General features: G+C 45.3%; 4 protein-coding genes across 4 annotated transcripts in view; 2 read left to right on the top strand and 2 right to left on the bottom strand.

Moving 5' to 3' along the window:
* Positions 1–13,433: 13,433 nt before the first annotated feature.
* On the bottom strand, positions 13,434–14,510 carry LOC128972643 (G-protein coupled receptor 12-like). The gene has a single exon (XM_054388720.1). The coding sequence runs from the start codon at positions 14,508–14,510 to the stop codon at positions 13,434–13,436; it is 1,077 nt and encodes a 358-aa protein (XP_054244695.1).
* A 21,871-nt stretch (positions 14,511–36,381) lies between these two features.
* Positions 36,382–56,345, bottom strand: LOC128972474 (ubiquitin carboxyl-terminal hydrolase 12-like). Its single transcript, XM_054388479.1, has 8 exons — positions 56,305–56,345; positions 48,882–48,955; positions 47,267–47,493; positions 45,931–46,007; positions 44,976–45,059; positions 44,113–44,310; positions 42,281–42,359; positions 36,382–36,803 (listed from the first exon to the last, which is right to left on the bottom strand). Exons 1-8 carry the CDS (start codon positions 56,328–56,330, stop codon positions 36,702–36,704), a joined length of 867 nt encoding a protein of 288 aa, XP_054244454.1. The 5' UTR covers positions 56,331–56,345; the 3' UTR covers positions 36,382–36,701.
* Positions 56,346–75,709: 19,364 nt separating this feature from the next.
* Positions 75,710–84,646, top strand: LOC128972636 (ras-like protein family member 11A-like). The gene is made up of 4 exons (XM_054388713.1): positions 75,710–75,854; positions 77,299–77,355; positions 79,844–79,926; positions 84,179–84,646. The coding sequence occupies exons 1-4, from the start codon at positions 75,710–75,712 to the stop codon at positions 84,644–84,646; spliced, it is 753 nt and encodes a 250-aa protein (XP_054244688.1).
* Positions 84,647–140,431: 55,785 nt separating this feature from the next.
* Positions 140,432–143,665, top strand: part of LOC128972622 (ligand of Numb protein X 2-like) — a 19,231-nt gene continuing 15,997 nt past the window's right edge. Inside the window, exon 1 of the mRNA XM_054388697.1 lies at positions 140,432–140,820. Coding sequence (XP_054244672.1) covers positions 140,432–140,820 — 389 coding nt within the window. The remainder of the gene's footprint in view (positions 140,821–143,665) is intronic.

Consider the following 143,665-nt stretch of genomic DNA (forward strand, 5'->3'; position numbering starts at 1 on the left):
GATATAAAAGTGAATATTTAAATATTTTATCTAGTTTGGCAGCCATTTAAAATACCATCCAGGTCACAGATGACTGAATTTCTCCTCTCCCAAGTGGGAGAAGAGAAGTGGGCTGAGGAGGTTCTCCTCTACATTTAAGGGATCACGTTCCATGTTGCAAATCCTGTGGTGGCATTTCATTGCCAATGGATAATCATGGAGTGCCAAACTGTTAATGAGCCCAACTGATCTCCTGAGAGCTCCTCTTCCCCTTTTATCTGCTTTCTCCCTCCCTGCCAGTTAATGGGGATAGATTAAGATAATAAATAAGACTGCCAACAGGACAGGAGTATTGTGTGCAAAGGAACACCGGAGATGGAGGAAGAGTCAATAAATCAGTTTGGTTCTGCATAGACAACTGAGGGGCCTGGAGGCCCTATCAGGAACACCTTGCACACCTCTGATTTACCATAAAACAGACATTATGGGGTCTGCCCTGCACAGTCACTGCCTTCAGTTGTGAAGTCTGGTCTTGTTCAAGTTTCATGAAGGTTGGTGGAAGTCTAGCAGTGTTCATGTTCTGGCTCAGGTTGCAGTTGCACTCTCAGTGTCTCCCTGATTTTGAGCGAGCATTTGAACTGGCTGTTGACATAGGTGGCTCTTAGAAGATCAGTGTCCTGACAGAGGAAAATATTGGTTAGCTTCTAACTTTTCACCCTGGACAGAGAGCTAGGGAGGAGCAAGCATCACAGCTGTAGAAGAAAATGTCCTACAGGAGTAGGATATTGTAATCTCAGGAGGGTTTTATTCTGTTGAAGAATGTAAGGTCAAACATGGCTTCTCCAGTGAGCTCCATTCACATGGTAGCCCTCAAATTTCCTCCCAGCAGTTTCCCCCTCTCTCTCTCCCAAGACACCCAACAACCTGAACTGGAGAGCTTTGCAGCTTCTCCTGAGAGCAAAGCCTGTGTTAACACCTCAGCTTTAATGCCAAAGTGCTTGGAGGGAGGCAGGTTGTACCACTGGAAGCAGTATTTTGGAAGGTGCTTTATTTGGACGTGCGTGGCCAGCAGGGCTACCATGCTGTTTCTTTGTGGGTAGACCACAGAGGGCCATGGGAAGCATTCCCCATCATGGCAGAATGATGGGGAATGATGGCAAGGACAGCATAGGCTGTTCCTTTCATCATGATTCCTGTTTTCCCATAGTAATCATTTAGGGGTAAGGTTTTCCCTGTTGGCATGCCACTTTACAGACGAAAAACATAAAAGTAAGGACAAGGACTCTGTCCTGAGGAGTTTACATTTTACAGCAAAGACCATATAACCTGCACTGCACTTTAGAAGCCTCAACTGTTCATTCATCCCTGAATTTACCCACAACTGGGAAGCAGCACCTTGAGAACTCTTGTCCCTTCCCTTCGGTGACCCCACTACCAGCACCACAACCATATCCCCCTGCTGATGGCAGCGGTGGGGGAAGTCTCCTGCCCCTCCACTAACCCCACGCAGAAGTGCCTGAGTCAAGTATGAGTTTTATCTCTGAAGGAATAGCCATGCCCTTGGGGCGGTCCCTTCCCTGTCCCTGCACAGCTCTGCTCCTCTGGGATGACCATGCATTGATCAGTGCCCAGGTGCACTGTTGCAGCTACCTGCCAGTGCTTAGAGATGCCCACACAGTTCCTGTGATGCTCTCCTAGCTTGTAGAAAGTGTCCTCCTTCTGGTACTTAGGCCCAGGCCTAGATTTTGAAGTATTTAAATCTTTTTGGAAAATCAAGGGGGAGTGGGGATTGACTGACCTTCCTTTAACAAGCCCCAGGTTTTCTAGGATCACTCACTTAAGCTCTGCTTTCCCTAGGTGAGAATGTCCTGCATTTTGCTGGGAGAGGAAAGGAAAGAGTCAAGAACCTCAGTGAGGGGTTTGCCCCAAAGCCTTCAGTACCATACCCACAGGCAGGGTGGGAGGAGAACACCATCCTGGTGTTGTCACTAGGCTGAGCCCACAGGTTCTCACTGCAGGAAATCCTCAGGCAAGACCTGGATGGAACATAGCTGGTCATGGTGTTCCCTGAAGGCAACATTGTTGTGCCATTATCAGTATTAATGTCTGTCTCACATTGGTACAGAGCCCTCAGGCAACTGATGTCTCCATAGCACTATGTGATGGTAGATCACTGATGCTTCACACTCCCAAGGGCATCTCTCCTAATAGCTGTCTTCCCACAGGTGCCTCCTTCAGAGCAGCACTCAGAGGTCTCTCTAGTCTTTTGCTCTCAGTAGGAACAGGCTTAAATCTGCTCTTGGTCATCATGTTTCAGGGCATGTGAGCCCAAGCATGAATGAACCTTTCCCTGCACACCTCTCCCACAGTGGCAATGCAATGGGACTCAGTTGGCCCTTCAAGACTTACAGCACTTAGCTGTATAGAAAGTGACAGGAGAAGAGGAAACAGCCTCAAGTTGTTCCAGGGAGGCTTAGGTTGGCCAAGAGGAAGAATTCCTTCTTAGAAAGGGCTGTCAAACCCTGGCAGTCCCCATCCCTTGAGGGGTTTCAAAGCTGTGCGATGTGGTGCTGCAGCACATGGTTTAGTGGTGACCTGACAGTGTTGGGCTAGTGGTTTGACTTTATGATCTTCAAAGCCCTTTCCAACCAAAATTTTTCTGTGATTAGGAAGACAGAAGAAACAAAATAGAAGCTAAAGGTGGCATTTCAGGTGGGTTATGCTCCCACCACTCTGTACAAGAATGTCCTCAGGTAGGTAAAACCTGCTGCAGAGCAGCAAAGGGCAGTGGGGAGAATAAACCTGTTCTCCATCCATGTGATGGACCAAAGTGCAAGGCATGAGATTGAGCTGGGGTAGAAAGGGGTTGAATTGGATCTCAGGGAAAGCTTTCTCAAGGTGAGGATGCAGAAACCCTGAAGCAGGTAACAGAGGCTCTACCATGGAAGGTCTTTAAGAAGCAGGTAGGTAAACACCAGAGAGGAGCACTGTCTGTGATCCCATGTTGAGCATGGGGATGGTGGAGGTGCCCATAATGTATATCTTCAAATCTGACATGGTTGTAGTTCTGTCTCATCCCCTCATTCAGACTTGCAGCACCTATTTGTGGATCTGTCCCAGCGGGTTACAAGCCCAGAGCACTGCCCACGAGCCAGGGCAACCTGCTTGTGTTCTCCCTCAGCTTTACTGCCCTTACTCTGGTTTTGGTGTTGACCCTTGCCTACAATGAAAATAAAAGGTACCTGAGAGGGAAGGATGGGAATAAACAGCAGAAACCTAGGATGAGCAGCTGTTACTGCTGTATTTTAATGGTTAAAGCAGCAACTCTAGCAACCTGATCAGCCAGACCATTTGTGGTCAACAGACTGCTCTGTATGAACTATGCTGGTGCTTTAAGCAGATTTAAAAGTTGTTCTTTGATTAGGGGGGAGCAGTTCAGTTGAGTAATCTAAAAAATGAACCACCACTCTCAAAAAAACCCCAGTAAAACACAAACTACTTACACATTATTTCCAGAAGGAAAGTCTGCTCCATCTTCTCCTGGACCTTGAGGAAAAGCCAGACCTCATGTTGCTTCCCACACACCAAAAAAACCCCAACAAACCCCAAACCAACCAACCAAACAAAAAAACCAAACAACCCAAACAGCATCACCATAACCATTTTCCAAAGAAACTGGCATTGAAGAGCAGAGCAGGAAAGGAGCTGGATTTCACCCTACAGAAGGAAGTGCTTTTGTCCCTGAAGGCCCCACCCCAGCTCAAGTATTTTAAATTCCATTGATTTTCACCTGTTACTGGTGCCTGCATAGGCCTGATGCTTCAGCTGGGAACACTTGCCCCATAGAAAGTCACTTAGTGCCATGAAAAGACCAGCCATTAAAATCTTGCATTAGTAACAAGGTGGACTCCAAGCCTGAAGACATTACTGAGATGCTCCTTGAGGAGCTGTGGATTTCCCACTGGCAACAGTCACATCTTTCACAGAATCAAAGAGTAGGTTGGGTTGTTGGAAGGGACCTTAAAGATCATCTAGTTCTAACCCATTGCCAAGGCTCAAAAAAATCACAGTTATGAGTATTGACACCCCCTCTTACCATTGACAGCCCCTCCTACCATAACCTCCACCAAAGCTATTTTTATACTGAGATGTTTCAGATCTACCTTTAGTTCTGGCCACTTTTCCACAAATGAAGCCTTTCATTGTGGTGCCTTTCATCTCAGAGCAGAGCAGATTAGGAAAAAGAGAGATAATCCCCACCAAAAAGATACCCTTTTTCTCCAAAATGCATTTTCCAGAGCATTTCAAGGCTGGTGGCTTCCCATCTGAAGAGACTTCCTTATTTTGGGGCCACTCGACTTGCCCAGGTGAATCTGAAACCAAACATGAGTTTGGGTTGATGGTGAAGCGCTGCTGGCACTTCCCTCCATTGCTGGCTGTGGCATGTCACATGTGGGGCTTGGGTCTGGTGTTCCTGTCAGCAGATCAGCAGGGCTCCAGCAGCACGGCAGCTCCTTCCTGACACAAGTGCCTTTACTGAAGGTCCCCAGCGCATGGCCAAGGAGTGCAGGGCTCCATGGGGCTGGTGGGCTCACTGAGCTGGGGATGAAGAGACCATTTCCAAGCATTTCTGATGCTCAGCCTGTCCTCATCTGGTTGGGAATCTGGACCTTGAGAGGGTCCTGGAGCCCAGATCCTGAGGTATCTGGTGGAATTCCTCCTTTGTACATGGGCTGTTAGCTTGGCAGCAAGGAAGCAGCTTTGGAAGCAGGTCTCAGAACAGCTTTTCCTCCAATCCCGACCACCCCAAGGAAGATCTGCTCTGACAACCCTGTGTCTTCAGGTGGACATGCAAACATTGCACCCTTGCCATGGGGACAGGCCCCAAGAGGATGTGGTGAGCGTGCAGGAAGAGGACAAACCTTCTCATTGCATTGCTGTGGAACGTGTACTTGCTGGTCAGTTTGCTCCAGGGTATTTGTCTTGCTGCTGCTGTGGGACAACCTTCCTCATCTCTCTGCTCCAGCCCAGGGCTGTTGGGGCAATTCCAACTGCTGTGGCAGGACAGGAGCCATCTTCCAGATTTTGATCACCTTCAGTATGAGTAGGATGTCAAGCACCTCTGGGTGAGGCCAAGCACCACAGGAGCATTATTATGGGGGACACCCCTGCACCCAGCAGCCTGGGGGCAAGACTAGCCCAGGCTGAGCTGGGAGCACCTAAGACACCTTATAACTCTTCTGTACTACCTAAACTCAGCAGCTACAAGCTAAGGAGACCTCCAGGAGCATTGGGACAACCTAAAACAGAGGATTTGTGAACAGGCAGTTTGGTCTAAGGATTTGGAAAGCAGTTTTCTCCTCTTTTGGCACTAGCTGATCATTGCTGGTACAGCACGGAGCCAGGGCTGTTTCCAGTCTTTATGAAGGTTGGCTCCAGCTCTGCAGGGGTGGCATGGCAGGGACAGGGAGGTGGCACCTTGCTGTTGGCTTCCTGGGAGGCTCAGCATTGGTGGGTCTGCCTCGATGCTCCTACAAAAGGCTCGTTTTTAATACCAGTAGAAGTATTACCTGTAATCTCCTTCAACTGGTGGAAGCAGCTGATGGGAGATGTGTGACACTGCTATGGGGGGGTCACCTCTAGCAGGCCATCACTTGGTTTCCATTGTTATATAGGTGACTTTACAAGAAGAAGGAGATTTTTTTCACTGTCTAATGGGGTCTTCTAACTATGTGCACTTAGTCCCCAGGTGAGTAGATGTTGCTGCCTGTATCCCCAGTTGCTATGTGTGAACAAGTGTATTTCTCCCCAGTGTTGTGGGTTCTGCCTGTCGTGACACGGTGACAGAAAGGTAGGGACTACGCTGGCTCAGCTCCTCCTGGACAGTGTAGAGAGGAGCCCTGGAACGACCTGAAGCACCGCTTGTAACTACATTTGTTCAAAAGATGTCATCTTAATCCCAAACTCCTGACACTTTATGCATGTTGCTAATTAAAAAAAAAAAAAAAAAAAAAAGAGAGAGAAAAAATAAAAAGGAGAAAATAATAAAGATTTTAAGAGATTAAAGTAGATTTGGGTTTTGGCTTTTTGTCAGCTTGACCTCGCTGGGTCCCTTTGCTGTGAGTTATCAGCCCTGTGATGCTCTCTTCCCTGATAAGAGGCCAGGGCACAGAGGCAGAAGCAGCAAGCTCTGATATCTCTACAAGCCTTCATTTGGAGAAGGCAGCTCTCCAAGATTAATTAATTCCCATGGATATTTAATCCCTGCCCGCTTAGGCAATCAGGATGGCTTGCTGATAGCTAGGTCTCCATCCTTGTGTGTGGAAGCCATTCCTTCTTCCCAACAGAATCACAGAATGGAAGGGACCCCTGAAAGTCATTTTGTCCAACCCCCCTGCAGTCAGCAGGGACACCTCTAACTAGATCAGGTTGCTCAGGGCCCCATCAAATTTCACCTTGAATGTGTCCAGAAATGGGGCTTCCACCTTCTCTCTGGACAACCTGTTCCAGTATTTCATCACTCTCATTGTGAAGAACTGCCTCCTAAAGTCCAACCTAAATCTACCGTGCTCTAGCTTCAAACCATTGCCTCTTGTTCTATCACTACAAGACATTCTAAACAGTCCCTCCCTAGCCTTCCTGTACATCCCTTTCAGGTGCTGAAATGCAGCTCCAAGATCTCCCCAAGGCCTTCTCTTCTCCAGGCTGAACATCCCCAACTCCCTCAACCTGTCCCATTAGAAGAGGTGCTCCAGCCCTCTGATCATCTTAATGCCTTCCTCTGGACCCCCTCTGTGAGGTTCATGTTCTTCTTGTGTTGAGAGCCCCATATCTGGACACAATACCAACAGTACAATCAACATCTCAAGTAGTTCTTATCCTCAACCAGCTCATCCCAGTCCAAATGGAAACAAAGAGCCTGGTTGAAGAAAAGCAAAGTCCTAGACTTGCTTTAGCTGAAATAAAAACACAAGACACACACAGCATGGCACATACCTGGGGCAGGAGCCCAGATCTTCAAACGTTTTAATTTTCACACACACACACCCCCCCACTTCCCCTTGTTTTTGGATATCCTCTTGACAAATCACTTTAACAGTTTTATTTACAGTAATAAAAATAAATTACTCTTACAGATGAATGTATAATATTATACACAATAGAGATACAGTGCAATACAGCATCGATTTGTTTCCACTCACTCGTAAAGTGCATTGAAGGGGTTGGATTGAGCCAGAACTGGATGATAACTACGCTTCTGTCTTTGAGATCAACGCTCCTGGTCAAGTTAAAAAGGTAAATGAAAACACATCAACAGAAGTTGCTGCTTGAATTGCTGTGAAATGGCCTCACTGGGAAGCAGACAGGGCAGGAGGCAGGCTTGGGAATGGGGATGATCAATTCCCACTCTATCCATCTGCACTGCTGAAGGTGACCCAAATAGACACTACCTGAAGCTTAGCCAGGCTGATCTGGGTTTCAGAGCCTCAGAAAGGTGACTCCAAGGCCATGCTGGTGACCGCAGAGCAGGATATGGCCCTTGGCCACCCAAGTTTGGCTGAGTTTCTTGCTGAGCTTTGCCACCAGAAACTCATCCCTCTGACACCAAGCTAGAGGATTTACTCTCTGTTTATCCTGCCTGGGACCTGATTCTGACCTTCTCACAATGGACATCAGAAAAGAGCCCAGTCCTCATCACTCTCCACATGGCATAGGATGAAAGGCAAGGCAGAGCCAAGAGACCAGGCTGCAGCAGGCTCAAAAGGACATCTGCTTTTCCAGCAGTGGTGAGCACCACCTCTCATCCTTAGCCAGATACTGCCCAGCTGGAAAAGAGCTGAGAAAAACCAGGTATTTTCCAACTCCCAGACCATAGAACGCATTGGGTTGGAAGGGACCTTAAAGATCACCTAGATCCAACCCCCTGCCAACTCTCATGCTAGATCAGATTGCTCAAAGCCCTGTCCAACCTGGCTTTGAACACTTCTAGGAATGGGGCATCCACAACTTCTCTGGGCAACCTGGTCCAGTGCCTTACCACTCTCATGGGTAAAAATCTCTTCTGAATATCTAATCTAAATCTCCACTCTTTCAGTTTAAAGCCATCACCCCTCTTTCTATCACTTCAGTCCCTGATAAAGCAATAAGGTCGTCAACCAGGCTTGCGATTTTGGTGGCTATCGATATGATGTGCTGTCAGATACCAGCCTCCTGCCTGCTGCAGCATTCTCCAGTCATGAAGGCATAGCCTTGATTCAGACCCAATTACACTTGACATCCAGCAGAATTTGTGAAGGTGACTATTATCCTTGGAGCTGGAGACAATTTATCTACATCCCACAAAGTCAGAGACAAAAGACCTATGGACCACCCATTCTGCTTTGGGGTTTCTCTACTGAAAATCCATTTTGTCTCTGTAACAGTTTGTATTGCAGGGTTTTTCAATGGGAAAGCTCCATTCCCAGGCTGCAAGGATAGTGGGAATGGTGGCTCTCAGGGGAGTTTGCAGTTGGCAACAGCATTGTTAACAGAAAAGGTACAAATCATAGAATCATTTTGGTTGGAAGAGACATCTGAGATCATGGAGTCCAACCATCAACCTAACACCACCATGGACATTAAACCATGTCCTGAAGTGCCATGTCCACGTTTCTTATGGTACAAGTGTATGGTAGAAGTGAAGCTGTCAACATGACCACTTCACCAAGAGGAAAGGTTGAGCACAGATGAGAGGAGTTCCAAGGAAATACCACGCATGTAAAACATTAATTCCTGACAATTAAAAGTTGACCCTTAATTAACAGTTAACAAGTAGGTGAGCTGTCAGTGCTGGCCAATGCACATCAACACAAGTGATTACCAAGATCAATGGCTCTTTAAAGACCTCCCCACCCCAATTTTGATGCTTCTACAAGAAAGAGGTACGTCATCACCTACTGAGAACAGTAATGGTTTCTTGAGGTTTTATTCAAAGTTCAATTAAAACCCTGTGTTGGAGATGAACCAATTGTGGCTGCCACATCAGGCCTGAGATATCCTTGAGATATTCCCTGCTGGTTACTACAATGAAGTTGGCTTAAAAGATACATTTTCACTGCTCAAAGTCCCAAAGTGAACAAAACAGAAAGGAAAAAAACCCTAAGCAGCTTTGTTGGTCAAGTCTATATATGTTATTAGCCTCTTGGATTTTAACTTCTCAGGTGAAACATGCTGGGACAGGGACAAGGGCATGTTGTAACTGTACGAGCTCACAGCCACCCCTGGCACATCTCCACAAAGCTCTAGACCAGCTTCTGTAGGGTTCAGAAGTGACATGGGTGTAAGCATGGCCATACTCTGGCCCTTTGCCTTTTATCAAAAGCTATTTGCAAAACTCTGTTTTTGAAGGTGCAATGGCAAGATCTGGGCTGTTGGCCAAGGTGAGGACACGGAGGTCTTCTCAACTAAACATCAACCAGCCCTTTCCAAGCAGGTTTAAGTTTCCACTTAGACCAAACTGTGGAAATCAAAGGACATCTGCACATTTCCACCCACTAAAGACCTTGTGCTTTGCAGAAATGCCACTGTCCCCTTGTATCTCACTGAAAAGCACAATAATTAAATTAATGGCTTTTATAGACCTCAACTTTCCTAATGACTTCTGACATAGGAATCCCAGCCAGAGGAGGCTTTCCAGTACACTCACCACCAGAAAACTTGAGAATGATGTGCCATACTATGGTTGTGTTTTGTCCTCCTCATAATGACCAACAGCTGGACAGGGGCTGCCTCACTCTTTTCATCGTGTTTGCAGACATTTTGAATCCACAGAGGATCCACTGTGCTGGAAAACCTTTTCTGTTTTCCAGTGCTCTTCTTATCACTGGTGGCCCAGCCGCTTGTGACACCATTACAGTCATGGGAGTGGCTTCATGCTTATGGCAACACAACCTCATCCAAAGTCAGGCCCTGTGTTCTGTACTAAACATGCCCCAACACTGGAGGACAGCAGGACGTTCCCACCCTGCACGCACCACTACTAACTTGGTAGACCTCTAGGATCATAAAACGGAGTGGGTGGGAAGGGACCTTCAAAAGGTATCTAAAACCTCCCTGCAGTCAGCAGGGACACTAGAGCAAGTTGCTCAGAACCACAACCAACCTGACCTGCAATGGTTCCATGGATGAGGCATCTGTCACCTCTCTGGACAACCAGGTTCAGGGTCTCAACACTCTCAGTGTGAAAAATTTCTTCCTTATCTTGAGACTAAAACTCCCTCTTCTAGTTCAAACCATCACCCCTTGTCCTGTCACACAGACCCTGCTCAAAAGTCTGTCCCCAGCTTTCTGATTTGCCACAAGAAGGTCTCCCTTAGGCAGCAGTCTTCTACAATAATGGTGTAAATGTGTTTGGGTGAGAAAGGACATTTCTGTGAGGAAATTCCCACCTCTGCTCTAACTCAGCTGTCTGGTAGGGGCTGTATCCTCAGCTTTAGCTCCTCACATCCTAAATCTCTCCCCTACTGCTGTGGAGAACCTCTGGGGCAAATTATTTTCCATTGACACTTGTATGCCCTTGTCAATGGGCTCCTTGAACTGAGACAAGTTTCAACTATACAATTAAACTCTACAAAGAACATTGTTAAATTCATACCCTTCAGCAACAGGGAATTGAGTGGAAAGTGAAGAAAATGCAGATCTTTCCAGGTCAGGATTTTGTTAGAGCTGATACTACATTTGGGTGCGTTAATAAGAGTGTGGCCATCAGGTTGAGGAGGAGGTTCTCCTTCCCCTCTAGTCTGTCCTAGGGAGGCCACAGTTGCAGTACTGGGTCCAGTTCTGGGCACCACAGTACAACACAGGTGGTGAACTAATGAAGAGAGTCAACTTGAGCATCTCTGTGAGGAGAAAATGCTGAGAGACTAGGGGCTGTTGAACCTGGAGAAGAGAAGCCTGAGAGGGGATCTGATCAATGCTCAGCAAGAGCTAAAGGGTGGGGGGCAATAGGATGGGGCCAGACACTTTTCAGCAGTACCTAGTGACAGGACAAGGAGCAATGGGCACAAACTGGAACCCAGGAGGTTCTGTCTGAACAAGAGGAGAACCTGCTTTGGTGTGAGGGTACTGGAGTCCAGAGAGGTTGCAGAGTCTTCTCTGAAGAGATTTCAAACCCACCTGGACATTGTGATCGTTTTTAGGATATTTTAGCCGGTGGGTTGGACTAGATGATCCCCAGAGGTCCCTTCCAACCCCCCCCCAGTCTGGGATTCTGGGATTTCATCTAAAGATACACAAGGAGCTGCCCAGAGAAAGAAATCCTGTCTTCTAGGTAGAGTTGTCCAAAAACATTTCAGAATGTTCACAATTTTCCAAAGTGCATTAAACTGCCTCTGTCTTGGGTTTTCACACTGAGGAACTGCAGGAACCTGGCTGTGCTTGCAGAAACCAGAAGAATTAAAATGAGTAGAGTGTTCATGTGATATCACTTTTATGTGTATATATCTATCGACTTTTAAACCTACACTGAGTCGGCATTGTCCCATTGGCACTCAGAAGAGAAAAGAAAGAACAAATGAGAGACTGGCCACCTTTCAAAGGCAGACACTAAGCCCAAGTTCCAGGCACACTATGGACATTCATAGCACAGTTACAGAGAGAAAATACAGTCATGTCTGTCTCCAGCCATCACGTGGCTTCAAATCCACCCCAGCCTCAGAAAGCAAGGACATTTCTGCCTTCCATAAAATACAGACTTCCAGAGAACACAGACTAGTGCAGTGGTGCCACAAGGTCTCCTCACAGCCTTCTTTTCTACAGGCTGAACAACCCCAGTTCTCTCAGATGCTCCTCACCAGACCTGTTCTCCAGACCTTTCATCAGCTTTGTTGCTATTCTCTAGACCCGGTCCAGCACCTCAATGCTCTTCTTGGAGTGAGAGCCCCAAAACTGACCCCAGGATTCAAAATGTGGCCTCACCAGTGCTGAGTACAAGGGCATGATCCCTACCCTGGTCCTGTTGGGCACACCTATAGCTGATCCAGGCCAAGATACTGTTGGCTTTCTTGGTCACCTGAGCACACATTCTCATCTTCAGCCACCTATCAACCAACACCCCCAGGACCTTTTCCTCCAGAAGAGTTTTCAGATGCTGAGGATCCCATATTTTTTCTTCAGAGGGAAGTAACACATTTGGTATGCCATACTCAGCTGGTGAGGGACCTCCTGCTGCAGCCCCTGAGCTGTTCCCATGCTGGGCTCCAGAGTAGCATCCACCACCTCTTCCTTGACCCACCCAAGATGTTTCACCCCAAGCCCTGCCATCTTGCTGAAAGTTGCTTGGTATCTTGCTTTCTTTGTAAGCAAATGCACTATCCCACTTCTCAGGCAAATTAAAGCACAAGATAAAGGACACTTCATCATGGCCTCACTAACACCACAAAGCACGTAAGTCAGGAATGTGAAGGTACCACAGCTTCTCTAACGAAGCAAATTAAACAGGTAGCATCCAGAATAACATGTGACTACAGAGGCTTCCTTCTAGGGGACCCCAGCAAGCCCAGTCCCATCTTTGGATGAAAACGTGGCAGTGAGCGCAACCAGAGGGGTTCATCACCCCATGGTCCCAAACTGGGCCGGAGAGCCCTTCCTCAGCCTCTCCAGAGCCTTGGGGTGCAGGACACCCCAGCTGGCCTCACCACCCACACACTGTGAGACCCCATATTTATTTTTTGGGGAGGGGGGGAGAGGGTCCCATCCCTGCCACAGCTCAAAACAACATCCATACCCTAAAGTGCCAGGTTCTCAAAAGTGCTTTGCAAACGATATAGAATCAGAGAGGCATCCTGTCCCCACCCTGCCCAGGTCCCCTCCAGTGTCCCCCCCCAAATCCCTGCACTCCCCCAGGACACCTCCATCCCTGCAGCACCCCACCCCCCCCTTGCTCTGATTATTGCATAGCATCACAAGGCCTGATGTCAGGGGAATGGGTACAGCAACCCCACATGTGGGGACCAGCCCCACTATAAAGGGGATTCAACACTCACCCTTGCCCTCACCCCACTCCTGCATCCTTCCCTGTGGCTGCCACTCATGGGATGTGGCCCCAGGGCAGGGGGTGGGGGTGAAAGCCCAATGCTCCCCTGACTCCTTACCCCAAGAGGAGACAAACGCTGCCGTATGAAGATCCTTTTTTTTTCCTTTTTTTTTTTTGGTGTTTTGTGTTTTTAAATAAAAAATAAAATGTGTAAGAAAATAACATTTCTAAAGGAAACCATTTTCATTCTACCCTCTCTCTTTCTTTCCCCCCTTTTTTTTTTTTTTCCCCTCTTTTTCACCATCTTTTCATGGAACAAGATGTGCTGGCTGGGGCGGGGGGGAGGGGTTCCTCCCGGTAGGAAACAATAACGACAGAAGGGAAAAGGAGGAGGAGAAGGAGGAGTACAGCAAGGGAGCACGTCTCGCTCCGTGCTTAGTCCTCACACATCGCTGGATGTCCTTGGTCTGGAGGAGAACGTGGAAGGGATGCAACCACAGCAGGCCAGCCAGAGAGACTTCTGGATGTCTGGGTTTCTGAAGGCGTAGATGATGGGGTTGATGAGGGAGTTGCAGGTGGCAGGCAGCGCCAAGGAGTAGGTGTAGACCACGGGGTAGCTGGAATCGGCCACCAAGGAGTAGATGGCAAAGGGGATCCAGCACAGGGCGAAAGTGCCCAGGATGAGCGAGAGGGTGGAGAGCCCTTTGCGGGTAGAGGTGGCCTGTGCCGTGGCGATGAACTGGTGCTGCACAGCAATCTGCTGGGCATGCCGGAAGGCGATCTTGCAGATCTGCAGGTAAAGCTGCATCATAAGGGCGAAGAGGAGAAGGAAGGTGACGGCCAGCACCGCCGCGTTGTCCTTGGTGACGGGCCGCAGGATGCTGCAGGAGCTCTGGTCCCTGAGGCAGTTCCAGCCCAGGAGGGGCAGGAGCCCCACTCCCAGGCACAGCAGCCACATCAGCAGCACCATGGCGCAGGTGAAGCCCAGCGTGCGCTCGCTGTGGTAGGTCAGCGCGTTGTACAAGGACAGGTAGCGGTCCACCGTGATGGCCAGCAAGCTGCAGACCGAGGCGGAGAAGGCGGCCAGCAGCAGCCCCGCAGCGCCCAGCTCCGCCGCCTCGCTGGGAGGTCGCAGCAGGTACCGCACGGCGAAGTTGGCCACTAACCCCAGTCCGGCCAGTAAATCGGCCAGGGCCAGGCTGCCGATCAGCAGGAACATGGGAGCCCGCAGGCTCGGCGTGTAGAAAAGTACGGCCAGCACCAAAGCGTTCTCCCCGGCCACCGCCGTCCCCGTAGCGCACAGAGCGATGTCCCAGGGGCTGACGGCTCCCCCGGCTCCTACTTCGCTCCCGGGTCCGGGCCCGACCCCGCCGTCGCTTCCCGGAGCCGCCGTTCCCTGCCCTCCCGCCGCCGAGGGCCAAGCGCTGGGTTCCGAGGCGTTGCCGAGCCCCGGGAGCCGCTGCTGCTGCTGCGGCTGCGGCTGCCACGGCTCCCCCATGGCGGCGGGGCCGTGCAGCATCGCTGGGGAGAGACGGAGAGCGATGCGGTCAGGCATCGCGCCTCAGCGATGCGGAGAGGCAAGCCCAGCGCCAAGCCCCGCACCGAGCCCGGGGACCCATTCACCGAACCTCGGGACTCCTGCACCGACCCCACACCGAAATCGGGGAGCTCCGCAGCGACCCCCGCCCCGAGCCCAGGTTGCTCTGCATTGAACCCCGGCACTGAGACCGGAGGCCCCCACCCCAAGTACCGCACTGGGTTCTGGAGACCTCCACCCCGACCCCCAAGACACCCCACACCCAGCCCCTCACCGGGCCACCCTCTCCCTCCGCAGAGCTCATCCCCATCCGCTTCTCCACTCCATAACCCGACTGCAGCTTCCCCAGGAAGTAACCCCCCCAACCTCAGGCCCGGTGTATGCGGTTACCCCCCGTTACTTCCCCTTCTCCTCCGTCCCACACGCACCCCTGGCAGCTAGCTCCCGCCGGGATGAGGCCAAGCACAGCTCAGCCCCCCTCTGCCGGCAGCCCCCTCCATGCACTCCCGGTTCCGCAGACGCTGCGCACCCCTGCCCCGTCCTCCTCTTCCCTCCCTTCCTCGGGGCACCGCTACCTTTTTTCCCTTTTTCTTCCTATTCATAGCACAAAACGCTTCCTCTCCCTCCTCCTTCCACCCCCACCCCCCCTCCCCCGCCGCCTCCCGCAGCCCTTTCTTTTTTGCGTGCAGCGAGTAAAAATAATTACTATTAATAGTCCAGCCCCCGCATGGATGCGGAGCCGCCGGTAAAAGCAGAAGGCAGCGGTGAGGGACAAGCCAGCATTAACTTTCTCCTTCCTCCCCCCCTCATTCCCATCCGTCTCAAAAGATTGGTGCAAGATGCTCCCAGCCAGCTGCCAACAGTTGCCAAGATGCTGGATTTCCCCCCCTCCCCCTTCCCCCGCCCATTACAGAGTAACCCCTTCTCACCCCCATCCCAGGCTGGGCAGAGGAGGTGTGAAGGTCGGGGAGGTTGGGGTTGGAGGGGGGGCCTCTACCCCTGCATTGTCCCTTCCCTCCCGCACACCACCACCACCAAGGGTTGTTGTTTTACCTGGCTTTAATGCTCAAGGATCAGCTTGCTTCCCTTCCTTTTGGCGTGGTTTAGTTTTTGTGTGTTAGGTTTTTTGTGTGTTTTTTTTTTATCCTTTCTAGTCCTCCCAGTCCTTGGTGTGAAGCCTCATTCCTCGGCAAGCATCGCTAATACGGTTGGCAGCTAGCTGGCATCTCCTGGCACTTAATATTCCTGCCCCATTGGATCTGCTGATAAATCTCAACTCTGACGTCAAAGTCTTCACTTATATTCATGATCCAAGCCTGTGAATCAGAGCTGCTGTGATCGGAATAACAACGAGGCTCCAGCTCCCTGCTCCACATCCCCATCCACACCCGTGGGCACCGGGCGCTGCGTGTGCTCGTGCCTGTGCTCGTACCCGTGCTCATGCTCATGCCCGTGCCCATGCTCGCACCTGCGCCCGCCCCACCGTTCATTCATGGGCTGTCTCCTGATGCACCTCCCCAAGGTCAGGCCCCTCCGTACCTGATCTGCAGATGCAGTTTGGGTGCTGGCCAGGCCCTGCCAGCTTGCCAAGGAGGCCAGGCAAGGTTTATTTTTACCTCTTGCACCAAGAGACGTGAGGATCTGAAGGGAGGTGTGTGTGGGGGGTGATCTGGCATGGCATGGCTTGGTTGTTCCCATTCCTCAAGGGCAATGCCCAGGGACAGCAGTGCAGGTCTCTCTGCACCTCCACGAGATGGCAGTCGGTGGGGTTCAGAGATTCTTGTCCAGCCAAGTTAGGGCATATGTATCCCCCCATGGGGGAGATATCACAACCCAGAACCTTTGCCCCACATGGGCTTCCCTCTAGCCAGCATAAAAGCTGGGATGGGGGGGACTGATATCTGGGGTTTCCTTCCAGCCAATGTAAAAACTGGGGTGGGGAGGATAAGCATTTGGGAGCTTCTCATGCGCTACCTTTCTTCCTTCATAGGGGCCCGAGAATGATGTGTGTGGGGTCTGTCCCCTTCCCTACACCACAACACCCACCCCCCAGCCTTCCATCCAGACTCCTTGGTTAAGGAGCAGCCTGGAAAAGGAGCTGATCCCAAAGCCACAATGATTTTTTCCATCTCCATGATTCAGTTCAGGAACAGCATCTTCAAAGCAGGGATGCTCAGCCCTTGGATCAGTGACACATTCCCCCCCTTTTCCTGCTGGTTTCATAACACTCCAGTTTTACTCTTTCATCCCCCTCTCCCTTGCCAGGCTGCAGCTACACAGCGCAGCAAGCTCCATGCTGGCAAGGATCTCCAGCTCCTGATGCTCAAAGATATCTAGGTGACTCTCAGCGGTTTTGGCTGAACCCCATCGCCCCAGTTTGGAGCATCTGGGTTGGTAATCAGGCCAAGCCCCATCCCAGGGGACCTGAGTCGTCATCTACCTGGGGCCGCGTGACCGGGTGCCGTGGTGCCGAGGCGAGTGACACGAGCAGCATCCGATGGGCGGAGGAAGGCTGAGCCAGAAAAGCTGAATGAATTCGCTCCCGGGAATTACGCACTGCCTGGGAAAGGGAGGCGGGCGAGCAGCTCTGATTGACTCCCATTGCTGCCTGCCTCTGCCACGAGCTGGGTGAGGGAGATGATGGGCTGGGCTGGGCTGGGCTGAGCCGATGTGGCAGAGGAGATCAGAGAATCACAGAATTGGGTTGAAAGGGACCTTGAAAAGGTCATCTAGTCCAACCGCCCTACAGTCAGCAGGGACATCCCCAACTCGATCAGGTTGCTCAGAGCCCCATCAAGCCTGATTTTGAAACTCTGCAGGGATGGGGCCTCATGCCACCTCCCTGGACAAACTGTTCCAGTGTTCCAACACCCTCATAGTAAAGAACTTCCTAATGTTTAATCTAAATCTATCCTGCTCTAGTTTCAAACCATTATTGCTCATCCTATCACTGCAAGTCCTTCTAACATTACCTCCCCAGCTTTCTTGCAGGCCCCCCTCAGGTGCTGGAAGGCCACTCTAAGGTCTCCCCAGAGCCTTCTCTTCTCCAGGCTGAACAGACCCACCTCTCAGCCTGTCTTCATAAGAGAGGTGCTCCAGCCCTCTGACTGTCTTTGTGGCCCTCCTCTGGACCCACCCCATCAGGTCCATGTCCTTCTAGTGTTAAGAGTCACAGAGACGTGATGGCCTTTTAAGGTGCTCTGCAGGGATGCAGCCCACCCAGGGGTCCTCAGGCTGAGATGAGTGAGGGATGTCTCAGTCTCAACCCAGCAGGCCCGAGCTGGGACAACCCTTCTGTCTCCATGGGATCTGCCCCACTGAATCCCTTACATGGCAGAGGAGAGGCTGCTGCAGCTCTAGGGACCTCGAGTCCATGCAGCAGCAAGGCTGAGCAGGGATGGGCATGTGCAGACAGACACACTGCATCCCTCCACTAAATGCCCTCACACCCAGTTGCCCCAGTCTGGCCCTTGGATCCTCTCATCTGTAGCTGCCTCTTGCACAATCATGCACACCCCAGTGGGTCACAGATGACTCCAAACCTTGTGGTTTCACCAATGGCTTGGACCTCCTGCTCCCTCCAGCATCCTCCTGCAGTCTGACTTGGTGAGACACCCTCCAATACCCAGGATTCTTGACTGATCCATGGTGGCCTTAGTAGTCCCAAACTATGGTGCTGCCTTGCTTCCCCACCTTCAGTTCCTTCCTGCAACATCTCATCACAAGTTTGGCACAATCTTGGAATGCTTTTCCCATATCCCACAACAAGTATCAGTCCCTGGTCCTCAAGAAGCGTCTCCTTTCCATGCACTCATCACAATGGCCTTCTCTGCTTGCCCTCCTGTGACAGCCCAGGAAGAAGTGGCTCCATGTCTCTGATGAGGTTTTGAGGGATTTCACCATCTGCTTTTACTCCTCTGTACCCAAGCAGTTGCTCCAGGTGAGCAGCACACTGGTAGAAACCTGAAGCTTTTGCTTTGCCTCTTTCTCTCCCCCAGGCCACAGCCAAACTTCTGCTGAATTTCATCAGGTGAAATGCTGCTGCTGCTGCCCCACCACACAAACCAGCCCCACACCTGCATATCATCGCACTGGGGCTGGCAGTGGAGACTGTCCCCAGGGAGGGGCTGAAAGAGTGCTCTGAGCTGTGCCAGCACATCTCCAGCCTCTTCTCCCTTTGGTCCCATACTGAAGAGGACATGAACCATCTGATGTGGTCACACAACTGTGTACTCAGATCGCTCAACAGCAAGGAGTAAAAAACAAAGCTAAGCAAAGGCAACAGCAAAACCTTGACACTGTGACTACACAGCCACCAGCCTGACCTGGCAATGCCATCCAGCAGGAAGGCTTTTCTTTGTCGTTTCCCATCTTTGTTTTTCATCTTGTGGATGCCCCCTCCCTGGAAATGTTCAAGGACAGCTTGATGGGGCCTCGAGTAACCTTGTTTTTGTGAGAGGTGTCCCTGCCCATGGCAGGGAGGTTGGATTAGATGATCTCTAAGGTCTCTTCCAGCTTAGGCTGTTCTATGATTCTGTGATCTTCTTCCTTGGCTTTTGGCCCCTGAGAGCTGGGAAGGAAATCTCACAAAGTTCAACAAAGGTGAGTGCAGAGTCTGGCACCTAGAGAGAAATAACCCCCTGCACCAGTACAGCTCAGGGGTTGACCTGCTGGAGAGCAGCTCTGGAGAAGGACCTGGGAGTGCTGGTGGACAAGAAGTTCACCATGAGCCAGCAATGTGCTCTTGTGGCCAAGAAGACCAATGGTCTCTTGGGGTGCACTGAAGAAGAGTGTAAGCAGTAGATCAAGGGAGGTTCTCCTTCCTCTCTACTCTGCCTGAGGGAGGCCAGAGCTGCAGTACTGCATCTAGTTCTAGGCATCCCAGTACAAGAGAGGCAGGGAACTACTGGAGAGAGTCCAGTGGAGGCTACAAAGATGCTGAGGGGCCTGGATCATCCCTGTGAAGAGGAAAGGCTGAGAGACCTGGGGCTGTTGACCCTGGAAGAGAGCAGCCTGAGAGGGGATGTGATCAATGCTCAGCAAGAGGGAGGGAAAGATGGGGCTGGGCTCTTTTCAGTGGTGCCCAGTGACATGAAAAGGGGCAATGGGCACAAACTGGAACCCAGGAGGTTTCATGTGAACAGGAAGAGAAACTTTTTTGGTGTGAGGTTGCTGGAGCCCTGTAGCAGGCTGCCCAGAGAGGTTGTGGAGTCTCCTTCTCTGGAGATTCCAAACCCAGCTGGACACTGTGATCCTGGGCAAGCTGCTGTGGGTGACACTGCTTTAGCACAGGGGTTGGACTGGATGATCTCCAGAGCTGCCTTCCAACCCCCACCATGCCTGGAATTCTGTGAAGTACAAAGCCATTACCTCCAAAAGTGGATAGACTCCATCCCATTTTCACCACTCTTTTGTGGGCCTCACAAAGAGCAGCTGAAATTTCCTGAAACCCACAGGCCACTGAGCCAGAGGCAGGTGGGTTTAGCTCCCCTGGGCTGTGTGGTGAGCCCCATGCCATCACCAACAGCTGGTAACGCCCTGGGGGTGGGGGCATCAGAGACACTTCCCTAGCTCCTCAGCAATGATCCACCTGGGAATCCTCCACTCTCCATCATGGGCTGCCATAAACCCACAGTAAAACTGATGTGCTGCATTTCTCCATTGTTCCCCACCCTGCTTTATTGCTTTTCCCTGGGGAAACATGATTACCTCCCTGCGTCACATCAGCTTTTGCCACCCTGCCAGAGCATCCCATGGCTGAGGTGGCAAACCTTGAGGTGGCAAAGCAAGCTCACTGCCTCACCCCAAGAAAATCCATCCCCAGATTTACCCCGGCATCTTCTCCACAGAGAGTGGGTGCAGCCTTACTGCAGCACCTCTGCTGTTCCCTGTTACTCCAACGGTGCTCGAGGAGCTCCAAGAAGCAGCAGCGTGGCTATAATTAGCAGTGCTGACTAATCAGGGTAGCAAACAAGCAGGCTGCACCCGTCAGCCGCCCCGCAACGGGGCCGTGGGGGGCTGCGCGCCGCTGGAGAGCACGTCGAGTCCTACATTCCTGAGCTTTGCATAATCTCTGAACACGGAGTGGAAATGAGGCCACTTTTGCGCTGCTGCTGCTGCTGACTTCAGGGACTGGGGACTTTTCCAGGTGCTGCTGCTTTGGATGCTGCTCTCCAGCCTCTCCAGCCTGGCAGGAGGAACGACCAGGGGTCCGTGATGGGTTTAGGTGGTTGAGGTGGCGATGTAAACCCAAAAGGCAGAGGAGGTGGTGGCAAGCAGGTAGGAGTCTGGCTTATAAAATCATCTGGCTCTGTTGAGAGGAAGCTTTGGCTGAAAAGCCTCCCTCAGGAGCGGCTGGGATGGGTAAATTTGAGGGCCAAGCTTGCAGAAGTGACCTCAAACACCCTGCTGCAGCAGCACCATTCAACCTTACTTGTGCCTCTCAGAGAGCTGTGGATGGATGGTTGGCTCTTTCAGCACTGAAGTACACAGGTCCCAGCCTGCCTCATGCTGTGGAGATGTGTGAGACCTTCCCACACCACAATGAGACACCTCTGGGTTGCCCAGTGTGAGGACTATAAGGAAAACAGTGGAAAGCTGCTTGATGGGAAAGGACCTGGGGAGTGTTGGTTGAACTGAAGATAAGCCAGTGTGTGCTCAGGTGTCCAAGAAGGCCAACAGCATCATGGCTTGGATCAGCAAGAGTGTGGCCAGCAGGACCAGGGCAGGGATCACCCCCCTGTATTCAGCACTGGTGAGGCCACGCTTCAAATACTGGTTCAGTTTTGGGCCCCTCACTCTAAAAGGACACTGAGGCTGTTTGGGTTCACATGAAACCCAGGCTAAGCCATACTCTGGAGGCAGGCTCAGTCACCCCTGCTTGAGGGCAGTCTGCATCCCTGAATCCCACTGGAACCTGCATGAGGACAAAACCCAAAAAGAACATGCACCGAGACAAGCACCTCCCCAGGTTGCCCAGGAAGGCTGTGGATGCTCCATCCCTGAAAGTGTCCAAGGCCAGGCTGGATGGAACTTCAAGCAAGGTGAACTAGTGGAAGATGTCCCTTCCTACGGCAGGGGCTTTGGAACTAGTTGACTTTTAAGATCCCTTCCAACCCAAACCATTCTGTGGTTCTATGAGCGGGCCAATGCCAAGCTGTGCCAGGAGGGAAGGAGCAGCACTGTGTGATTTGAAGGCTTGCTTTTTCTTCTCCTCCTAATTCTCACCAAACACTCAGGCTAAACCACAGGGAGGATTTTTCTCTCCTTCCTCCAGTGCTGTCATTCCCACCCAGAATGATTTCGTTCCAAGTGCTTAAGCTCCACCACTTGCCTGAGCCAGAGGAACACGTTTTGGAGCACCTTTGCTGGCACACATAGTGTCACCATATGTCAGCTCAGCTCTGGCGAGCAGAGTTTCTGGGGAAAGGTGGTTTGTTCTCAAATAAAGAGCTTCTGCACCATGTTTTTCTCCTTCTCTTAGGCTGTCTGTGGTGCTGTGCCCACCTCGGTAGCAGTGACTGTGTTTCCTCCATACCACCATTCATCAAGCCATGAGGAACACTGGGAGAGTGCAGGATGAGAAGCAAAATATTAGAGCAAATGATTGTGATAATGAATAATTAACAATAATTTGATTCCGTGAAATGGCCTTGAGTTGTGCCAGAGGAGGTTTAGTTGGACATGAGGAATAAATTCTTCCCCAAAAGGGTTGTCAAGCCCTGGCCCAGGTTGCCCAGGGCAGCTGTGGAGTCCCCATTGCTGGAAGGGTTTTGAAGCCATATATATGTGCTGAGGGACATGGTTTAGTGGTGACCTGGCAGGGCTGGGTTAATGGTTGGACTTGAAGATCTCAAAGGCCTCTTCCTACCAAAATAATTCTATGATTCTCTGATGATTTAATTTATGTGGTGGCACAGAGGTAAGGAAGCTTTTCTGTGCTTTTGGAAGGGGCACAATAAGAAAGATTCTTTAAAAAAAAGTCTTCAAGCAGCCTTCCCTTCCTGTGGGTTTCCTGGTCACTCACTGCCACCAGTGAAACCTGCATCTACTGTGTGCTCATGGGGATGGATTTGTTGCTCCATCCCAAGCCCTAATCCCCTGTGCTGATCCCTCCTGATGTGCTGGCACAGGGCGGGGTGTTAGGCAGCCCACCCAGCAGGGAAAAGCCCCCTGTGGAAGCACTCAAAGGGCCTCCAGCCTTCCCAGTTCCTTTCCTGCTGGGCAGGAAGGATGTTTAGTTTCATCAAACCTGGGGAACAAGTTCTCAGCTTTGAAGTTGAGCAAAAGGCAGCTCTGACACCACCTCGCCCAGGCACAGCCAGTTCCCTACAGTTGCTGATTTCACATTTGGCTTCTGCCATTTAAAGCCCAAGCTCCAGGATCCTATGTAGAGTCACGGTGCTGGGCTCCCCTCTGACCATCTCCTGAGCTTGGACACATTCCCTGGGGATGAGCTGCAATGGTGGGAAAACAAGTGCCAGGAGATGACAGCAGAAAATCCCACCACCTGAGCTTAAGCCCTGCTCAGGCCAGCAGGATGGGACCCAGGAGGAGCTCAAAATGCCCAGCTGACCTAATATTCTTCATAGCAGAGACACAACATGGCAAAGCCATGTTCAGCCACCCACAACAAACAGGCTCTGTTTGCTCTCCCAGCTTAGGGCACAGACATAAGCTCTCTGTTGCTCTCCCAGCTCAGGGCACAGACATGAGGTCTTCTCCTCATCAATTACACAGGAGATGCTATTTCTGCTTCAGAATATTTCACAGGAGTGGCGAAGGCTCCCTGACTTTCCCTGAGAGCAGGATGGCATTTGCAAGCACCATTGATGCAGGCCATGGCCATCATGGGCACTGAGCTTGCTGGCATTCTGGATCTCTCCCCAGCCTTCAGCCTAAGCCCCACACTCTCAGATCTGGGGGTCTGTGGAGGTACTTTTTCCCTCTGAGTATTGTGTTTTCTCCTTCAGTACCACTGCCCAGGGCAGTTCCTCAGTACAAATCCAGACTGATGAGCCAAGGACTATGGGCTGAGGTTCAACAAGGCCAAGTGCTGGATGCTGCACTTGAGTCACAACGGTCCTGTGAATGCTCCAGGCCTGGGGCAGAGTGACTGGAAACTGCCCAGCAGAAAAAGACCTGGCAGTGCTGGTTGACAGCCAGCTGAATATGATCCAGTGTGTGCCCAGGTGGCCAAGATCAACAAGAGTGTGGCCAGCAGGACCAGGACAGGGATCATCCCCCTGTTCTCAGCACTCGTGAGGACACACCTCAAATACTGGGGTCAGGTTTGGGCCCCTCCCTTCAAGAAGCACATTGAGGGGCTGGAGTGTGTCCAGAAAAAGACAATGAAGCTGGTGAAGGGTCTGGTGAACAGGTCTAGTGAGGACCAGCTGAGGGAACTTGGGGTGTTCATCCTGGAGAAAAGGAGGCTGAGGGGAGACCTTGTAGCTCTCTACAACTTGCTGAAAGGAGGTGGGAGATAGACAAGGCTTGGTCACTTCTACCAAGGAACAAGCAACAGGACAAGAGAAAATGGCCTCAAGTTGCACCAGGGGAGATTTAAGTTGGAGATGAAGAACAATTTCTTCCCCAAAAGGATTGTCAGCGGTGACCTGGCAGTGCTGGGTTCATGGTCTGGCTCCCACCACACATCCTGTCTCCCACCACCAGCAGAGAGCCCTGGAGGATTTACACTTGATTTACACTATTCATCTGCTCTGCCTTTATTTACCACGTGGGAGTCTCCAAGCAGGGTGAGGGTGGTGAGATGGATGGAGGGTGTGAGACATGGTACTGCACCTCCCCACACAGTTTTGAGCTATTTCCCTCATTTTTTCATGCTTTTTTCTCCCCCAAAGGTTAGCTTTCTTGGCAGAACTAGAAGTCACAAGCCGCTTCCCTGATCCCAGTGTAATCGTGTTTGATGAGTCACTTGTTCAACCGGAAGAGGCTGCTGGTTGCTATAGGGATGGCAGCAGAGGGGAGAGGATCCCTCATCACCCTGATCACTGCTTCTGATGGAGAAAATGCAACCCCAAACTGTTCCAGCTCAAGCTTCACTCTGACTTTCTGGCACAGTTTGGTATGCTGGGCTCTTTCCCCAGCCTGGGACAATTTTGATTTTTCAGGACATCACAGAGCTGCAATGTTGGGGGGGAATCAGGGAGGGTTATCCTGCTCTGGCAGGAAGGTTGGATTCAGCCTTAGCAGAGGACCCTTCCAACCCCTACCATTCTGTGGTTCTCTGAATGTAGGGCTTGGGTATGGGGAAATCTCATTGCTCTTCGGAGATCTTTTCACTCTCCAACTCTCTGAAAAGAAGTTGGAGCCAGGTGGGGCTTGGGCTCTTCTTCCAGTGAACAAGCATCTTGGGATTTACTCATGCTGGCATCACCATGTCCTTGAAAGGGGAATTACTGGGCTGTTGACCCCCCTGCTCCATCAGCTGCCTGGCACAAGCTTCATGAGTCCCACAGCTTTCCTCCACACAAGAACACCTCTAACATACCAGAGGAGATGAGTTTGGTAAAGTGATGGCCCCATGGTTGAAGCAACATGTTGAGCAGCCCAGTCCTTTCTGCCCAACCCATTGTGGACCCGTTCAGGCACCTGCATTTTGCTGCCATCCTCAGTGTATCAATCCATGGTGGCACTGGCTCCAGCTCTGGGCACAGACTCCAAACCTTTCACAGTGGCTGTGGGGGCTCACTAGAACCTCCCCTCTTGCCAAGTCCCACCCTGCTTCCCAAGCAGCAGCTCCCAGCTTCTCTGCAGACAGGCTGCTGGGGCTGGCAGCATGTGCTGAGCTGCAGCAAGAGTCATGTGTGGCTTGGGGGCCCAGCGATGCTGCTGCTGGTGTGAGACAGCTGGGAGCACCCGGGAGCACCCAGGAGCAGGATGGGTGCTGCTCCTCTTCCTCCTGGGCTTAGTGGATGTTGGGTCCAGCTATCCCTGCCTGCAATATCACCAAGTGATGGGGGCAGGGAAGGTGTTATGTTCGATACTAGGAAGAATTTCTTCAGTGAAAGAGTGGTCAGACATTGGAACAGGCTGCCCAGGGAGGTGGCAGAGTCACCATCCCAGGAGATGTTCAAAGAACAAGTAGATGTGGCACTTTTGGACATGGTCTAGTGGTCATGGAGGTGTTGGGTGGAAGGTTGGACTTGATGATCTTAGAGGACTTTTTCAACCTTAATGATTCTATAACATGTCCTTTGTTTGGGACACATCCCTTTCCTCCCACACTTTACTGCCTCTGACCCAGGAGGTAGGAAGGAAGTGGGAGGAGGCTCAGCCAGCATCAGGGTCATGCAGCAGCCTGGAGCTCACCTCTTGTTTATTTGTTCAAAGTGCTGCAGAGCTGACAGCAGAGAGCCAGGGCTGGGGAGAGTTGCAGGCAATACTGCCAGGCACTCCACAGCACTCAGTGCCAGCAGCCCTGGTGGGGTTTGTCCTCATGAAAGCCACCCTGGGCATTGCAGGGTGGTGACATGGCACAGCAGCTACCTGCTGTCCCAGCTGCAGAAAGCAGCGTCAAGGTCATTTTCATATTTTGCCCACCACATATGCCTCAGCACTGCACAACCCCCCCTGCAATGTTTTCTCCATGCTCTACCTCTGCAGACCACACACAGACCAGGAGGGCTGATGTGGCCAAAATCACCCTGAAAACGCCAAACCTCTCTCCTTCGGGAAGGGATTAATGGTTCTCCACCTGCTTCAGGGGCTGTCTGTCCCCAAATCTGCCTCACTGGGTGCCTGAGAACCACAAATTCTGCCCTGTTGGATCTCTGCATCCCAAATCCTGCCTCATTGAGTGTCTGCCCCCTAGACCCCACCTTGTTGAGCCCCAAACACACACACCCCAGCCCCCCCTCCCCCCAGATCCTGTGTAAGCAAGTCTCTGACCCTCAGATCTTGTCTGTGTCTCTGCCTCCCAGCCTCATGAGGACAGCCATGCTCACATCCCCTCTGACTTATAGAAAGAGGGAGATGCTCTATGGCCATGGCACTTAGTCAGACCAGATGACCTACGAGGGTCCCTTCCAACCTGATGCATCCTGTGGTCTTGTAAATGACCATTACATTAAAACCGATCCAAAAATCCTGGAGCTTGGGATCATCTGCGGCCAGGTGGTCATTTCAGCAAGGAAAGAAAACAAAACCAACCTCCTGCTTTCCCCATCAGGTGACTCTTAACACACACAAAGCAGCTTCTTTAAATAGCCCAGCACAAGAGGTGGAAGCAGGAGGCAACCATGCTGCCGGAGCTGCACAATCCTGCACCGGCTTCCCGCCGGGACACCACAGGCAAGCCACCAGAGGGCTATTTTTAGCTGCTTGGCTTTTTAAGAAAACAAAACCCCATCCAGGAAAGACACCCCTGATACACTGGGAAAAATTAGCCCAGTCCTGATCCTGCTCCTTGGGACCGTTCTGCATGCTTCTATGCTCATGGGTGGCGCACTGGGGTTGGGGACCAGATCCCCAGCTCTGCCCCACCCTGCAAATGTAAGGAGATTGAAAGGGATTTGAGCCCAAGGCAGAGCCCACATGGATTGTCTGTCTCTGCTTAAGTGGGAATAAAATCACAGAATCTTAGCATGCATCAAGCTGGAAAGTCATCTCAGAATCACAGAATGCATTGGGTTAGAAGGGATCCTTGAAGGCATAGGCAATGCCCTGGCTTGATATCTGGGCAGGGTTCCTAAGGTGATGCCCAGCTTGGCACACACCCCTTCACCAGGACTTTTTCCACAGGGGTCATAGAATCACAGAATGCATTGGGTTGGAAGGGACCCTCAAAGGTCATCTTGTCCAACCCTCTGCAATCAGCAGGGGCATCTCCAACCCAATCAGGTTGCTCAAGTCCCCATCAAGTTTGACCATTAATGTCTCCAGGGATGGGGCTTCCACCACATCTCTGAGCAACCTGTTCTAGTATTTTGCTACCCTCACTGTGAAGAATTTCCTCCTAATGTTCAAACAAGGAGGTGAACACTCTGACCAGGGTCAGAGCTGCTACCCAGTGCACAGTCCAGGTGCTAGATGGGTGCTGTGGGATTAACTGGTGCCTCAGCTAAAATCTTGAGAGGCTGTGGAAAGGGAGGGGATGTGGATGGCAGCAAGAGTTCCTTTCTGGAGCACTGATGGAAGGTGGGGCTGAGGGTGCACAGTGAGCCCAGGGCACAGCAGGAGTCCCACCACAGGGCCTGACTCAACTCTTTGAGGCTGTTTTGGATTTGGAGCCAACCCTTGTAGGCTTGGAACTGTCCCTGGGTCAGTCTGGCAGTCACAGCATAATCCCAAGGTGTCCCATCACTGGGCTGCCCACAAGCACCTTCCTCCCTGCTACTGCACTTCGAGGACCAAGCACAACCAGAGAAATATTTCTTTCCCCTGAACTGTGGCATTATTCATCTCTGAAACCTTTCAAGGTGAGCAGCACCTTGGCACCACCACAGCACATGAAGTGTGACACAGTCATGGTGATAGATCCTCACCTTCTCCATGTCCCACAGTGGGATGGGTGCTGGCTGCTGGCAGCCAGCGGGGACAGTAGAGATAAATGTCCCCAAGCCCAGGGCATTTCAGCTACCCCAGTGAGGGGCACACCCCCAGTGGGGAAGCAGGGCTGCGTCTAGGCACTCCAAGCTGCTCAGAGAGATGATGTGGACATGGCACATGGGATGTGGTTTAATGGCCATGGGGGTCTGGGGTTGACGGTTGGACTCAGTGACCTTAGAGGTCTTTTCCAGCAAAACAGTTCTATGATTCTATACATAAAAGAGTTGATGCACAACAAGAGTTGGTTGGACATCCCTCAGTCAGACCCTCCTGCTCATTCCTCCATCTACTGCTCCTGACCCTCAGCAGCTACCAAGAAGTTTTGAGAGCCCCAAGTAATGCTGCAGTGAGGGCAACAGGAGAAAAAGAAAATGCCTGGCTTCTCCCTGCACCTGAGGAAGAGGAGATGCTGCCTGCATAGTATCAGGGAAGACAGAAGCTGACAGAGCCAACCTGGAGAACATTGGCTGCTAAGGGGGTGAGTATGAATCCATCAAAGATGCACAAGTTAAAGAGAGATTTCCATAAACACTCTCACCAGGCTTGGAGGAAAATCAGGGTGGAAGTGGATGAAATCCAAAGCAAGATGGTGTTAATCATCCCTAAAGGGGGGAAGAGATGAAGAAGGGGTCCAAGGGACAGGAGTGTGGTTGCCTGGGGTTTTTGGGGCATCTCAGACCCTGGCATGAGGAGAGCCAGCTCTCTCCCAGCCAGATTCACCAGCCCTATGTGTTACATTCTTGAGTTCTGAGATATAATTAGTGCCAGGTCTCCAGAAGCTGTCACTTGCCATCACGCAGCGTTTGCTTTTCTTGGGAAGATGACTAACTGGCAAGTGATTAAGCACGCTCAGGGAAGGAGCAGGGGGAAGTGAATTGGAGGTTGTTTTTTTCTTTTTTCCTCCATGGAAAGAAAGAAACGAAACCCAACCCAACCCAAACCAAACCACAACAAAACAACACTTCACATCCCCAGAGAGCAAAGTAAACTTTGACAGAGCTGGAGGAGGGATGCGTGAGCCACCCACCAGTCAGGCTGGGTGCAGAAGGATGCTCAGAGCCACAGCTGGGGTGATGGGAGTCACTGAGGGGTTCCTAGACACAGCTGCTCTGCAGGGATGTGGCCACAACACAAATCAGAGAATCAAGGTTGGAAAAGACCTCCATGACCATCAGCCTAAGATCACCATGCCCACTAAACCATGTCCCAAAGAGCCACACCCATGTGTTTCTTGAACACCTCCAGGGATGGTGACTCCATCACCTCCCTGGGCAGCCTGTTCCAATGCCTGACCACTCTTGCAGGAAATAAATTTTACCTAATATCCAACCTAAACCTCCCCTGAGAAAACTTGAGGTCATTTCCTCTCTTTCTATCATTTGTAACTTGGGAGAAAAGGCCAATCCCCACCTCATTCCAATATCCTTTCAGGGAGTTCACAGGATCACAGGATCTTAGGGTTTGGAAGGGCACCAACCCACCTGCCAGAGCAGGACCATAGAACCTATCACAGGTCACTAAAAAGTCTGTCCCCAGATTTCTGATAGGCCCCTTGAAGTCCTGAAAGGCCATCGGAAGGTCTCCCTGAAGCCTTCTCTTCTCCAGCATGAACAAACCTGGCTCTCTCCGCCTGGTGTCATAGCAGAGGGCTTCCAGCCCTCACATCATTGCTGTGGCCCTAATGGTGACCTTGAATCACAGAAATGTTTCCATCTGCCACCTCTCTGAGCAAACTGTGCCAGTGTCTCACTAACCTCACAGTAAGAATTTCTTCCCAATCTCTAATTTAAATCTCCTCTTCCAGTTGGAAACTGCTACTGCCTTATGAAAACATTGTCAGTGAGCTCTGTCTGGTGGCTCCACACATCCTTCACTGCCCCTTCCTGGCCTGACAACTTTATCTCCGAATCCCACCACCCCAAGCTTTTCCCCACATTTCAGGCACATCCCAAGCACCTGGCTGGGAGGCTTTAGGTGCCAGTGAGCACTCCTGGGACAAGGGTATGGGGGTATGAAGGTGTTGGGGCTGTTCCTCCATCCATGTTGGCAGTAGGTATCAGCATGGTTTGGTTTTTTGATGCTGAAGTGATGGCAAAGAATTTTGAAGGCATAACCTGGATGTTTTCCAAACTCACAGCCTTTTGCTTGGAGAAATATTGTGACTCAAAACCTAAAAGTGAACAGTTTTTAAAAAAAAAAAAGTTAGATGAAAAAAGAGGACTTGGGATTATTCTTGGCAATCTTTCCCTTCTCCTCATCACCACCATGTGCCCTCTCATGCAATTTGCTGCCCCCATGCCACAGAGGATCTGAGGGTTTGCTCTACAAGGGTGGAAGCAAAAGGACCTGGAGGAGTTTTATAATGGGAGCAATCTTTTGGTACAGATGTATTTTACTTCAGCTTGTCCAGGTGATGGGAATGGGGGCCTACAAGTTTAGCTTGGTCTTGAACACCCCAGAGCAACAGGATGGTGTCTCAGTTACAGTCAAACATCCACATGTGGGTTTTGCTGCCCAGTGTGGCAATGAGATGTGATGCTGAAATGAGACTTTCCACCTGCCACAGCCCCCCAAACACTTGGAGTCATCATGACCTGCTGAGACACTGCTGCAGACCTGATGCTTTCCAGGTATTATAGAATGGTGTTGGTTGGAAAAGACCTTTAATATCTTTGAGTCCAAGCATTAACTCAGCACTGTCAGGTCACCACTAATCTATGTCCCTCAGCACCACATCTCTATGGCTCTGAAACTCATCCAGGGATGGGAACTCCCCCACTACCCTAAGCAGCCTGGGCCATGCCTTGACAACCCTCTTGGTGAAATTGTTCCTCATGTCCAATCTCCCTGGCACAACTTGAGGCTGTTTCCTCTTGTCCTGTCACTTGTTCTTTGGGAGAAGAGACTGACCCCCACCTGACTCCAACCTCCTTTCAGGGATTTGTAGAGAGGTCTCCCCTCAGCTTCCTCATTTTGGAGGATCTGGGGACATTCCCAGCTCCAGAGGCAGCTCTCATGCCCCATCCTTGCTCTTCTCCATTTCCTGTGCAGCTTCCTCTTATGCCCTGCCTGTGACTTGGAAATCAGCAGTGAAGACCCAGATAGGACTATCTGAGGTTTTTTTTACACAGCTTACAGTGTCACCTCTGGCTCTACCACAAGCCCTGGCTTTGGTGCAGCTCTCTGGAGCTGGATTCAGGTACAAAAGACAATTCTCAGCAGTATGGCACCAAAAGCATTTTGCCCTCAATAAATCCGGGCCAATGTATCTAGAGTAATACTTTGGGGGCTTTGATATTTTAAGGCCTTCACAAAGCCTTTCTTGACTCTGCCCTTCAAGTCCAACTCTTCCTCTTGTGGTTTCTAAGCCACTCTCAATTTCCAGGCCCTGTGCTGCACTTGTCCAAGCCGACACAGGCTCATGGCTCCAGGCCCCATCATGCCACATGGGTCTCAGAAAGCATCTCTTCCTACATCCCTCAACTCCCATGTTCAAGATCCACCTCCCAAGACCAACGTATCACAAGGTGCTCTAATGAAAGGCTGCCAGGTACCACTAAATCACATCCCTCAGCACCACATCTCCATGACTTAGAAACCCTTCCAGGGACTGGGACTCCATCACTGCCTTGGGCAGCTTGGGTCAGGGTTGGACAACCCTTTTAGGGAAGAAATCGTTCCTCATGTCCAGCCTAAACCTCCCCTGGTGCAACTCGAGGCCACTGCTCCTTCTTCTGTTGCTTGTTCCTTGGGAGAAGAGACTGAGTCTTACCTGGCTCCAATGTCCTTCCAGGGAGTTGTGGAGCGAGAAGGTCTCAACTCAGCCTCCTTTTCTCCAGGCTGAACATGCTGACACGAAGACCAATTAAAATGGACAGAAGGCAAAAAGCATCTTACCATTTTCTTTTGCAAAGTGTTGTCTTCAGAATACAAGGACAGGCTGACCCTCCTGCTATTCTACTGCCACCACCTCAGTTAACCTCAATACTCTGAAGCATCACTTCTAGAACATCTACACCCTTTCAGGAACCAAATCAGGCTGTCTGGGAAGGTGAAAACAACTCAGTAAATGGGGCTGATTCTGTGTGAGGGACACAGGCAGAAGCAGCCCCAAGGCTCCTAACTGCAGCAGCAGCAAATGCCAGCAGGACTTTACATTTTGAGCATCCATTGTGTTTCAGGGGATTGCTTCCCTCTGACAAGTGCTGCAGACCACGATGGGAAGGTTTGACTTGTTTCAGGGGCCTTTGTTACTCTGTTTTCTTTCTTGTACCAATCCTAAGTGATTTGCTTTAAACATATCCTAAACCATGCTGGCATGGTGACTTTAAAAGCTCCTGCTGGTAACTAGAACATGCCAAGCACAGACACCAACTCATAAACAGACTCTGGTTTTGGAGTCTTTAGGGCAAAGCCTCTCCACAAACACTGTGGGACCTTCTGAATTAGAAGCAAGACAGCAGTGCTGGCTGCATTTTGCTTCAGCTGCTGCTTAGTAGAGAATGACTATGGGATGGTCTTCAGCCTCACTCCCGTGGCTGGAGAATCACAGAATGGTAGAAGGTTGGAAGGGACCTCTGGAGCAATTGAGTCCAACCTCCCTGCCAAAGCAGGTTCACCTAGAGAAGGACACAGGAAAACGTGTAGGTGGATTTTGAATGCTTCCACAGATGGAGACTCTACCATCTCTCTGGGCAGCCTGTTCCAGGGCTCTGTCACCCTTAAAGAAGCTCCTCCTCATGTTCAGAAGACCAACCCTCAAATCCTAACATCAGTCATAACTTACAGTACTCAAAGGCAAACACATATTGTTCTCAGATGTTCTGAGCCTGGTTGTTTGCTCTCCATTAAAAGAACTCTGAGTAATACTCTACCTAAAGGGACTGAAAGTCAAACTCGCACTCACCAGCGCTAAAATTAGCTCCATCTATTCACTGCTAATGCATGACCCAGGAGGACAAGGGCCAAGTAAAGCTTTGGAGGCAAAATGTATTGTTACAGTGCAGCTGTCACTTTTGTGATCTTCCATCATATTCTGACCTAATCCCATGAATTCCTGCTCACATGAGCAGCTTCCGATCCAATGTTCCCTATAGAGAAGTGAACTCCAGTGAGCCACACAGCAGTGAAGACCTGTCCTGCAATGAATCTGAGCATCTCCAAGGATGCAGTACTATTTTTACTCTAAAAATCTGTTCTAGATCAGTCAGATAATATTTCTGACAAAGCCTTACAGAGTCTGGCACCAAGGGGTGAAAAAAGGAGAAAGAGAAAGGAAATCACAGGGAAAGGCAGCAGCAGAGCTTGAGGGGATGATGAAGAGATGCAGGGATAACAGCAGTGGAATGGGGAACAGGCCCTGGGTGACCTCTCCTTGGTTTAGCAGCACAGCAGTTATAATCTGTGAGGCTGAATTATTCATTTCTCTTGGTCTGAATAGTTCATGCATAGGTTATACAAGGGGCAATGGACACAAACTGCAACACAGGAGGTTCCACCTAAACATAAGGGAAAAAAATTCTTCACTTTGAGGATAGCAGAGCACTGGAACAGGTTGCACAGAGAGGCTGTGGAGTCTCCATCTCTGGAGGCATTCCAAACCCATTTCGATGTATTCATGGACGATTTACTCCAGGTGATGCTACTCTAGCAGGACTAGAGATCATAGGTTTAGATTGGAAGGGACCTTAAATATCATCTAGTTCCAACCCCTCCTGCCATGGGCAGGGACACTAGACCAGGTTGCTCAAGACCCCATCCAACCTGGCTTTGAACACCTCCAGGGAGGAAGCATCTACAACCTACCTGAGCAACCTGTTCCAGTGTCCGCCCACCCTCACTGTAAAGAATTTCTTCCTAATCTCCAGCCTAAATCTCTCCTCTTCAGTCTCAAAGCCATTGCCCTTCATCCTAGCACAACAAGCCCTTGTAAAGAGTCCCTCCCTGGCTTTCTTGTAGTCCCCATCAGGTATTCAAGGCTGCTCTAAGGTCTCCCTGAAGCCTTCTCTTCTCCAGGCTGAACAGCCCTACTCTCCCAGCCTGCCCCCACAGGGCAGGTGCTCCAGCCCTCTCATCATGTTTGTGGCCTTCTCCAGACTCACTCCAACAGTTCAATGTCCTGTTTGTAAACTACCTGCAGTACTCCAGGTGGGGGCCTCACCAAAACAGAGTAGATGAGCTTCAGAGCTTCCAACCTCTACCATTCTGCGATTCTGTGAAGTGGGGTCAGAATGCCTTCACCAGCTATTGTGGAGGGAGAAGCTAAGGAGACTGAGTCACTAAGCAGTGCCTTTTAAACTCTGCTTTGGGCTGAAATTCAAGGAGAAGCACTTGGGCCCTGTGCATTTGATCATACATGACCTTTATTGGAGACAGGTGGGGTGATTTATTATACAGAAGCAACATCACACCATTCTCTTCAATTTAATTCCTTTTAGTCTCCTTATAAATCTGTAGCAAAAGTGCACTTGGAACAGGTTTTTAATCTATAGTATATATCTTTCAATATTCTCTCTCAGTCAGGTATTTCATCTGTAAAAACGTTATCACCAGATATACAAAATACAGGTCTAGTGGACTACATCAATTCTGTACTTACTGTTTAGATTATTCTTCACTCAGTGCTTTTTCTTTTTTTTTGTCTTTTTTTTTTTTTTTTTTGCAAGATTTAAGTGATGTCAGTCTTCTGATAATGTCACCAGGAGAAGGCTCACAGCTTGTTTGTGACCAAGGGGAGAGGAGTCTTAAGCCAGGAAGGATTTCCACACAATAGGAAGGAGATGACAAGAGCACTCGCTGTTATTGAATGTGTCGCTGGAAATGACAGTACTCAGTATAATAAAAAATAATTAAAAAAGCCAAAGTTCATGTTTTATCTCCTGGAAGAGAAGATGGAACCTGTAACCCAGGTGGAACACAATGGTAATGATTAATTTGTGTTTTGAAGACAGGAGTTAATCACTAACATTACATTTGTGGTCAAGACAAAAAGAGACAAGATACATACAGCCACCACAAGGAACTGTTTGTGAAATGCTGTTTTCCTGAGGACAATATTTTGGTAAAATATTGGATATCCTGCACAAGCCACAGAATTGCATAAGTTCAATGTCCTGGAGAACAACAATCACTGGTTGATTACCATGAATGGCTGCACTGGGAACAACCACACAGGGGACAGCTCCTGTGTCACCTAGCAAGATGAGGACAGGGAAATACTCAATTCCACTGGTAGTTTAGAGCCAGCTTGACAAGCTTTGGCACGGCAACAGGACTTCTCAAAACAAAAGCAAGCTACAAGATCTTCTGAGATTTCTTCCTTGGTCTTTTCTTTCTGGTTATCCTTGAGATTATTTTATACACACATGTAACTGAGGATTACTGAATTTCAGCCTTCAAAAGACTAACAATCTCCCCTGTTAAGCAAGGCCTATAGAGGTAAAACAATCAGAAGCATTTTTAGGGGTGGGATATGTTATGATTCCCAAATGGATACAACAAGATGAGGAGGAACATTTAGCAAGGCAATGTCAGGGTTGGTTGGTTTTCTTTCTTACACGGTTATCACCTTGAAGACTAAGAACACAACTGGGTTAGTTACAGAAATAATGCTTCCCTTGGCTAACCCTTCCCAGTTAGTGCTGTTTCTGTGGATTAGCATAGATTCAAAATGCTCATTGCATTGAATGAAATGTTGAACAGATCCCGTTTCAGAATGAGGGCACTTTTGGTTTACACAAAGAGCTCCAAGAAATGCTCTAACTTCATACTCTCTACAGCAACTGGTTACCAGACAAGATTCTTCAAAAAGGTAACTGCCTTCCTGCTCCCCTTCAAGCTGCAGCAAATGTAGCTTTGAGGCAAAAAAAAAAAAAACAAAAAACAAAAACCCTTCTGCTTCAAAAGAAAAATAATATGGATTAAGTTCTATACCTTCTGAGGAAGAGACAGAACAGGAAAAGTAAAAGTATAAAAAGAAGCAGTGCTGGTAGTGTTATCTAAACCATAGCAGGCAAATTTACAATGCTGCAGAGAGGTTTTGTGTCTGTTGTGTTTTTTTCTTTTAATAAAAATTATAGACTTGACATTTCCAATATGTCTTAGCTTTGTACTGCTTCTCAAGTCTGAGTCACCAAAAATATCCAGCAACCAGCTGCTGTTCATATCCTAAAATATGCCTTCAGCTGACACTGAATATTGAAATCATTCTGCTAAAATACAGAAAAACGACGATGGTAGAAACCAAGGTATAGCCTCAGGCCAACAATAAATGGTAAAAATTCTACAATGCTACTCTTAAATCTTTTCTCTAGTCCATGAACAAATAAGCAGCCAGGTTTCAAGTAGAGGTAACACAGATTTTGGAAGATAGCACGTATAAAAAAAAGCCCAGAAAGAAAACTGGAACAAAAGCTCTTCTTGTTACGGCAGTCAGCACTAATCCTCCACAAAATGGCAGGGAGAAGGCTCGATTCTCCCTGCTGGCTCTGTCCTGGTCCTACAGCAACAATGAGGAGCTGCTTCTGCTGTCACAAATATGTTCCATTTGGACATTTCTTGATCCCTTTTTTATCTTTTATTTGTACACATTTATCTTTTGTCTTAGTCTCTTGACTGGTAGAAGAGGATATATCCAGATTCTGAGTTTTTGGAAATGTCTGATGTTAACCCATAAAATTCTTCAATGGCCTGGGCATCGATTTTCTGGAAATTAAGGAGAGTTATAATTAGTTAAAATTATTAGTTATAATTAGCCTCAGTCAAACCCACCACCCTAAGAATCCTTTTCCCAGACAAAGCACTATTTACAGTTCTTGGGGGTGATGCTGGGAAGCCACAGAGGATATTTCAATATCATTGAATCCAAGCAAATGCAACCAAACAATTTTCCCCACTAATTCACTATTGGAATAAATAAATAAAAAAAAAATGGAAATCAAGATGAGATAATGAACTTCTCAGAAGTGGGGCAGAAGAAGTCCATGACAACATATCTTTAAAAAAGTCCATGACATGTTTGTATTTGTTTCCTCCTTCAGACTGCTGCTGCCTTTCCTACTGTGGATTTAGAAGATAAATGAAAATAAAGCAGCCATTGAGCTGCAGAGGTTTGAGTACAGTTGGGAGGACACAAGGACCATCTTTTGCAGATTTAACATTCAGCTAAATGTTAATTAGTAGATGTAACATTCAGATTTTATAGTTCTCATCACCTTCATATAGAGATGTGTCCTGCAAGTGCTACTGGTAATTATACCATGAAATCTGTGGATCTCATCTGATTGTGATCTTCTGGTCTTACAGAGCTTTCCTTCTTTAGGAGTTACCAGTACAAAGCTTACTGGAACACCATCACAAGGTTTGCATTTGCAGAGATAAATTCTTTGTCATAGTAAGAGAATTAAATGGTCTGCTTAGAGTTAAAGCTGGGAACTATGTGCAGAAAAGCAGGTCACTTTATACTCCAACCAGGAAGGCCTGTAGGACATTTTAAAGGGCTTTTAAAGATGCAAGTCCTACTTACAGGCAGGAAATCCTGCTCCTGAGAATAACTGGCTTCACACTACGACATCTGAGCCTACAGTCAGACTCAAGAGTACAAACCACTGAAATGAAATACTCCCAATGACATGAACTGCTCAGCACTCCACTGTGGTTTGGTATTTTAAAGTACTTGTAGGATTCTTGATTCACAGAGATGAGAGGCTAAAGCAGCCTGAATTTTTCATGGAAGACCAAAGGGAGCCTAGCCTAGTGCTTCCCTTTATTCCTCACGGAATAAAACCGAGGAAGCAAAGAAACATTCAGAACCCAGGAGGACCTGGGTTGAGCACTGGCTTTGAATGCAAGAGGGAGCAGCACAGACTGTCTGTGCTTACATCCTAAAAGAAAGGGACCATGCTGACTCCATCAAGAGCCTCCTCAGCTGCAGAATCTGTTAAATCACTGCTGACTGAGCAGACTTCAGCAAATACAAGCCCTGGTTTCTCTATGGGGAACTGCCAAACAATCTGCAAGTTTAGGCCATCCTTTTCCCAGCCTTTCTGAAGCACAAGGAGGACAGACATAGACAGAAAGTTTCCAGAAGACACATCACAGAATGGTTGAGGTTGGAAGGGGCCTCTGGAGATCAAGTCCAAGCCCCTTGCCAAGGCAGGTTCACTTAGAGAAAGTCACATAGGAATATGTCCAGAGAGGATTTGAATGTCTCCAGAGGTGGAGACTCCACCACCTCTCTGGGCAGCCTGCTCTAGGGCTCCAGCACCCTTAAACTAAAGAAGTTCCTCCTCATGTCTAGATGGAACTTCTTATGTACAAGTTTGTGCCCATGACCTGTCACTGAGCACCACTGAAAAAAAGCCTGGTCCCATCCTCCTGGACACCCAACCTCTAAGTACTGATCAGCACTGCTGAGACACCCCCCTCAGTCTTTTCTTTTTCAGACTAAAAAGCCTCAATTCACAGTTTTTCCTCTTAAGAGAGATGTTCCAGTCCCCTCACCATCTTTGTTGCCCTTTTCTCTAACCTCTCCATTCAGTCCCTGTCCTTCTTGAACTGGGGAGCCCCAAACTGGACACAATACTCCAGACGTGGCCTCACCAGGGCAGAGTAGAGGAGGAGGAGAACCTCCCTCAATCTGCTGGCTACGCTCTTCTTGATGCACCCCAGGACACCATTGGCCTTCTTGGCCACAAGGGCACATTGCTGGCTCGTGGTCATCCTGTTGTCCACCAGGACTCCCAGGGCCTTTTCCCCAGGGCTGCAGAAATTCTCCCTTCAATAGTTTTGTTAAATACTTTCTGTTAAAAACCCAACAAAACTGGAGGGGAAAAAAAAAAAAAAACAAACAACAAACCACCCAGATGTTTTGTCTTTCTCTTTTCTCTGTTCAAGGACTTCAGAGAAGCTGAAATGCTGTACTGAGGGCTTTTGTGTTTTCACACAATTTATTAACAGAAAGTCTACCACAAACTGCTAGATCCACATTTTAAGAGAGAAACAGCAAAAGAACGTTCTTCAGCCCTTGGAATATATTTAGCAAACAAACATGATTTATTTTAAGTGCCAACCAACTTGCCATGCAATCAAGTCTATTTCCACTCTTCATTTTGAATGCAGCTCCAGCATTTGATAAGGATTAATTCATCCTACAGATATTTTTAGTTTTCTCGTGGCAAAACTGACTTCCTTCTTCAATTTCAGTATCCATAAAACCCACGATGGAATTAGATGGTTCTATAGACACTGTCCTTCCCATCCTTAGCTGACCACATATATTGGTAGACAGTGAAGTTTTATTCAGTTGAGGCTTTAGAGCCACCAGTTGATAGGTTCACAACTACTTTTAGGATTCTGCAGGATCACCTAGAGTAAATCACACAGAATGACAGAATCATTTTGGCTGGAAGAGATCTTTAAGATCAAAGTCCAGCCATTAACCCAGCACTACCAGGTCACCACTAAACCATGTCCCTGAGCACTACATCTTTTCAATCCCTCTAGGGACTGGTGACTTCACCACTGCCCTGGGCAGCCTGGTTCCAGGGCTTGACAACTCTTTCAGGGAAGAAATTGTTCCTCATGTCCAACCTAAACCTCCCCTGGTGCAGCTTGAGGCTATTTCCTCTTGTGCTATCACTTGTTACTTGGGAGAAGAGACCAACCCCCACCTGGCTCCAATCTCCTTTCATGGAGTTGTAGAGAGCCAGAAGACCTCCCCTCAACCTTCTTTTCCTCAGGCTGAACAACTTCAGAACACCTCCAGGCAGGTTCTGGATCCCTGCAGAGACAGACTTCACAACCTCTCTGGGTAGCCTGTCCCAGTGCTCTGACACCTTCAAAGTAAATAATTTTTAACTCATGTTTGTGTGGAACCTCCTGGGTTCCAGTTTGTGCCTAAGTCCCCTTGATGGATCCCTGGACACCACTGAAGAGAGTCTGGCCCTATCCTCTTGACACTCACCCTTTAGATATTTATAAGCATTAATGAGATCTCTCCTCAGACTCCTCTTCACCTATCATTAAAGATGATTTTTCCTGTTAACTGAGCTTAAGTATCCTTGGCTCACTCCCAGAAAATTATTTTGGTTCCCCAAACCAAATCCTTTTCTTCACACCATTCACAGCATTCAAATGAACGCTGCAAATCTCTAAGCAAACATTGAAGTGAAGACTCACAACCACTCTCCTCTTCTCAATGTGGAGAACTCCCTGGGAGGACACTTTTCCCCTCTCTGTTTCAGATAAACACTGCCACAGTGATGTATCACTTAGCTGCTCTAATGACAACATGTCAAATTAGCCAGAGATCATTTCCTCAGGTTTCTCAATTAATTCTGCTTGGCACAGTATCCCACTTGGACTGATTTGCCTCCTGGATTTGATGCAGTTGCTTTCCACATACGCTGTAGTATGGTTGATTATCATCTATCTTCATTTTAATTGTAAGTCGGTCTTCCAAGCATATCCAAACAGATAAATAAATATGACTTCACCACTTCTGACATTTAGTGGCTAATAAGGATAAACTACTTCCTACTGACAGTTCAGAGCTATTAATTCATATTACTTGCCAAAAGTGCAACAACGCTTTTTAACTCTGTTTGAAAGGGAAAAGCTTTCTCCTTTACTCTTTCAGCTCAATTATCTGTACACAGGACTCATCTTCTGAAGTCTGCTGACTGATACCTGTTCTGTGATGATGCCAGCTCACACCTAGAATGTTAACTAAAGCTTAAAAAAAAATATATATATATATACACACACATGTAAAAATATCAAACTCTTGCAGGTTCTTAAGAGTCTCTGGAGAGTAGAAAGCCCTAAACCCAGAAACTTGTGCAGAATTCCTATTTTAGAGTATTTGGGATGTTTTACCACTATTTTTGAGGAAAACCTCTGTGATGTCATACATACCAATGTATTTGCTGTCCTGTTACCTTATAGCCAAAACCCAGCAGTGTGACAACAGCACTTGGTCAAGCTCAGGGTAGGTATTTAAACCTCTTTAGGCAGCAGCTGTGGCTTTACTTCACTTTTTCAGTGAATAGCTGCAGCACTCATTAAGAACTAACTCTGAAGAGCTGGGAAAAAGAACAGACGATTAAAACTGCAGCTACTTCTTCCAGCACAAGGAGAGGAAGAGCTGTCTCCACTATCCTGTTCTTGATCATGGAATTGACAGAAATTCAGGTGAGTTCTAGAAGGCTGAAGAAAAAGAAAGGGTGGTACTGCCTTGACACAGAGAGATGATCCCAGGTCTCTCAGCCTCTCCTTGTCAGAGATGTTCCAGCCCCCTCAGCATCTTTGTAGTCTCTCCTGGACTTGCCACAGTAGCTCCCTGTCTCTCTTGAACTGGAAAACCCAGATCTGGAGACAGTACTCCAAAATTTCCAAAATTAGCCGACACAATTACATACTTCGTCCATGAGGGAAACTGAGAAAGATAACCCTCAAAATATAATAACTAGAGAAAGACAACTGTCCATAATCAGACAATTCATCCAAATGGTCAGGAAGTCATTCCTAATGCTCAAAGCTAAGAAAGAATTTAAAACTATTTGGAGAATGTACAATATTTACACTCCAACTTGATGATCTCAGAGGAACTTTTCAACCTTAATGATTCTATGACATCTTTATTTCAACATAAGCAAGGATTCTGCTGTACCTACCATCAGGTATTAACCTTGACCTCAGAGGCAAACAGTACATTTCCACCTCTAAAAAAAAGCAATTCTACTGTGGTATCTGTTCTACTCTTTGGTATTTACTTAATTGAAGTTTTTCTATACTTCAATATGTTGGGGAAAACTGCCTGGAAAAAAATGGTTAGAAGTTCTTAAATGGAGTAACGAAATGCAACTAGCACAAATCAAGTCAGCAGTAAAAAGAACACCAAAAGGTGGGCTCAGATAAGAGCATTTCAGGTTTTGAATAAGACAGATGTGGTATTTCAGCCTGAATAGGTGCACAGCACCTCATGCCTGAGATGTCAATACAGCTCCCATGTTAATTTGCCCTCTCTGTACTCAAAGATATACAAAAATGCTGAAGTTCACTTTTGAAACATTCAGAATTATTCTGTGCACAAGTTTTGCTGAAATACTTTCAAGTGCAAAAGCTAATCTCAGACATAAAAACAGCTGAGGAGTGATTTCACCACCTAACTGCATACCTACCTCTACGATGTCATCATCAAACAGCAACCAAAAGCCATGGCTCTTCACAATGGTGATATAATGTCCACGATTTGGACCACTGCCAGAAAAAAAACAAGGGTGAAGACATCATTCTTGTGCCCACAAAGGCAGGATCACTGCTCTTCCACATGATTCTAGCTGCTACTGAGAAAGTTTGATTTCCTGTTTCTTAACGTTGTTTAATATTATTCAGAATTTGACTTTGTTAAATTGTTTGAATTACAACGTCTGTCTCTGTTACTTCCCAAATATATTCAAAATACAGAATTTTGCCCACATTTCATGGTCATTCATATATTTAAAAAAACAAAATAAAAAGGCAGTTATTTCCATCATTGGTTTGGTGTTTTCACCACTGCTGAGAATTCTAACCACTGCTCAAAAATTTTACTGTCTGCACTATTTTATTTCCACAGGAGATATTTTTCCAGTTCTCAGCTTGGTTCAGCCCATGGCTGGTTTGCAGACAGGCTTTCTGTGACTACTGTTCCCACCTTCCCAGTGGCAGTTTCCCAGTCTCATTCAATTACCTATATCCTGAGGGCTTACCTTGAAAGGACCTAGATCAAGGAGAGGTGGATCTGCAGAGGAAAAGCAGGCAGACTGCCCTGAAAAGGTAGTGGTTTGATGGAAAACTACAGACTATCAATCTACTAACCTCAAATTCTGAGACAGTGCAAGGACACAGTGACAAAACCCCAAAATATTCAAACTAAGGAGGTGGAATTTGGTTTTACTCTGATCAACACAAGGCTTTAAAACAACCTATATTCACATCTTTAGGTAAAAGAAAGTATTTCCCTTGTCCTTCCAGAATTGTTGATATACTTAAATACATTAACCTGTCACAGAATGAAACATCTTTACTTAAAGCAACTAAGTGAAAAGTAAAACTACATGGGCAAAATATTTAAGACAAGTTCTAAGAACTCAAATATTTAGACAATGTCATTTATCTTAAGTCTTTGGTAAGTTCCTAGTAAAGACTAAAACCAGAAGAGTCACAGGATTGCTAGAAGCTCCATACAGAGAAGGACAAGCAAAGTAATTTACTACATCTGAATTATTAATCACCTTTGATAAACATTGTAGTCATAGGTAAAGCAAATCAAGAATCTACAGAAAAGGTACAAGGTGAGATCTTAAAATGACAAAAATAAGTAAAAATTAGCACAAGTGTATCACAACAGAAATCATTTAGAGTTATAGGTAGCTTATTTATACTGAATCTATATAATATTGGTGTGATTATACTGTCTTGCTCCTCATAAAGATGTTTCAAAACATTTGCATGCTCTAATAACTTAGTGCTTTAAAATTCACACCTCCAGAAGGCAGCTATAAATATCTTTTGCCTTCCATGATTGCTTTTTTCAAGAAGTGCTTTAAAATTTTTCCTCCTTGTTTTTAAAAGCAGAATTAAATCCACTGCAATCACAAAAATATTTAACAAATAGAATGAAGCTATTTTAAAAGGTCAGCAGTACAGAGATTATTCCACATGGTGGCACCAGCCTCTAAAAAACCTCCAACACTTTAGCGAGTAGCAACATGAAAAGTGTAAATTAATTCTATTTTAGTGTTTCCCAAGATTTGCTTATTTCATTCCGTTTTCCTGGAAAGGAGGATTAGGAGTGGAGGGGTTTCTTGTTAGTTCTTGGCTTTTTAGAGCTTTCTCTTACTTTGCTATAGCTGAAAGAAACAATTTGTCTGATTTGCCAACAGATTTAGAAGCTGACAGAAGAGCAAACCTTAGATTGTGTCATCAGAAAGCACAAATTCAAGGCCCAGAAAGCAGAAACTCAACATACCTGCCACAGTGAACAACTACAGCAACAAGGTCATACATTCTGTCAGGATTTGTAGCATCTCCTGAAGTGTTGAAGAGCCGGAGCTCCAAGGGAAAGACTACACGGTAGGAGAGTTTGGTGTATCGATGCAGCTGGTCCATGTATTTGAACCTTTTTAAGTGCAGAGCTAAAATCATGGGCAACTTTTTCACTCTCATTCTGAATTAAAAGAAAAAAAAAAAACAAACCCAAACAAATTAAACAAAGAACAAGGTATTAGCAGATCATCTAAACCAGTGTTTTCCTCAAGAAGAGTTTCCATATGAAGGAGCTTCTTAAAAGCCATCTAAAATGTTGCACAAGGTTACTTTTCTCATCTACATCCCAGTGATATTTATTTATTTACATTTATTCTGAAAGATTAACTACGTAGCTGACAGCTGAATGCAGGACAACTGCCTATGCTGAAAACATCAATTTTTAACCACCTCAATGGGAAGAAAGAGATGGAATAAATCAGTCTTGCTGCTCTGGCTGTGACCAAGTATGAGGCAAGAAATAAGATTTTGGTATGTGGTATTCAGCATGAAAGCAGAAGGGATGGTTTGCAGTGGCTTTAAGCTGATTAATGCTAACTGGGGAAAATGGGAATGTCTGGAAGCACCAGATATAAGCTCTTCTAGGAGGAATACAAAATTAAGCTCTTCATTTCTCTCTGATAAGGTTACCACAAAGTTACCCGGGTCTCTCTGATTTTCCTTACTCCCTTCCCCACCAAACACAAACCTAAATGCTTTCTTTTCACTGAATTCACAAGGTGCCTTTTTCCACCAGCTGCCCATTTTAGGAGAAGATTGCTAGTAGCTGGAATATTTGCACCTTACCTCTTCTGTGCTTCCTGTTTACTGCGGCACTGCTCACAATAGTATTTATATTCACTGCATAGAGTTTCAGTATTACTAAATCCCCTGTGGAAATGAGAGAAAAGTCAGAGAAGCAGAGAGAGATTCCATCAAAAGTCACTGCTAGTAATGCTAAGAAAACCTAGACAGAAGATGAAATTCCTCTTATTCATATTGTTCCTACCTCCCAAACACATTTTAGGTGTATTTGTCCCAGTTTTGGGCTGTAGAATCACTGTTTAGACAGAAAAAATAATCTGGAAATTACACCCTCCAGTATTAACTGCAGACTTGCTGGGGAGGAATCAAACACTAGATAGGTAACAAAAGGCAATAAAATGATTGTGTTTTGTTTCCAGAGGCAGCCACTTCGTGTTTTATTGGGTTGCAGACATTAAACAAGAACTACAGCCATCAGCCATTGACTAACCAAAGTCTGGATTATCTTTCAGCTCTGAGAAATTACACATCCATTATCAGCTATTAAAAAGCCAGATGCAATATGCAACTTGCAGTATCCTAGCAGCTGATAAGCCTTGGATTAAGCAGTCAAATACATGGAGCAAACAACAATTTGCCCAGAAACATGAGGACCAGACAACTGAAATGCAATAAGAATACTAAACCAAACAAGAATTTATTATGAAACCAAACACACCATGTTTAGTTTTGATTAAACATGACTATAGGAGGTAACAAATTGAAATCCCTATAAAGAAGGGGGGGAAGGAAACATCACACATGAAGAAATTCTCACACTCCTTAACTACTATAAAATTAACAGCCTCAAAACCCCATGAGAAAGATAAAATGAACCATTATCTGAACAGAACATTTTACCATAACGTTAAAGCCTACAATTGTTGCACAACAGAGCAACTAAATCTCTTCTGACCATGAGTAGGTAATTCTTCCATTCCCAAATACTTGCATTTACCTTAGACAGTGTGTAATTGATGTATTTTGCTCCACATCAACCGAGAGATCCAGAAAGTCCTCATCTTTGCTACTAACCTTGAAAAAAAAAAAAAAAAGTCATAATAGTTTAGAACTGGCAGGTTTCTTTTAACTATTTCTGGAATGGTATTATAATGTCCTTGTTGCAGGTAGAGAGGTCCACGATGAAAAATAAATATATAACACACAGAGAGGGCCTTTCTTGAGGTAAAGTAAATCTGAAAAAATAATCTGATGTGTTGCTACAATCCAGAGAAGAATATTTAAAAGAAAATAAAGCAGAAAACAAAACCCACCAAAGGAAAAAAAAAAAAAAACACCAAAAACAACAAAACAACCCAAGCACACAACAGAATAAAAACAACCCAAAACCCATGCTTGCAAAACATCTCTCCCCCTTGAGACTTCAAGCCACATCTGCTTACTTCACTGGGAAAAATAAAGTTTTGAACCATTCAGTGCTGGGAGAAGCTTTAACCATATTCCACTCTGTTCTGCAGATTGACACAGCTTCCTGCTGCATTTCAGAGTTTGACAGTAAATACTTAGAGGAAAAGCAGAAACAGGCAGATGGGTTTTCAATTAAATGGGTTAGCAGCTAGGAAAACCATCTTGCCATTTGTGGAAAAAGTCACATTTAATTTCAAACTTCTTGAGACAGAATCTTATTAATGTCATTTTTAGCACTTCTGTTCACCACAGAGCCACAACTTTAGATTTAAAATGCCAAGAACAGGCATTTCAGTTGTAATCACTTCTCTCTTCTTTTTAATTTCTCTTCCCATCTGGGTTTTCATTTTTTTATAGAATCACTAAATCAGACACAGCATATGACTAACTACCAATTCCTGATCTGAAGGTGGTGTGGTTCTTCTAATTCTAGACTTCGTGGCACTTCTGCTCTCAAACAGAGTAGCTGTGGAGAAGCACAGACTTCCACTTCAAGAAATTCAGTTAATCCAGGAGTTAAACCAATTGTGAGCAACTCTAATGTAGAAACACAACATAAACTATCAATCACTGACACAGGGAATAACATGAAGACAAAAAGGCAGCGTGTATCAGCCAGGTGCAGACTGCCTTGATGGAAACAGGGAGGAGGAACAGAAGAACCACTATGCTTTTTCTGAGAAACATACCTTCATCAGTATTGAACACAGAGGTGATACAGTCCTAAAATAGGCTATGCTCCATATTTTAATAGACAGAGTGCAATTTCATCTATCCTAATAAATGAAAAAGTGTGCTTAGTATTAGGGAAAACGATCCAGAACCTGTGAAAAATCTAAGAGGTTTGGTTTTGGTTTTAAACGTACAGCCTCACAGTTAAGACATCTGGTTTCATTGGTTAGTGTTCCTTGGAAGATTTCATGGACCCACGTCAGATCAGTCTTGTCTCCTTCTTCACTCTCAATGCTGCCATTCTGGAGTTTGCCATTCTGCCTCTCCTGCTTTTTCTCTTCTTGCAGTAAGTCGGCAATAGTGTTAAGTAGGTAGTTTAGGAATTCATGTGCATCCTGCTGCATGTAATTATCAAATAACTCTGGAAAGGAAGAGAACAACGAGAGTGAAGAAATACTTCATAAAACCAAGTTACTATGCTTTTAGCAATCACCGCCAGCTCTTCCCCTTTCTCTACTCTCATACAAGTGTGGGCTGCACTGTTAAGAGCCTCTAAAGAAGTCTACTTTGTTCTCACAATAGATGTTAGGTTACCCTCGACTATTCCTCAGGATGCAGCAAACAGGCAGCTGAAAAATAACTGAGTTTGGGCACTTCCTGGACCTGAACCAAACCATGATTGGTTTTGTGGCTGATTTTTTTGGTGTTTCTGCTTTCCTTTGGGAAGGGAAGAAATACAGAAATGTGGATGCATTGCCTTGGACCTAAGCCTAGTATCAAGGGGTAAAACTCCCCTACTCTGAGTTTGTTATCATTCCAAGTTCAAGCAGAGATGATAAATCACCATACAGAACTTCTCCTCACCAAGCAGCCTTGGGAAATAACCTCTAGTTCTCATCATAAGGAATTTACCCTACCACAAATGTACAAGAGCAGGCTAAGAGTGGTTGAGTCTCCCTAGAGAGTTCAACTTTGGCCAACCCCATGAGCCTGCAACCATTTCTAGCCATGACCCGAGGCACACTGACTTGCAGCAGGCCTCTACAGACCAGGATGCCAGTGTGGGTAACTGGAGCCCTGAGACTTACGTACATGCTCTGCACTGAGAGCCATATGTGCCTGGTTGGAAGGGACCCTCTAAGGTCATCTGTCCAACCCACCTGCAGTTGGCAGGGACATCTGCAACTAGAGGAGGTTGCTCAGGGCCTTGAATGTCTCAAGGGATGGGGATCATCTCTCTGGGCAACATGTTCCAGTATTTCACCACCCTCATCGTAAGGAATTTCCCTTGTCTAATCAGGCAAAGGAAGTTGTCTAAGACTTACTTACAGAATCATAGAGTTGTTTTGGTTGGAGAAGACCTCTAAGGTTACAAACTGTCAACCCAGCAGCACCATGGCCATTAAATCACATCTCAAAGTGCCATGTCCACACATTTCTTGAACACCTGCAGGGATGGTGACTCCACCAGCCTGTTCCAATGCCTGACCACTCTTGCAGGAAAGAAATTTTTCCTAATAACCAACCTAAACCTCCCCTGGCACAGTTTCAGGTCATAACTTGGTCTAAGCAAGTACAGAAGCAGAGCAATCCAGATAATCTCTTTAGGATGCGGCACAGCTCTGACATAATCTCTGTTCCTACACTTCAGAAGTGGTGACATTCACCCCACAAATGACTTCCAAAATCTTCCTGAAATGTTAAACCTTGACAATTTGGACTCACTTCACAAGGAATTTGTGTTTATGTTTCACACACTTCGATCTCCAATGCTTAAACTTGCATAACAAACACCACTTATTCATTTACCATTTTCTTTCCTCAATCGGGAGATAAATTTCTTAGGTGGGATGACTCCCACCTTCTTCTTTTGCGTAGCGATACTGTTGAAGAGATCAGAGAGGCATGTCAGGAGGCTTTCCTTCTTTCGAGGCTGCACTTTGTATGCCAAAACTTTTTCCCGAAATGGACGACAAAAATAAAGTGCCTGTAAGACTGAGTTGCAGTAGCAGGTATTGCCGAACTGGGTAAAACAGAACAGAAAGGGAAACAAACGTTGGTGGGTCAGGTCTGCTAAAAAAAAAAAAAAACAAACACTAACAACAGAAAGTTTGCTTGTGAAGAATGTCACATGCTTCAAATCAAAACCATGTCTGTCAGAGGTCATTTAGCTCACTGAAGAACCTTGGAGTCCTAGTGGACAATAAGTTATCCATGGTACAGCAATGTGCCCTTGTGGCCAAGAAGGCCAGTGGTCTCCTGGGATGCATTAAGAGCGTGGCCAGCAGGTCAAGAGAGGTTCTCCTTCCCCCGTACTCTGCCCTGCTGAGACCACTCTAGGGTACTGGGTCCAGTTCTGGGCTCCCCAGTGCAAGAGACAGGGATATACTAGAGAGTATCAAAAAGAGGCAATGAGGATGATTAAGGGACTGGACCATCTGATGAGGAAAGGCTGAGAGACCTGAGGCTGTTAAGTCTGCAAAAGAGAAGACAGAGGAGATTTTATTAATGTTCATAAATATCTGAAGGGTGAGCATCAAGAAGATTGTGCCAAGACTCTTTTCAATGGTGTCTTGTGATAGGACAAGGTGCAATGGATACAAACTGGAACACAGGAAGTTCCACCTCAACATAGGAAAAAAGTTTACTGTAAGGATGCTGGAGCCCTGGAGCAGGCTGCCCAGAGAGGCTGTGGACTCTCCTTCTCTGGAGACTTTCAAAACCCATCTGGATGCATTCCTGTGTGGCCTGCCCTGGGTGATCTTGCTTTGGCAGAGGGGTTGGACTTGATCTCCAGAGGTCCCTTTCAAACCCTACCTTTCTATGATTCTGGGGAAACACTAGCAGACATAGTGTAAAAGACTCAAGCCTTGTATCATCACAGCTGGTAACAGCAAGAAAAGGAATAGAAGGCAACAGTCACAGTGGTATTGGGCACAGAAAAGGCAAGAAACTATTGACAGAAAGAATCCAATTGAGGGCTCATCACAAACTCAAACCTTCTGCAGACACAGCATGCTGCTAATCCTAATAGGGGAGACCCTGCTGATGTGGAGGGGGTGCCAAAGATATAGCAGAACAAAGAAACAGAAAAAGGAGGAGACAGCATCCCTCAGCAGCAGTAGCAAGAGCTCAGCACATGAATTCACATCTTAGAATGTCCTGAGTGTGAAGTTCCAACTGTAATTCCAACCCCTCTGCCATGGGCAAGGACACCTCCCACTAGACCAGGTAGCTCAAAGACTCATTCAGTCCTGTCTTAAACACTTCCAGGGATGAGGCATCTACAACTGCCCTGGGCAACCCATTCCAGTGTCTCACTGCCCTCCTAGTAATGCACTTCTTCCTAACATCCATTCTAAATCTACCCTGCTCTAGTTTAAAACCATTGACCCTTGTTCTGCCACCTCAGGCCCTTAACTAAAGTCCCTCTCCAGCTCTTCTATAGCAGGTGGGGTCTCACAAGAGCACAGTAGAATGACAGAATCACCTCCCTTGACCTGCTGGCCACACATCTTTTGAAGCATCTAATAATAGATTAGATTTGCCTGTGTCAGATACACAGAGCACTTTTTAGGGATAGTTAGCACAGTAAATGATAAATATTTCCTGTTTATAATGAAATATTATGAGAAGTAGATGATGCAGGCAAATTCAAGGAGCAGCTGGTTTACATCCACCCTATCTGAAGGCAGTGTCACTTCAGAGAAAGGAGGCCAGCGATAACTTCCAGGGGCAATGTTCCACCTTGCTGAACAAGGAACACTCAGGCCACTGAGATATTAACATCTCATCCACAAGAACACGCACCACAGGGTTTTGAGTTGTTTCTTTGCAATTTATTGTGCAACTGTATTGTACAATAGAAAGTCAAACCAATTCCACGTTTGCCAGTCCCCAGATATTCTGGTAATGAGATTCTGCAGCTTGAGAGCATTGGGAGCATAATACATTAAATAAGCAAAAGGAGGACACAAATCTGACTACAGAGCACAGAGAGAATCATCAAATTGGTTTTGTTGGAAAAGACCTCTAAGATCAAGCCTAACCATCAACCTCAGACCACCATGGCCATTAAACTGTGTCCTTAAGTGTCACCCCACATGGTTCTTGAACACCTCCAGGGATGGTGACTCCACTACCTCCCTGGGCAGCCTGTTTCAATGCCTGACCACTCTTGCAGCAAAGAAACCTTTCCTGATTTTGTTAAGTGGCATTCAGAGGATATGGCTGCTAGTGTTCACCAAAATGTGGTGTGATTACTGTTGTAGAATGATTTTTAAAAATCAAACTAATAATTGGTTTGTTAACTGAAACAGAAAAGTAACTGTTAAATTCAAACAGCTCAACAGGTTACAGCATTGTAGTTACATTATCATGAATTTATACTCTCTGCAAACAACACAGAACAACAGTTGAAGGTTGTTAATGTGAGAAAAACAAATATGCAAGCTGAACAAATGTGAATGAGGAGAGAACCCAACTCAGACACTTGGTAGTGACCTTGGAAGACAAAGAAGCATCATGCTAACCAAGTCTGCATACAGGGCAAAACAGGCAAGAGGACAACAAAAAGTCTGATTGAATATTGTTGGGTTTATATGAGGTATCAAATATATTTGTCTATAATAATCCTAGAAAATGAAGAGATAAAGGAAAACAGAAATTAGTCATCTTTAAGGAAAAAAAAAAAGTCATACCCAGAGAAGCTGTGGAGGTTCCATCCCAGCCTAACAATGTTTGAAGCCAGGCTGGATGGTGCCTGGAACAACCTAGTCTAGGGAAAGGTGTCCTTTCCCATGGTAGGGGGTTGGAACTAGATGATCTTCAAGGTCCCTTCCAACCCAAACCATTCTATGATGGTGCATTTTAAGTCCAAAAAGTTTATACAGCAAGTAGTTAATGAGATTTCAGAACTATATTCATGAAGAAATCATGTCAAAAAGCATGAAACCAACTGGTTATACATGTCCTGCTTGATGCAACCCACACAGAGAGACATTATTAGAAACAAATGAACTGGAAGAGTTAAAGGAGTCAAAAAATTAACATTCCACCCAGTTTAAAAAATTCTTCACAGTAAGATACAAGACACTTCACAGAGGTCAAAGTGATATGATGAAAAATTCCTCTTATGACATGTTTTAGGTTTTAAACATCTCCTTGTAAATAGTCTTTCCACTGTTTGCTACCACCTAACATGGAAGAACTTTAATCCTGAAATCAACATCATGCATGCTAGCATACTAGAATCCCAGCATGACAGGGTTTGGAAGGGACCTCTGGAGATCATCCAGTCAAACCCCCTTGCTAAAAAGCAAGGGCACCCACAGCAGCTTCCCCAGGATCACAATGTCCAGGTGGGTTTGGAATCTCTGCAGAAAAGGAGATTCCACAATCTCTCTGGGCAGCCTGCTCCAGGGCTCCAGCACCCTCACACAGAAGAATTTTCTCCTGATCTGCAAATGGAAGCTCCTGGGTTCCAGTTTGTGCCTGTTGCCCCTTGTCTAGATATTTTACTGCATGCCAAGTACTCCATTTCAGAAGTTCTGACTTTTTTCACATTGGAACAAAATCCTTACAACTTTTGAGACATTCAGGGCCTTGGGAGATGTCTGAATATCTCAATTATTGAACTACACTTTTCCATATTAAAGTTCTCCACAAATAAACAGTATTAAACAGCAGTGCCACACTTCTACACTGCAATCAGTTTGTGTTTAGAAGCACAAATAGTCATCCCTTTCTAGTTATGACCTTGACTTTGCCAGAAATTGTCTAGGGGAAAGAAAAAAAAAAAAAAAAAAAGAGAGCAACCAAAACAAACCCCCAAACATGAGATCTAACTAGTTGTCTTTGACTGAACCCCAAAAACCAGACTGGCAGGTTCTCAATGGGCTGATTATGTCCAAACCTGGAGCTACAGGCACAGATGAAGTACACAAACAGTGTATAAATCTAATGTGACCTAAACCACAAACAAAACCCAGGTACAAACATGTAGGTTTTAAACTCTTACTGCCAGGGCTTCTCTGGTATACATAATTATGTAAAAGGGATGATGAAACAGAGAGGGTTTTGCTTAATACTGGCTGTATATAGAGTCAGCATTGCCTGACTTCGTAAGAAGTTGCAGAATTTTGCATTTCAATGTAAAAATAAAAGCTCGGAGGCTTATTTTAAAGATAGAAGCGACTTAAAATGAAAACTGAGATGAAACCATGGAATGAAAGCGTTGTTCCAAGCCTCCTGCGCTCCAGTTCAACCATACATGTAATCTATTTTAACAGGCTGTCAGAAGGAGCAGCCAGACCCTTCTCCCATACACTCTGCGCTGGCTTTAGCAACAATTACGCTGCAGGCAAGCTGGCTCAGCTCACTGATCCAAAGAGAAAAGAGCTATTTCAAACCAATTTTAAAGCCTCTATTGTGCACGGCTTCAACACCTGATTCCATCATCTGCAGTGCAACCACACGTTTACTACTATGGATGCTGAAGCCAGGAAGCTGCCCTCTTTGGAGTGCTCCAATTAACTTCAAACCATAAAAGGATAAAATAACTTAGGAAACAGCTTTGCCAAACAACAGCATGAAAACAATCATCCTAAAGAAATTGCTTGCAAGGAATACAGCACAATAGTATTAGTCATATTTGTCTCTCAAAACAGAAACTGAGTGTAGTTATACTAATTCTGGTTATTTTTAAGATGCTGTTTTTCCTCTGCACACTGCTCACTGCACTATTTATGCTACAATGGGAGATGCCTTCCATTTTTCTCTTTATGGTGCAAACCTCAGCAGCTTTGAAATGGCTATTAACACTCTGAGTGAGGAGTCTACCTTGATGTCTTTAGGTGGTTTGATGTCCAAGAACACAAACTGCTGGAAACCCACACAGAAGTCAATTACAAAATCCCAGAATCCCAGCACAGTGACGGTTGGAAGGGACATCTGGAAATCATCTAGTCCAACCACTCTGCTAAGTAGGATCACTCACAGCAGCTTGCCCAGCATCACAATGTCAAGGCAGGTTTGGAATCTCTCCAGAAGAGTAAACTCCATAACATCTCTGGGCAGCAGCAACCTCACACCAAAGAAGTTTCTCCTCTTGTTCAGATGGAACCTCCTGGGTTCCAGTTTGTACCTGTTGCACCTTGTCCCGTTGCTAGGCACCACTCCAAAGAGTCTGTCCCCATCCTCTTGCCCCTCCACCCTTCAGCTCTTGCTGAGCATTGATCAGATGCCCTCTCAGGCTGCTCTTCTCCAGGCTCAACAGCCCCAGGTCTCTCAGCCTTTCCTCCTCAAAGAGATGCTCCACACCCCTCAGCATCTTCATAGCCTCCCTTGGGTTCTCTCCAGTAGTTCCCTGTCTTGTACTGGGGAGCTGAGTCTGGACATGGTACTCCAGAGGCAGCCTCCTTAGAGCAGAAGGTGAGAAGAACCTCCCCTGACCTGCTGGCCACACCCTTCTTGTACCCCAGGAGACCACTGGCCTTCTTGGCCACAAGAGCACATTGCTGGCTCACGTCCACCAGCACTCCCAGGTCTTTCTCCATGGAGCTGCTTTCCAGCAGGTTAACCTCTGAGCTGTACTGGTGCAGCTGCAGGACTCTACACTTGCCCTTATTGAACTTCACGACTTCCCCCCGCTTCCCCTCCTAATTAAATGAGCTTGTAACAAGCTGTGACAAGTAAGACTTCAACCATTAGCAATATGTGGTATGTCAAAAGACAAATTATCTTTCAGTTTTCAACAAAAACTACCTAGATGTGCAGCAAGCAGAGGTGTATTTGTTTCCAGCAAGTTTTACCCAAATGGTACTTTCACATCATAAACATGATGCCACAGAACTACTGTTTCTATTGACCAACTTCCTCTATTCATGGATAAAACCTGTCACAGCAGCAACAGCTGCCCTTCTGCTCCAGAAGCTCTGGCAAGATCACCATCAGCACTCCATTCTCTACACAATTAATTTAGGTAGACAACTCTCACTGCCCAGCAGATCCCAGTCATGTCAGATCTACACAAACTGACAGACACCAAAAAATATTTTTTAGAAGGGTTCACTGTTACATGAGGCAGTCAAAAAATAAAATAAAAAAATGAGTATTGCCACATGTAAGAAAATTGTTGACCACGTCAGTATCATTCACCTCCTGGCTATGTCCTTGCAAAGAAGAGTGTGCACTAACCCCATGAGTAACATGTTTTTAGCGATTAACATTTTCATTTTAAAACTTCAAGGCTCCCATCCACTGCAGCTTCAGTGTAGAATCAGATCTATCTTCTACAAAAGAGCATATAAACAATGTCCACATTTCATTACAGAACCCCAGAATGGTAGGGGATGGAAGAGACCTCTGCAAATCATCCAGTCCAACACCCCTGCTAAAGCAAGGGCACCCACAGCAGCTTGCCCAGAATCACAGTATCAAGGCAAGTTTGGAATCTTTCCAGAGAAGGAGGCTTCATAACCTCCCTAGGCAGCCTGCTCCAGGGCTCCAGCACCCTCATATCAAAGAAGTTTCTCCCCTCCTGTTCAGATGAAGCCTCTGGATTCCAGGAGTGAGTTCCAGTTTGTGCCCATTGTCCGTTGTCCTGTTGCTGGGCCCCACTCAAAAGAGTCCAGCCCCATCCTCTTGTCCCCCACCCTTTAGCTCTTGGTGAACATTGATTAGATCCCCTCTCAGGCTGCTCTTCTCCAGGCTCAACAGTCCCAGGTCTCTCAGCCTTTCCTCATCACAGAGATGCTTCAGGCCCCTCAACATCCTGGCAGCCTCTCCTGGATTCTCCCCTGTAGTTCCCTGTCTCTCTTGACCTGGAGAGCTTAAAACTGGATCCAATACTCCAGAGTAGGCCTCAGTAGGGCAGAGAGGGGGGCAAACCTCCCTCAACCTGCTGACTTATTAATACACCCTCTTTATTAGTTCCTGTCCTTTCCAGCTAGTTATTAAAATCATGTAACTAGAAATGTACCTGAGTAAGAAATTCTCCCTCAATGACTTGATTATGAACATACTTATTTTTCTGTATTTAAGACCAAACATCTATTTTGGTTAGTAACAAGGCACAGCACCACAACAGTGCAGGATGTGGGGTCTATGCAGATTCCCACTTTTAAGTTAGAAATGCTCATAGATAAAATTCTAACAGTGAATCCTTTTAAATTCAAAATTAGGATATGAATTAACAAGACAGCATTTCAAGCATAAAAAAAAATTCACTTACATTGACCAAGCCAAAATAATGCTCATTCACAGGGAACTGTTCAGGACCAATCTCTTTCTCCAAAGCAGAGGCATTGGCGCCCTGGGAAGAAACAGAGTATTTGTTAGAGAAAATAAAACTTGCTAACGAAATCTAACAGAATTCACACTGTACCTGGCAAAGCAAAGAAGCTGAATTTAAATTAGACATTAGAAAGAAATTCTTCCTCATGAAGGTGATGAAGCATTGGAACAGGTTGCCCCAAGAACCTGGACTGGATGGGGCCTTGAACAACCTGGTCTATTAGGTGTCTCTGCTCACAGCAGGAGACTGGAATTAAACGAATTAAATTAAATTTAAAAGTTCCTTCCAACTGAAAGCATTCTATGATTTTATGGTAATGGGGGATGAGGTGTTGGGCAGGGGCAGTAGAGACCTCTGGAGACCATCTAGTCCAAATCCCTTTCTAAAACAGGGTTACCTAGATCACCCTATCTATAACCTTGTGAGAATATGAACAGAAACCTTTCTTCACAGGTCAGACATCTTAAAACACCTCAGAAAAGCACTAAACAACCCAAAATTACAGTCCAGTAAAACTCAATCCATCTAATTCCCTGAAGCTAATAATGCTTTAATTGCTAAGCAAGTGTTTCCACCATTCCCTTAGCACTCGGCCATTGCTATAAACCACAGACAAGCAGAGTCTATAGACAGTTCCATCTGGATTGTCTTTAACAAAAAAATAACTAAAAATTTTCTGAGAAACAGGAAAGAAATAGCTGAAGAGAAGCAATGGAAACTCCATAGTTTGATCTCCCACATCAGATTTACAGCGAATAACATATATCAAAAAAGACAGGAAACAAGGATGGCTCAAAACTAGGGACTATAAAAATCACAGCAACATTGACTTGTTGCTGACAGATTTACAAGCAAGACTCTGCAGGCAGCAATTACATAGAAATTTTTGAGGCATCAGTGCCAGTTCAGGCAGCTCCTCTCATTTGTTTCCCTACATCCATTCCCTGCTTCCAGGTACCTCTTTATTTCCCCCTCCATAATCTCCCCCTCCAAAACCCCAAAGCAGCCCTAGACACAGAAGAGCTACTTGCAAGAAAGAACTGCTGTGTGTTTCAAGATTAAGGAAAGAATAGCTGTAAAATCTCCAGCTTAAATTTCTCTGAACAGGAGAAATTTAGAATGAACAGAATAGAGGAGCTCTTGCAATGTGCACCCAATCTCTGCAAGGACATTTTAAGTCACAGTAATTTCTAGAAAATTACAAATCCTGATTAGAAGTTTGCTGAAACTTGAGTTGTCACCTCCCCCACCAATATGGAAGTGTGAAATCTGCAGCTCTCAGGGAGTCTAATTATGTAAGTAAACCAGTATTGCCACTTTAGTTAAACTGGGAGCATGTTTCCCTCCCTAGGTAATTATGTGTTGGTTGAATATATCTGTGTTTGCTTCCTGCTCACAGAGTTATGAGCAGAAAGTCTGATCATCTCTTCCTGAACTGGAGTAGTGCAGTAGTTCCTTGAGAGCACTTTCTTAGACCTCCTAGGAGTCTCAAGGAGGCACTTGCAGAGTTTTTAATAGGATGGATTTATTTGTCTTGGGTTAGCAATGAGAAGTTGAATCTTATCTCATGTATTAAGCTTGATGTTTAGCTGTATTTAGCACCTTGAATACTGGGTGGAGTTTTGGGGTGCTCATTCCAAGAAAAACATAGAGGTGCAGGAACAGGTCCAGAGAAGGGCAACCAGGCTGCTGAAGGATCTTGAGCACAAGTCCTGTGAGGAGCAGCTGAGGGAACTAGGGTTGTGCAGTCTGGAGAAAAGGAGGCTGAGGGAAGACCTTCTGGCTCTCTACAACTCCCTGAAAGGAGACTGGAGCCAGATGGGTATTGGTCTCTTCTCCCTAGTAACAGGAAAAGACAAAATGGCTTCAAGTTGCACCATGTGAGCTGTAGGTCAGACGTTAGAAGAAATTTATTTGCTGAAAGACTTCTCAAAGACTGAAACAGGCTCCCAAGGGAGGTGGCTGAATCCCCATCCCTGGAGGTGTTTAAAAGACACAGAGATGTGGTGCTGAGGGCAATGATTTAACACCAGACTTTGTAGACTGCATGGTTGGACTTGATGATCCTTTTCCAAGCAAAAGGACTCTACAATTCTATGATTCAAAGAACATTTGTGCTCACTGACTTCCACCAGAAAAGACACCCTTTAAAAGAAAAATCCCATATTCTGAAGTGTAAAGCAATCTGACAAAAGCACAGGAAATTGTTAACATCCAAGCTTTCCTCCATGTTTCATAACAACTCAGGGAGGGACATCACACCATCATTATATACATATGGAAGGTAGGATTGAGCAAAATCATCTTGACCCAGAAGGTCCCTAATGCAGGTTTTGCTGAGTTTGGTAAAATGAAAAGGATAAGGGGGAAAGGGATATGAAAGACCAGTTTCAACACTCTTACTTGAGGTAGCCATTTAACCAAGTCACCCCAGATGAGATGATCTCACAGTACAGCTTAAATTTAACTGAAAAACAACTCCTCCAACACCTAAGGTGTGAGTCCCTTTTGCCCAGTAGAAAAGGCTTAAAGGGCTTATTTCCAGTTCTTTTACACCATCCAAATGGAAAAAGTAGTAATAGACTTCTGTCTTAACCATATTACCCTCTTAACTCACTGCACCACCAAAACAAGGTAAGAAAGAAGTATGCTTAGGCATTATGGTCTCTTAGAATCTCTACAAACCATTTGTCACTACTGCTGCAAAGACAAGGAGCATTTTGCCTGGTCTAGCACTAACTGATTTCAGAAACTGGAAATCTATCAACAGTTTCTATGAGCTTAAACGCTTCTATGCCCTTAAACTTGTTTGAATTTGTAATTGCTTGTACAGACAAAGGGCTCATACATTGTATCCACTTATCTGACTAGAATCAGGAGGAGAAATTATTGCTGGAAGACGAGGGAAAGTCATCACTTTTCCAGTCACTAAACAGAAATATCATTAGGGTAGAAAGGATAACAAGGCTCAGAGCTGAAGAGTTCTTCTGAAGCTATTGATGAACAGAAGAACAAGTGATTAATAACAGCTACACAGCTCAGAACATGAACTGCAGTCAGCTAATGAGAAATCCATGCCTGGCATCCATACAGCTCTTGCCTCAAGTTAGCACTTGTACCCTTTTTAGTACTATGAATTTTACTGAGATTCAGTGAAATCCTGATCCTCTGCAAAACCTGGCTGAGAGTAAGTAGATTATTCATAGAATCATAAAGGTTAGGAAAAAACCTTCAGAGAATCATAAAACTTGGGAAAAGGCCTCCAAGGCCATAGAGGCCAACTGTTAACCCTGCACTGTCAGGTCACTAAACCATGTCCCTCAGCACCATATCTACCCAGCTTGTGAACACCTCCAGGGGTGGGCACTCCACCACTGTACTGGGCAGCCCGGGACAGGGCTTAATCAGTCTCTAAAGGAAGACATTGTTCCTAATATCCATACTAAACCTCCTCTGGTGCAGCTTGAGGCTGTTTCCCCTCATCCTATTACTTGTTACCTGGGAGCAGAGACCAACCTCACTCCAACCTCCTTTCGGTTGTACAGAGCCACAAGGTCTAAGCTTCCTTTCCTCCAGAGTAAACAGCACCAGTTCCCTCAGCTGCTCCCCACCAGCTGCGTTCTCCAGACCCTTCACCAACACCATTGCCCTTTTCTGGACCTGCTCCACCACCTCAATGTCCTTCTTGGAGTGAGGAGCCCAAAACTGAGCCTACTATTCAATGTGTAGCCTCACCAGTGCCCAGTACAGGGGGCCCTGGTCCATCCTGCTGGCCAAATTATTGCTGATCCAAGCCAGCATGCTGGTGGTCTTCTTGGCCACCTGGGCACACATACTGGCTCATCTTCAGCTGCTGTGGACCAACACCCTCAGGTCTTTCTCTGCTGGGCAGTTTCCAGCCACTCTGTCCCAAGCCTGGAGCATTCATGGGGTGGTTGTGACCCTGTTATTATAGGCTAACCAACATTACCAGTCAACATTTTTTATCCTGAGCTAACACTCACACTTGGGAGGAATTCACACTTCCATTTAGAAGTATCTACTTTTTGCTCTTATGAAGGTAGTTTTGTGGACGTGGGAAAAGTTATAAAAGCAATGTGGAACTATCTTGATAAGCATGCAAGCAGACCTTACGAGCATGAAGCAGCTGCTGCTTCAGTAAGAAAAGGCTCAAAATTAGCACAACATTGGGTCAGTGTCCTCAACGTTATTCAGAGCTCTTGTCAAAAATAATCAGGTCAATGCTATACTGCTGCTTAAGGAAACAGTGAGCAGGGAGGCAATGAAGCTGTAAAATGAGGGGGGGAAATAAAACCACAAAGCAGATGACAGGGTTATGAGCAGGAAGATCCCACTGTCCTCCCTGCAGTGGGAGATTGCAGATCCCACTGCAATCTCTGCAACAACCTTGGGATTTGGCGAGGGAAAGCAGAGAAGTTTATGACATTTACTGTTGCTAAGCTCTAATTCTATCAAGGATTAAGCCAAGACATTAGGAGGGCTCCACCCAGGCAGCTGTCCTGCACATTTTGGAGGGGGCTGGTTTCACACCTGCTTTGACTGACCACTGCAGTGTCTCACATTAGCACAACCTATTAGCTATTAGCAACTGAACTACTGAGGTGGATGTGGGGCATGTTCATGGGACAGGCTGAAGACAGAAAGAAGTAATCAAAAACCTTATGATGAAAGAAGAAGAATAGTAAGTGAAGATACAAAAAACCCATAGCCATTAAAATGGTCATTCAAGGTGGTTAAAATGCAGTACCAGCACCATTTTACTTGCTCTAATTATACAGAAAAATCCATGTAGCAGCAGACTGTCAATGGATTTATAACCATTTTATAGCCATTCATCACTAGCTTAACGTAAGACAAAATACTCAAGGTTTGTTTTGTTTTTTAGGAAGACATGGATATTCAGAGACCTCAACAGACAGCACACTTGGCAAACCAATGCTATTTGGCTTCTTAAAAGCTAACAAAGACAAAAAATACAAGAAGGATCAGAACTGTGAAGCTTGTCTTAAAAAAACCCACAACACCTACAAAATGTCTAAGTCACTGCTGTGCTTAATTTTGGGGTGTGCCACCATTTTAGATGCTCCGTTTAGAGTTCATTTGTAGACAGCAAGAGATTTTTAGAAGAAAACTTCTAAAAAATGGATTTTAACTTCCAAAATTCACCCGATCACAGAAAGATAGGAGTTGGAAACTACCTCTGGGGGTCTTCTAGTCCAAGGCCCCGCCAAGGCAGGTTCACCCAGAGCAGGTTGCACAGGATGGCATCCAGGTGGTTTTGAATGTCCCCAGAAATGGAGACTCCACCACCTCTCTGGGCAGCCTTTGTCCTGTCACTGGGCACCGCTGACAAAGGAGCCCCATCCTGACCACCACCCTTTAAGCACTGATCTGTACACTGTACAATGTTTAAACTGCAGTTTCTATGCTTGTCTACAAACTTCATCTGCTTTAGCCCTGTCTAAAACAAGCTCAAGACTAATGCCATCAGTAGATTACTTTTAATAAGCTAGAGAATCAGAACACTCTCCATCCAGTCCATGAAAATCTGAAGACACACCCTTTCCTCAAAAATATCAATTTCCACATTGTAAGTCTTTTACATAAGCCATTTATCCTTCTCCCATTGCAATTAATACCATTCAGTTCAAATGAACTAATTAAAGCATCACATCTTAGGCTATCTCAGAAGTTTTCTTACAGCTGCAGGCCTGCTGGGAAGCTGCGTAGCATGGTTGGTGGGACAGCTTGTTGAAATAAAAACCCCTCATGACATATTAGCTTGGGCTCAAGACCATGCTAACTCAGCTGCTGGATTAGAACCAGCTGGTTCCGCTGAGCACACAGCACTTACCTGCCTGCAAAAGGAATTCCCCTTAAAAAAGGGGAAAAAAGACAAAGAGATTGAGGAGATATTTCAGTGTCCAGAATATATCTGGCATCCAGGTCTGGCTGAAGTCTTTAATTATTCATCTGACTCTTCTTAATAAATTAGGGTAGGATAAGATTTAACATTTGAAAAAGGTGCTGGGATGCAGCTTTCCAGTGGGGCACTGGAGAGAGTCACGGAATCATTTAGATTGTAAAAGGCCTTTAAGATCACCAAGTCTACCACTAAACCACATCCCTCAGCACCATGTCTGCAAATCTTTTAAATCCTTCCAGGGATGGGGACTCCACCACTGCACAAGGCAGCCAGGTCCAGGGCTTGACAAAACCTTTCTGGGGAAAAATTTTTTCCTAATGTCCAGCCTAAACTGCCCCTGGTGCAATTCAAGGCTGTTTCCTATCATCCTGTCACTTATTCCTTGGGAGAAGAGATCAACCCCACCTGGCTCCAACCTCCTTTCAGGAAGTTGCAGACAGCCACAAGGTCTTCTCTAAGCTTCCTTTTCTCCAGGCTGAACAACCCCAGTTCCCTCAGCCACTCCCCACAAGACTTGAGCTCTACACATCAGCTCTGTTGCCCTTTGCTGGACACACTCCAGCGCCTCAGTTGTCCTTCTTGGAGTGACAGGCCCAAAACCGAACCCGGGATTCAAGACGTGGTCTCATCAGTGCTGAGTACAACGGAGTGTTTCCTGCCCTGGTCCTGATGTCCATACTATTGCTGAGCCAAGTCAGGATATTGGTGGCCCTCCTGACCACACTGCTGGCTTATCTTCTGCTGCTGTCAACCAGCACCCCAAGGCCCCAGCCTGCAGCATTCATAGGGCTGTTGTGAACCAAGCCCAGGGCCTAACACTTCGCCTTGTTGAAGCTCATACAACTGACCTTGGCCCATTCATCCACTCTGTCCAGATTCCTCTGTAGAGCCTCCCTACTCTAAAGCAGATCAATACTCACACCCAACTTAAGTGTCATTTGCAACTTACTGAGGGTGCCCTTGATCCCCTCATCCAGATTTTTGATAAAGATATTAAAAAGAACTGGTCCCAGTACTGACCCCAGGGGAACAGCACTGGTGACCAGCTGCCAACTGGATTTAGCTCCATTTCCCACCACTCTTTGGGCCTGGCCATCAGCCATCACCCCAGTGAAGCTCCCATGATTAGAGAAGTTGGTTAAATATACTGCATGACTGAAGGGTGATTTTCACTGACTGAACAAACAAAACAAAACACACCAAAAAGGTGGAAAAGAACTAGCTGGCCAAGCCAGAGCTACTTAAAACCTTCCAGGAAAGAAATCTGCCGAGATGATGCATTCCTCACAGCCTGCCTGCAGTCACTTTGTTGGACTGGCTGTGGTAATAGTTCCAGCTTCAGGACTATTAAAATTACCTGTTGGGGAGCACAGAAAGGAGAAGAACTGGAGTTGTATTGCTGAGATTTACAGAACATGCTGTCATGCTTTTTCTAAACAGAGAATTGGATGTTGCTGCCCCATCTTTTAAAACTCCTGGGCTGTGCAGCACTGAAGCCAGATGAAAAGAGTTGTCAGCTCAGCTATCACTCTGTGATTCAGGGTTTGAAATGAACCCTTTTCACGCACCCAGGAAGGCTGCCCTTTGAGGTATAACCAATGATGGCAAATTGAACTTTGGATTCCAGCACTCTGAATGCTTATGCAAGCAAACCAAGCTGATAATCTTGAAAGGAGCAGATGTAACAGCGGCACAGACTCGCCAAAAACCATGATTCCAAATACTACAGAATCATCTTCTTAATCACACAAAGGAAAGGCTGGCCCTGCCTGTTCTTCAACAGGGAGTAAAACTGAACTCTGCAGCATCATGGATACCACAGTAAGACTAGAAAATGCTGTACTTCAACATCTGTTTGCTACAGTGGAAGTGTTCCAAATCTGAAGTCTTCATTAGAGTGTTTTTAAATAAATTAATAGAGAATGCTTTGTAAACTGCTTTGTGTAAATGTTTAGTCAAATAGGAGCTGGTCTTGCAAGGTCCACAGGATCTGCACCTCATAAGGGTAAAGCAAGTCACAGGGCACTTGTGAAATTCTGTCATTTTATACTGTTTAAAATTAGATGGTAAAGCTAGGCTCCACGAAAAAATGTATGGAAAGGATGCTGGATTAAGGGGAGGAAGTACAGCACTTTACAACTCCCTCAAAGGAGGCTGGAGTGAGGTTGGTGTTACTCTGTTCTCCAAAGTAGCAACCAACAGGATGAGAGGAAATGGCCTCGAGTTGTGCCAGGGAAAGTATTTGTGTCCTTCAGCTTAGGTCAATCAAGTAATGCTGGAAACAGAAGTCTTCTTAGCTAGCTCTACTTTTTCCCACTTCCTCAGTGATACCTTCCCAGCTACCAGTATTTTAGCTTTATCAGAGAAATAACAAAGTGCTACAAATACAGGTGAAACAGCAGCAAGGCAAACATTACACATTGGGGACATGAAATCCCTGCTTGAATTGAGTAGTCTAAATTATTCAGGTGGCAAATGGAAATGTATTGCCTACAAATGATTCAGTCATCTCTTCTCCAGCACTGGAGTTAATAATTATACCCACGCCATGCTGATTCATAGTAGAATAAGGCTACCACCAATTTGTAGACTGGATTTGAGATCTTCAGGCATGTCTTACTGGTTTAGCAAACAATTAGACATGATCTAGGGGAAGTGTCCCCAATTAGCTGACCAAGAAAGACCAATAATTTCTGCTAACAGCTTACTACAGACTTCCACAAAAATCAGTTGCCAGAGAGGGAAAGATCAGTTCTCTGCTTTACACCCTGCTCCATTCTAGTGTTCTGGTTTGCTTCTCCCTCAAAAAAAAAAAAAAACAAAACACCAACAAAAAACAACACAACAACAAACACCCAACCAAACAAATAACACTTATTGCCAATACAACAAAAAAGCCCCTGACTCTCAACTTAAAAGCTCAGTTCTACAGCCAAGTGTCTCATCCCCCTGAAGCACAGCAGGGATAAAATGATGCACTCAGACTCATGGATATTCAGCTCCCCTTGCTCAAGAGAGAGAGATTGTCAGGAGAGGTTTCACAACTCTCCCCGACCACAGAACTACAAAGATAGTACTTCTAAACGTTTTTGAAAAAGGAGCTATGTATTATTCATGAAGGGCTGCAAAACACCTCAGAAGTGTTTTGTTTCACTCTCCAGGTGGATTTAGAAGTTGCCTGCAAAAAGAAAACAAAAACTAGAATCTCTGGTAAAGATAAGGGCTGGGAAACAAAATAAAGTCAAGGGAACACAGCAGAGAGCCAGAGCTCTAGTCAGTAGCTCTTGGCTATGGATGTATCTTGCCATATGGTGTCAGCAGCCCTACCAAGCAATGAATCATAGTCAAACGCACAAGTATTTTCCTCCCAGTTTCTAATCTTCACAATGCCACATGAAAGTTATGCAATCACTGAAAGGGATGGTGCTCACACAAAGGGAACGTGATGATCATGAGGCATAGGATTGGTGATCCACAGTGCAAAAACCTGAAAGTTATTTTAAGGAGGGGGATATGATTAAAGTTATAACTACATCAGTGCTAACAAGATCTGGTATTGAATTTAATTTGTAAAGAGAAACTGCAGAAGAGTGGAATGTCTGAGATGGAAAATCAGAAACACCAGTCCCTGTGATGGTGACTGACTGTGATGAGGGGACTGGGAATGCCATAAAACTGTGTTTCAGCTTTCAGCCTGAAGTGATGACTAGAAGTGCTGTAAAATCCATGTATTTTACTAAAAAGAAGTAAGGCATCACTACATAGTAGCATAATCCTGAAGAAAGACATTTCCCAAAGGGACTTTGTTAACATAATTACATGTTTTTATAAAGAAGGCTGAGGTTTTTCACACTCACATTATGACAAAGCAAACAGTATGTGTATTTACTGGACATTAACTGAAGTAGATGCAAATAAACTGATTCAGTTGTAAAATACAGCACCCAGACCTTAATTTTCCTGGGGGGGTGGGGGGGAAGGAAAGTGAGATTAACAGCAAGTTTAGGTAAACTATCTAAAACATTGATGCTGAAAAACTACATAGGATTTGATTAAGCAGCTATATAAAAAGGGGAAGCAAGTTTCATACAATCATTTGGTGCTAGCAGTACTGCTCAACATTTTCTGCAGAGAAATGAAACACTAAGTTCTCCACTTGAAACAAAAACAGTAAGGAGAATCTGCTTCTCCAAAGCTGCAATAAAGTCTTGGAAACAACAAACCAAAACAAGCACAGGACTTCAGAAGGGACATTAGGACCTGCTTCTGCTCTACTTTCTCGTACCGCCCCAACCAAAATCAAGGTAAGCACAGGAAGAAAGATGAATCCATGACTAACACAGTCAATATGCATAGCCAAAGTCTCTAAAAACAAATCACAGATGCTGGAATGGCTGTGTGCAGATCTGGCCACAAACCCTAGGAAAAAGCACTGCCTTACATTTGCCCTCTTAATCTGAGGCTCAGTCAGCTGATGTCAGGAATGCATCTAAAATATTATCTGGGATTGAGTCAATCGCTTGCCTCTGGGGTGCAGAGCTCCACAACAAAATCATGATTCAGCCACCTCTCCTGACCTTAATTTCACCTGTGCTGATGAAGGGCAATTAAAAATATAAATTGAGATTAGTGAAGAATGGAATTTGGGGAAATCTTCTTGACACTTCAAAAGTTTTCAGATGAGGGAACCACTGCCACAAATTTAAAAATAAAAACTAATCTCTTGTGTTATAGGTATTAGTATGAGATTCCAAACACTCAACTTTGTGCAGCACCACTGTGGTTCACTTCAATTAAATCTGAAGTTAATTAAAACTGGTAGGTAGTACCTACATGGAAAAGAAGCAGAAAAACTCTGCACCCTTCACAAACCCATGAAATCAGTCTCACCAAGCTGGTACATAAGGCCCCTTTTTAAAGGCTGCTCCTGAGACTTAAAACTGAAGTTTGAGCACTTGAAGCAATTACAATATGGGGCTGTAAAAACAAAATACTAACTCTGAATCCCCTCATCTTGATTTGACATTGGATTTTGACAATCTGAACCCCTGCTATCATTTCTATTGATTAATCTCCTTAGAGCAAGCATCTCCGTGAAATGTTCTTGCTGGCGTATCATTAAGATGCAATGTTTTGTTATGAGTCAGCGGTGTTTCAATGCTAGACAAACCACTTGCTGGCCTCTACTTAGGCAGCAATGTAACTTCATTGAAAATTCTGCATAATCATGCAATTACCAGTCTCCCCCTTGCTAGGTTCTCATGGGTGATATACCCTGTTATGTGCATTCAGGTGATTACAGAGCTTTTATAAACTAGTTGGACAACCATTAAATTGAGCTTAGCTGTCACCAAATGACTGTGATCCGAGCTAAAGAGAAAAAAAAAATTACTGTTCAATAAAGCCCTTAGTTCCTCCGTCTCTCTGAGGAAGCATCCACCTGCCCCTGACACATTTCTACGAGCAGCCGGCAGCTGACACACCCACCCGAAGGGAGCGAGTCCTGCTTTCTACAGAAGGCTCTCTGCTCCCCCAACCGCCTCTCCCCACCCGGATTAGACCCCAGTTCCTCCAACCCCTCAAAACATCGGCGCAGAGCAGCCGGGCTGGCCCTCCCCGCTCAGCCTCCCTTCAGCTACAACCCCTCCTCTGTGCCCCTTGCCTGGCACAGCCACTCTCGCCGCGGCTCCCCCCTGCCGCTGCCTCACCCGGTTCCCAGCAGCGGCCCGGCAGTGCCTTCCCGGGGGGGTTCCCGGGGTGTCCCGCCACCTCACACAAACACCCTCCGACGCGGACAAGCGGCAATGCCTCCCACAAACCTTGGCTTTCAATTACTTATACTAATTATTCTTGCACCCGGCCGCTGCGGGGCCCTCCTCACCCCTCAGCGCGGGGCCGGGGCCGCTCCCGCCACCGGGGCCCCTCACCGGCCAGTCCGTCCCCTCGCCCCCGGAGCTCCAGCACGGCGGCGCCCGGCTGGCAGCTGCTCTCACCATGGTACAGATGGAGGCGAGTCTCCGGACCGTCATCAGTATGTCCATCCGCCCGACGCGGCCCCGCGCCCCGCGGCCGCCCCCGCTGCCGCCGGCGCCATGTTGGGACGCAGCCGCCCAACTGACAGCGGCAGCCGGAGCCGCAGGTGGCGCAACCGCTAAATGGGGCCGGCCGCCGGCGGTGCAGCGCACAAATGGCGCCGGCTGCGCACCGTGACGAGTGCTGAGGAGATTCCTCCTGCATTTGGGCCCCCTGACTCCAAGCAGTCTTCCCCCCAGCGCTGAGCCCTGCTCCACCCCGGACAGTCGGAGTCTGCGAGGTTCCATCGCTCCGCACCTCCCTCAGGGTCACCGCAAGGCTGGGTTGTGCCTTCCCCCCGTGCTGAAATGGAGCTGGGGATGTCTTGGCGTGTGCAGCTGTGGGGATGGTGGTGGGCAAGAAGTGCTTCAGTCATAGAATCAGTTTGATTGGAAAAGACCTTTAATATAATCAAGTCCAACCCTTAACCCAGCACTGCCAGGTCACCACTAAACCATGTCTGTCAGCACCACATCTCCATGGTGTTGAGAGCCCTGCAGGGATGGGGACTCCACCACTGCCCTGGGAAGCTTGTTCCAGGGCTTGACAGTTCAAAAGGGAGGAAGAAATTGTGCTTTGTATCCAATTTAAACATCCACTGGTGCAACTTGAGGCTGTTTCCTCTCCTTGTGTCACTTGTCACTTGAGACAAGAGACTGATAATCCCCTCACCTGACCAAGATGACTGGAGGCCCTGGTGAGACAAGCATTGCATGTGTCACCAGTGAAACTGGAGGGTTGGAGCTGCGGGATGTCACCAAACGCACCAGTGAGGGAGACCACAGCCACCTCAGAGCACTAAAACACCTTGAAGGTGTAATGCACAAACTATGAACTTCCTGAGACTCATTTTAGTGGTTGTGAGCACCCGTGGGTGGGTTTTATGACAGTGGCTGGTGCAATGATGGAGTTGGACAGTGGTTTGCACCACGTAATCCCTTTGTGTTCTGCACCACGAGTCCTTGTTTCAGCAGAATCACAACAAGTGCTTTTTCAGAGCACAGCTCTGCAAACGACAACTGTGTCTATTGTAATCCCAAGAGTGAAAAATGATGCAGATCACCATATAGCCCTTCACAGAGCAGATCCCAGAAGCAAATAGACGTTGGAGGAAAACAGAATCATGGAATGGTAGGATCTGGAAGAGACCTCTGGAGATCCTCAAGTTCAATCCCATTGCCAAGGAAGGCTCACCTAGAAAAGGTCACATAGGAACACCTCCAGGCAGGTTTAGAATGTCTCCATAAATGGATACTCCACCACCTCTTCTGTGAGAAGCCTGTTCCAGAGCTTCATTACCCTTAAATTAAAGAAGTTCTTCCTCATGTTTAGGTGGAACTTATGTGAAAGATTGTGCCTGTTTCCCCTTGTCCTGTCACTGGGCACCACTGAAAAATGGCCCCTTCCTCCTGAACTCAGAGATGGGTAAAAATGTTTGCCATCTGGATCTACAGAATGACGTTGAACCTCACACCTGGAAGGAGCCTGGCTCATATTTAGTATTAACTCCGAGCAGAGCACTGTGGAAAAGTGCTAATGAAAGTGGCTGGAGACCTTTGGGTCTGCACATCAGCAGCAGTGATGGGACTGATTCCACACACCGAACTGTACTCCAGTCCTGACCTTGCAGGAATATCTGCAGGGAAAGGAGGATGGTTCAGTTTCCAAAGCACAAACTTTTTTATGAGGCCAAGATGTTTCCATTCTATTTGAGCTGCTTGCCTGCAGCGATGTTCTCTTACACACATTGTACTTTCCATGTCATCTACTACAGGCTCCCGAGGGAGCGTGCTCAACAACCTAAAAAAATATTGAAATCCTTTTAAAATATGCTAAAAGTAAAAAAAGACATGTGCTTCTTGCAGGGTTGCCATGAATGGCAATGAAATTAGGGACAGGAAATACAGACCTAGGGGGATCTGTACAGTGTCTGACCAAACTGAAGTGCAGGTTTAAACGATCACCTCCCTTACATCCCAAAACAAACTCAAATATGATTTATCACAGCTGTTGCAATAGCATCTGAGGACACTTCCTTCCCATTTAGCCTCAGGATCAGCACAACTTTGTTCTGTATACAGTTATGGTGCTGAAATGGCAGTCTTGTCCCCAAACAACATCTTCTGAAGCACATGGCTGAGTTTTTAATGCATGTGATTGGAGATGTGATCAGTCTCCAAGCAGGGTGATATCACCACCTAGTCCTGGTGCCTGTTACATTTCATTCTATTCCTTTCTTATCTCCTGGTAAGATGCGTTTTATTTGCCTTTCTCTCTTATGAGGGTGTCTAGTTACTGGCAGCAAAGAGGTGGTTAAAACACTACTTTAGTGCATTTTAAGAACTGGGCCTTTGGACCCCAAGTTTGCAACACAACATAAAGACACTCAGACAAAACTGCAGAGATCAACCTGCAAATGTAATCATTGCAAAGAGACTTCAAGAAGAAAGATCATTTTGGTCAGTGGAAGGCAGAATGGGAAAGGGTGACGACAACCACCTCTGGGGATCTTATAAAGAAAAACTTCTTGACTTTGAGGATGCAGGAGCACTGGAGCAGGCTGCTCAGAGAGGTTGCGGAGTCTTCTTCTCTGAAGAGATTCCAAACCCGCCTGGACCTTGTGATCCTGGACAAGCTGCTCTGGGTGACCCTGCTTTAGGAGCGCAGGATTGGACTGGATGATCTTCAGAGGTCCCTTTGAATCCCCACCATGCTGTGATTCTGTGATATTAGCAAGGTCACTCTGGCTCTGCTCATCTGTTCTTCCTTTTGTAAAACATATGAGGAGTAATTATACTCAGTTTTAAAAGCAATTGGACACCCTCATACAAAATGCACTATGGCAATGGCAAATATTTGTATTTTTAGAATGTTTCATCTCTGAAGATGTGCTGGAGTGCCAACAATGATAAAAATAGAAAATCTTATAGAAGCCACAGCCAAGAACAACACAGACCAATAAATAAATCTGTAAAAAATATGGTGTGGAAATAACATAATCATTGTGCAACATGCTAAGGCACACATCTTCGTGTGGAGCAACCTAAGGAGTGGTCAGTGAACTCTCCAGAACCATCCAAATGTTTTCAGAGCTGTTCTGAGTTCTGCAAACATTCTCCCTCTCATTTGAGCTATTGTTTTTCCAAGAGAATTCACATTTATACAGGGTTTTCTTAGCTAAATATAAGACCATTGTGCACAAACAATGACAATCTCTTTTAAAAACAATTCTTATTCCACATGCCAAGAGTTATACAACCTCAAATAGTGTGAATCTTTCTGCATGGGTTCCTTCAGTGAAAAGACTCTTCTGGCAATCTAGAAAATCAGATAAGGATCAGATTTGAAAGCCTCTGGCTTTGATTCCAGATCTTATTCCAGTTCTTTCAGAATTAAGAGTCTAAACGTTACGATTGTGAGGGCAGAGGGGAAATAAGCTTGAGAACAGATTTAAAACTTTTGGAGAATATGATGCTATTATTATTATTATTATTATTATTATTATTATTATTATTATTATTATTACCTTTTCTTTCTGGACAAAGATTTCTGCACACAGTGGAAACAAGCTTTGGTTAAAAGCATGAGAAGCTTGGACTTGAAAATGTAGATGGAATCAAAGGAACCAGGAATCAGTTGGTCTATTTCCAAGACACAGCCTAAAACTGCATTTGCATTTGTTGTATGCAACCAGAAGTCATCACAGCTGCCAAAAGCAGCAGTTTAACATTTCCTCCACTGCTGGTCTTTCATTCCTGCCCCCACACATCTCTCTTGTGTCAGCACCAGCATCTGTACAAGCACATGGCAAGCAGCTTTTCCAGCCTCTCCTCACACAGCAGCTGCTCCACACCAGTAATGGATGGGTTTTGGTGCCCTGCTCTGAGCCTTCACAGCTCCCACTACGTTTTTGTGGTGCGGAGAACTTGTGTGTCATCTACACTGGCAATGGAGTTGCTCCAAGGGTTTGTGTAAGCATAAAACTGATACCCTGTGCCTTCAGAAATAAGACAAAGGACAAGAGATACAAACTTGAATATAGAAGGTTTCACCTTAACATGAGGAGAAACTTCTTCACACTGAGGGTGATGGAACACTGGAACAGGCTACCCAGAGAGGTTGAGGAGTCTCCTTCTCTGGAGACTTTCAAAACCCTCCTGGATGTGTTCCTGTGTGGATTACCCTAGGTGATCCTGCTTTTGGCAGAGGGGCTTCACTTGATGATCTGTGGAGGTCACTTCCAACCTCTAAGATTCTATGATTCTGTGATTCTTCTCCATTCCCCTTCCCAGGATATCCAACCTTTTGTGGGCTTTTTGTGCTGCTGTTGCACACTGAGCTGATGGGTGTGTACTGTCGGTGAGGACTCTAAGGTCTCTTCCCTAATTTATGAATGCTGTGCCCAAGTTCAGCATCACTTAAGCACAGTTTCCATTCTTTTTCCTTAGATGCCTTACAGTTACCTAGATTAAAGGTCACCCACCAACTTTATGTGCACTCACTTGCTTTTGTGAGCTCCCTCTGGAGTTCCTCAGCACTAGTACATTTGGTTGCCCAGAAGGACTTTAACTTCTGTTTCTGTTGATTATGTTGCCTCTGTTTTGGAGCAAGCCAGCAGAACTGTGTTCTTCTAGGAACATCTTTGTTCATGTAGAATATTCTCTGTGATCTTGCTTAATTTATTTGGCTATTTATCCTGGGCTGAAAGTCTTCTGGCCATCTAGAAGCTGGTAGATAGATTACTGTTTGCTCTTTTAGGAGAACTATTGTGATTAATACTTTTGTATTACTCCCTAACATGTGCTTTTAATAGCAAATGGTAGCAAAGGTTCCACCATCCTACACTTGTAGAAGCAGACATTTACAATGTGTTCAGCTCAATAACACATTTCAAAGTGCCCTGTTAATTGACCGCAAGATTTTGAGTGTTTTTCCTATTCCTCCTCTCTTTTTGCCTGTTCTTACAAAACTTGTGTGAGATTAAAGCACCCTGGTAATGAAATTTCCTGGAAAGGAGTTGTCAGTGCTTGGGTTTTCACAAAAAAATGGAGGCAAATTTATACTGGGAGAACTGAAAAACATTCACGTAGGGGCTGTGTCCCAAAAGACACAGGATCTGGTGGCTCCTTCCCTGTGTCATGAGCTGAGTGGCCCTCCAGACATTTTGTTCCACCTCTTCATCAGCTGATTTTCATGATGATCAAAGTCATAAACACTCAGTGCTGACACAGCAGCTCTGCTTCAGAAGGTAGTTTTTCGAGGGGAAACAGCTTTAGAAAAGTGACATAACCATAAATCATCTGAATCTTGTGCTTTTTCGCTGGCCTGCTGCACACCACAGCTGGATTCTTCTAAAGTCTGTTCACACTCAGCATGTCCTCTGTGATGCTGGTGTGGAAGTTTGCATCATTTGACAACGTGGCCCCCAGGAGAGGGGGTATTAATCACAGAATCACCATGGTTGGAAAAGACCTTTAAGATAATCAAGTACCACTGTTATCTAACTCTGCCAGGGTCACTACTACACCATCTCCTTGAGCACCATATCTAAACAGCTTTTCAATATATCCAGGGATGGTAATTCAACCACTTCCCTGGACAGTCTGTTCCAGTCTTTGAAGAATCCTTTTTGGCATAGAAATCTACACTAATCTGGAGACTTGGCCTGACTTCCCATCCTCTTATGCTAGCACACAACCGTACCCCTGACCTCTAAAACCTGCTGGGGAAAACTTGATGTACATGCCATGGAGACATTCAAGGTCAGGCTTGATGGAGCTCTGAGCAACCTGCTCTAGTTGCAGATATCCCTGCTGACTGCAGGGGGGTTGGACTGGATGACCTTCAAAGGTGTCTTCCAACCCAAAGCATTCTATGATTCTGTGATTCTGTGATTGAAGGCAGTGGTGTGAAAGCAGCTGGACCCTCTCCATGCAATGAGCCATGCCTACTTTCTGCCTGCTAGGAGTGTACAGAAGACATGGAAAATCTGCATCCTCTGGACCCTATTATCTGTGGGTGGATTAGCTTGTGGAGCTTCTCTCTGCTCATATCCATGTATCCCACGCAGCGTGACAGAGAACACATCTCAGGGGTACACTGCCTGTCAGGCTCACCTCTTGCCCCTGCTGCTTAAAGCTGCTCAAAGCTGCTCCTGCCCCTCTCTCTAGAGGGAGAAGTCTTTCAAAGATAAATGCTCTAGCTGTATTTTCTGTAGTTTAATTTGCATCTGGTTTTTATTATTTACAGTTTTGCTTTATCTGGGTCATTCCCTTCCCACTGCTCTTCCCTTTTTTCTCCCACCCCCCCCTCTCCCCCCCCCATTACCCTTGATAACTGGGAGTTGATTGTAGCGAGTGTACAGTTACATGCTGTCATCCCTCCAGACCTTGCAGCCGCCAGCTGTCTTAAAACTATGCTGAGTTCTCCTACAGAAGTCATTCTTTCTTCATTCCCTCTGTCTGGCTCGCCACACCGAGCCCTTCCTCAGCCTCCCCAAGTCTGTCACCAGCCTTTAAATTCACTTTTTCCATGTTTGGAGAAACTGCAGTGTCCCTACCCAGTGCAAAGCTGCATTCCAGCAGGCCATTTAGACTAACAACACGTATAAAGCAGCAGATCAAAAGTATCTTGGAGGGTACATATGTGAGCTAGCATTTTGGAACAACCTACAGCTGCCTGAAAACTGAAGGGGGTGGGAGGGGGTGGAGGGGAAATGTGTTTTCCTCAAGTGTCCCATCAGCTGCAGTGCTCTGAAGGGGCCCGACTGCAAGACACAATAAGACAGGGAGAACAACAGCGCATGAATCCAATTGAAAATGCAAAGGAAGTGGACAGGCAGAACGAGATTATTCCAAGTGGCATGAGAGCAGAGCACGGGGGTGAGCGTATCTGGCTGCAAACACTCCCCTGCTGACTGTAAACCAGAAGAATCTCGTTTGAGCAAAGAGCCAAGGGGCAGCACATAAAGCAGGCAGTGGGGAGAGATAAAGCAGCGAGCGAAGGAGCGTGGTTGATGGAGGGACAGGCTGGTGCCCAGCTGGAGGAATGTCATGGTTTCACTTGTGATTGGCTGGGGAATGGAGGAGTCAGTTTTCACGGGGGCTGATCAAAAAGTTTCCTTTTGCTTTCCAAAGTTGCTGTCTGAGCAGAGGCAGCAGGAAGAGGAGGCCAGTCACTCTAACATTCCTGAGAAAAGCTACTTAAATGAAATGAGAAGGCTTCTCTATCCAAGGATCTACAGCCAAGAACAGACGCCGAGAAGCTGTTTTCCTTCTTTTCTCCCCCAACTCCTCGTGGAGTTGAAGAGCTCTCATTTCTGGCATGCGTCTCATCTCTCAGGATACTATGTCACAGTATTCTACTAACTTTCTCTTGCTTCCCATACCAGAGTATCCTGTCTTAGACTGTGTGCCCAACAAAATCATCAAGCTGGTGGTGCTGGGTGGCAGTAGCGTTGGCAAGACAGGTAAGTCCACAGGTATGGCTCTGTGCTTTTCCTTCTCAATGTACTTATGACCTCCTTTGCAGCTCAGGTAGACCCAAGGATGTGAAAACTCTTATCTGTGGCAGCTTGGACTTCTGAAGTTACTTTTTCGATTTGAAACTGCTGAATAATCTGTGAGGTGGGATTTGCTGTAGGTCAGTGTGAGCAGCCAACATGAGGGAGTGAAGAGGAAAGGGCACTGCCTTGAGAGCTCTGTGCTTAGAGATGATTCTACTTGGTCTTGTGCAAATTATTTAGCTCTGGCTAAATTTCCACACCCACAAAATGGGACCAGTGGGTTTTGTTCACCTGTTGTAAATGTTTTACGCTCTGCAGATGAATAACAGCATGCAAGATGAGTCTTCTTGTATTATTTTTCAAAGGAAAGGAGAAGGAGAGAGGGTAAAGCAAGCAATATTTCTTCTGAATGTATGGTTTGTGATTTTGGAAATTATTAAGGCCAGACCTGAGGTTCCACTGGATTTAGTCTTAGACTTGATCTTAGAGGTTTTTTTCAACCAAAACAATTCTGTGATTCTCTGATCCTAAAACATTAGATTGGTTTGGATTTGAAGCAGCCACATTTTCATATGCAGTAGTTTGTTGAAGGTAGTTGAACAGTCAATTTTATTTAAAGCTACTAAAGAGATGATCCAGTATCCACTGTGAGAAAAAAAAATGTTTTAAATGAAATCCATGATAGAGTTGTTTGCAGAACAAACCCTTTTATTTAGCCATTAACCAAGTGGCTTTGCAAATGGTTAGGAATCTGCTGAGCTGAAAGCACTGCAGGAATAGAAGCTGCCACAATGGGATTTTTAAGAAAAAGGGAAATGGTCAAATCCAGCAGCATAAGAAAGCACCACAGACTGAGGGGAATAAGCAGTGCCAGGGTGCTGCAGCATGACCCATGTGTGCAGAGCACATGGGGTTTGTTTGCTGGATGTGATTAGATATCTTTAATGAGTTTCATGAGGAGGGCTGAGGATTTTTAAGGCTGGGAAGAGCCATTACATCCATCAGCCTCACTTCTTATGTGACACTGAGCTCTCAAATGTAGAATTTGACTTAGTTTCAGTTTACTGGCTTGTTGCTCTTTATCTAAGCGATTTCCAACCAAAGCTGAGGTTGTTATACCTGCAATCCCAACAAACAGCCCTCTGTACCCTGCACTGAACAGCCACACTGACTCTGAGCAGTAATTTCCAGCAGGACCTGCAAAAAACTCTCCATTAGCTACCACAGCCTGGCCCCAGATCTTTTTCTGTGAGTGTTGAGAGAAGCATTTGCAGAACAATATGTGAGCAAGTCAAAGATTAACTTGGTTTCATATTATACTAACTCTTCCAGTAAGATATTACATGTGTTCTGCAAAGATTGATTTTGGTTCCCATTTCAGCCCCATGTTTTTTTCATTGTTTTACAGCCCTGGTTGTGCGCTTTCTCACCAAGAGATTTATTGGAGACTATGAAGCCAATACTGGTGAGTCTGCTTTCTACTGCAGTGCTGCAGATACCTTGAAAAGAAATCTGCTCTGCTTTGTGACTGCTGCATATTACAGGAAAGCCAGCAGTGTCAGATGTCCATAAGGTGCATATTTTCAGTTAATAGCCTCGAGCTATGAAAGCAATAAATCAAAGGCTCATTATTTATGATCCTTTTAGCTATTTCCCCCTCCCTCCCCCAGCCTGATGGAAAAAGATCAGAGTAAAAGGTTTGCTTGGGGACATACCTATACTAATATGCAGGCTCCAGGAACAACTTGCATATCAACCAAACCACAGAAACCCAATGCTGCTCTCTCTGCAACCTCAGGGAAACCAGAGGAATTCCAAAGTGCATAAAAGGCAGTTCGGAACTTTTTCTGTGTACTCCCTGTTTTCAGAGGCTTTTAGGACAAGAGAGACTTCTAAATCAAGGTCTTCTCCCCACTGGAGAAGCAAAGTGATCATGCAAACTGCTTCTGCTGCATTTCTTGTTTAAACCTCACACCTGAGAGGATGAGTTCATGTGAATTGTTTAATTCTCTGTTCCAAGAAAGTGGCAAAAGTACTGGCCAGAAGGGATCTATGTACACCAGCCTTAAAGGAGGCTGCAGTAAAGTGAGGATCGGTCTCTTCTCCCTCCTATCAGGGGATAGAACGAGAGGAAATGGCCTGAAACTGTGCCAGGGCTGGTTTAGGTTGGATATTAGAAACAATTTATTTCCTGTAGGAGTAGCCAGGCATTGGAACAGGCTGCCCAGGGAGGTGGTGGAGTCACCATCCCTGGAGGTGCTCAAGAAATGTGTGGGCATGGTACTTTGGGACGTGGTTTAATGGCCATGATGCTGTCAGGTCAGTGGTTGGACTCAATGGCCTTAGAGGTCTTTTTCAACCAAAACAATTATATGATTCTATTCTATGATTCTATACCTGCTAGCACATTCCACATTTAGACCATCTCACAGTTTTCGTGTGAAAGAGGACAAGGAGTCAAAGCAGTGATTGCTTCATTTTGGAGATGCCTAATGAATTGAGAACAATGAGTTAGGAAAGGAGATGGCAGTACAAGACACCTTTGATCTCTACTTGTCTGATGAAACACAATCTGAAAGCTCCTTCCTACAGCTCCCTCTCACTGACCCTGAGTAACCTTGATGGTTGGCTGCACTATTTCTCTTACTTTTCCTCCATTTCTTCTATGGGAGGCTGTATATCAAGTTAGACTTTGGAGCTTTTCAATGGATTGCTGCCAAACATTGCTGAGAACCACATGCTTTTCTCATTAAGCCAACAGCCCAATAGCCATGCTGCAGAAGAAACAAATATGCCAGAAATAAGAAACAGGTGGCAGTGTATTTGTGAGCATTCAACCATGCTTCTCTTTCAATTGGATGTAAGGCAAAGCACAGGCTGTGGCTGGAAGTACCTGCTCTTTTTTTCTGCAGTGCGTCATAGAGGAGGAATAGAGTAGATAGATAATGGTTGGACTCAATGATCTTAAAGGTCTTATCCAAACGAAGCAGTTGTATGATTCTGTAATATGTTGTCTGGTCTTGTTTTAGGGGTGTGGTGTCTGCCCATAAAAGAGTGCCCTTTTTTCATCTCAAAATATGATCTGTTTTCCAGAACAATAATTGTATGTTTATATATATGTTCCAGAAGGGCTAGATTACCTCACAGGGTCAGAATTAAAACATAACATGACAACCTCAGAATCCCAGCGTGGTGGGGCTTGGAAGGGACCTCTGGGGATCATCTAGTCTGTCCCACCCTGCTAAAGCAGGGTCACCCACAGCAGGTTGCCCAGGATCACAATATCCAGGTGGGTTTGGAATCTTTTCAGAAAGGAGACTCCACAACATCTCTGGGCAGCCTGCTCCAGGGCTCCAGCACCTTCAGAGCTAAGAAGTTTTTCCTCGTTTTTAAGTGGAAAAATAATGTTGGATTCAGGTGCAGTTACTAGGAAGAAAATTAACTCTATCCCATCTGAGACCAGGATGCTTTGCTGTACTAAATCTCCTTGTATTGTACATGTTTCTGTAAGCTCACACTCTCTTCCACTGGAGTAAAACCACATGTTTCATTGAACCAAAGATGATTTTCAGGAGTGATGGCATTATTGTTACTAACTGATACACCTATTAATCCAAGTTCCTTACTCTCCAGTACATTTGAGATCAACACTATGAATCATTTGTAAGATCCAAACTGAACTTAACATAGTCACTTAACTTGAACTCCAGTAACACAATAAAGTTCAAGCCCAGACTAGTAATGGTTTTATTAGAGCTGGATCACTCCTAGATAGCTTGAACTAGTCCTTGGCCCTGAATATGTCATTCAGATTAACCAGAAATCAGACTCAGTGTCTAGTCTTTGGGGATTGCAACCAAACTCTGACTGATAAGCTCACATAAATCCCAAAGATTTATGAACTTCTTCTTCTGTGTTGCAGTCACTGACTAATGATTTTACTTTTCTACCAGGTGCTTTGTATTCAAGGAAGTTCACCATAGATGGGGAACAGATCTCTCTCCAGGTGCAGGATACTCCCTTTGTTTCACTGGAGGTAAATACCTGCTTGGTGTACTGGTACATTACCACACCGTTAATGGCTCTTGTTTGTCACAAGCACTTTCATCTGTAAGTAACTCCACTTATCAGCAGAAAAATAGCTGGGCTTAAACCCAAATGAAGACTAAAGGGGCCACCTTATGCCCTACCAAAACAAGCCCTTGAAGAGGTTAAACCAGGCTCCTTTAAGAGTAAGTCAAAATTAAAACCTATTTCAAACACATTACTGCATCCCCAGCCTAAACAGCAGTAAAATTATCTGGCTCGCTCCTGCCAGTTCCTTGATTATTACCTGTCAAATGGGTTTTGTCCCTGCATGGCAGACAACTTATCTGCCTAGAGGCTCAGCTTGGACCTTTCTACACACCCAGAATCTCTAAAAGGTGTTTCTTTCCAAGGGCACAGGCCTCACAGCAGTTGGCATTTCCAGCTAGGGTGCTTTTCAGCGCTTTCCTTACCTTTTCTAGGTTTAATATTTAACTAGGAATCTACTTATAGTAATATTTTTCCAAGCAGAATCCAAGATTAAGGTGTCTTTTTTCACTTTGAGATCTGCTTCACATGCAGAAAAAGTGCATGAAAACAGTATCCAAATAGCAGGAAATGTAACGAAATTTGTTTGTACTAAATTTGAGAGTAGCAATTCATGTAGAACAGCTGAGGTTTCATGATAAAACTAGGTGTCCTCTTGTCATTATCAAACCTAAACTTCTTGGCTCAGCCTTAACCTCAGACTTGGTCAAATATATGTCCGGATGGGAACACCACCTTCTCTGATACTCTCTCAGGCTAGCCCTGGACAGCTTTATATACCTTGTATTGTCTGCAGGGACCCATGTGTACCTGGGCTCATTTCTGTGCTGCAGAACTGTTCCATCCTGAGTTTACAGAAGAGGAGCTCCCACAGCCTCAGTTTCCATTTCTGTTTTTTTTCTGATGACCGGAGGTAGATTTAAGCAGAAAGCTTTGACAAAGTTTCACACTGATGCTTTTGGGGTTGCACGGAGCAGAGGAGAAGACCTCTCATTTACCCCGGGCACTAAAAAGCAAACAAAAGCTGCTATGGAAGTCCTCCAAATATTCAAGAGGGACTTAATGGTACAGAGGCCCTGTGCCAGCTTGCTTAGAGGGCACCTGCAAAGAAGAGCTGTGGGTGGTGATTAGGCACAATTGGGACTGCCTGATAAAGACTTAACAAAGGGAATCCCCTCTCTGTTGTATCCCATGGAGAAAGGAGAGAGTGAAAGGATTCAATTCCCTCTTTCACCCCAGATATATGTTTATTTTCCGGTTTCTTTGTTTTAATTGAGACTGTGCCCTACAGTTCTGTGACAGGAGCTCCATGAAGTTTAGTAATGCCAGCAGCTGAGGTTTCTTAATCAGAAATTATTTTAATGTAGTCAGGATTTCGTTTCCTTTGTCCCAAACAAAGGTCTGCACTGTTTCAACACTTCCCACAGACACACTTATCTTAGCCTCTATCTCTTTGCATCAAATGATGTATCTGAAATAATTTGAAGGGACTTATTCAGACTGAGAATAGGTTGGATTTTTCTATTAAAATCCTTGAGGAAGAGAGTTTCTTACTCTAAGGAAGGGGAGGAAGTCATGTGGAATCCCTCAGGATTCTAGACACACCAGAATTGTGAATGTTTAAGGGAGACTGAAGCAAACAGAAACTGCTTTTGTTAGGCAGTTCACTGCTGCCCGGTCTATACACAGCAAATAACTGTGTGTGTTTCAGAATTCATCCTGGAGCAGAGATTTCCATTTAAAAAGTAGCCCATTAGCCTTTGATTTTCCTGAATAAAGCATTCCGGGGGGGATTATCCATCCAGCTCACTACTGGGTGGGCCTAGCTGGTGTAACAGGGAATTTCTGCTCATTAGGGCTTTCTGGGTGTACACCTTCTCCAAAACCATTTTCAAACGCTTGCCAGAGCAATTAGTTCTTTTTCCCCTTGAAAGGAGTTTGCTGGTGAAAAGAGGCTACCAGGACATGAAGGGTGGCTAATTATCTACAGATTGGGTACAACCCAGGCACCAACAGTGCAAAGTGCCCTTCTTCCCACAGTCTGCCCTGTCCTGGCTTCAGTTCCCACTCATTAACCTTTTAAACAAGGCTGCTGGTGAGGCTTTCTCTTTGTGTGCAGCTCCAGTGGGTTTGAGGGGTTGAGGGTTCAGGAGAGACAGAGGCATGATAAGAGCATCTGTTAAACCATTTACCTGCTAACAGGAGTTAAGAGTGTGAGCAAAGAACTACTAGGTGTGATGAACCACTGTCTGTTGGCAATACTAAAATACAGAGGGCAGTTAGAAGTCCTGCTGAAAGTTGTGAGCCTAATTTATAGCCTGAGCCCTCAGAAATTCCTCTTCCTTCTCACCAAAGATCCTCGTCAGCAGTCCTGTTTTTAGTGTCTGATCTACCACTAAAGAGCTGATCACTTTTGCTTGTTCTTTTCCATTTCTGCTTCCTGAAGTTAGGCTTTATAATTCATATTTACACATCTTAATATAAGGGATCTGTTTGGGGAGATTGCTGAGAACACACAAACTCTGCTAAAATGGATGTGGATGGCACATATATATTCTGTAGATAGTGGAACATATGTTCTGAAGGGCTTGCTGAGGATTTCTTGGCAAGAATTTAGTAATAATAAGTTTGGGCTCTGTATTCAAGCTGTTGAACTCCCCCTAAATACACAAAAGTCTCTAATTCCTCTGAGCTTCATCAGGAGCTGAATATTGTGTATCTTTGGTGCCTTGTTGGATATGAAAGGAATTGCAAAGTTCCAGAAAACCTGTATTTAGAGGAATTCCATGGTTCTATGAATGCCAGTTTGTACAAATCAAGCATACTGGCAGTAACTGCAGCATGGATCTCCCTCTCCAGTTGGGTTACAGGGGAGCATAGACAAAAAAGAGTAGAGGATTAGATGAAAATAGCTTCATCTTGAAAAGTGAGCTGATGTCTTTTCAAGCCCACAGGACTGTGTTCAGTTTTATATTTGCAGCTCTGAGGATTGTTAGGGCTGGCTGAGTGGGAGTGGTGATGGGCTGAACAAACGTGTGAGCAACAAAACAATAATATAAACCTATTGCTGTTGCACAACTGAGCAGTGAGAGCTCACCTCATTTTCAGCTTCAGTAATAGGTTATTTGTTACAAATTGCTTTTTCAAATGAGCTTTGCCTTTGAGTATCTGGAGACCTACATGGCAGAAAAAACAGTTACTGAGAACCCTCAATCCGTGGAGATTCTAAACAGAGAAATAGAAAAAGCCCTAAAAAAAAACACCTCGGGGGACAATTGTTCACTTGCAGTAGTGAATTTTATAATGCTCTTGCCATGCCCATCATAATTTTATCCACTATGAAAACACAGGTTGCTGTCACACCGGTTTAGACAATAGAATACAAGACAAACTTTTCACTGCCACTGTTTTGGCTGCTCTCTCATTTTCAACTAATTGGCTCTGGCCCCTCTCCACATTGCTGCTTACCTGTAATATGTTACTGACATGGGAAATTTCATAGAACCATAGAATTGTTTCAGTTGGAAAAGACCTCTAAGATCATTGAGTCCAGCTGTTGACCTAACGCCACCATGGCCATTAAACCATGTCCCAAAGTGCCATGTCCACACATTTCTTGAACATCTCCAGGAATGGTGACTCCACCACCTCCCTGGGCAGCCTGTTCCAGTGCCTGACCACTCTTGCAGAAAAGAAATTGTTCCTAACATCCAACCTAAACATCCCCTGTCACAACCTGAGGCCATTTCCTCTTGTTGCATCATCTGATAATAGGAAGAAGTGCCCCACCTCCACCTCACTCCCACCTCCTTTCTGGGAGTTTTAGAGAGCAATAAGGTCAGCCTCCTTTTCTCCAGGCTGAACAAGCCCAGTTCCCTCAGCTGCTCCTCACCAGACCTGTTCTCCAGACCCTTCCCCAGCTTTGTTGCTCTTCTCTGGACCTGCTCCAGCTCCTCAAAGTCCTTCTTGGAGCAAGGAGCCCAAAACTGAACCCAATATTTGAGGTATGATGTCACCAGTGCTGAATACAGGGGCAAAATTTCTCCTTCCCCTGGTACGTTCCCAAGCAGTCAGAGGGGTTTGTGCCTGTCCCCTGAGAAACAGACACAGGTTAAAGCAAAGCTCCGAGGAGCTAGCAGCACTGTATGACTGTTTGCTCTGTCTGCTCCTTGTTCTCAGCTTTCTAACCTCACACCTCTTGGTTTTGCCTGCAGGATGACACTGACAGCATCTGCTGCCAGGAGCAGATAAACCGGTCAATCTACTGGGCAGATGGCTTCGTTTTTGTTTACTCCATCACAGACTACGAGAGCTACCGAGTCATCCGGCCCCTCCACCAGCACATCCGCAAGATTCACCCCAACGCTAACATCCCCCTGCTTCTGATGGCCAACAAAGGGGACCTCCTGCGAGCCAGGCAAGTGTCCTCCAAAGAAGGCCTCCAGCTGGCCAGTGAACTGGGAGGTACTTACTATGAAGTATCAGCCCGGGAGAACTGTGAGGGAGTGCATGAAGCCTTCCAACAGCTTTGCCAGGAGGTTAGCAGAATGATTGGGAGCTGCAATGGAGAGAAACGAAGAGGTCTCCACCTTGTCCGACCCAAGTCTCCAAACATGCAGGACTTGAAGAGACGTTTGAAGCAGGCTCTGACTTCCAAAGGGAAATCTGCTACTACACTTTGATGTAGCCAACGGAAATTGTTTTCCACAGCCCTGAAAAAAAAAGGCCAGAGAAGAAGCTGGTAATAAGAGGCGTGGCTGAAACTCAGCAGCTGGGCTGTGTGGGGGCTCCTTCATTTTGTTTTTACATCTTCCTTAAAACCCCTGTGTTCATTCAGCAAAGGAACAGACAGAATTTGCTCTTTGGGGCAAGGATTTAGAAAGTGTGGTTTAAAAAGTAGATTGTCCCAAATTATTTCCTTTTTCAAAGGGACACAGTCAAATAGTTTAGGCTTAAAATGTGGATTTTGCTAATAAAAATAATTAAATCCTACTTATAAGAGAAGTGGCTTCTCTTGAGGATGGTTGTAGCCTCAAATATAGGCCACAAGCTACAGCATAACAGGAGGAAAGGGATGTGAGCTGTATTGAGTGAGCAAAACTGACCAGATTTGCTTAGTCACAAGACTGGAAAATGAAGGCAAAAAGTAAATGAAGAGCATAAATAGTGAAAAGTAGTCACTGAAAGCTTTTATGATACCTGAAATTGCTGTCTTTGGGAATTCATTGTTTTGCTTTTTGCCTTAAGACCAGACCTGACTCCATACCTCAGGATGTAAATCACCAGTCTATCCCGACACCTTTCACTGGGAGCATCTCACTGCCTTGTGTCTCAGCATGTACAAAGGATTTGAGGCTGCATCCTGTGAACAGCCCTATTTTATGGCAGCACTAACAACAACATGAAGCATCCATCATTCCCTTCTCAATGAGAGTGGAAAGACACTGGGTTGGACCATGTGAAAGAGATGGTGCCACAATCTTTTCTTTGAACAGCCCATATGAGCAATTCACAGGACCATGAAATGAAGTAAAGCTCAATGATTTACACTTGGGAACACAGAAAGGAAAATCCTCATTTGGTGGCTACAGAAAAATACTCCCAGCTGCACTTTCAGCTGGTGATACTGAGCTAAATCAACCTTTTACTCCTTATGAGGAGAAAAAATGTAAACTGAGTCTGATGAGTATTTATACAGCTCAGGGCCTGGAAATATATTTTTTATTTTTCTTGTCTTATATTAAACAACTCTAGTCAAGATTTTCCTTATCACCTGGATATGCTCTATCTACAGCTTACTTGCTGGTTTATTGATTGATTTCCACAGCTGGTCATCTGAGAATGTCTTATCTTCTGATTCATTTCAGATTCTTTTATTCACACAAAAGAACTGCACCTTTGTATGAAATTAGTTTCAAGTGGTAGTAGGAGGGGAAAAGGAAACTTGGATTATCCAAACAGGGACTGACAGAATCACAGAGTCATAGAATGGTGGGTGGTGGAATGGACCTCTGGAGATTATCCAGTCTAATCCCCTGCTACAGCAAGGTCAACCATAGCATCTTGCCCAGCATCACAATGGCTGGCTGGGTTTGGAATCTCTCCAGAGAAGGACACTCCACAACCTCTCTTGGAAGTCTGCTCCAAGACTCTGACACTCTCACAGCCAAGAAGTTTCTCCTCCTGTTCAGATGGAACCTCCTGGGTTCCAGTTTGTTCCTGTTGGCCCTTGTCCCATCACAGGGCAGCACTGAGAATAGTCTGGTCCTATCCTCTTCACCTCTACCCTTTAGCATTGATAAGATCAAACACTATCAGAGGATTTCATGGCTAACTAACAATGTGTTGTCTGATCAGTGTCATTATTCAGTGCAGGCACTTTGATGTGGCGTTTATCAGCACAGAATTCCAGTATCTTAAATTACTAATAGCAGAGATCAAATATTGGATCTAAGGATGCAATTAACATGAAACAGAGTGAAGAGCTTGTGAGAGAAACACAGACTGCACGTTGTTTCCCTTGGAAAAGTGATCACCAATTTGGAATAGCAGTTAAATATTTTACTGTCCCAGTACTGTAGAACCAGGGCTGAATTTGCCAAAGAGAGTTTGTTGCCAACATTAGTTTTTGTAAGAGCCTAAGAGAATTGGGTGCTTTAGCTTGTTAACTTCATTTGGCACTTCTTCAGCTCTAATCCTTTCTGACTTGGGAAAAAGGATCAACAAATTTCAAACCTGTCAACATTCAATAGTGATTAATAAAATCATGCAGGGTCTATCCTGAGTAGTGTATTAAATGGCTCCTTTATGTCTCATGTCTTGATCCTTGTTTATGTTAAAAGTATGGTCTTTTTCCTTTCTTATAAACTAATACACCCTGCTCTGGAAGTACACACATGTATTCCTACATTTGTAGTCCTCCATAAGTCAATATTCCTACATTCCTGTGGCAGTGTTGGGGAAAATAAAGTCTATATTTTAGCTAAAGCCAAAAAATACTGAAACATTTAAGCCTTCTCCTAAACACTAACATGTGGTAAACATTTCTTCTGTTCCAGAGACTCGAGTCCAGTATTTCCTTTGTTCATTGACCGGCAATACAAATCCTGTAATAGCTCTGATACTGGTTTTAAGCCAGGACATACCACCTACAGAAGACAATAGAGCTCAACATTTTTATTAGCAGCACAGCACTTAAGCAGCTGAATACAGCCAATGAAGCTCAGCAAGGCTAAAGAAGGAGAGTGGTAGCAAGAAAAAAGCAGGGAGAAGAGAATGCTATAGAATTAAGTGCTTAAAACATCAAAGATTAGTCATGTAGAACCTGACCCTGAATTAGAATCTCTGGGCTGTCAGAGAAAAAAACCACGTATTCTACTGAAGGTTTAAAAGTAAGCCTCCAGAGAGAATCATATAACCATTTTGGTTGGAAAGGACCTTTAAGATCATCAAGTTCAACCATTCTCTAACCGCCAAGTCTGGTGCTGAACTGTGTTCCTCAGCACCACATCTCTGCCTATTTTAAACACCTCCATGGATGGGGATTCAGCCATGTCCCTATTCTAGTGTTTGAGAACTCTTTCAGTGAAGAAAAAGGGAAGAGAAGACACTTGAGAAAGGAAAGAAAAAAAATAATTTGACAGTAGAGGTTTTTAGGATATCCAGGCAAATCTCTTCTCAGCTTCATTAGTTAAGTCTAGATGAACTCCATTGGAAGAAACAGCAACAGGCCATAGAATTCACTCTACTTTCCCCCCCCCCCCATCCCTCTTCTTTCTCCTGAGCAGTTTAATTCCTGTGCACCATCTGGTTTTCAAGATGGTTTACAGCTGGGTTTACTTGGGCACACAGCAGTTGAGTGATTTGCCCCAGGGTTACGCAGCTGAGCCAGTACTTGAGAGAACCTCAAAAAACTCTGTCCCTTGTAATTAATTCCCAACCCTTTACAACAACTACAAGGCCACAGCACCTCCCTCAAGGTATGCACAAAGCACAGTGAGTTGTATTACACAAGAATGTAATTAAAAGTTGGGAAAAGTTACTTAAATTACAGGTTATGGTAGGAATGACCGAGCACAGCACTACTGATGTGCTGGCAGTGTGCACTGTTATAGTAATCATAGAATCATAGAATGGGTTGAGTTGGAAGAGACCTTAAAGATCATCTAGTCCAGCCCCCTGGCCATGAGCAGGGACACCTTCCACCAGACCAGATTGCTCAAGGCCCCATCCAACCTGGCTTTTAATACCTCCAGGAAGGGGGCATTCACAATTTCTCTGGGCAACCTGTTCCAGTGTCTCACCACCCTCACTGTAAGGAATTTCTTCCTAATCTCCAGTCTAAATCTGCCTTCCTCAAGCTTCAGTCCATTCCATCTTGTTCTGTCACTACAATTCCCTGTAAAAAGCCCATCCCCAGCTTTCTTGTAGCCCCCTTCAGGTACTGGAAGGCTGCTCTAAGGTCTCCCTGGAGCCTTTTCTTCTCCAGGTTGAACAGCCACAATTTTCTCAGCCTGTCCCCACAGGGGAGGGGCTCCAGCCCTCTGATCTAAGCCTGGCTTATGAGTTACTTAGGATGTTTGTAAATGTTTATTTTCTGCAGTATTTCTGTCACTCACGTTTCTCACACGTTTCCAGTGGTTCCCCATGGAAATACAGTGTGACTTGGGAAGATGGGAAAATCAGGCTCCATTTTTAGCTGTCTCTGTAACTTGCTTGATGATCTTGGCCAGATCTCTTCATCGAAGCTGCTGTGACTGTAAAAGTAAGACAGAGACACACACTTACCATGTGCTTCAGCATCCACAGCAGAGGATCCATGATGAGAAGAAAAGAATCATGCGTGCAGTAGGGACAGCTTAAATCTTGCCATCAGAATTCAGACCCTGCTCCCTGATTCCTTAAACTCAGAGTTCTTAGGATCCCACCCTTACACTTGAAACATGGGAACAAACCAGAAAATTTAGAACTTGGTTTCAAGAAATGGCTTAGAAAGAAACAACATTTGTATCAAGGGTATCTGGTTACTCACAGGACTTAGGTCAGGTGTACAAAAGAAGAGGAAAGTAACTTTCTGAGACATCAAAACAACCAGCAGAGAGCTGGCTGATTGTTTTACAAGGCAAACTGGTGAGTTGCCAGCTTATTGTTGCTTCTGGTTTTCCCTCTGCCAAGCTAGAAGACTTTGGGTCAAAATCCCACTAACTCTGCCTGACTTGCAGTCTTGTTTGCAAAGCTGCCACATGGCCCCAGAGCAGCAGAACATAGTGACATATTTGCTAGTATTTAGTTGGCCTGTTTTCAGAGTTCTAATGAGCTGTGCTAGCCTCCTTTAGGACTAGCACAGGAAAGCCATACAATTAAAGTGGAATTGTTTCCAGTTTCATTTTGAAACCCTCCAAAGTGGGGACAATGGTGCTAGAAAAGACTAATCTATCACCTCTGGAAACAAAGCAAGACTGATAACTTTTCACCCTTGTTCTCACCGGCTCTGCCCTTCCTTGTCCCTCTCAACACATGTCTTTGTTCTCCTTTCATTTAGCCAAAAAAAACCCAAAACCTTCAGGAGTCATCTTCCTTAGGCTTAGAAATGGTTTTTGCTGTTTAATTTTAAAACGATTTTCAAATATTTTAACACCAAACATGATGTTTGGACTCAATGACCTAAAAGGTTTTCTCCAACTGAAACAGTTCTATGATTTACAGCAAAAGAAGAGTGTCTACTTAGCCTTTTGACCTTATTTACCTAAAGCATTTTAAAGCCCATCTAAATAACATCAGGACAGCTCTGTGCTCAGACAGACCTTTGAATTCATGCCATTTCTCCCCAAATGTTTGCACTGGTTTAGCCCAATCTTTCCTTCCCATTTTATGTTTATGTTTTTTACTTCATTTGTGTTGTGTAGTCATTGCTTACTTAAACCTGTTTAGTTCTTGTAGAGTTTTGCTGCTCTTCTCTGAAATCTCTTTGGTTTAACCAGTTCTCCTCTCTAGGAGAGGAGAGTTATCCTCTCTAAGAAGCTGTGCAAGTGGTGGATGAGCTCAGAACAGCTGGTGATTTTCTGCTCTGTCAGGTTTTTTGCCCATTATTGAAGACTTTGCAATACACAGGAGCACAGAGAGTAATGCAGCAAACCCAGTCCTAGTCTCTCCTTTTATCCATCCTTTGGTGACAATAACTTTATCCACCACGAAGTGGACGAAGTTTATCCTAAATTAGAGTGTTTTGGCACAGATGGAAAACACCAAATATGAAGCAGAGAGACGAGGTGATAGGCTCTGTAAAGCCCAGGATCCAATTCCATCAGGAGCTGTCATACAATCCTCTTTTCTTTAGAAGATACATGTTTTACATTTTCCCTTTTATCCAAAGGGGTTTCAAGACACAGCCTCTGGATCTCATCACACAGACACTTACTGTCTCCTCTGTAGGAGGTCAAGGGGAAGCTGCACATTTTCTGGATGTGATGGGTGAAAGTATGCATGCCTTGGGCTGTTTTTATGGATGATTGTGGAGACTGTTCCTAAGGATAATATTTTCCTTCTCTCTGGGCATTAAGGCAGAGCACTAGCAAGCAGTAACTGGTCATTTTGAAAAGATATTAGTTCTGTCTGCTCAACCTGGAGACACACTGTCCCTTCTCTGCTGCCCTGAAGGCTCACCAGATAAGCAGGGGTTGGGCTTTTTCTGATGCAGCCTTTGAACTCTCACCAAAGAGTTGAATTATATCACTTGTTGACTGTGTTCCAGGTTTCCAGATGCTTTCAGGAGCCACTACACTTCGAGGTGTCTTCCATTGTGTTGTATTTGACTTCAAAACTCTCAGTATTTATCAGCTTTGGGATATCACACTGAAGTGCAACAGCATATTCTTTTTTGTCTCCCTGTTTTTGGTGAAGATCAAGAGGGTCTGAGCTGATTTTGCATTTGCTGGGGACTAGAACTGATGCTCTATAAGCAAAAGTGTTTATCATTTCAAATGAAGAAGATACTTCATTACTTAACTGGCAGAATGAGGTCCACTATTGTATACCTCAGCAGCTCTGTGACTATCAGTAAAGAGCAGTTGGATAGAGGAATGAAAGGGAGGCATAAAATCTTTCAATTACCCTCCTGGGTGCATTTGATTTTCAGTATGAGACACTGACTCTCCCTCAAGCACTGGGTGAGGTCATAACCTGGTGGCAGAAGACACAGAAAGCAGTGATGGTAGTTTTGACTCAATGGTCTATGCTCCAGTCCCTCTATTTGTGAGCAGAACCTGCCAAGTGCACAAAAGTGGGTACTGGGAAATCATGAGTTCTCTGAGGCAGCATCAAAGTGATCTTTCTGTGAAGTGGTGCTCTGCTGAGATGGAAAACCAGTATCTAGGCTTTGGAGAGCTGTAAGCATTTTCCACCTACATCCTTTCAGAGCAGTGGTGAAAAATCCCCATTTTTGTCACATTCCAGCCCATGTGGTTACATGATAGAATTATAGAATAGTTCTAGTTGGAAAAGACCTGCAAGTTCAAGTCCAACCATTAAACCAGCACTGCCAGGTCACCACTAAAACATGGCCCTCAGCACCACATCTACATGGCTTTTTAATTCCTCCAGGGATGGGGACTCTGCACTGCCTTGGCAGCCTGGGCCAGGCCTTGACAACCCTTTTGGGGAAGAAATTGTTCGTCACATCCAACCTAAACCTCCTCTGGTGCAGCCTGAAGCCATTTCCTCTCATTCCATCACTTGTTCCTGGGAAAAAGGAACTGACCCCCACCTCACTCCAATCTCCTTTCAGGGAGTTGTAGAAAGACAGATGTTCTCCCCTCTGCCTCCTTTTCTCCAGGCTGAACAACTCCAGTTTCCTCAGCTGCTCCTCACCAGCCCTGTTCTCCAGACCCTTTGCCAGCTTTGTGCCCTTCTCTGCACCCACTCCAGCCCCTCAATGTCCTTCTTGGAGTGAGGGTCCCAAATCTGACCCCAGTATTCGAGGTGTGGCCTCATCAGTGCAGGGGGACACTCACTGGCCTGGTCCTGCTGGTCACACGATTTCTAGTAACATGCCTATGTCAAAGTCACTTCTAAAGGACCACAGTAGTATTGCTGGTCTCAATGCAGATACTGGTACAGCTCCATCAATGAATGAAGAGTTTGAGTCACCATTCTTATCCATCCTTTTAACTGCCAAGACCACCTATGAAGTCCAGAGTCCAAGAGCTAGCACCAAATATATCTGACTAGAGCTCATCAGTCAGTGCTGGAGAGCAGGAACTGGCTTGCAGAGTAGCCACAATCTGCCAAAAGAGCAGCTTTTAACCCTGGAGTACATATTTGTGTCAGGATTGTGAAATGACACATTTTATCTGTGAGTGCTGTTCTGCTAGCATTATGTATTTGGCAGCTTGAAGGAAGGGAAGGAGTTTTGTTTCTAAATCCTGAGTGCTAGTCATTGAGATTCCTCATTTTATCTATTTTGGGATTTTTTTAATTTTAGCTTTTTGCACTTGTGAACCTTGCACTAGGGAATTAAGTGAAATGAATGGAGCCAAAGGTTTGTCTCTTTGTATGTTTGGCATCTTCTCCACACTGCAAACACATCTCAACACTGGAAGAACCAAGAATCTTGGGCTGAGAGAATATTGTTGTCTGCAAAGACCAGACACCCCTCAGTGCTGTGGCTACTGGTAACAGCCACTAGTGAAACAAAAATCCACATCTAAAAGCTGTGTAGATGTGGTGCCTGGGGATATGGCTTAGTGATGGATTTGGTAGTGTAGGGTTAATGGTTGGACTTGATGATCTTGAAGGTCTTTTCCAATCTAAATGATTCCATGATTCTATGATCTAAGTAGCATCAGCCTTCACCACCTATTCACACATGGGTTACAAGGAGCTTGGAAACCAAGGCTTCACAGGATGAAGGGAGAAACCTCTCAAAGGGTTAAAGATTTCCTGCCTTTAATCCAATATCACGTAATGTGGAATGAATGTTTAAGCTCAAACTGTTTCCTAGATCTGACAGTTTCAGGGTGTGAGGTCAAAGTGTGGGAGAGATGGGGAGAAAATAGAGAGAACAGGGAGTGATGAGCTAGTGAACCCAGAGAAACACAAAGGCAACAAGAGAAATAGAAAGGATTGTTTCTCAAGCAGCTTCAGCCCAGCTGGAAGGGCTGTGGTGGAGCCACAGGCAAAGTGTGTATGACTTTAAGGACTTCCTGCTCCAGACTGCTTCTGCTTCTCCCATGTGTGCTGCTTCTGCTCTGGGCACAGTTCCCACGCTACATTGCAACATGCGCCTTGAGTTTCTCACAGTATCTCTGCCCAGACACAAACTGGAGCTTCAGTCCTTCCTGCACCCTGCAAATCCAGGAGGTGGGTCTCCTCTGGGGCTACTGCTTGCTATATTTATTTTTCCTTCCTCTGCAGATCTTCTCCTACACTACCAGATCTGTCTCCTGTACTCAAGGGCTCTACCCAATGTGGCAAACTTCAATTTATAAGCTCGTCAGATTTCAAATTACTTTGATTTTTCAGACCAACCTGATCTCATAAAGTCATAAAATGTTTTGGTTGGGAAAGACCTTTAAGATCATTGAGTCCAACCATTCCCTAACTCAAGTCTGGTGCTAAACCATGTCCCTCAGCTCCTCATCTGTGCATCTTTTAAACACGCCCACAGATGGGGATTCAGCCACCTCCCTGGGCAGCCTGTTTTAGTGTTTGAGAACCCTTGCAGTAAAGGCGTTTCTCCTAATATCCAACCTAAACCTCCCCTGGTGCAGCTTGAGGCCATTTCCTCTTGTCCTATCACTTGTTACTACTAGGGAGAAGAGACCAACCCTCACCTGGCTCTAACCTCCTTTCAGGGAATCATTGAGAACCAAGTAGATCTCCCCTGAGCTTCATTTTGTCTAGACTAAACAACCTGAGTTCTCTCAGCAGCTCCTCCCCAGACTTGTGCTCTAGGCCCTTCACCAGCTTTATTGCCCTTCTCTGGACCCACTCCAGCACATCAATGTCCTTCCTGGAGTGAGGGACCCAAAACTATACCCAGCACTCAAGGTGTGGCCTCACCAGTGCCCAGTACAGGGAGATAGCACAAAAGTAATCTCAGATCACTTCTTACACAAAGAGAGACTGGCCTGGTCTGATTTCATTTGCAGACCTCCCTACAAGGACAATGCAATCACTCGTTCATGACTATCAGGATGCCAAAATACATTCCTACAGATGCACCACACATACTTGTTTCCTTTGTAGTTTTCACCTCCTCTGCTGCGCACAGAGGCTTCCATTTGGGGAATTTTTACTTACTTAATTTCGTGCCAACTGACATAAACTTCTAATCACTGACACAGGGATTGAGAAAAAAAGAAAACAAAGGACTCGAATAAACACATTTTATTGCCCCTCCCCTTTAAGCCACTGACACCAGTCTCAACCTCCCCGTTTTCACCCTGGGTTACACTGAATCCATACCAGTTCCTTGCTTCTCTTTCTTACACACATCTGAGCATGCTCCTTTGGTGGGCTGATGTTTTGGCATGCAGTGGGTGTTGCTTGAGTGTGACAGCAGCTGGTGACAGGCACATGGCACTTCATGGTCATCTCCCCGATGGGTCACCCCTGCAGCTCCTGGGGTGCACTAGCTGGGTGCTTACACATCAGTGCAGTAAACCCCAACCACTTGTCCCCAGTAACAAAGATAGGGACAACCCCTCCCCAAATTACAGCAGTAACAGAGATTTGGTACCTCAGCCTGCTGCTGAGAAGAGTAAATTCTGCATCTTCCCACCAAAAGATAACAAACGTCTGAAAGGAATCAGCTGACAAATCCTCTTGCTCAACACCACTCCTAAGCTGCATGGAAAAAACAAACTCCTTTCATGGCAGGAAATCCTCAGGCCAGTTTGTCACCAGGATTTGGGAAGATTTAAAGAGCAGAGCTGCTAACAGCAGATGATAGAGCCAGGAAAGCTGGTCAGTGAGGCTTTCTGTGGGCTGATAGCTACCAAGCCTATTTTAAGGCTATCAGGCAAACACAGGGTTTAGTGCTTTCAGGATAAAGATGTAGAAGGAAGAATCCAGAACTCCTTTTAGGACTTTCACGGGAAAACACTTCCTTATAATTTAGGAAAAGGTCAAAGTGCTGCCTACAGCTCCAAATATTTTATTTTCTAAAACGGGCCATACAAAAACTCCCTTAGGTCAGACCTAACAGTTTTCAGCCTTTGAACTGAATGGAAAGATCCTAATTTAAGTCTCTCTTTTAATGCAGCTATGTGTATTTTGGAACATCCTTTGTGGGACACTAGCAGTTCTCCTAGTCCCATATCCAGTACCTGCAAGGGGCTTACAAGAAAGCCGGAAAGGGACTTTTTACAAGGGCTTGTAGTGCTGAGATGAGAGTGAATGGAGGGGCTGGAGGAAGGAGAAGGAGGAATGGAAGCTGGAGGAGGGCATACTTAGACTTGAAATTAGGAAGAAATTCTTTGCAGTAAGAGTTTAGATTCTGGAACAGGTTGCCCAGGGAGGTTGTGGATGTCCCATCCCTGGAGGTATTCATGGCCAGGTTGGATGAAGCCTTGAGCAACCTGGTCTAGTGGAAGGTGTCCCTGCCCATCAGGGCTGAAACCAGATGATATTTAAGGTCCCTTCCAACCTAGACAATTCTACGAATCCATGAATCTTCATACTCATTGTCTCTCAAACATGTTTTCCTGCTAGTGGAGGACATAATAGAAACCAAGGGACCAAGAACACCACAGGCTGTTGCTCAGGTTGTCCCACATCTGTGCTGCAGTTCCAATAAAATTAAAATGATCCTTCCTTCCTTTGTAAAGTGGTTTGAGATCTACTGATTGAACCTCTGGTGTGTAAGCCAGGTGTCACATAGCTCTCAATATCCTATTGCTGCTCCCTTGTGTGGAGAAGAGCTGGTGGTTTGTTATTAAGAGAGTAGGAAGCGGGGATTAAACTTTGCTCTCTAATTACAAACAAAAGCTCCAAGAGCTTAGTAGCTTTGGGGTAAATCTGGGAATGAGCAACTGTTTCTAAGGAAAGTGAATCCCAGAAGTAGAAACCCAGATTGATGTCTTGCAGGGAGCTGAATTAAAACAAGGTCAGGCTTGGCAGGCAGCCTCCTCTTCACCTTGGGCATATTCTCCAGGGAATGGATCTGGAACATAACTGTTTTGACATGAGGTTTCCTGTTGCAAAGGCTCTGTGCAGACTCCTCATCAAGCAGCTGGGATTTTTTTTTTTTTTGTATGTGCCTAAGTCACATTTTCAAGTGGTGCAAACTGCAGTAGCACCAGGAGACTCTTGTGGATGAAAAGAAATCCAGCTGTCTGGTTTTATTAGCCAAAGAGGAAACCCAGCCTAAAAATCACCCACAGCAAACCCCATTTCTGAGGCTGGGAAGGTAGTTTCACACACACAAAGTAGGGCAGGCATCTTCTCAAAGCCCAGGTCACCTCTGCTAGTGCAGAGAAAGCTTGGCAGAGGTACCCTTTGTGTCTACTGCTTGTCTCCATTAAGTCACACGGAAAAAGTTTTGAGAGCTGTATAAACAAAAGCCCTGCATGTTTAGTGGCCTTCTGATTTCCTTTGAACTCCTCATGCATATTTTGCATTCACTTTCCAGGAACAGCCCAGTGAGAGTCATCCTGACAGAAAAGCTCCTAGTGATGAGGACTGGTGTCATGAGGATATCAGTTACCCTGTTGTGCAGCATCAGACTCTGGCGATGCATGTGGGAGTCATGATCCACCTGTGGGCTGCTGGACAAACCAAATATGATATTACAGCAACAAGCAAAGAGATTATTTATGGATGAACCAGTAGCTTCTGGTATGGTACAGAAGGTCATGAGCTATACAGATAGCAGAGAAATTGCTTCTTGTGGCCAAGAAGTCAAATAGTCTCCTGGGGTGTATTAAGAAGAGTATGACCAGCAGGTCAGCTGAGGTTCTCCTCCCCCTCTGCTTTCCCTAGTGAGGTCACCTCTGGAGTACTAGGTCCAGTTCTGGTCTCCCCAGTACAAGAGAGGGAGGGAACTACTGGAGAGAGTCCAGTGGAGGCTACGAAGATGCTGAGCGGCCTGGAGCATCTCTGTAAGGAGGAAAGACTGAGAGAGCTGGGGTGTTTTAACCTGGAGAAGAGAAGCCTGAGCAAAGCAAGAGCAAAAGGGTGAGGGCAAGAAGATGGGGCCAGACACTTTTCATGGTGCCTAGCGGCAACATTAATTAGAATCCAGAAGTTCCACCTGAACACAAGGAAAAGCTCCTGCAAGGATGCTAGAGCCCTGGAACAAGCTGCCTAGAGAGGCTATGAAGTCTCCTTCTCTGGAGAGATTCTAAACCCACCTGGACTTTGTGATCCTGTGCAACCTACTGTGGGTGCCCCTGCTTTAGCACGGGGGTTAAACCGGATGATCTCTAGAGGTTCTTTCCAACCCCCACCATGCTGGGATTCCATGATTCAACAGCCATGCCAGAGGCAGACCTGAAAGCAGCACAGCTCTGCTAGCACAAGGCTGCATTCTAGCTCATAATCCCTGCTTAACTACAAAAATGCAGCACTGTGCTAACGCAGCTCTGCTGTTTCCAGTTTTGGAACTGGTTTGTGAGGACTTGCTGCTCCATACTCCATTGTGTGATGTGGACACGTCCTTAGAGTTGTACAGCTGGGTGTTTGTTCTGGAAACGCTCGTGTGCTCACCCACTCAGCACAGAAACAATGCAATGTGATTTTTTTCCCCTGAATGCCAATAATTAACAAAGCCCAACCCATGGAACCACACAGCACTGCTCAGCATTACTGAGAAACAGATAGAAGAATGACCTCCCCATGGCTTTGGAATAGCACAAAAGAGTAAACAATGGTACCACAAGAATTGGGAGAGCAAAACAATGCCTAAATTCATTAGCAGTGTCATTTCCCTACCTTTAAAGCTCAAGCAGTGCTTGATGAAGGCTCTGGAGTATGAGCAGCCTTCACAACTGCTGCACACTTGCTGTGCTGGGAGCTGGAGATGTAACAGACACAGTGTTCTGTAAACATCGACACTCACCAAGGCATGTCCTGGTACTGCAACAGCAGTGGTGGCAGTAGGGATGGCACTGCCCTGAAATTCAGGTCTGATAAAGAGCTATCACAGAATCACAGAAGCATGAATTATAGAATGATTTGGGTTGGAATGGATCTTTAAGATCCGTTAGTTCCAGTCCACTGCCTGTCACATCAAAATAGACATCAGCCTCTAGTCCAGTTCCTTATGGTGCCAAGAGAATAGGGACAGACTCTTCTCTGGTGTCCAGTGACAGGACAAGGGGAAATGGGCACAAACTGGAACCCAGGAGGTTCCATCTGAAGATGAGGAGAAAACGTCTTTGCTGTGAATAGAACAAGGCTTGATAGACTTTCTTCTTGGTATGAACAAGTTCTAAATTAATTGAGAGAAGGGCATATACTAATCTTTCATATTGAACTGTTGCACCACATTGATCCTCATGGAATTCTTCACTTTAGTATCAAAGCTTTCCATCCTGGGCAAGTTGGCTGCAAGGTTTTTAAACACACAGAAAAGAGGAGCTGGCCATTATGGCTAAAAAGAAATGATTGTGATAAGGATAACTGATCCTAAAGGCAGAAAAAATTCAACTCGTAATTATAGATGAGGAATAAACCAGGATTTTCCTCTGTACCACCCTGAAGCTGCAGCGTGAAGTTGGGATGATGCAGAGGTTTCCTGTAGTGCAGCTGTATCCATTGTCCCTGGAGGTGTTCAAGAAACACATGGACATGGCACTTTGGGAAATGGTTTAATGGCCAGAGTGGTGTTAGGCTGATGGTTGGAATTGATGATCTTAGAGGTCTTTTCCAACCATAACAATTCTATGATTTTGTGATTCAATTCTAAGAAGGCTGGTCATGGCCTGGGTTCATGTCCTGGGGCCCTCGTTCCCACTGTCCACAAACCTGCAATGACACCTACTGGTAACCAGCCAAAGGCTTTTCTCCTTATGGACGGTGTGAGCCTGCTTGCTTTGAAACTTCAAAAGAGATTTGGGTTTATATTCCAGGTCTCCATCCTCGAGGTTCCCCACCATGGTTCTGTGCATCCTAAGTGCAGGAAGCTGGGCACTGCAAAACACTCATGTACTGCTTCTCCTTTTCTGGGCTGAGAAGCCCAGGCTGAACGATGTCAGTCTCTGTGCCTTGTGTGAGGGCACGGCGGCCTCACTGCTCCTCTCACTTTGGGCCAGGTCAGTGAGATGTGTATGGATCTTTCATGGATCACTCCTATATTTCCACACTAACGGTTCTGTTATCCTACAGGGTAACAGATAATAACAGATAACCATCAGCACTGGTGAGGCCACACCTCAAATACTGGGTTCAGTTTTGGACCCCTCACTACAAAAAGGACATTGAGGGGCTGGAGAGTGTCCAGAGAAGGGCAACGAAGCTGGGGAAGGGTCTAGAGTTGTGTTGTGAAGAGAAGCTTGTTCAGTCTGGGGAAAAGGAGGCCAAGAGGAGACCTTCTGGCTCTCTACAACTCCCTGAAAGGAGGGTGAAGCCAGGTGGGGGTTGGTCTCTTAAGGAACAAGCAACAGGACAAGAAGAAACAGCCTCAGTATGGTATAAGAAAGGTGGGAGATGTGACCAAACTGTGAAAAGTCTCAGTCTTCAGCTCAGAGGCAGCATTAGGCTTTCTAGTTCTGCAGAAATAACATGGAAAGCAAGGGAGGAGTGGGGAGGGAGAAGCTGTGTATGTTCTGGAAGCTGGAGGGCTTTCAGTATGTATTGTCAGACTGCTGGAACACCTCAAAATGATTAACACTTGCAGAGGGTGATATAAATTACAGGAGAAATAAAAGCAAAGTAATTAGACTCAGGAATCCCATATGAGCTTACTGAATTCCTCAGATTTCTCCCAGATTTTCAGTTGTCTCCTTTGTCTTTTTTTCTAACATGTTTCTGGCTGGCATTGCAGCCATGCATAAATAATGAAAGCTCCCTAAATTATTTCTAAGACTGCAAGAGTTGATGGAAATTATTCATTTGCATTAAAGGAAATCCACAGCAGGAATGTTCTGTATTTGTAAATAGGTGAAGAGTGGGACAGATGGATTATCTGTTGGCATCCCTGAAGAGTACATGGCCTAGATTAATCTCATTAACTTTGGATATCTACAGAGGAGACATAAATATCTGAGGGATAGTTTTCCATCTTCTCTCTATGACTAAGAGAAACAAGGACTTGAAGGACACACTTTGTCTCATCCTAGACATCTGGAAAGATCTCTGCCAGGGTGAGATGAATTGTGTCTCAGACAGAACCTATTTTTCCCTTATATGGAGACATCATATTTATGAACTTTACACAATACATGGAAGAACCTTGTAGAAAAGATTCTATAAGGAGAGTATGGACAAATGTCTGGGGTGGCAAATAGCTGGCAAATATCCAGTGTGGAGAGATGAACTCTTTCCCTTCACATTTAGAGAGAGCCTTCTTGAAACACCCTTAGCTGTACATAGTGTGAACTGCAGCAGTCCAGGCTGAGGATGAAAGGCTGGAGAGCAGCTCTGTGGAAAAGGACTTGGTGATGCTGGGGGTGTGAAAGTTGGACATGAGCCAGTACTGTGTGCTCCCAGCCCAGAGCCAGCCATGTCCTGGGCTGCATCTCCAGCACAGGAGAGAAATGGACCTGTTGCAGCAGGGCCAGAGGAGGCCACAGTAATGATGGAAGGGCTGGAAGCCCTCTGCTGTGAGGTTAGGCTGAGAGACTTGGGGTTGTTCAGCCTGGAAAAGAGGAGGCTCCAGGGAGACCTTCTGGTAGCCTTTCGTTCCTTAAAGGGGCAGATCAGAAAGCTGGGGACAGACTTTTGAGCAGGGCCTGTTGTGACAGGGCAAGTGGTGATGGTTTGAACTAAAAGAGGGAGATTAAAAGACTGGAGAGAAGGAAGAAATGTTTGACATTGAGGGTGATGAGAACCTGTCCCAGATTGCCCAGAGAGGTGGTAGATGTCCGATCCCTTGAACCATTCCAGGTCAGGTTGTTTGGGGCTCTGCTCTAGTTGCAGTGTCCCTGCTGAATGCAGAGAGATTGGACTAGATGAGCTTTAAAGGTCCCTTCCCATCCAAACCATTCTATGAATCTATGATTCTACTGATCACATTATCCCATATATTTTCAGGCTTACCTTTACCTCTGATTAACATAAATGGAACAAATAACACCCATAACAATGGATGGTCCAAGACTGGTCACCTAAAGCCCTCAGTGGTCTCAACCAAGGGACTACCCATGAATTGTCACAGTGTCTGATGAGGAATATAACTACTGCAGCCTGTTCTGGGTACATCATATTTTTTCCTATTTTTTTCCTACCAAATCACACCACTGTTTGCAGGTCTATCTTCTCTGAGACACCAGGAGTGAAGCCACCTGAAGGTGTGACTTTCTAGAGAAGTTCCTACAAGTTTCCTCTTGCTCTGAGCAAAGTACTTCTGGGAGCTGTCTAACTACAGTCACTGAGGAGTAATTCCTACTCAGTGCAGGAAGACATCACAGACCACGGAGGATCCTGTGAGCCATTAATTGGGCAGAAGCAGCATTTTGCTCCCCCCAGACTTTCTATGGTAAAATAACATGCAGGACACACTATCTTTTTATGTGTCTCCAGGATACTATTTGGCTTCCAAGTGGACTAGTTTGTTGGTGGTTATAACAGACCATAAGTATTTACTTAATTTGGCCAATTTGGGAATCTTCTTTAATTAGAGCTAAATAAGGTTTGTTCTTGAAATCGATTTATTTATACAACTCGGCGTGCCCACTGATGCAATTCAAAGGATAACTCTGCCTGCAAAGATGTTTTTCCTCCTGCATTTGGAGCTGGTGGCATTCCACCACACTTTGAGGCCAAAGTCTGTGACTTCAGAGAACCAATTCTTTGGCAAGAGTCACTTCTTGTGAAAATATTTTTGGCCTGGAATGACAAGGCTTAATGTAGCTGCCCACAGTTCCCTATCACTAAAATACCACAAGCTATTATGGAATGAAAAGGGAGTCACGAGGCTAAGCCAATGTCCTCTGGATCACTGAAAATCCCAGAAGCTGATCCAATTTAAGAGTCTGATCCAATTTAAGAGTCTGTCCTAAGAAAAGATGGATTTCCTTTTTGCCCCTCAAATCACATTATCACTAAAGCTTGTCTAGCCACATAAGGTGATAGCATCTTGAAGAGGGAAAGGATAACACTACCTGTTACCTCAGCTCCATGAACAGCCAGGATTCAAAGGCTTGTTTTCCCAGCACCAGTTAGCTTGCAAATGAGCAGCCACCATCAAAATCCACTCCAGATATACAGCATGATTTGATTAGCTGGACAGAAAGAGCAGATTAGCAGCCCTACTGAATTAGCAGCTGATGAGCTATTAAAGCTGCTGCATCCCCACTGTGTGCAGCACTTGAGCTTGAATTCCCCTCTCCCGCAGCCCAGTGCAAGCTTCAAGGACTGACTAATCTGGGCCAGGGCTTAATGTGAGGCCAGGGTGTAGGGTAGGATCCCAGCCAGCTCAGGTGCTCAGGTACCTGTACCAGCACTGCTGTCACTTCAGGCATGGATGGATGGAGAAATGCGAATGAAAACAGGGTCTGACAGGGAGCTAGCATGTCAGGAGGCTGGAAAGACAGTGGTTCAGTCCTGATGTCACTTCAACGAGAGCTGAAGATCTGGAGAAGTTTTGGTTGGTTTTTGTGGGTTTGTTTGTTTGTTTGTTTGTTTGTTTTTTGTTGGTTTTTTTGGGGGTTGTTTTTTGGGTTTTGGCTTGGTTTGGTTTGGTTTCAGAGATCTACTAGATATGAAATCAGTGTTCACAGGGTTTGGGAGACAAATTTGTCCTTCACACAAAGGACAAATGCTGTTGAAGAGGGAAAAACTAGGTTGTTCATAAAACTACTGCAGAGGTGTTTCTCTTCAAACCAGTTCCTGAAACATGCAAGCTTCAGGAGCTTGAAGCATGAAGCATCCTATCATGACTGGGATAACCAGGAGATGATAACTTCATGAATTCACACATCCTCAAACATACACAAAGGCTGCAGGGAAAATGAGGATGTTTTTTATTTCATAACATCCTGGAATGTGGCAGACACCTCCAACAAAACTCTGAGAAGTCTTATTAGAGGCAACACAGCGACAGCATCCTGAGGCACACTGCAAAAACAAGCAAGGGAAGGCTGGGAAGGGATGCAGGAGAACCAGACATTACTTGGCAAAGGGGCAGCAGGCACAAACTGGAAACCAGGAGGTTTCACCTAAACATGAGGAGAGCTTTCTTTGGTGTGAGGATGCTGGAGCCCTGGAACAGGCCGCCCAGAGAGGTTGTGGAGTCTCCTTCTCTGAGGATTCCAAATCCATCTCGACATTGTGATCCTGGGTAACCTGCTGTGGTTGACCAGTGGGGTTGGACTAGAGTTCTCCCCCAGCACCCACCATCCTGGGATTACATTACACTGACACCACCCCTGGGCATGCCATGGTGTCCTATTCTCCTCTTAAGCTGCTCCCTGCTGAAGCCAGGTTTTGTCTTGATCTCTGTTCTGGAACTCATCACACACAGTGTTGGTGTTCATATAATAGAGCATGATAGACAAAATCCCAGAAATCTACTGTAAATATGGGGGGAAATCTATCTGATGTCAGGCAAACTGGGTGTTCTCTCAAAGGCAGATCAGCCATCACAGGAAATGGCAGCTCAGGGGCCAAATCTCTTTACTTTTGAACACTTCCAGATGTGATGCACCAGGACTTAGCTTCTTAAGGAGAGACATAAACTGCAGGCTAGGATCAGGAATCACAGAATCATGGAATGGTTTGGACCGGAAAGGGATCACTCATCCAGTCCAACCTCCCTGCAGTCAGCAGGGACATCTGCAACTGGAGCAGGTTGCTCAGAGCCACAAACAACCTGACCTGCAATGGTGCCAGGGATGGGGCATCTTCCACTTCTCTGGGCAACCTGGGGCAGGATCTCACCACCCTCTGTATCAAACATTTCTTCCTTCCCTCCAGTCTAAATCTCCCTCTTTTAGTTCAAACCATCACCCCTTGTCCTGTCACAACAGGCTCTGCTAAAAAAAGGCTCTCCACAGCTTTCTTCTGGTCCCTTTTAACCACAGTTTTATATTTGGATCAAACTTCTCAATTAGAATTTTTTCAGTTCTTTCTAGCCATCTTTTCATAAAGTCCCAATTTCATGTGAATTTGTTCTGTGCCTTTTTTTTTTAATGTGTAGTCAGGCATTGTGGATCTACATCTTAAGGGCATATTGCTATTGTTTGGAGAAATGCTTGTTCAGCCAATTAAAAACCTCCCAACGTTGAGTAAATCAACTTGGTGTTAAGAAAGTTTCCATTTCAAAAAGTTGAAATGATGTCACCTTAATTTTTCTGTCTGATATTTCCACAGGGTAGGCAGGATTCTGCAGTTTTTGACAGCCTTCATATATTTTAGTCAGAAATCTTTGTTTCTGGAATCTTTCTGTGTTGTCATGGAAATTATCACCATGTCCCTAAGACTAGGATAACAATTTCATGACAAATTACAGAAGATAGGGAAGGAGAATATTTTGGCATAAGACAATACTTACAAGGAAATAAAAAACATCACACAACATTTTTACACCCTTAAAAGGCAGCCAATTAAAGATTACTCCCTAATCTCTGCCCACTCTTCATAACATGGCAAGCATAAAATTTAGCAATCTGCAGAAGATTGGGTGGGTTTCTTGCAGGATTCAATGTAGAGCAGCCATTGAAGCCCAGAGAAGATTGGCCAAGCCATCTGAGGCTGCTTCCGTCCATCCTAGAGCACAAATCTTCTGAGGAGTGGCTGAGGTAATTGGGGCTGTTCAGCTTGGAGAAAAGGAGGCTGAGGGGAGACCTTTTGGCTTTCTACAACTCCCTGAAAGGAGGCTGAACCAGGTGGGGCTGGTTTCTTCTCCCAGGCAACAAGTGACTGGCACCCTTATAGTAAAGAAGTTTTTCCTCATGTTGAGGTGGAGTTTCCTGGATCCCAGTTTGTATCCATTGTCCCTTGTCCTATCACAGGATACCATTTAAAAGAGAGCAGCATCTTCTTATTGACACTCACCCTTCAGATGTTTACAAACATTAATAAGATCTCTCAGTCTTGTCTTCTCCAAACTGAACAGCCCCAGGTCTCTCAGCCTTTCTTCATCAGACAGATGTTCCAGTCCTTTCATCATCCTCATGGCCTCTATTGGACATTCTCTAGTATATCCCTGTCCCTCTTGAACTGGGGAGCCCAGAACTGCACCAGACATGGCCTCACCAGGGCATAGTAGAGGAGGAGCAGAACTTCCCTTGACCTGCTGGCCACACCTCAGAATACTATTGGCTTTCTTGACCACAAAGACAGATGAGATTCTGGATGAAAAAAACCCAAAACCCTAAACAAAACCAACAAAACTCTTATTAAGGAACAGAAAAAAAAAAAATTCCTAATAGTGATATTCAAAACTGCAACTACTTCAAGAATTAGGAGATTCAAAATGTGATTTTCCTCACTGATGTCTAATGAAAAAAATCACTTCTTTTATTTATAAAAAGAAAGATATTTCATATTAAAAGAGATTTGCAAAGTGACCTATCTGGTCCTGAAATAAAACACCCCAGATCCCAGAGGCTTGGAGTTTCTGCTTTCAGCCGGGTTTTCTGTCCAAGTAGCAATTTCGACCAATTACCAGCAGAGGGTAGACGTCGACAATAATTTCAGGATCCAGCCCCAAAGCCAAAGCAAGCTCCTGATTAATTAAAGTGTTAAAGCTGAGAGAAGGAGCAGGACGCATTTCAAGACCTTCGCTTACTAATGTGTAAGTATAATAAAAGCTCTCCAGACGGCTAGAACGGACATAAGGGGGGGAGAAGGGGAGGGGGGGGGGAAGGAAAGGAAGGAAGAATAAGCAAAAGAAGGAAGCTCATTGCTGAGGGATGAAACATCCTACTTGAAACCCAAACCAGATTCCTTATTTTCTTCCTGTTGGACAGTAACTAATTTCAGTCCAATTATTTATTTCCAAAGAATAGAGGAACTTCTGTGTCTGAAAGCCACACAGAAAGGTGGTTCAAGACAAAACCTGGCCAATGGTGCCAGCTCCAAAGAAGCTGCGTTGTTTGGGTTAGGGCAGCTTTGAAGATTCGAATGGCTGGTTAAAGGCCTGCACAGAAGGACCAGGGAAAGACAAACAAGCCTCAAAGGCACAACACCCCCCCCTTCCTCCAGACCTGATAGCATCCTTTAGCCACTTCAAAAGACCCAGGTCTGTTTGATATTCACTTTTCCTCCTTGAATTTGGAAAGATGTAAACAGAGAGCTGGGCCAGCAGCCTTGAGCTGAATGCAGGATCCACAGAGGGAAGTGGGAGGGGGCTGGGGCACAGCTGGCCTGGCCTGGCCTGGCTGTTGTCAAATGGGGAAGGTCTATCTGCTGCTGGCCCCTGGAGATCAAACAAAAGATACAGCCCCTTTGAGAATCTATGACTAGATACACTGGGGAACTTCCTGGCTTGGCACAAGGTTACTGTGTAGGATTTCATCCCAGACCTCCTTTGCTAGCTTTTGGCATTTTGTTGCAGTTCTTGAAGGGTTGTCCAGCTTCTCTGAATGATGCCAATCCTAGAATCTGATAGTCCTCAGCCTTTGTAATAAGGAGCAAAAGAACCCAAACCCTGCAATCCCAAAAGAAGAAAGCAAAAATAACCTGGTGTTTATTGTTTTCAGGTTAGTGAGTATTTTATGAACCATCTCATGGTTGGGTGCCTGACTCATGACACTTAAAAGCTTGAGGATGTCAAACCTGTAATTATTTACTACAGGGGAAATCAAAGAGAAACACCAATTTTCATAAACCTCAAGCTTCGGAACAGAAGCCAATCTCTGCTTGCACCAAGAGCCTCTGTTTGAAGTAGGTTATTTTTGAAAGGCTCTGTATGGAAATTCCTCTGAAACACCCAGACCTGAGGTCTGCTGGAGATGGTAAGGCAGAGTACATGAGCCACCGGTCAGATGGGTTAGCAGTTCCCTGAGCAGTAAGGTGTCTCCTGACCAAAATATGTGGTCAGCAAAACATGTGAATAATCACTCAACAGGCTCACTGAAGACAACCCTGTCAATCCTGTGGTGTTACCACTTTTGTTGTTACTCTGTTAGCAAATAAGGAGGAAAAAAAACACTCTGCTTGAGCTTCTGTGAGTTGGTATTTCTCACCAGAGCCCTTCACCAAGAGAAGTTTCTCACTGTGCCACCAACTCTGTCCCCATAGGCCTCACTCAGGCTATCAACCTTCCTTTAGAGTACCTTTTTAGAAGTCCATAGGACTTTTGTATCCATTCTTGATCAATATTTGTATCAATTGTATCAATTCTTGATCAATACAATCTCTGTTGTACTCCTGCCCTTGCTCTGCTCTGAATTCAGATCCCACCTCCTTCCTTCTCTAAAACTGGGGTCACTTTGCCCATTTCATGATATTGACAATACAGAGGAGGGTTTCTAAATTCCATCACTGCTACCAAAAATACTCAAGGGACCAAAGATATTCCAGGGCCCAACAGTAAGAGTGGTGAAACACTGGAACAGGTTGCCCAGGGAATCTGTGGATGCCCCCTCCCTGGAGATGTTCAAGGCCAGTTTGGATGAGGCCTTGAGGAACCTGGTTATAGTGGAAAGTGTCTGTTCCCATGGCAGGGGGTTGGAACTAGATGATATTTAAGGTCCCTTCCACCCCAAACCATTCTATGATTCTATGACCAAAAAGCATCTTTGCTCAGTGAAGCTTTTCCCTTCCCCAACTTTTTTAAATTCAGGTGGGATGAGCTTCCAGGCTCTTCTCTGAATGCAGTCACTTGTGCAAACAGGATAGGAACAAGAGATCTAAAGGTTCCTGTCTGTCTGCTCTCAGGCTTCTTCCTTTTGCTTTTCCAGGGTGCCTTATATTAAAAGGAATCACACAGCATAAAGGTCGTGTGGGTCCGCAGCTGGCTCTGAAAGGCTCACCAGGAAAATCCTTCAGCAGTGAGCGAGTGGCTGGGTGGAGGTGGCCTCTGCACAGCCTCTCTGCAGCTATTGTTTGGTGTTTTGTGCGAAGAGATCTCGAAGCCTCTGCCATGGAGAGCTTGATCTTTTTCTCCTCCTTAGCTACTTAATTTTTCCCCTTAGATGTTTTGTACTTCAGAGCCGGGTTGCTTTGCTAGCCAGGGTCAGCACAAGGTCATGACTTGTGACATGAGGTTAATGTAGTTGTTAAGTAACAACCTGAGTCTTTTCAATGGCATGAATATTCCACCCCACCCTCTCCCAGACACACACGCTTTCTGTCTCCTGCCTGCAGCCTGGGTTGAATGCTTGTTTAATGTAAGGGCGACAGTGTAAGCCAATGTAAGCCTCTGGGACAGCATGCAATGCAGTTTGACGTATTTCATCTACCAGATACTCATCAACATAGGTTGTTTAATATGCGGCACTGAAAGATTTTCAATCCCTTTACATTTGGGTAGTATTGTGACTGCCTTTTGATAAGGATAAATATTGATTCTGCACCATGGAGAATCATAGAACAGTTAAAGTTGGAAAAGACCTCTAAGATCATCGAGTCCAACCTTCCCCCCAGCATCGCCATGACCATTAGACCATGTCCTGAAGTGCCACAACTGCTCAGTCTTTGAACACCGCCTAGGAGGGTGACTCCACCACCTCCCTGAGCAGCCTGTTCCAATGCCCCACCAAAATAGAAGAGAAAAGTGCAGGCTGATCCAAATCTCTCAATTCACTGAATATCTGCAGCATTCATTTACTTTTAGGGGGCTACGTGTCCTTAGGAAACAGCTTAAGTGATCTGTGGAAATCATGTAACTGGATTTCAAGTTTGCAAATTTTTGCAGCCAAAGCACTTTGATGTGAGGATTGTCTTTGGGAGGATGAGAAGGAAAAGGGAGATGAAAGAAGGTTTTAGGAAGTGTCAAGCTAAGATGCACCAAATTTTTTTTACCCTCTTCTGACAAACTGTCAACAAAGCCATTATTGGACCAACACTTTAACATTATTTCTATCTCCTGTATCCCAGATGAACATACTCCATGTTGTCTGTGATAGCCCAACATAAATGACAGCAGGATACATAACATTGTACAAGGCTCCTGTTTGATAACTACATGCAAGTGTGAAAGGGCTGGAGAAGAGGAATCCCACCAACTGTCTGCTGTCCTAATGACACAGCTTCGTCTGTGTCTCCGAATTTTGAAAGGTGTCTCTTTACCTACTCTCTCAATCTGATCAGAACCTTTTGATCTCAGATGGATCTGATCACTCAGCTTACAAAGCACAATTAAAAACAGATAAAGCCCCTTGAAAACAAACCATTCAAAGCAGAAGACCTTAGAAAAGTTCAGTGATCTTAAGTAAATACTCCCAACATTAATGTCTAAGATTTTGAATCCAAGATCACGCCGGAAGAAGAAGGAGGCTGAGGCAACTCCATGGATGTCTGGTTCTAAATATGAATCAGGGCAGCAAGGCAAAGCAAAGCAAATAGTGCAACTTCCCTCTAAGAAAGAGAAACAAACCCCGAAATCTGTTAGTTTAAGAGACTTCTCTAGCTGCTGTTAATCACACAGTAGCAGACTTGCAAACTCCTACCATTGTGTTGGATCGGTAAGCCACCAGGCATTTCACAGCTACATTTCACAGTTTGACAGAACTATCAGGAGAAGAAAGCAGATCTCTTCTTTTGAAAAGTAGATGCCAAAGCATTTTGAAGTGGTTGTTATTGTCAGAACTGGGAACACAATGCAATTTGGGGCTGCAGCATGAGTTGTAAAGCTATGGCTTAGTGTTCAGAGCCAGTACACACTCAGAAACAAATTCCTCTTTCATACAATTTCCTCTGGAGGGTGTTGTACTCCAGAACTGCTTTCTCATAAAGTGACACATGCAAGCAGGGCCATGCTAGTCACCAGAGATCCCCTAGGTGTCAAAGACCAGAAAGGAAATCAAGCTGTGTTGGTTTTAGTCACTACCCAAATGACGGGTACAGTCGTGAAGCTATGGAATGAGTCCCAAACGACCAGCACCTATCAGGCACTGCTTTGCTCATGTTTCAGTCCTGCACAGGACTATTTGAGATAAACACAGACAATAAAGACATCAATTTACTGTTTTGTGCACAGCCTAAATTGTTATTTCAGAATCTCTTCTGTGCTGCCTGCTCAGTGACAGCTTTATTGCTCTAGATGGGCCTGATGTTTTAGGGAAACCAGTGGTGCCAGGTTTTGCTTTAGACAGTTGTCAGTAAAGGAGCTTTAAAAGCAACTGTCATGATTTTATGTAGGTTTCCATAAACTACAACAGCTGTCCAGTTACAAAGCAGCCTACAAAACATCTGTGAGAGGCCCCAGAGAAGGCAGTTGGTTCCTATATGCCACAGATGCTTAGACAGCAGGAGAGTTAAACACAGCAGGACAGTTAGGGGCCTGAGGGAGGTTGGGCTTTTCTTTCATAAAGATGTTGTGAACTGTTTGTGAGAGGAAATGGTCAGCACCAGATATGGGGCAAGTTACAGTCAGCACAAACTCTGTCTCCTTCTCCCTTCCTCTGCAGGGGATTTCTAATCTTGACTTGCAGCTACTCCTTGCTTCCAGCTATGCTAACTTTGCTTTGTCTTCAGGACTCCTCAAAGGGGTCAGGTCCAAGGACCTCCTCTCTCTGAATTCCAGCTAAGATTGACTAGACAGGACCTGGATCCACCAGCCAAATATTACCTCTAGCCCATACCTATTTTTTCTTTCCAGTCTTTTCTCAGAAGAAAAATTCTTCTTTGCTGTTTCCTTTCTGAGTACAAAGACTGAAGACTCTCACTGTTGATGTGTGATCCCTATCAGCACTGCATGTAACATGCATGGTACCAAGTGTATCAGCACTTAAAAACAAGTGATAATGTTTTGTGCAAGTGCTGATTGTTGGGGAAAATATTTATGTCAAGGATCTAAACACCAAACAAGGAAAGAAAATACTTACACTGACCTAGGTGTGTCACACTGTGATGAAAGCCAAACCAAACAGTTTAGGTAGAATAACAAAACTTACTGAAGTACAAAAATATCTCTGAAGGGACATCTCTCCCTAAGAGCATTCTGTGTCTTAGCACTGATGGGATTTTGAATGGCATCTTTCATAATGTAGTAAGAGGCCACCAAACTCTTCACAGAATCCCAGCACAATGGGGTTTGCAAATGTCCTCTGGGGATCAACCAGTTCAAACCCCTGCTAAAGCAGGGGCACCACAGCAGCTTGCCCAGGATCACAATGTCCAGGTGGGTTTGGAGTCTCTCCAGAAGGGAGTCTCCACAACCTTTCTGGGCACCCTGCCCCAGGGCTCCAGCACCTTCACAGCAAAGCAGTTTTTCCTCCTGTTCAGATGGAACTTCCTGGGTTCCAGTTTGTGCCCACTGACCCTTGCCCTATCACTGGGCACCACTGAAAAGAGTCTGGCCCCATCCTCGAGCCCCTCACCCTTTAGCACTTGCTGAGCATTGAGAAGATCCCCTCTCAGGCTTCTCTTCTCCAGCCCCTAGATGGACTAGATTATGCAATAAATGCAATAAAATACAACGTATAAGGAGAGTATTTATGTATACAACAATTATATATATATATACACACATGCATACACATACATACAATATTTAAGGAAAAATGAAGAAAGAAAATAGCTTTTTGTTGTGAATATGTTACACAAAGAGAGAATTTTGTTCCTGAAGCAAATTTCCAAAATTAATATAATGTTCCAAGCCAATTCGCTGATTCTCTGTGGAGCTCAGGCTGCCTGGTTAATGAACTGTGCAGTAACAGCAGCAGCCCGAGGAGCTATAGGAGAGAGCCCAGTACAGAAACACGCCAGCAGAGGGTACTCACACTTTGAACATCCCAGCGCTGGTGAGCACTGGAAGGCTCTCAAGGGCTGGAGGGACCGTACTGGAGGACAGCAAGGGACCTTGCAGAGCAATCAAAGTACCCAAGTGAAGAAAAGCATGCCCATAGCTGCTTACCACACTCCCATCACTGAAGAGCTTGGTTAGGAGCAGCTGGGAGTAATGAAGCACAAAAAAGAATGTAAATCAAACACTGAAAATGTTGCCACAGACAGTGATTATAGGTTGCTTCCCAAAGTCTGCTCTTTAACCATCAGTCTTCCAGTCTTCTGGTCATTCCTATTACAGAACAGCTACATGGATGAAACTATCATCAACTTACTTGTAAGACTTCTGTAGCTAAAATGTTACAGCTGAGGGAACACAAGTCCAAGTGTAAGGAGTATCATCAGTGTATATGAGCTCACACCAGCACAGGACTGGAAAATAAACCCCAGAATATAAGCACCCTTAACCTGAGGCTGCTTGTAGGCATTAATTGGTATGAAAAAATCCAGTGAAGCAGTGACAAAATGCTGAACATAGAATGGTTTGGGCTGGAAAGGACCTTAAAGATCATCTAGTCCCAACCCCCCTGCCATGGGCAAGGACTCTTCCACTAGACCACAGTACTCAAGGCCTCATCCAACTTGGTGCTGGACACCTCCAGGAAGGGGACATCCACAACTTTCCTGGGCAACCTGTTCCAGTCTCTGACCACCCTCACTGTATGGAATTTCCTCCTAATCTCCAGTATAAATCTTCCCCCCTCCATCTTAAAGCTATTCCCCCTCATTGTATCACTACAAGCCCTTGTAAAAAGTCCCTTCCTCTGCATTTTGAGCACACCTCATTCTCTATGAGACCTATGAGATCCACAAGGGTAGATGCTGAGTTAGGGCCTGCCAAAATATCAGAAAAAAGCAGCCCAAAATAACAGCCATTCCTTGGGGGAAAGGGAAATGAAGCACTGAGATTTTCTGATTATAAAGGCAGCTCAAGAGCTGGGAGCAGGAAGAACAGTCATGCTTCATCAACCACATGATCTACACCTTTAAGACCAACTTGGACTTTAGCTGCCATATTTAGAGTAATTTCATCTTAATTTGTTGGAGTCTGACTACACAAGGTAAGAGCTCCAAGACTCTTTCTAACTTAGTTTGGTGTCACCTAAGGACAGGTATCCAACCTGCCCCTTAATTTTCTTCCAATATTGTTTTAGTCAAGCAGGGGACATGCCTGTTGCAGAGGTTCCTCTGCATGGAGCAATTTAGTACATTCTAATTTAAAGAGTAGTAGACAGTGTTAAAGCAGAGCTTTGTAGTATATCCAGTTGTGGAAAGAAGAGCAGGGAAGTTGATTAGTATTAGCAGTTTCGTTTGTGCATAGACAACTAACCATAATTAATAGAGCTGCCCTTCTATTTACCTTATTATTATTTTATTTGAACCAAAATACTACTTGGATTCCTCCTCTGGTTTTGCTTTGAATTGCAAAAATGTGATAGATACACACTGCTCTGTACTGAGATACATTGGTTGACACCAAGAATCCCCAGAAAAAGGAATTTGCTTATGATGCATTTACAAGAGAGCCTCAGAAGAAGTGACATTTCATAACCAATATTGAATCATGCAAAATTATTGAGCACCACGTTGTCTTTTACTCTGTTTTGAACCCTAAGCTTCAAATTAACTGCTGCTGTAACATCACTCCTGCAGCTGAGAGTCCTATCAGAGATAAATATAGCATGCCTGTCTGACTTGAGGCCTTATCTGGCAAACTCCTCAAAGAATTCCACACATAAGCCTTCCTCTCCCCAGCAGCAAATGAAATGATTCAGGAAGCCTCCCTTTTATAGAAAGGAAGATGGTTCCTGTGTCAAATTTCACAATTAAAAAGAATCAATAATCATAGAATCATAGAAAGGTTTGGGTTGGAAAGTACCTTAAAGATCACTTAGTTCCAACCCCCACCCTGCCATGGGCAGGGGCACCTCCTACTAGTCCAGGTTGCTCAAGGTCCGATCCAAACAGACTTTGAACACTTCCAGGTTTGGAGTCTGCACAACTTCTCTGGGTAACCTGTTTCAGTGCCTCACTACCCTCATGGGGAAGAATTTCTTCCTAATGTCTGATGCCCTAATCTAAATCCATCTTCTTCTAGTTTGAAGCCATCACCCCTCATCCTGTTCTCCATGCCTTTGTAACAAGTCACTAGCTGCCTTTGTCAAAAGTCTGTCTCCAACTCTCCTGTAGCCCCCTTCAAATCCTGGAAGGCTGCTCTAAGGTCTCCTTGGAATCTCATCCAGGCTGAACAACCCCAACTCTCTCACTGAACTGCCTGTCCTCACAGCAGAGGGGTTCCAGCCCTTGCATCATCTTCATGGCCTCCTCTGGCCTTGCTCTAACAGTTCCATGTCCTTCTTGTGTTGGGGTCCCCAGAGCTGGACACAGCACTGCAGGTGGGGTCTCACCAGAGTGGAGTAGAGGGGACTATCAAAAAGCTGATCCAAAAGCTGATGTAAATAAGAATAAAACCAGTTGCCTGAGTTCTGTTGAAATCAGTTCTTTGTAGTGCTGTAGTAACTGAAGCTCCACATGCCTCAGTTCCTAACTAGGCAGTATGATTTGTACACTGGGAGACTGCCAGGAGGCAGAGCTACAAATTAATATCTGCAAACTGCTTTTTGATGATTAGGTCAAAAGAAATTAAGAAGGACCAAGGATTATGAGTAAAGAAGGTAAGGTTGCTAGTGGATTCATCAGCAGAGGGGAACTTCCATGGAAGGTGCGGAATGTAGTTAGACCAGATATCAAAAGATGTCGTGCGAGCTGCAAGACCCAGGAGAGAATTTGCTGTATGCATAAGATGGAGCAGCCAGGACAGAAAATTGTTTCTGGTAATTAATTTTTTTAGATATACCTCAGTCCTACAATTGAAGAAATTCCTTTAACTACCAAACCCCGGTACACAGATACAGAATTTGGATGTTGATGGCCCTTACTCAAGGAGGGATGCAGCATTTATGAGTTTGGCTATTTAATTCCAAGATTCATTATTAGAACATTGAGTCTTCTGAAAAAAACCACAAAAGGAGAGTACTAGAAGTGAGTGCTGATTTCTGCTCTTGACAGCTGAATAGTTTTCATATCAATTCCCTTCATTGAACCATAGAATCATTATGGTTGGAAAAGACCTCCAAGATCACTGAATCCAACCATTAACCCAGCACTGTCAGGTCACCACTACACCATGTCCCTCAGCACCACATCTACACATTTTTTAACACCTCCAGGGATGTGAACTCCACCATTTTTTTGAGCAGCCTGGTCCAGGGCTTAACCACTCTCACAGGGAATAAATTTTTCATGATATCCAACCTCAGCCTCCCTTGGCACAACTTTAGGCCATTTTCTTTCATTATGTCACTTGTTTTTTTGGGAGAGGAGACAGACACCCACCTGGCTACAACCTCCTTTCAGAAAGCTGTGGAGAGCAAGCAGGTCTGCCCTCAACCTTCTTTTCTCTAGACTAAACAAGCCCAGTTCCCTCAGCTGCTCCTCACAAGAATTGTTCTACAGACCCTTCACCAGTTTTGTTGCCCTTCTCCAGGTCCTCAATGTCCTTCTTGAAGTGTGGGGTCCAAAACTGAATCCAGTAATCGAGGTGTGGCCTCACCAGTGCCAAGTATCGGGGGTCAATCACTGTCCTGGTCCTTCTGGCTACACTATTGCTGATCCCAGTCAGGATTACCTTTGGCCTTCTTGGCCACCTGGGGACATGTTGGCTCACCTTCAGCCAGATGTCAACCAACATTCCCAGGTCCTTTTATGGCAGCTTTCCAGCCACTCTTCCCCAAGCCTGGAGTGTTCTCTACAACTCCCTGAGTGGAGGTTGGAGTGAGGTGGGGGTTGGTCTCTTCTCCCTAGTATCAGGTGATAGAATGAGAGGAAATGGCCTAAAATTGTGCCAGGGGAGGTTTAGGTTGGATATTAGGAAACATTTTTTTACTGAAAGAGTGGCCAGGCACTGGAACAGGCTGCCCAGGGAGGTGGTGGACCTCCATCCCTGGAGGTGTTCAAGAAATGTGTGGACATGGCACTTTGGATCATGGTTTAATGGCCATGGTGGTGCTGGGTTGACAGCACCAATGATCTTAAAGGTCTTTTCCAACTGAAACAATTCTATAATTCTATGATTTTTCTGGTAAAATTATTTTTCCTTCTTTCAGTATGTTGAAGCTCATACAAGCATGGATGAGTGAGCTGCAGGGAATGACACCTTACCCAATACTCTTTTATTATCTTCAGAATGTGAGTCAAACAAATTATTCACAGTAAACCCCCCCTGACTTAGTAGTGCTTTTGTTAATGTTCTGTGGAAGACGTGTATTTTCTTATGTTAACTCACCACTGGAATGTACTTAACAAGGTCCTTCTTCCTAAGTCATGCATAGTTTTAAGTCAAGGCAGGCTGATAAAACTGGTCAGAACAGTCTCTCAGGGCTGCTTGCTCTGTTTGACGTGATGAGCCTATAATATACCGGACAGTATTCTTGTGTAGGCAAACACAGAATTTGTTTTCTCAGATGATGATTTCAGTGCTGGGGGAGAGAAGTGGCTGGAAGAAAGTTAGGATCAGAATATTCTGTGTCAAATGGAGGTACCTTTTTATTTCTGAACTTACCACCATCACTTGCTTCAGAATTCAGCACAGCAGAGGACTTCTATCACTGCAGAGAGTCATAATTATGCTCAAGAAACTCAGGTATGAGAGAACTCCAGAAAATCCATGAGAACTCACAGAAAATCTGGGGCATCGGGGCCTCTACAGCAAGTTCTACCTGAACATGAGGAGAAACTTCTTTGCTGTAAGGGTAGATTCAGACTGGATATTAGGAAGAAATTCTTTACATTGAGGGTGGTGAGACACTGGAACAGGTTGCCCAGGGAGGTTGTGGATGCCCTCTCCCTGGAGGTGTTCAGTGCCAGGCTGGATGAGGCCTTGAGCAACCTGGTCTAAGTGGAAAGTGTCCCCGCCCATGGCAAGGGTGTTGGAACTAGATGACCTCTAAGATCCCTTCCAACCTATTCTATGATTCTATGATTAACAGCTGGGCCTGTCAAAAAAAACTGGCCTGTTGACTCCTCTAAGTTAAGCATTTCTAGGAAATGATTGGTTTATTGCTCTTGTGACACTTTAGATTGCTATTGCAGAGATCACCTTAAAACCAGAAGTCATCTGCAAATGGAAAGCCCTATAGTGGAGGTTGTGGTGCCTTTTGCAAGTGGTGGGACACAACTACCAAAACTGTGCGTGTTGACCATAAGCTCTGCTCCTCACATTATCTCCAGTGGCAATGCAATGAGCAGAAGAAAACACAGCCAGAACTGCAGGCCCCCTGTGAGAGTCAGCAGAGTTCCTAACCATTAGCTAAAACAATGTAACCTCAGGATTTGGATCTGGAGTAGCTTGCTCTAGGAATGTGAGTAGTAGCTCACAGTAGATGCCACAATGGGATTGTCAGGAAAGTCCATGCAGTGGTTTAACTGCACTTGAGGCAGCTATATTACTGATTTCTCTGGTCTCTCCCTCAGTGCCTTGGCAGGATGAATTCTGGTGGATCAGCCTGTAAGGGGTAATCCTATTTAGTGGGTATCTTTGCTGTGAGGCAGTCTTGGCTTCCTATCCATTCAGTGAGGAATGTTTATATTTAGATGTTTTCTGGAAACAGCTGCAGCACACAGTAATTCCTCTGGATGGATCTTGTTGTTCCTCAGGACATATCTTTTTTCCTGGTGTAGACTGAAGAGTCTCACTAGAAAGATGTCACTTTACCTGAACAGAGTTTTGAAGAACAAAGACTTTTAACTACTATGGGTTGAGGTCTGTGTTAGGTCTTGATGAGACTTGCAAACATCTTGTGCTTCTTTTCAGTACCTTTGGGTGTATAATGCTGTTATTAAAAACTGATTGTTGTGAAAACCAAAGGAATTCTAGCACAGTTTTACTGACTAAAAGCTCCAAGGAGAAAATAAATTCCAAGGTGTCTCTGTATGGAATCACAGAATGGTAGGGTTTGGAAGAGACCTCCGGAAATCATCAAGTCCAGCCCTGTGCCAAGGCAGTTTCACTTAGAGAAGGTCACATAGGAACATGTCCATGTGGGTTTTGAATATCTCCAGAGATGGAGACTCCACCACCTCACTGGGCAGCCTGCTCCAGTGTTCCATCACCCTTAAATTAAAGAAGTTTCTCCTCATGTTTACATGGAAATTCTTGTGTTCAAGTTTGTGCCCACTATCCCTTGTTCTGGGGAACCACAATAAAAAGACTGGTCCCATCCACCTGACACTTACCCCTGAAGTTCAAGAATCATAGAATGACTTCAGTTGGAAAAGACCTTTAAGATCATTGAGTCCAACCTCTAACTCTGCCAAGGCTGGTGCTAAACCATGTCCCTCAGCACTACTACTCTGTGCCTTTTAAATGCCTTCAGGGATGGGGATTCCACCACCTCCCTGGGGAGCCTGTTCTGGTGTTTGAGAGCCCTTGCAGTGAAGAAGTTTCTTCTAATGGCCAACATAAAACCTCCCCTTGGGCAGCTTGAGGCCATTTCCTCTCATCCTATCACTTCTTACAAGGGAGAAGAGTATATTCTGCCTCTCTAACATCCTGATCCTGAGATGCTGCTTCTCTCTTGTTAGATGGTGATATAAACTATAAAATAGATGGACACCGAGTCCCATCTTCCATGCAAAAAATGGGTGCAAATCAGGCCACAATGCAATAAACCCTATGGAGATATTTTCTACATGTATTTAAATTGTTTTGGCACCTGCTGTGCTGAATGGCTTGCAGCAAGCTGTTGGTGGGGAATTGATGAATCGGACCTGCCAGTTTTTATGAGTTTTAGGATCTTCATTTTTACTTTTTAATATTCTTTGCATAGCTACCAAAGTGCTTTGTCCCACTGAAGACGGCTGGCCTGACACATAGAGCTTGATCTAGTGATTTCTTGTATGCAAGTATGTATGGCTGGATGAAATGCAGCCAAAAATAGGCACTTAGAAAGGTACTGCTCTTGAAAAGCACTTGAAAGATCACAGAATCACAGCATGGTGGGGTACAGAAGGGACTTTTGGAGATTATCTAGTCCAAACCCTCTGCTAAAGCAGGGTCACCCACAGCAGGTTGTCCAGGATCACGGTGTCCAGGTGGGTTTGGAATCTCTCCAGAGGAGACTCCACAACCTCTCTTGGTGGCCTTCTTCAGGGCTTCAGCACCCTCAAACAAAGGATTTTCTCCTCCTGTTCAGATGGAACCTTCTGGGTTCCAGTTTGTGCCCATTGCTCCTTGTCCTGTCACTGAGTACCACTGAAAAGATTCTGGCCCCATTATCCTCCACCCTCCCCATCCCCCCCCCGTCCCCCCTTTAGCTATCGATGAGAACCAAGAAGAAGGTAACCTGAACACATTCCAGAAATCCCACACTTTGTTCTATGTTCCTTAACCCAGACATGCTCATCGCTGCTGCTACTAAACAGGAGTCAGGCAGTTTATGTAGCTGAGGAGTAGTGCTGCAGACTTCCTGCAGCTCCTGCTTCTCCAGGAAGCCCACAGCAAGATGCTGCAGCCTCACTTGGGACTTGAATGGAAAGAGTTTCCTGTTAGGGACAGGACAACACCCCTTGCATAGGCAGCCTTTTCCTCTGCTCCAGCTTTCCAACAAGCAGCATTCATAAACACAGACGGCAGAACATCAGCCTTTGTTTTTAAACAGTTAACAGCACAAAAGTGGCTCGAGGTCAAAATGTAAACCCTGCAGAAACATGTTACTGAGTTAAGGCTCTGTATCAGAGAGCAGCAGTAACCTCCCAGGCACAAAAGCCTGTAGATAATATTCCTGAATTGGATCAAGTCTACTTAGTATCTGTTATCAGCCTTAGCTAAGAGAACAGTGTTGCAATTATGGGCTCTGAAGTTAAACGAACAGCATACTTCATAAAAATAATTGCTAGAAACTTGATGGTACTTTATCTCTTCAAGAAGTTAAGAAGGGAGGGGAGTCAAGGCATTTGGGGTCATCCTCACAGAAGTCAAATCCAGTCATGTCAGAGAATAACAGAAAATTCAGTGGGACCTGAACTTGGCCTAATGAAATGTTATTTTATCTACTGCTACAACATCTTTCTTTGAGAGGTGTCCTATTTCTGAAGTCTCATTTAAAATACCACAGCAGAGGCAGAGTGATAAAAGGAAATCAGTATTAGTTACAAAGCAGCTGCAACTTTTCAACAGTATCATTTTAAAATAACGAACTACCCATCAGTATCATTCTCCACAGTAAATCAAGGCAGAGATTTGCTTCATGTATCTTATTCGATTTGCTTTATATTATCATATCTGCTCCATGGTAAAAAGCCAGCTGGGTTATTCCCTTCCTAAGAAAAGCCAGATGCCCTCTTCCTAGCTGCCAACACACTTTTCTACAAGCAGGGGTTCAATCTGTTTACATCTAGTGAAAACATTCTACAGATCCATCAAATAAAGTGTCCTGACACTGTTATTAACTGCTCACAGTTAATAAACCGTCATGAGAAAAGCTAAAGTAAAATAGTCCTAAGTCATTACTAATACACACAAGATGTTCTAATTCTTAATGTTCTGTTTGCTCCCATTTGTACATTTGAAACACTAGGACTCTGACTACTTCATATGAATCATAGAATCATGGAATGGTTTGGGCTGCAAAGGACCTTTAAAGCTCATCTAGTCCAATCTCTCTGCGTTCAGCAGGGACACTGCAACTAGAGCAGAGCCCCAAACAACCTGACCTGGAATGGTTCAAGGGATCGGACATCTACCACCTCTCTGGGCAACCTGGGACAGGGTCTCATCACCCTCATTGCCAAACATTTCTTCCTTCTCTCCAGTCTAAATCTCCCTCTTTTAGTTTAAACTATCACCCCTTGTCCTGTCACAACAGCTGTCTGTCCCCAGCTTTCTGACTGGCCCTTGAAATCCTGAAAGGCCATCAGAAGGTCTCCCTGGAGCCTCCTCTTTTCCAGGTAGAACAAACCCAGCTCTCTCAGCCTGGCCTCACAGCAGAGGGCTTCCAGCCCTCCCATCACTGCTGTGGCCTCCTCTGGCCCTGCTCCAACAGCTCCATGTCTGTGCTGTGCTGAGGACTCCAGAGCTGGCCCCAGCACTGCAGGTGGGGGCTCAGCAGAGGGGCAGAATCCCCTCCCTCCACCTGCTGCCCACACTGCTGAGGATCATCCCAGGACACGGTTGGGTCTGGGCTGGCAGTGCACAGTGCTGGCCCGTATCCAGCTTTTCACCCACCAGCACCCACAAGTCCTTATCCTGAGGGTTGCTCTCCGGCCCTTCATCCCCAGCCTGGACAGATATCAGGGGTTACTCCAGTCCTGGTTCTGGATCTCGCACTTGGCTTTGTATGCAGTGCATACATGCAGCATGTAAATAGATACATAGTATGGACACATGGACCAATATGTTGCAGTGAACATAACAAAATACCACAAAAGGAACAAAAGTCCTACAGAATTTAGCAGAAAGAACCCAAACAATAAGCCTAAAGCTTTGGATTTACCCAAGACCCCCAATGTCTTCATGCATCCCTACTTCCATTGCTCTGCTTTCCACAAAAGGGAGATTCCAGGCCATTTAATCACAAATTCCTGGGATGACTCTCTCTCCTTGTTTGTGGTATTTGTTTTTTAATTGTGTTTACATTCTTGTGCGTGGGTTGGGAATTTAGGTTTGTTTGTGATGAAACATCAAAGTTGAGTCCCAAATTAATACCATGTAGCCCTATATTCATTGCACCTTCCCACAAGAGGACAACGAAAACACACAGTTACCAAGTTTTCTGCAACTTTAATGGGATTAAATTAAGGTGAAAATCTTTGTGTGATGGGATTTGCTTCTCCATTCCATTTTCCTACTGATACTTTCCCTACTGTTTGCTTGTTTATTTTCATGCTCAGATTTTACAAGAAAAGCTTCCTAGTTTTTCAAGAGCCATAGAAAAATACTAATTTTCTGTAAATATGCAAGTGTAATTAGTTGATATATTCGTCAGAAAGTGGCATTTCAGTCCTGACATATGCATTGCACATGTGTGTGGCCCACAATCTTTCTCCACATACCATCACAGTGGCTACTGTACAAATTACCCCATCACAGGCAGGAAACTATCATCAGTGAGAACAGATAAAAGCTCAGAGTGAGGTTACTGTATTTTTCATAGTTTTCTCAGTTCTCAAAAGCTCCACAAGGGATTTAGCAGAACTGCTAGTCAATAAAAACTCCAGCTCTGCAGAAGACCTTTGGGGTTTCAAAATCAGTAGAATCACAGAATCATGGAATGGTTTGGGTGGGAAGAGATCTTTAGAGTTCATCTAGTCCAAACCTCCTGAAGTCAGCAGAGACATCTGCAACTAGAGCAGTCTGTCCCCAGTTTTCTGATCGGCATCTTTAAGTCCTGAAAGGCCACCTGAAGGTCTCTCTGGAGCCTTCTCTTCTCCAGGCTTAACAACCCCAGGTCTCTCAGTCTGGCCTCACAGCAGAGGGGTTCCAGCTCTCACAGAGAGACTGAAGATCAACAGATTGTGGGGTTTTTGCATGAGGTGCCAGTGAAGAGGCAGCAGATGAGATTCTCATTAACGTCAAGTTAGCTGTTGTGATGTTCTTCAGGCAAAATGCATCTGAAACTGCATGAGCTGCTGTTCAGATTTACACAACACATTAACTGCTTATACAACAATCCAGTGGAGCAATCCATTTACTCTTGGCAGACTGAATATTCAGCTGTGGTTTGGGATCCTTCCTCACCAAGATCAGTTTCATATTCAGACACTCGCTTTGGTTTTCTAACTGCCTGCTTCTGCACTTGTAGGGAAGAATATCATCCATCCATAACCTCTGAGTTATAAAGTAGATTGGGAAGCTGATCTATATGGCTTAAAATATATTTGAAGTATGTTTGTGTGTTCTAAATAAAACATACTTTTAGAGGTTTTCACCTGGTTTATTTTTCAAGTGGATCAGCATCCTAAGGCGGTTCACAGTTCAGCCACACAAAGAGCTGCAGACACAGCTAAAGGTTAGTGTGTGCTGTGTTGCAAGGGCAAGAACAAGGAGCAGGTAGGAACCAGTAAGACAGCAAAGGCTTCATGTCACCAAGCCACAGCCTTATTTATGATGTGGCTGCTTTTACCTGTCCTAAGAAAGAAATTAATTTCAGTTCCTTTCATTTGTGTTAGCTCTGCAGAAGAGACCTGTATCCTCTGTGAGTCTATTTAGTAACCATGACTCAGTGTGATGCCTTTATTGCAAAGCCAAACCAAAATTCCAGCACACTTCTACAATAAACTTTCACCATATCTTATTACATATGGGCATGCTGTCCACTCAAAGAAACAGGTCATCACATATGATAAAAATCTGCAGCGAGTGCTAACTAGACACAATTCCTCATTTCAAAGGTCTGCATCCATTTGAAATTTCCCTGGGGTTTGTCATCCTAACACCCCAAGTTAACCCACACATTTCCTGTCCTTACCAGCTGAGCTGCAGGCTGCACAAAGGAGAGGTTGGTTCTGTGCTAAGGTTTAAACCTCTCCCCTCAAGAGTGTTCCAGCTCCATAGAGCTTAACTTAAGCCTTTGTCTGTTTACACGCAAGCCAGCCTTTAATATAAATGAGTTCTGGCTTAATGAGCACAGGCTCTGGTGTGAGGTTGGCTGACAGTGCAGACACAGCTGGACGTCTCTCCACCACACTCATGTCTGAGCTGGCAATGCACTTCCAGCCGTCTCACATCTCCAGCCTACTGCTCACTGCTGTTCCTGCCCCAGACAAGAGCTTAACCACACAGAGTCTCAGATCAGTCAAACACTGTATTGCTAATTTTTTTTTGTTCAGAATAGTCTGAGGATGTGATGCTATTCGTCCTTGTCAGCCACCTCAGCCTTGGTGCTTCAGAGGAAAGCTTATCAAGCAATTAATTTAGTCTAACCAAACCCAATAGTTTTGCAAATCTAAACTTCTACAAAAATACCTTAGACTTCAGGTCTTGTGATAACATGGGGTTCGTTGAGCAAAGATGTGTTGCTAACGTGCCTCAGTTTCTTTGGATTCCCAGCAATTACCTAAATGAAAATAAGTTGCATTTTCAGTACATGGTGCATCTGCTCACCTGTGCAACACAAAGACCTCCTCACACACCAACAAGCACAGCTCACAACTCCTCACTGAAAGCCTTCGACACACAACAGGAACAGAGGGATTTAGTGAGGTGGCAAAGAAGATTACATAGAAAATTTAACACAGGATGAGGAAGTTGAGCCAAGTTAGTCCATGTCTGAAATAAAAGACAACGTTCTTTCTCTGTACCAATATTCCTTAAATAGTCTTAGCTGAGTAACACAAATCCACAGTCCCACTAAAGCAGAGAAGGTGTTTTCATGGCAATGAAAACAGTTATTCCTCTCTCCATTTAGGTTTACTTCAGCAGCTATAGGACATACCATATGATCAAACACAGACAGGTGAGTGCTATTTCCACCTGCACTGCCTATTACCTGTGATGATGTACAAAGGTTTCCTCCCTAATAGATCCTCCTCTAAAGCTATGGTATAATGTCCTATTTTTTAATTTTTATTTTAATTTTTTTGGCAGAAACGTCATCTTTCTTGCAGCATGAAAGGTCCCATAGCCACACATCCGCAAGGCTTCTTCCCATTGCATGACTGCTTGGCACTGGGCTCACAGAGTTCCTAGACTCTTAGAATTTGCCTTGCCAACAAATTAAATGCAAGCACGAGCAGCTGAATTACTTTTGAATTGCCAGTATTTCTGTTTACCACTAGGAAAGTGGGAAGAATATAAATGCAAAAACACAGTTTCTCCTCAAAGTGTGTGGGTTTTTCATCTGGCTGAACAACAATTTGATCCTTACACTCAGAAGATCATCAGGTTTTGCTTTCCATTGTAATAATAAAGGTAGGGTTGTGCTTGATAATCTTAAAGGTCCTTTCCAACAAAAATGATTCTATGGTTCTGTTTTACAGGGTGTTTTAGTGAGGCAGAGGCCTAAGGACACTGGCAGAAGAAACATCCCAGAGGTGAGCACAATCACCTCAGAAAGCGGAGAGAATCATAGAATGCTTTCAGTTGGAAAAGAGCTCTAAGATCATCAAGTCCAACCATCAACCTAACACCACCATAGCCATTAATCCATTTCCACACATTTCTTGAACGCCTCCCGGGATGGGGACTCCACCACCTTCCTGGACAGCCTGTTCCAATGCCTGACCACTCTTGCAGAAAAGAAATTGTTTCTAACATCCACCCTAAGCCTCTCCTGGCACAATTTCAGGACATTTCCTTTCCTATCACTTGATACTAGGGAGAAGAGACCAATCCTCACTTCACCCCAACCTCCTTTCAGGGACTTGTAGAGAGCAATGAGGTCTCCCCTCAGTCTCCTTTTGACCAGTCTGAACGAGCCCAGTTCCCTCAGCTGCTCCTTACAAGACCCTTCACCAACTTGGTTGCTCTTCTCTGGACCTGCTCCAGTACCTCAATGTCCTTTCTTGTAATGAGGGGGCCCAAAACTGAATACAGCCTCCGAGGTGTGGCCTCACCAGTGACATGACCAGCAGCACCAGTACAGAGGCAGGATCACTCCCCTGCTCCCGCTGGCAAGATGTTCCAAAATGAGAGGGGAGACCATTCCCCACAGGGCCCCGACACCTCCCCTTGGCAGCCCAGACAGGGGGGAAGCGGCTCCCCAATCACCCCACCGCTGGTTGAGGCAACGCCGCGAAGGCTCCGCCAGGCTGAGGGGCGGGCAGACCCCGAGGGTAGCGGGAGAGCCTGGCGCAGGCGGCTCAGGCCAGGACCCTGCCCAGCGCCGGGGCGGGAACAGGAGCAGGGCTGCTGGGGGTGTGGGCGGCCCCGGCCGGCCCGGGAAGGAGGAGGAGGAAGAAGGGCGCGCGGCGGTGCTGAGGGAGGGCAGGGCTGAGCTGTGCCGGGCCGGGCAGGCGACACCTGGGCGGCTGCGCTGCCTCCTCCTCTCACGTAGGTTTCGACTTTCTTCCTCACCCGGAAACTTGGTGGAGACGAGCCGCTGTCGCCGCCGTCGCAGGCCGAGTTGGTGCCGGGCTTCCCTCTCCTCTTTCCTCCTCCCCCTTCCCGGGGGCGAGCTGAGTCCTCTCTGCCTGCCCCCGGCGCTTCCAGGTGAGCGGTGAAAGGGGGGAGTGCCTGAAGGGTTGCGGCGGTCTCTCTGAGGCGGCTGCTGTGGGTCTGGGAGGCGAGAGGCGGTGGCGGGAGGGTCGCGGAGCCGCGGAAGGCGGCAGCGCTCGTCCCGGCGTTCAGCTCTCTCACCCCGAGCCATGGCCGAGCGAGGCGGGAGAGCAAATACCAGACTGATATCGTGTCACAGGGCAGCAAGGACGACAGGGCAGCGCAGGTAAAGGCTGATCGCTGCCCCAAAGGGTTTCACTCAAGGGTCGGGCTTGCAGACAAGCAGCACCGGGGCCTGTGCAGGACACCCCCAAATTCGCCTTTTTTTGTCCGCTTGCATGGGTCGGAGAGAGGCTGTGAGGCGAAATTTGTGTGCTAGGAGGTGGAAAGGTACAAAGTTGTCGAGTTTCTGGGGCTGTGCTGGTAATTAATGCAGAAAAAGCCTATAAATAGAAGCTGAGATAACAGGCAAAGGAGAGCAATGTGGCCGTGTGGACTTTTTGGAAATGCCTTAAAGGTAAGAAATACATGTGGTGTAAAACATGAGGTAGTGCTCTGCAGAGGTATTAGAGGCTCGGAAAGCAAAGTTTAAAGGCTACCATATAACTGGAATGCTTTGGTTTAATATAAAAGCTTCTCCTGGTGGGTTTAAAGTGGGGTGAGGCTGTGTGCTGCGAAAGGGACAGTCCCACTCTGATTTGCTTGGGTTCTGTGGACTGGACGTCTGTCAGTCCCTTACATTCACCTCCCTCCCTGACGGAAAACGAACAGAGCAAGCAGCTGGTGCCAGCACAGGAGGTGGCAGGGAGAGCAGGACAGCCCCTTTCGGTGGCAGTGCAGGCATAGTTTGCTTTAAGCCATGCTTGAAATAATGCTTTCAAGCAAGCGATTTTTTGGGGGACTTCCTTTACCATTGTAAGGTAAGGAATGCATGATGTCCCTGTTGCTTACCAAACTAAAAAGAGTTATATTTTCATTTTCTCCTCCGTTTTTTTTAGCCAGTGTGGAAGGACCAACACTATATAAAGGCTCAGCAGACTTGGTAGTGAGGTTAATGGCTGAACTGAATGATCAAAGAGGTCTTCTCCAACCAAAACAATTCTATGATTCTATGATGGATGTTAAAGGTCTTTTCCAAACTACATGATGCTATGAAACACTATTCCAGTCCAAGTGCAGATCGTAAGTGTTAGGGGAGGTCTCTGATGTACAAAGGGCAGGGTCACATCATACAAGCCTTTGGAGATAATGGGCAGCCGAGAGAAGTTTCTGTCACTGTTACACAGCCCCAGAGTCGTCCAGTCTCATCCTTTAGCCTCTGGAGAGTCCAGAGCAGTGCAATGTTTGGGTGCTGTGGTGTAGTTTGAGGAACTGTAGTTACCCTCTCACAGCAGTGCCAGTTGTATGCTGTGCCTTTGAGGGACGGCGCTGACGTTTGTCCTTGATGCTTGAAGGCCAGAGCTCTTTTGGCAGTTCTCCAGCAATCAGAAAGCAGATTGTACACATGGCTTCTTCAAAACAAAACTTCTTTCTCTGAAGTTACACACTCAAACTCTTCTTTTACAGGGTGACTAAGCAGATGTAGCATGTCTGCTGCTGAAAGGGGCTAAGGCACTGGTAATACACATTCCCTCCCCTGAAGGGATTTGCTCCCTGAAATGGCTCATGAAGTCAGAACAGCACCAGTGCTTGTGCAGACAATAATAAAGGGGTCATATGGCTGAGGATGGAGCAGAGAAATGATAAACAGGAGGCCAAACTTTTATGGGATTCCCTAGCTGTTGGACAACTTAACACCTTCCATCACCTTATTTATGTGTCTACTCTACTATGCATATGGAACTCATTTAAATAACGGAGAGGCACTAGCATAAAATCCCAGTGAAATGAAATGGGGAGAAGGAGCAGGGGTGTGCAGCAAAAGGGAAACTTGCCTGTTGAAAGAGAATTTTCTTTTAAAGTTTCTAACCAAATGAATAGCGAGGGAAGTGAGCAAGAGTTAAGAAACAAACCCAACCATATGGCCTGAGGAGTGAAAGCTGGGAAAGGTGGGAGAAACCTCTCCAGAAGGGACCTGGCAGCTAAATAACCTCCAAAAAATCCCTGTGGGATTCAAAGATACCTGATTAAACAGGTTGAGGGTTATTCTGGATAACATTAGTGCTACCTGAATGGTGATTCCAGTAATTTCAATTAGAAATTGTCATTAATGGTTTTGTAAATCAAGGTAGTGCTGTGTTTCCCTAAGCATGGTTAATAGAAGAATTTAAAAGTGTTTATGAGATTGTAGAGCCTTAGACTTAGTAGTTTAATAGAATAAACTTAAAGATTAAATATAACTGCAGAACAAAATACTTGTATTTCACAAGTTTGTGAGTTTTTCTTGTGCATTGCCACATATTTCTTGTTGTCTGCACTGAAACAAAAATCCTGCTGCAACTGCTGTATTGGTTTCACTTTGAAAATGAAGCCTCATCATTTCATTCTGATCGTGTCTATCTTGCCAGAGTAGTTGCAGCTGTTGTCTTACTCACAGGCCTGAGTATGTTTTGCTAGTTTAATACAAAACCCTCTTGTTTGGCTTTTCCTTCTCAGCTTACTTTAGTGGTGCTGTTCATACAGTTGTTAGATATCATGTTTGACAGCCCCTCATCAGTTTATGTTCCCTGATTTATAACACAGAAAACGTTGCTCTTGGCTTACACATTTCTTGACAGGAATTGAGTGAAAAGATCTGGCAGTCTTTTTGAGACTTTGGATAAGGAATTGCTCATGAGGCAGTATCTCATGAGCCATGTAAAATGTTAGAGGGGATTTAGATGAACACGAGTAGTAGGAATTACTATGCTGGTCCAGGAAAAAGCACTCAAGGTTGGAAGGAGGGAAGTTGAATAAATCTGGAGGAATTTGGAAAGACAATCATGATGCAGCTTACTGGCAGAAGGCTAATTTTATATCTAAATAGTGGTCCCTTGACTTCAGACGGTCTGTGCAAGTTTTGTTTGAAGACTGTAATGTTCCTTATTTGGAATATTCTGGAAGGGATTATGTATTTAACAAAATGTGTTGTCTGGCTCTGTCTGCTCTTTGCCTGGTTCTTAACTCCTTCAAGTTCTGTAAACAGCTGTGGCAGACTCTCTTGCAAAGCTGATTTTCTGACAGTTAAAAAGGGGTTGAGATAAAGCTTGCCCTGCTCCTCTGAGAGTTGAAGGGGCTCACCTGTGACATCAGTGGTGTTGCAGTGGTTAAAAGTCCAATAAATCTTGATCAGCCCTATTTGTAATGTTCTCAGACTTGTTAACCTTCTACCCCTAGACTAATAAATATCAGATAAATTCTTCTTGTCTAGGAAGTGCTGTTTCAGGTCTCTAAATAGAAAAGAGATAAGTAAAGAAAGCAATCCCTACCCTGGGAACCTTAGATCTGAGGATATCCTCTTTAACACGATCTCAATTCGTAGTGGACAAAAATTGTTATATTATTTCAAGTAGGATACATAAAAATAAACATAATGGATCTTCTGGGCCTTTCTGTACTTGGGATAAAAAAAAAAACAAACAACTGTGAGGTTAACACCTGGGTCTACTTGGCTTCTTTACTGCTAATCTCCACAGTCTGCAAACTGATCAGAGAAAGGAGATTCTCTCCCCATGCTTACACTGGGAGGTAAGGTCGTTCACGGATGCTTAAAGAAGAATGTGATTGCTGCATTGATTTGTGGGTAGTGGAAGGACTTTGGTCTGTTGTTTCAGCTCTTTTTCGTGGTGAGAGAGCCACACCTATATAAAATTATTTTTAGGACAAGGGAAAGTATTAACACAATTATCCATTTAGGTGTACTGTAAATATGTGCCCAGTAAAGTGTGGTAACAATGCTTCTGGAAGACCTGTTTCTGATACTAGCTTGGATACCACTTTAAATCAGGATAAGACTGAAAAAAAAACAAACCAAAAACAACAAAAACAAACAAGAAAACAAACGAAAGCAGTTTTGTTTCCCTCTGGCTGTGAGGGTTGTTTATTATAAGTCTAAAGTCAACAAGATAGACCAGAAGAAATTGTGTGATGAAAAGGCATCTTAAATTACATGTACAAGTGTCCTTGAGCTCATGAACTTGAAATACAGATGTCCTGAGCTGCAAAATGTCGTCAGTCTTAAAAATGAGCCATAAAACTTGATGTGTAGGGGAATGTAATTCTTAATCCAGAGATTATTTTTTATTATTATGGGGTTTTTTTTTGCTTCTACTGTACTTATACTGCTGATTTACTCAGGAGCTGCCATCCCTGGTGAAGGACGTTTCAGCTCCTGAGTGCAGCAGCAGCATCTCTGCCTGCCCACAGGAGCTGGCTGGAGTTTAAACTAACATCAAACTTACCTGCAGCCACCCTGAGGAGCTGCAGTTGGAGAAGACACGGTCTAGGGAATTAGGTGTTGGGTTTTTTTGTTTAAATGAAGATAACTTGTCTCATTCTTCTTTTTCCTCCTTCTTTTCTTCTTCTTCTCTTTTTTTTTTTTTAAATCCCTTCCTTTCTTCTCCCCTCTTCCTTTCTTCTTCTTTTTTCCTCCTCTTCCTTTCTTCTTCTTTTTTCCTCCTCTTCCTTTCTTCTTCATTTTTCCTCCTCTTCCTTTCTTCTTCTTTTTTCCTTCTCTTCCTTTCTTTTTTTTTTTTTTTTTTTGCCCTTTACCATGATTTGACAGTAAGGTGGAATGTCAAGGGGAATTACAGACCTAATTACCTTTTAACTCAGTTTGTTTAGTTAGTAGGAACAAGCTTGGGCTGGAAAGCACTTTCCAGTGGTGTTGATAACATGCCCTCTTGCCCTGTGGAAGGAAGTCTGGGGTACTGTGCACAGAGCAGGGTGATGCTGATGGCATCAAGCACAGACTGGGGCAGCTGAGAATAAAGAGGAAATTTGGGGAAATTTGCTGGTCCCTTTGGAATAATGCCTTCAGCCATGCTACGTGTTTGGTGACGATAATTTGTTTTATTTTCCACTTTAGATTCCAAGTATCTACTGACATAAACCCCCCAAACTGTGCTACTGCAGCTGAGATGAGAATTTAACCTGGTGTGAGTAATGAAAAGTTCTGTGCTCCTTTATCCTGCAGTAAAGCCCTAATCTGATGGTTTTGATGTTACCATCTGTAACTACCTGTCTGTTGATAGGAAGTATTTCATCACCAGGTGCAGAACTCTGCTTTCATGCTGCTGGATGCCTTATGGTAAAGTTATGGAGAAAACAGTATTTGATAAGTGGTGTTTGTTTGTTGTGGGTTCTCGAAAATGAACTATTTCATGCTGAAGGTTGAGAATAGCCAAGATCAGTTTCTTTAAACTGAAATTAATTTTATTTAACTTTAAAGTAATGCTTGATAGAGTGTGATAGAGATCAAAGCTTTGTAGGACTTTCTCACAAGACAGGCAAGGTTTAGAGCTATAGAAATACCATATGTCTACCAAAGGCAACAGTCTCTTCCCCCCTCTTCCTCCTCACATTACTTTTAAATATAAACGATGAGGACTGCCTTAGTAAGTGTATTCAAACAGTGGCTTTTAAAACCAGTTATATAATGCAATGACTGCTTCTTCTCTTGTATCCTTCAGGAATTCTGTAAAAAAAAGTGTCTACTTTTTTCTGACCGAACACAACCTGCAGGTCACAGATGGACAATGTTGTACAGGTTTCCTTTCATCAGTCTACTGCAAGAGCATCAGGGCTGGCTGGTTAGGAAGGCTCAGACCCAAGACAAGCCTCTGCACCCATCCTTGTTTCAGATTCTGTACGCCAAGTGTGAGTTTTCTGTCTGTAAACAAGGAATTTACAGGTAGACACAGGGACAAGGATGTGGGAACAGCATCTGATGTTTACATATATCCAATGGACACAGGACCTCCTGTCCTCAAAAGCAAACTCAACGCTTCGGAAACTAATTGTGCTATCAGATACCAGATGAATCTTCCCATCACATCTCCTAATCCCTCTTTGTTTTGGGTTTGAGCTTTTTTGCTTTAATTGCAAAAGAAGCTTTGGTTATTAATTACAAATTAGGTCCTTTATCCTTAAATTATAGCATTGGATTCCTTCTTTCTTTGTCTATAGAAAAATTCTCCCACAAACATCAAACTGATCGGTAGGGATGGAATTGCAGAGAGCTGGCAGATTCAGAATGTAGGTGAGGTGAAGGTGGAGGTAGGAGTGTTTAAGTTCCTAGAGAGAGAGACACAATAGATGTAAAAAAACATACAGAGAAAATCCACTTGTGCTGCCAATACTGAAGCCTCCATAGGAGTCTTTGGGTCAAATTCTGTGAAGAAGCAAATTGATATAAGTGGGAGGGGGGAACAGAAGAATTCCTGTCACCATAAAAAAAGACAGTGTGGAAGACAGGGTGTATAAAGGGTATTGGAAGCAGAAGCATCTAGCAGAGGTGAGAAAGCAATAAGATATAGAAATGAACCAACTTTTTCTGCAGCATTTGTCTTCACTTCTATTTGATGGCACTTAATTTATCTCATTTTCAGAGCAGTGTGTTAAAACCGTCACTGCTTAATCTCCTTGGAAGAAAAGTGTAGGTGTAAAAACACTTTACAGCACTACATAATTCCTGAAGAAGGGAGGAGAAAAGAAATTTATTGGTTCTTCTTACCCGGATAATAGTAATTGAACAGTAACACCAAATTCTCCTGCTCTGTAGAAAAAAAATGGGATGAATTGTTGAAATTACAATGTGTAGTCATACTACTTCAGCATGCAGGGTCCCTGGGGAGGCACTTACTGTTCTGTGATATCATTAACTGAGCTGAGAAGCAAATGTTAAGAGCATATGGTAGGGAAGGAGATGAATTATCAGTGCCAACTTCTTAATTTTTCATGTCAGTTTCTCTTCCTCCTAAAATTAGATGTGTGTTTGCAATTTAAGCTGTTGATTGCTAGTAAGATTTTAAAAATAAGGAATGTACAGCTAAAAGATCTTTTCTTATGTTCAATTTTCAAGTATACAAACAAACCAGCTAAAAATCTCTCTTGAAGTGCCTTATGTTAGCAGTGGAAATCCAGGTACTGTGCTGGAGAGCTGATACTGCCCAAGGCAGGGGGAGTTGGAAATAGATTATCTTTAAGGTCCCTTCCAACTCAAATTGTTCTGTGATTCTATATTGCAAGGAGGAAACTTGGTATAGTCCTGCTCTAGTCTTATAGCACATCTCTCAGGATAAGGCTCCCTGAAATAATAAATATTTTCTAGTCCAATGAGATGATGATTCTGATTAAAATGAATGAAAATTTTCTGGTTGAGAAAGCAGATCCTTGCCCACAAGCTCAAGCAGTTTAAAACCAAAGCTGTCCAATGAGCAAAGAAACATTCTGGAATTAAAATACAACTCAGTCTTAAATTTAGAGTTAAAGCATGTGTGTAAGTGACTGGGGCAGTGAACGCTTCTTAAATTGTCCATCTTCCTTTATGCTGAGTACAGTAAAGCAGCTTTGATCTAGAGTTTCTCAGTTGAAGTGTTTGTGTATGTGCTGAGCAGCTACTCTTGGAGGTGGCTAATTTGAAACCCTTTGGCTTGAAGGCAAACTTAAGTAGTGGAAAGGTTGCTTCTTATTTAGCTCTATAAATTCACCATTTCGTGAAGCTTTGTCTTCTCGCTTCTACAATCAGTGGTCTGATCTTCATCAGGACATGGTTTAAATGGCCTTGGTGATGTTAGGTTGATGGTTGGTCTTGATGATCCTAGAGGTCTTTTTCAACCAAAATAATTTCTATGAATAATACCAGGAAACAATCAAGGTAAAAGGACATTGTATCACCACCCAAAACTCTTGGGTTTGATATTGTGGTTTTTGTAGAAACCAACCTCCTTTAAGTACTGCTTATAAAAGCCCTCTGATATTTCAACGTCATTTTCTGTGCCACTAGTGTAAACTAAGGGCAGTTTATTCATGGTTGTGAAACACTGCAGCAGCACCCTGGAAGGGTTCTGTAAGGGCAGTAGAATTCATAGAAAACCTGTCCCACATGAAATCCCTGATCAAAGTAGTGATGACATTGGGCAAAAAATCCCTGTTACACATCTCTTTTGCAATGCACTTCTCTGTCTCTAGAATGAAAAAGAAATTGCCATTCTGTGAGACACAAAACTGAAGCAAAACCGTTTGAAGAGACCTTAGCAGAGGTTGTGCTGCTTTTTGTGGTGGTTTATTGCTAGAGCACTGTGTTTCCTACATTAGAATCAATTTTGAACCTGCTTTTGTGTAAGCAGAAGGTTTTGGGTTAGAGTCTTGCCTGTGTGCCCTCAGCCATCTTAATCCTGAATGTGCTGGCTTTGTTTTGGCCACCCCAAAAAATTAATTAATTGATTGTTTAGCCTTTAGTTGGAATGTTGTGTTTCCAGTTTCCCAGGGAAATACAGCTATAAAAGTAGTAACTGGCATAAATGTAGTGAATTATTACATGGCAGTCTATGTGGGATATGTGCCCTGGAGTCTCACAGCCAGCTTTTTGTTGAAGTTTATCAGTAACAGAGTCTAGATCAACGTGGAAGTGCTAAGCTACAGCTGCATAAGGCATAAACACCTTGTACTTATGGAATCATAGCATGGTTTGGAAGGGACCTTAAAGATCTAGTTCTAGCCCCTCCCCTGCCATGGGCTGGGACACTTCCTACTAGACCAGGTTGCTCAAGGCCCTGTCTAAACTGGCTTTGAAAGCTGCCAGGCTTGGAGCCTCCACAACTTCACTGGGCCACCTGTTTCAGTGCCTCACCACCCTCATGGGGTAGAACTTCCTCCTAATGTCTAATCTAAATCCAGCTTCTTCCAGTTTGAAGCCATCACCTCTTATCCTGTCACTTCATGCCTTTGTTAAAAAGTCCCTCTGCAGCTCTCCTGTAGCCCTTCAGATCCTGGAAGGCTGCTCAAAGGTTTCCCTAGAGCCTTCCCTTCTCCAGGCTGAATAAGCCCAACTCTCTCAGCCTGGCCTCACAGCAGAGGGCTTCCAGCCCTTCTGTCATTGCAGTGGCCTCCTCTGGCCTTGCTCCAAAAGCTCCATGTCTCTGCTGTGCTGAGGATGCCACAGTTAGCCCCAGCACTGCAGGTGGGGTCTCAGCAGAGAGGTGCAGAGGGGCAGGGTCCCCTCCCTCTACCTGCTGCCCATGCCTAGGACACAGCTGGCTCTGGGCTGCTAGCTCATATTGAGCTTCTCATCCACCCAAGTGTAAAAAATTCCTTCTCTCCAGTGTGAATCTCCCTCTTTTAGTTGTCCTGTCATAACAAGCCGTTCTCAAAAGTCCCCAGCTTTCTGATCCACCCCTTTAAGCACTGAAAGGCTACCAAAAGGTCTCCCTGGAGCCTTCTCTTCTCCAGGCTGAACAACCCCAACTCTGAAAGTGGCTTACATTGAATGCTGGAGCTGTATTAGCAGACAGGCCTGGGCTGAACTGTACCATGGATTGTTCTCCATGCTGACAATGGCAGAGTGAAATGATTAAAAACAAAGAGCAGGATTTCTTAGATAATTAAGATTTAGAGTTAATCAGTTCTGCTTGTGAGTCCAGGGTGTTTGGGAGAACTGAGTGGAGCTTATCCATCAGGAATGGTGCTGACTGGTTTGCTGTTGGCGTGGTTCTTGGCATACTCCCTGCTAGAGCTATTAACAGCATTGTAGCTGTGCAGAGGAGGTTTGTATCTGAGGCTCTGTGCCCTAGCAGAGTTAAAACAAGAATAGGCAATGTGCTAATATTGTCAGGAATAGTCTTGCTTTGGCAGGGAAAGAGATTAGACAACCTGATAAGTCTGCCTTTAGAAAAAGCAAAAAGTCTATTCTTTGAATCAATTACAGCACAAGGAATTCTACTTCAAACAAAACAAGCTAACAGTTTGAAAAAATACAGTGAAGGTGATCCCCAAAAAGTCTTTTCTTGAGCCCATATGGGGTAAGAAATGGGACAATATAAAGAGGTTTCTGTTGGCTTATTTCCTTCAGTTCTTTGTCATGTGTAGGATATTGCTAGGACAAGGGGCAGTGGATACAAATTGGAACCCAGGAAGTTCCATTTCAACACAAGGGAAAACTTCTTTACTGTAAGGGTGCTAGAGCCCTAGAGCAGACTGCCCAGAGAGGTTGTGGAGTCTCCTTTCTCCTTCTCTAGAGACTTTCAAGACCTGTCTGCATGCATTCCTGTGTGACCTGCCCTAGGTGACCCTGCTTTGGCAGGGGGGTTGGACTGGATGAACTCCAGAGGTCTCTTCCAGTCCCTACCATTCTGTGATTAGAGCAGCAATGTGTATATGCCAGGCTTTAACATACAGTCCATAAGTAGTAACTTGAGAGCAAACTAGATCCCAGGTTTGTGATTCCCTCACATTCTCTGCACTGTGTGTAACCTAAAATGTATGAGGCTGAAGGAGAGATCCCAGGACTAGTAAGATAGGTGAGAGCAGGGAGTCCTTAAATAGTCTGGTTGGAAAAGACCTTAAGATCCTTGAGTCCAACCATAACCTAACATCTCCATGTACATAACTGTTAGACCATGTCTCTAAGCACCTCATCCAAGTGTCTTTTAAACACTTGAAGTATTGTTGGGAGGAAGCTGGAGAGGGGAATGGTGTAGCAAAAAAAGAAAGGCAAGAGTCACCGTCTCTGGAGGCGTTCAAGAAGTGTGTGGTCTTTGAGGTCTCTTCCAATCTTCTTGATTCTATGATTCTATGACATGGTTTAATGGGCATGGTGGTGTTGGGTTGATGGTTGGACTTCGGTGTTCTTAGAGGTCTTTTCCAACAAAACAATTCTATGATTCTAAGAGAGAAGGGTGTTGTTGGGGTTGGTCTGACCTTCAGAGGTTAGAAGGAGTAGCTGAAATTTGATGGAAACTGCAAAAAAACCCCAACTATATCTCAAACCTCCAGAGCTAGAACCCTAGGGACTCTAGACAGACTCTCTTGAAGCTGGTCTCTGTAACCATGCCTGTTATGTTGAAACAGTGCATCTCCAACCACTGAAGTAGTTGTCTCTGCTGAATAAGATGTTAGTGATTTTCCTCTTCCAGAACATCTGCCTTCTGCCTGAATCACTACACAGGCAGCAGGCTTGTTTCAGCCTGCTGTCTTCTGCTGCTCACCAGCTCCTGCCTTGCCGAAGGGTGTGGGCTGGCTTTCATCGTCGAGGTGTCAGGCTTAGGTTCCCTGGTGTCTGCAGGAGCGTCCTCCTTATTGAAAGGACAGCAGTGTAAAAGGAAAATTGATTTTGGCACTTCTGAATGAAGTCTTCACACCTTGTTTCCGAGGATCTGGAATTGAGAGAGCAGAAGAGTTCCAGGGAAGAAAAAAGCAGCGAGACTGTGGTGATACTTTTATCTTCCCTGAGTTTTGAAATGACTCATAAATGGGGTTCATCTTGTATAACCTTTAAACACAGCCAACAGAAACAAAATTTGGTAAATAATCTCAGAAAAAAAAACCCATATAAATGTAGTTTATCAGCAGAATTACCATGGGGGTTTGTTTTTGCTGAGAAAGTGGATTTGTTTCATCATCTGCCAAAGTTTTATGCAAATACTCCCAACCTGAAGCACAAGGATTTCTTATTGGAAGGTGTTTGCCTTGGATCGTTAGTGCTTTGTTAACTGCTGAGCTGATTGATTAGGATTGGGAGGTAACTTAAAGTGATTGTCTGGTGATGAAATGTTTGCTTTTCACTTGCAAGATAATTCAGCTTCAAATTAAGCCTTTTTGTAAGACACACAATAGGGATGTCTGTTTCAGGTGGAGGTACGTCAGAAGAGCAGGGTTACCTCTAAGAGAAGAGGAGGAGCACAGTGCTGTGTACTGGGTTCAGTTTTCTGTGCCTCATTCATTCCAAGAAGGACATTGAGGTGCTGGAGCATGTCCAAAGAAGGTCAATGGAGCTGGTAAAGGGTCTGGAGAACAGGTTTGGTGAGGAGTGGTTGAGGGAACTCATTCAAAATCCACCTGGATGTGTTCCTGTGTGACCTTCTTTAGGTGAACCTGACTTGGCAGGGGGATGAGACTCAATGAGGTCCCTTCCAACCTCTACCATTCTGTGATTTTGTGAACTTAGTTTGTTCAGCCTGGAGAAAAGGAGACTGAGGGGAGACCTACTTGCTCTCTACAGTCCCTGAAAGGAGGTTGGAGCCTGGTGGGTGTTGGTCTCTTTTCCCTGGTAGCGGTGATAGTATGAGAGAAAATGGCCTCAGGGGAGATTTAGGTTGAACATTAGAAGAAACCTCTTTGCTGAAAGGATTCTCAAACGGTGGAACAGGCTCCCCAGGGAGAAGGTTGAATCCCCATCCCTGGAGGTGTTTAAAAGCTGCAGACTTGGTAGACTTAGATAATGGTTGGACATGATGATCTTGAAGGTCTTTTCCAACCAATTCTGTGATTCTCTGGATAGCCTTTGATGTGCTTGTGGTGTCTGAGCTGTCCTTTCTCTTCTGGGGACCACCAAGGTAGTCATGCAGGAGTTGAGGCATAAATGCCACAGGGAGCCTGTACATCCAGCCTAAGTGCTTTCCGTAGGGGAAAGATCCTTCCTGGCACTGCAGCAGAAGGAGAATCAAGCACCTCCTGCCTTGTACCCACCTGGAACCATGACGGTCATGTTTTAATCTTTTAACATGAACAAGTTTTTATGGCTTAGGTAAAAGTTTGCCTGGAAAATGGCCTGATTCTGTTGGTAATACATTATCCCTTTAATTAAAGAGCTGACTTATGCTTGACAATTAATAGCAGTGATGTATGATTTTATTTTTTTTAGAAACCCATGACTAATTTTTTCTTGCTGCTCTTGCTATCTTATTGTTCTTGCCTGCCCTCCTCCAAAGCTGCTGCTGTGTGCCAGCCATGTCCTCCAGGCACTGGTGCAGACTGGTATTCACTCTTGCTTTGGCTTTGACCTGTTCCAGATACAGGAATTGTTTTCGTTTTCCATGTCGTCTTTCAGAAATTTTCCATTTCATCACACTTCTGCAATTATTTTTTGGTGGTGGTGTTTTAAAAGGCTCTAGGATATTAATTTTTTTTTTTTTACATAGACTTTAAACAAACCCAGAACAAAAACCATTTAGTCTCTCAAAAATCTAATTTAAATTACAAACTATCCCCTAAAAACGTTGGACCAGATGATCCCTGGGGGCCCTTCCAACCTGGCATTCTATGTTATTCTGTGGAACTCAGCAAAAAACTCACCACCACAACAGCCTCCCCACTGTGTGATCCAGAGCATGAACTTCGTCTGGTACAACATTTCCCACTTTGTTAAATTAACTGCCAGGTTAAAAACCCTCCTTCCTGCAGTGATCTCTGTGCCTGTGGAGTAATCTGCCAGCAAACTGAGGTGAATTTTATTTTTAATTACAACAGGCGAGGTTCAAAATAGCTGTGGCTGGAGACACACATCTGTTAATAGCAGCAGAGCAGCAGATCCAAAGACCTCAGTTTGCTCCTTCTCTTCTTCCAAACTGTTAAGAAGCTGAAGCCTTTCTGCAGCATCCCAGCAAACTGCCCATGTGGACAGTTTTTGATGTTTTTTTCCACTTAGGAAGCAGTAGTCTTTTATAGGAAATTTGTTTCCATGGGTGAAGTCGGGCATGGATGAGCAGGGAACAATGCATTGTTTGTTAAAATGAGTTTTTTTGGAGGGAGTGGGCTTAAAAGGAAGGAAATCTGGGTTAGATTGTAGTTTCTTTTGAAATTTCTTCCTTTTCTTTTTCCTCATCCCCATTCCACACACAAAAATCCAAACAACTAGAAGTCCCCAAACTAATGTTTCGCCATACAGATTTTTAAAAGAATCTGGAAAGTCAAAGAGAAAAATTCTAAGTTAAAAAACCCTCTCCCCTCTCCCCCTTTTCTAGTTCATGTTTTAGGGTTTTGCCTAGCTGCTGTCACTGATGTGTGTAAAGGACTTTAGTCTTCAGTTTATCCATGTGCTGAATCAGGTCCTTGCATGATTCTTGAGTTGACCATTCATAAGGTCACTCTGGAAGGAAGAACCCTAAGGAGGGTAGGGGGGGGTGAAGATATCAGAGAGGACTTAAGGCAGGGTTGCAATTTAATTGTTAACCAGCTGGCTGGATACGTCTCTCTGTCCTCCCTATCATCAGAGGTCCTCAGTCAGACAGCTACTTCGTGAGAAGTTTCCTTGCTGCTGCGCCCAGACTACGTGATGCTGGCCACCATGGCTGATCCTGCAGCAGAAGAACACGCATCCCAAGTCAGTGAACTCTGCAGTGAATGTGGTCAGTTCCATCTCTTGCTGGACAATCATCTCTACAACTTCCAGGATGAAGTGGATGATGAACTCATCTGCCACATCTGCCTTCAGCCTCTGCTGCAGCCCATGGACACCCCCTGTGGACATACATACTGTTTCAAGTGCCTTGAGAACTTCATGCAGGAGTATAACTTTTGTCCCATGGACAGGAAGAAGCTCTCGTTCCAGCAGTGCCACAAGTCCAGCCTTCTGGTCCGGAACCTCCTGGACAAGCTGATTGTCTTCTGTCCTTTCAAGGCCGAGTGTCAGCAGACGATGCAGCGGTGTGAACTAGAAGCTCACCTGCAGAACAGGTGTGTTCCTGTTTACATTATGTTAGTCCTTCTTGTCTGCTGTGCTCCTGAGCAGAAAGATCCCTTCTCAGCACAATTCTTAAACTGGGGCAAGATGGGAAACAAAAGATGATGGAGGGTGAGGCTAGAGAGGTGGGTGGGTGAAGACAGTGTAATTATGTGTGAGGGAGGCCAGCTCACATGTGCTTTGGAGGCAAAGGGTGAGATGCTTGCCTGCAAGTTGTCTGCAGACACAAAAGCTATCATAGAGTCATTAAAGTTGGAAAAGACCTCTCAGATCATCGAGACCAACTGCTAATCCAGCATTGCCAGGTCACTGCTGAACTACGTCCCTCAGCACAAGATCTGCACATTTGTTTAACACTTCTAGGGATAGGGACACCACCACTGCCCTGGGCAGCCTGGTCCAGGGCTTGACAACTCTTTTGGGGAAGGAATTGTTTGTCATGTCCAACTTAAACCTCCCCTGGGGCAGCTTGAAGCTGTTTCCTCACATCCTATTGCTTGTTCCTTGGAAGAACAGACCAGCCCCCACCTGTCTCCAACCTCCTTTCAGGGAGTTGTATAGAGCTGGGAGGTGTCCCCTCTGCCTCCTTTTCTCCAGGCTGAACAACCCCAGTTCCCTCAGCTGCTCCTCACCAGCCCTCTTCTCCAGACCCTTCACTAGTGTTGCTGCCTTTCTCTAGACATTCTCCAGCCCCTCAATGTCATTTTTGGGATGAGGAGCCCAAAACTGAACCCATTGGCCTCACCAATGCCCAGTACAGGGGTGTGATCACTGCCTTGGTCCTGCTGGCCACACTGTTGTTGATCCAAGCCAGGATGCTGGTGGCCTTCTTGGCCACCTGGGCACACTCTGACTCGTGGTCAGGCAACTGTCAACCAGCACCCCCAGGTCCTTTTCCACTGGGCAGTTTCCAGCTGCTCTGCCCCAGCCCTGTAGCATTCACTGGGTTGTTATGAGCCAAGTGCAGGACCCAACACTTGGCCTTCTTGAACTTCATCCCCCTTGGCCTCAAATGCCTATCATGTAGCAAATGTATATAATTATAATTTGTGTCCTGATCTGAGACACCTGACTTCAAATTGACAAACATGCTTATTCTTGTTTCACTTGGGCAGAGAAGAAAGAAAGGGTCAAAGTCAACACTCTGGAAGCAAGGGATGGCACAAAGTTGCCATTTTAATTGGTCCAATTAAGATGTGCAGTGCATAAGTCTTTGATCCAAATAATGGAAGTCCCTCCAAGCTGCACATTATGCAGCTGCTGAATCACCTACTTAAAATGCCATTATCCCCTTTATTTCTTTTGTTAAGAAGAGAAGCAAAGGAATAATACTTCCTTTTTTTTTTTCTTTTTTTTTTTTTTCTTTCTCCCCTCATGGGTAGAGGGAAAGAGACATTTTTCCTTGTACTTGCCAGCAGAGATGTGTTTTGGTGCTCCCACTGCTGGCTGAGCTGGTGGCAGGCAGAATATTGTCACTTTAAGAGGTGCAGATGACAAAGAGGTCTGGCTTGAACACTTGTTCCTCCCTAGTTAATGATTGCAGGAAAGGGAGCTAAGTGCAAGCCCGACTGGGTGGAAGCAGACCTTCCTTGGCAGTGTGTGTTTTGTCTGGGGGCAGTGAGAAATGCAACAGGCTTGTTTCCCTTCAGCTGTGGTGTGGCTTTTAGTGACAACGACATCTTTTTGAATAGGTTAACCAGCACCCACGAGCTGAGAGCTTCTCTTAGAGTCAGGGGAAGTTACAAAGATTCTTGTCTGCTCCTTTCCCTCCTTCTGTGAAGGTTTGTAATCTCCTTTGTCATGCACTAGCTCCTTGTCCTGCTTTTTTTGTCACCAGGCAGGGCTGAATGCTTAGCCTGCAGGCATGGGGCTGCCTGGATGTGGTGTAGCTGGAGCCATGGCCCACACCAGGGCTGGGCCTTCCTCTCTGCTCTGCAAATCTCCTCTGCTATCAGTAAACTTCTGTCACTTATTAATCCTTTTGGCACAGGAGTTAAACGTAGGAGAGGGAGGCACCTGAAATGTGTACCCTAGAGACTTGTCTGGAAACTGTATCATTCTCTTCTACATCTCAATAGTTCTTGGCCCCCTTTCCCTGGGAGAGAGTCTGTGGTAAAAGCTGAGGGTATTTCACCTGGGCTGTGAGCACAGATTGAAGAAGATTTAAAAAAGAAAAAAAAATCATAGTGGGATTTGGGTGTTCCTGGTTTTTAGTTTGAAGTGAGATTAACTGATAGGAGACTGCAGGAAATAAGCATCTAGAAATTTCTTTTGATGGATATTTCACCCTTTGCAAAGTGAATTTTTCTTGACAGGAAGTGCATGTGCATATGTGGATCAGTCAGGTTCTGTTTTAAAGTTTCAGGGTCAGCTTAGTACTTTGAGAATAAATGACTATGAATACACCAGAGAAGGTAATACTGGGACCAGACTTGTTTAGCCAGACTGTAAATAGTACAGTTTAATTTGAAAAGTGACTCTGGTAAACACCCAATACTACTCATGTCTCTGAAAGTGATGCTTTTGAATTCATCACCCTCCTCACCTACCACCTCATTTTTTTACAAGTGCTCTCAATAAAAGAGCTTGTTTTTCGTCACTGATTTTGCTGAGATAGGCTGGCTGTGGTGTGGCTGCAAACAGAGCATGTTTTGTTGAGTGTAGGATTACTTCTTGAACCTTCTTGTGGGAAACAGACCATCTGAGTATAAACTCCTCTAAACTGTTGTTTCGGTAGAGCCATCCTCTGTGTGGACTGGAGAGAGTCTGGGAGTCAGGTCTCATTCAGCAAAAAAATCAACCCCAAGCCCAGCTTGTTGTTCTTACATGTGTCTGGTT

This window comes from Indicator indicator, chromosome 17, assembly GCF_027791375.1.
Source record: "Indicator indicator isolate 239-I01 chromosome 17, UM_Iind_1.1, whole genome shotgun sequence".
Taxonomy (NCBI): Eukaryota; Metazoa; Chordata; class Aves; order Piciformes; family Indicatoridae; genus Indicator; species Indicator indicator.

What these genes read in the sequence shown, in the direction of transcription:
- LOC128972643 (XM_054388720.1), bottom strand. Translation starts at nt 14,510, where the DNA reads ATGCTGCACGGCCCCGCCGCCATGGGGGAGCCGTGGCAGCCGCAGCCG.
- LOC128972474 (XM_054388479.1), bottom strand. Translation starts at nt 56,330, where the DNA reads ATGAGCATTATTTTGGCTTGGTCAAT. An exon ending in CCGATTGAGGAAAGAAAATG is followed by an intron (nt 47,494 to 48,881) that starts GTAAATGAATAA and finishes CTTCCTTTCCAG; the next exon opens with AGTTATTTGATAATTACATG. An exon ending in GATGTCTTAACTGTGAGGCT is followed by an intron (nt 46,008 to 47,266) that starts GTACGTTTAAAA and finishes TTTTTTTTCAAG; the next exon opens with GTTAGTAGCAAAGATGAGGA.
- LOC128972636 (XM_054388713.1), top strand. Translation starts at nt 75,710, where the DNA reads ATGCGTCTCATCTCTCAGGATACTATGTCACAGTATTCTACTAACTTT. An exon ending in CAGTAGCGTTGGCAAGACAG is followed by an intron (nt 75,855 to 77,298) that starts GTAAGTCCACAG and finishes ATTGTTTTACAG; the next exon opens with CCCTGGTTGTGCGCTTTCTC. An exon ending in CTCCCTTTGTTTCACTGGAG is followed by an intron (nt 79,927 to 84,178) that starts GTAAATACCTGC and finishes TTTTGCCTGCAG; the next exon opens with GATGACACTGACAGCATCTG.